General features: G+C 45.8%; 2 protein-coding genes and 1 long non-coding RNA gene across 10 annotated transcripts; 1 reads left to right on the top strand and 2 right to left on the bottom strand.

The window, feature by feature from the left end:
- Positions 1 to 11,855: 11,855 nt before the first annotated feature.
- On the bottom strand, positions 11,856 to 18,843 carry LOC309356443. The gene is made up of 2 exons (XR_014162793.1): positions 18,749 to 18,843; positions 11,856 to 12,296 (listed from the first exon to the last, which is right to left on the bottom strand). It is a non-coding gene; the product is annotated as an uncharacterized lncRNA (long non-coding RNA).
- A 17,265-nt stretch (positions 18,844 to 36,108) lies between these two features.
- Positions 36,109 to 68,335, top strand: EMP2 (epithelial membrane protein 2). Its single transcript, XM_081889422.1, has 5 exons — positions 36,109 to 36,256; positions 59,385 to 59,504; positions 60,449 to 60,539; positions 64,281 to 64,427; positions 64,889 to 68,335. The coding sequence occupies exons 2-5, from the start codon at positions 59,427 to 59,429 to the stop codon at positions 65,074 to 65,076; spliced, it is 504 nt and encodes a 167-aa protein (XP_081745548.1). The 5' UTR covers positions 36,109 to 36,256; positions 59,385 to 59,426; the 3' UTR covers positions 65,077 to 68,335.
- A 525-nt stretch (positions 68,336 to 68,860) lies between these two features.
- ATF7IP2 (activating transcription factor 7 interacting protein 2) lies at positions 68,861 to 103,980 on the bottom strand. 8 transcript variants are annotated; one of them, XM_081889179.1, is made up of 12 exons: positions 103,348 to 103,980; positions 88,077 to 88,951; positions 86,428 to 86,582; positions 83,579 to 83,710; positions 82,137 to 82,208; positions 80,382 to 80,518; positions 80,073 to 80,140; positions 78,675 to 78,739; positions 76,112 to 76,160; positions 74,308 to 74,414; positions 73,625 to 73,680; positions 70,255 to 70,321 (listed from the first exon to the last, which is right to left on the bottom strand). In XM_081889179.1, exons 1-11 carry the CDS (start codon positions 103,383 to 103,385, stop codon positions 73,663 to 73,665), a joined length of 1,716 nt encoding a protein of 571 aa, XP_081745305.1. In that variant the 5' UTR covers positions 103,386 to 103,980; the 3' UTR covers positions 70,255 to 70,321; positions 73,625 to 73,662. The 8 variants fall into 8 exon arrangements, with proteins under 8 accessions (XP_081745300.1, XP_081745298.1, XP_081745303.1 ...); XM_081889178.1 differs by having other exon boundaries at positions 74,308 to 74,450; positions 103,348 to 103,973; XM_081889174.1 differs by lacking the exon at positions 73,625 to 73,680 and having other exon boundaries at positions 68,861 to 70,321; positions 103,348 to 103,964.
- Positions 103,981 to 144,179: the final 40,199 nt, after the last annotated feature.

Raw genomic sequence — 144,179 nt, 5'->3', positions numbered from 1 at the left:
TAAGGTGCTGGTTTAAAGCCCTATGTGGCCTAGGACCCTTGTACCCATGGGACCGCCTCTCCTGGTATGCCCTGCGGAGGACCTTAAAGTTCACAAATGACAACACCTTGGAGGTCCCAAGTCACAAGGTGGTTAGATTGGTCTCAACTAGGGCCAGGGCCTTTTCAGTACTGGCCCCGACTTGGTGGAATGCTCTGTCACAAGAGACTAGGGCCCTGCGGGACTTGACATCTTTCCGCAGGGCCTGCAAGACAGAGCTGTTCCGCCTGGCCTTTGGTTTGGACACAGTCTGACTCTTATGGTTTTGATCTATGGGCTACTATTAAAATGAGGCTGCATTTTAAATTATATTTTAACCTGTGAGTCTGTGAGACTCACAGCATTCATAAGGGGACAATCGGACCAAAAAATATTAAAAGAATGGGGATGTGCTAAAGAGTACCGTATTTTTCACTCTATAAGACACACCCTTCCATAAGACGCACCTAGTTTTAGAGGGAGAGAACAAGAAAAAATATACTTTGCACAGTGCCCCTTCAGCTAAGCGGCGGGAGTTGCGGAGCCCCTTCCATTTCTTTTCCTGCTTCAGTGAAGGGGCGCTGCGCAGAGAGGGAAAGCTGCACAGCGTCTCTCCAGAGAAGCGAAGCCAGGAGAGCAAGAGGGGTCAGTGCGCACCGACCCCTCTTCCTCTCCTGGCTTCAGCGAAAGCAACGTGAAGCCATGGAGCCTCCATTTGCTCCATAAGACGCACACACATTTCCCCTTACTTTTTAGGAGGGAAAAGGTGCGTCTTATAGAGCGAAAAATACAGTGTATGAAAAAACATTGTTCTGGAGTAAGTATATCGGTATGTAACGAATGAAGCTTTGCAGGGTTAAAGAAAGAAAAAAATGGTGCAAAAAGTATAAAGAGAGAGGTAATTTATATTTGACACAACAATTTAGAAAGAGTAAAAATTTCAAGGTCTTAGAACAAAGGATGGAAGTCAATATGTGTATATGTACATAATGATTGGAATGATGATATGGTTTTATTTGTAGATGTGTGTGTGTTTTTGTGTTTTTTCTTTCTTGTTTGCACTGCTTTATTTTGGATGCAATGTTTGTAATTTTTGTTGTAATTCTGCATTGAAAATAAAATAAAATTATATTTTAACCTGTATTTTAAATTGGGGTTTTTGGCTCTCTTTTTTTGTAATTTTACTGATGTTAGCTGCCCTGAACCTGGCTCTGGCCAGGAGGGCGGGGTATAAATAATAATAAAAAATTATTATTATTGATGGAAGGCAGTGCCAGAGGAAAGCACTGGTCGCTTGGCACCAGCTTGTCTGCAGGAGTCGCCTGAAGGAGGAGCACATATAAAGGAGGCAAGGTATAAATTAGTAAATAGAGATTCTGGTTGTCCACTGGGAGAACAGAGTGCTGGACTAGATGAACCACTGGCCTGATTCAGTAAGCTCTGAATACTCCTGAAAGTACACCTCCCTGTCATTATATAGTCAGCAAAGATCCACTACGGCTTGGAGCAGTAGTAGCTCCCTTCTCTCTAGGCCCAATTGATTCCTTTGTCCCAAACACCTGCACATCACGACTGAGAGACATTTAATGGAGGAAGCGCCATCTCTCCACTCCGCAATGGAACCTGCATGTTCAGAGGCAGTCTACCTTATGCGTGCCGGATTCGAGGGGGCAAGAAGCAGGAGGGCTGCTGCCCTACAGCCCTGCTTCGTGGGCACCTGGCTGGCTCCTGTTGGAAGCAGACCAGCCGGAGGAGACAGCCGTTCCAGCGAGGCTCCCCTCGCATCCTTAAGTGGAACAGCAAAGCTGACTCACAGCTGGAGCCGATTATGCATCCTGTTCCGGGCTCCTCGTTTTATCTTTCTGATCGCAAACAAACTCTGCCCACTCAAGGGAAAGCCGGTCCAGTGCAAGGCTGGCTTGAGGCAAGCGGGAGGGAAATCAGGAAACACAGCTGAGGCCAGATTCCTCCTACCCACTGCCCTGCCATGCTTCCCCTCCGGTGCCCTGTGTTTGGAATATTCAAAACCCACCACGGCCGTTCGTTTCATTTTCTTTAGGGAGGGCGTAGACTGCAGGGATCAGCAAACCTTTTCAGCAGGAGGTTGGTCCACAGACCTTGTGGGGGGCTGGACTATATTTTGGAAAAAAGAAGAAAAAAGAATTCCTGTGCTCCACAAATAACCCAGAGGTGCATTTTAAATAAAAGCACACATTCTGCTCATGTAAAAAACACCAGGCAGGCTCCACAAATAACCCAGAGATGCATTTTAAATAAAAGGACACATTCTACTCAGGTAAAAACACGCTGATTCCCGGACCATCAATGGGCTGGATTTAGAAGGCGATTGGGCCGGATCCGGCCCCTGGGCCTTAGTCCATCTCCGAGGGCCTTCTGGCAGTTTCCTCGCTGCCATGTTGCAGGGAACCAGGCAGAGGGCCTTCTTGGTAGTGGCACCCGCCCTGTGGAACGCCCTTCCACCTGATGTCAAAGAGAAAAAACAACTACCAGACTTTTAGAAGACATCTGAAGGCAGCCCTGTTTAGGGAAGCTTTCAATGTTTAATAGGTTATTGTATTTTAATATTCTGTTGGAAGCCGCCCAGAGTGGCTGGGGAAACCCAGCTAGATGGGTGGGGTATAAATAATAATAATAATAGGTATCCAGTGCAGTTGGACCAGGATCGGTGTAAAATTCTCATACCGTCTTGCTCCATTGAGTAACCTGGCCGGTGAATTCTGCACTGGCTGAAGTTTCTGAACCGTCTTCCGAGGCAGCTCTATGTACAATGCATTGCAGTAATCTAACATAACTTATTTATATTTATATTCCACCCTTCCTCCCTGAGGAGTCCAGGGTGGAGAACGCACGATAAAGCCATCAGAACATCTTACACCTCCATCAGCTCTCTGTGATGGCCTGGGAATCCGATTCAGAGGCTGAACCGGAGGAATCCCAGCCTGCACAGGAGTCCCCGCCTCCAGGCCCGGCTGAACTGGGGCAGGGCCTTGATTCTGAAGCGCCTGCACCTGTGGCGGATCCTCAGGAGCAGGCACCAGGTGAATCCACTCTGGCTCTGGAGGTGGTTGAGGACTCCGTGCCTACAGGTGAGTCTCCCCCTGGGCCCAGTAACCCTTCAGCCTCTCCTGAACTGCAGAGGCGAAGGACAGAGAGGCGAAGGGAACTGGTTTCTCCCAGGAGGAGTGCTCGCCTTAAGGCCAGGAGAGGCGGGTCTCCTGGGGGCCGGGACCGCCCCTGGCCTCAGAGAAGATAAAGGCCAGTCAGCCCGGTCCCAGGTTGCGGGAGCAACGTCGTTGAAGAGCTGTTTCGGCCAGCATCCAGTCCTGTTTTCCCCAGAGATCCTGTCCTTGCCCGGCTTCCCGCTGTGGACCCCGCTTCGCCCGAGGAGGACTGTCTGCTGACCCTCGACTCAGGTCCTGGACCTCGCCCCACGGTGACCTCCCCCCGGACCAGCACACTCTCTTTTCCTCTCTCCTTTCACCAGGGGCAACCATTCCTTTGGACCGTCTCAGTGGGAGAGATGGGAAGCAGAGGCAAACGGTTCTCTCCATAACTTTCCCAGAAAAAAACAGGTCCATTTGGCTTCTCCTGCCTCTGAACTGTGTCAGCTGTTCATTGTAACAACTACTGTTTAAAGAATTGGTGACTGAGTTTGATTTCTTTCCTCGCCTTCCCTCCTTGACCTTTTCCTCTGGCGAGTTGTGTTTATTTCAACTGTAAGCCTGCAGACAGGGACTATATTAATGGATTCTATGCAAGTCTTTTTGGCTGAAGAGCAGGATACTAATATCAACTCAGTGGCTGCTACAAGCCTCGGAGGGCAGAGAAAATTCCAGGTTGGAGATCAGTTAGGAAAGAGACTGAAAATAAATCTGCAGCCGCACTTGGAATACTGTGGGCATTCCTGATCGCTTTATCTCAAAAAAGGATATTCTGGAGCTGAAACAGGTGCAAAGAAGGGCAGCCAAAAGGATCAGGGGTCTTGAAGCAACCCCTCTCTTTTCCCCCTCCCCTGATGAAGCACTCTGAGAAGAAAAGGACACAGGGGGCAGGGCATGATAGAGGTTTATAAAATGATTCACAGTGTGGAGAAAGAAGAGCTTTCCTCCATTTCTCATTATACTCAAAACTGGGGTTGACCCAATGAAACTGACCCTGGTTGATTCAGAATGAACAAAAGAAAAGTCCAGCAAGCGATGCAAAGTTAACTCACTGCCATTGGACTGTTGGAGAAATGCAATAACGTTTCCCTCTATTGAGTTTGTAGTTAATGCATGTGTTACTTTAAACCACATGAGTGCACTGTGTGTACAGCTATCTATCTAGCATTTGTTTGTGGCTCTGTAAGTTGACTCCACTCTTAAAAGCTGAGCCATTTTGCTTATTGTTCTTTCCCAACTTGTTGAGACAATATGTCTATTGTTGTTGTTTCTCTCTCATACATCTCTACCTATCATGTAAATAGTTCCTGCATGAATAAAGCCTTTGAACCCCAGAAACTGGGTGGTAATTGTTCCAATCTCATTCACCCAAGCTGCAAGGTCTGCTAACATGGACATGGTGGTAATTCAAAGGGCATTTTAAAAAATATATTTTTGTCATTGCTTAGCAAGCGAAAGGCCAAAATCTACTTCAGGGGCTCCTCCAGATGCCCTCAGCATTCTTCCTGTTACGCTTACACAGTCTTAATTGAGATGTCATCTGCTGGGTCCCTCACAGTCCCATGATTCTTGGCTGTAAGGCTGAGGTTTGGTCAGGACAAAGGGAATACGTCAGTCAGAGAGCAATTGGCAAAGTTTTTGAATGTGATTTATGATTGCTTGATCCATGAACACACGCATGCTGTTTAGCATTATAACTGTGTGTTTTCCAGTTGCACTAATGCACATCTTTATTAATGTTACCAATTGTCAATTGTAATAAAATTTGTTTAAATGGTCTGTTGGCTGCAAATAAAGAGATGATGGCTGTGATGATAGTAACCGAAGCTTCTCCCTGAGGACTGTGGATTGCTATTTTTTAAAAAAAAACAAAATAAATTACCACTGACATCCCTATGCCAACTCACAACAGAAGCTAGAGACCAAATCCAGTGTCTGAAATTGCTCTGGCAGTTGTTAATCTGAGAGCATTAATATTTACCATTTATACAGTATTTATAAAAAGGGTTGCCAGCATGAGCCTTCTCTCCCCCCCCCCCCGCCCAGTTCCTGCTTCCTGGCTAGTTTCCCAGGCCTCGAACAGCTGTGTGGGAAGTAATATATTCAGCAGGCAAATATTTTCCTTGAGCAAGTAAGGGGAGGAGGGACTTCTCCTGTTGAATTTCTGTTTGTCACAGAGCTGTTAAAAAACCCACACATATCGCTTGCAATTGCCAGTCTCCTCAGAGAACCTTTTCGGAATTAATTATTATTATTGTTTGCCCTCCCCCCCTAAGACCCCTAGGAAGGTTACAACCATTAAAATGCAACACTAAGAGTAAGATACCATATCATGCAATATTGAAAACGGCTTTAAACAGCTTGCAGTTACTGAAAAAGAAGATGGGTTCTAAAAACCTGCACCACAAGGCTCAAAAGAGATTCACTAACACAAGACCCTTCACATAGAACTCGAAACGTCATGCGTCATTTTTCTTTCTCATCGGAAATCAGCATTTTTGCATGTATTAAAGATGGTTTAAATGAGGCGGATGACTTCTTCTTTGGCGATCCCTCATAGCTGAATAATAATAATAATAATAATAATAATAATAAACTGCAGTAAGATTGTCTTCCATAAACACGGTTTTAACAGTGAGTCCATAAGTAACTGTGGAAGCCAATTCTGGATCCACACGTCCGTCCACAGTGGGGACATAGGTTTCCGGGCAGAAATTGATCATGGTGAGGGTTTGCCAGACCTGCCTTCCTCTTAGCACATTTCTCCCTTTCGTCCTGATTTTGAGCGTCTTCAAAGCCCATGACACCTTTGGTAAAGGCTGTTCTCCAACTGGAGCGCTCGCAAGCCAGTGTTTCCCAGTTGTCGGTGTTTATACTACATTTTTTTAGATTTGCCTTGGGAGAGTCTTTGAACCTCTTTTGTTGACCACCAGCATTACGCTTTCCATTTTTAAGTTCACAATAGAGTATTTGCTTTGGAAGACGATCATCAGGCATCCGCACAACATGACCAGTCCAACGAAGTTGATGTTGAAGAATCATTGCTTTGACTGTGGTGATCTTTGCTTCTTCAAGTACACTGGCATTAGTTCTCATGTCTTCCCAAGTGATGTGTAAAAATTTTCGGAGACCCCATTGATAGAATCGTTTGAGGAGTTGGAGATAGTGTTTTTAAGTGATCCATGTTTCACAAGCATACAGTAAGGTTGGCAGTACAACCTTATACAGTGGTACCTTGGTTTGCATACGTTTTGGATTACAAACACGTCAACCCGGAAGTGCATGTCCTGGTTTGCAAACCTTTTTTTTGGATTACAACCCATTTTTTTTTTGGATTATGAACAAAAATTTTTGGGAGGCCCCATTGGGCAAAACGCGCCTTGGGTTACAACCTGTTTTGGTTTACAAATGGACCTCCGGAACTGATTATGGTTGTAAACCAAGGTACTACTGTAGTAGTATAGCCTTTATTTGTTGGAGGATTGGTCGTGGAATCTCCACTAGGTGGCGCAGTAGAATACAAATGTGTTCTTCACAGAAGGAGAGAGGCTCTCAATCAGCTCTGTGGTGCTTGAGGGTTGATTCCTGCCCCTGCATGCACCGAGCGAGGTGTTGCATCATCCCTTGTTGAAAGACTTGAAAACACCCATGAACAAAGGAAGGGCAATAGCTTAGTGGTAGAGCATATCTGCTTTACATGCAGAAGCTCCCAAGTTCAATGCAGGTAGGGCTGGCAGACACTCTTAGTCTGAAACCAGGGAGAGCTTCTGCCAGTCAGTGTGGAGGAGGCAAAGGTGGACATGGAAGCCCCGTTCCCCTGGTGTCCTTGTGCACATCGTTCTCCCTCCTTGCTCCCCGAGAAAGTAGGGAAAGTCAACCAGGGTTCTTCTACTCATGTTCATCTCAAACAATCAGGGGACCTTTTTGTCAGGAACCCTGGTTGCATGGACATTTCTACTCACATTCAAGCAAAGTCCACTGTGGGTCTTCCCCACTTGGTATGGGGACTGATTGCAAGGTGTGGTGCTCACAGTGATGTTGGGGGACAAGATTTGCGCACCTGACCCTGATCCACCTCCTTGGTCCGTGGATGCAGGTCAACATCTACCTGAACATGCCTACAAGGTCTTGCAGAATTGCATTGGGCTGGCTGAAACGACTTCATTGGCTGAAAATCTGTCCCCTGGTTTTGTGAATCTAAGGTTGAAGATCTAAGTAAAAGCAGTAGCAGAAACAGAAAGTTTCCTTTTGGCTGGAATCCTCGATACATTTAGAAGAGCATAAGTCTCACTGAACAGATTGGGATTATTTCTTTTGAGTCAGCGTGCCTAGTATTTAATCTCCTGTCTACACCATGGATTTGACTAAGGCTCTGACAACCAGGAATGGTCAAATGTATCCATTCTGGTTTCCCTCCTTTTCTTAATCTTCAGTCTGCCACAGCTCTGCATCAGATTGCAATTTCTTTTTTATGTTCTCATGAAATTTCGTCAGCGTTTTAGTGTGAATTTATCTGCATGGACCCATCTTTTTGCAAACCAATCTCCAAGATGTAACACAGCTTTCATTAAAATAGATGCATTTGATGTACACTTCCCCCTTGTACATATACACAATTTTGGGGGCACATTGATTGCTTGGAGAACAATCACTATTTTGTAAAAGTTGGAAAAGTGGAGAAAGCATGTTGCCTTGCATATTCTTTCAGCAGGTGTGAATTTTGCTCTGAAAATGAAAACTCAAAGCAAATTCCTTCTGCATCCCGATCAACAACCCACCCAAAGGACTGATTCCTACACAGTGTTAGCTGAATTTCCTCTGCGAACTTGGGTACTGTTATAAGAATTTTAAGGTCTTATATATACATATATAATAGATGTTCATAAATGTACCAAGCAAACACATACAAATATGTAAACCGCATGTCTGAAACCCACAGAAAAGTCCTGAAACCATTTTCCCTCTCCCAAAATGACCTCAGATATTTCTCTGCAAGGTCAAAGGACATGGGAAATCTCCCCATTGTCTCTTTCACAAATCCTGTCTTAAGGGCACATTTAAGATATGAATAGGGTGTGACCCTGTGACCTGGATTCAGGAATTGAGTATCAAAAGAGTGGCCAGGATGCCCAGGTAATCCAATCAAGTAACCAAGCAGAGAAGAGATAAAAACAATGCACTCAGATTTCTGTTGTAGTCTGCCCCTCCTGTGATGTATGTATGATGCACTGGGGGAGGTGGTCCTGGAATACACCCCTTCTGTGATGTATGTATGATGTTTCTGGGGGTGCTCTAGAGTTTGAGGGTGGGCAATTTAAAAAGTCTATATAAGGATGGGCACACCTTTGTTCTGGGTACCTCCTCTTTCCTGCTTGTGGTAAGTGAGGTCCCTGTTGCAACAGTTTAATAAAGATCAGGCTTACTAGCTGCTTTGCTTCTCAATATTCTCTGGTTGGTCTATGTTATTTTCTCTTACCGATAGAGAACCTACAAAAGGACTCTATATGGGCTCTTGGGTACCCTGTTTCTGAGGGCTCCCTTGGACAAAAAACAAGGACACCAGCCAGGAATACCAGAGCAAAACAGCAGCCAGTAAACTTGGTCTGGTGGCAGTAATCTGAGCATCCTGGACCCTGCCCCATGGTTCTCCTTGCCCTCCACCAAACACCCATCAAGTGTAACAAAAGAGATATTTACATTTCCCCGTTTCCCAGCCAAGTTAATCACACCCTTTTGTCTTCATCTGGGTTTGTTATTTCTGAAATGGCTACCTATCTAGCACTCAGGTATCAGGATGCCAGGGATTATCACTCGGGCAGAGGAGCTGCTGAGTAGCTGAGCTCACATGTCTATATGAATTTCTGAAGTTTTCCCAGTGAGCCAGTACATAGATAAATTTATCAGTGAATTCTTACATTTGGTATCGTGCAGCAGAGGCCCTTGGCATAGATAGGAAGAAACTGTGATGAAGTGCTTTGTGGGGACAAATCACAAAAGTCACAAAAGTGATTGTGCTGATTTTGGTAGTGGGCTGCATGTGCATGATATCTGCTGGAGGGGCAACCCCCCAACCTATACATAAATTCCTGCAACAACCCCATAAGGGAAAAGGAGCAGTTTTTCCTCATAACAGGTACCATCCATCTCCCAGCTTGACGTCCCTGTGAATTCTCTTGTGCTGACAATATTCATGGACTGCCACAGAAGGCAAACTGATTCAGCCTTGGTGCGTTCCGGGAAAACCGTTTCTGCCAAGCCATTAATTGACAGGATTACTTGCGTGTAAATGGCCTCGTGCAATTTGTGGCTGAGGAAAATTATAGCTTGTGGTGGCCTGGCGACAGGATCGTGCCCTCAAATGGCGCCATGACTTATCTCCAGGAGTCAAGGAGTTGCTCCCGTAACTCGTAAATTAGTTGCTGTGGAGACCTGTGTGTGGTGCCACCATAAAGCAGCTGAAGGATAATGCGGCAGAAATAACTCATCCCCTGAGGGAACACAAGCAAGGGACACTCTTTGGATTAATGGAGGCAGAGGGGCGGCTGGCTGGGATGGCGGAGAACAGGAATATATATGGAGGAAGACTATTATTAGGCAGTTAAGAACATGCCTTACACCACGTCAGACCATTGTTCCACCTCCATTCTCCCATGCCCTCCTCCTTACATTGCGTGGGACAGCTAAGGGTTGTTCTTTGGCAAGCAGGACTCGCTGTCTAGAGCTAATAGCAAGCCACACTGGGATTGGCTGCATGAAGGAGCTACCCATTGGCAATGTGGCACTGCCAGTTTGCAGGGGCAATTCACATTCACACCGTGTCTGTGAATGAACGTTTTCTAGCTCCAGACGGTTGCGAACACAATTTCGTTTTCCTGAGCTTTCCACAAATAGCATTGTGCTGTTTTTGTGGTGTGGTGGTGGTGTGATAGGAATTTTATGGTCTTAGATATATGGCAACGTTTATAACCACACGTACATAGATCAGCACAGGAAAGTCAACCTGGAACCATTTTGATTCCTAAACTGAGTAAATGTTTCTCTGCATGGTCAAAATGGAAAAGCTTCCCCATTGTCTCTTCCTTCATAAATCCTGTCTTAATCTGTGTTTGAATAAGGGTGTGAGCCTTATCATTACAAGACTGCCCAGGCTCCCCAAGAAATCCAATCAAGTAACCTGCCAGACAGGAAATAAACAAAGCGACAAGAGATAAACTGTGACAAGAGAAAAACAACATTTAAATTTCTGTGGTGGGATGTATCTGAGGGGTGGTCTTAGGTTACACCCCTTCTGTGATGTATGCATAATGTTTCTGGGGGTGGTCTTGATCTACAGAATGGGAATTTCAAAAGTCTTTATAAACCCTTGCTCAGCATTGTTCTGGGTTCTCTTCCTCTCCTGCGTGTGAGGGGAGCACCCTGTTGCAACAGATCAGTAAAGATCAAGCTTACTAGCTGCTTTGCTTCTCAATAGTCTCTGGTTGGCCTCTGTTATTTTCTCCTACCAATAGGGAACCTATGTAAGGACTCTATATGGGCTCTTGGATACCCCATAAGGGAAAAGGGCATATTTCTATTTACAACAGTGGGGAACCCCCTAAACCCTAGAAATGAAGGGGGGGAAAGAGTAGGATTTGGATTATTTTGAGTATTGAAGGGAAGATTGCAGCCTAGTGGGAAAATAACAGGCAAATATTTCTTTCCTGGCCAGGGCTTCACCTGGGATAGAGTTGTTAACAGGACAAAAGGTGTTGATGGCTCATCTGAGAGGCCTGGGCAGATGGAAGGTTGCCAGGATAACTGGGTGCAAAGTGACAGGAAAAGAGGGTCTTTAGCAAGGTGTGCTGGGAAGAAGAAGAACAAGAAGAAGAAGAAGGAAGAAGAAAGAGTGGGATCCATCTTGGGCAGGCTGGCTGAAGGCTGGCTGGGAGAGATGCCTTGGACTCCAGGGCTGCCCTGCTGTGGGGAAAAGGCCCCTTCTAAGAGGACCAAGCTATAAGACCAGGACTTCCTCCATGCAGTCTGAAGGTGTAAATATGTGTATAGATTATATTTCTTAAAGCTATGACAGTCTCCGCCACATCTTCAGTTCTCCAAGGGAGCATAAATCTGAGCCTCCCTGGAATTCTGCTACTACTTGGCAGAGAGTCAGTGTGGCGCGCAAGTTCTGTCACAGTACTTGTTTCTTTTTAAAGGCTGCTTTTGAATGGCTTTCAGCTTGGTCTTCTCATGGCTGCTTCTGGGTCTTGGCCACACTTATGAACATCCAAAAACCAGTGGCCCATTTCATGCATCCTTCTCTTTTCACATTGGCCAGCCAGACACCGGGAGGAAGAGCTGAGCAACAATCTTAGCCACTTTGCAAGGCTTTTATCTTTGTACAGTAACGCGGGACAGAAATATTTTACCCAAGAAGGTAGAATCGCTTTAGCCTGTTGAGCTGTCGCGAAAAACTCTATAGAGTGAGGACAACTTTCTTTTAAAAAAAGGTGACAGCCTTAAAGAACAAGCTTAGAATAAATGGAAAACTAATTATATACACCCCCAAATACTGCAAGCTGTGTTAACTTTCTAAAAACAGACTCCAAAACATTCCGCTGAGCTTGGCCAGTGATTACAAAGGAGACAGCTGCCTTGAAAAGATGAACAATCACAAACTAGGGGGGCAGCATTTGGAAAAGGGAATGACCTTGATTTATTTTTATTTAGCAACCTTCTGCATTTTGGTTAGCGGCGGTGTTAGCTCAGGTCATCGCCAGACTTTTGCTGTTTTCGGGTGGAATTTCGTGGCTGGCCGGCAAATCCAGGTAGCACAATTAAAGCTGATCGCATTTCCTTCCCAGAACTGGACGTTTTTCAACCAGGAAAGTGTGATATAACGTTTGCTTGACACAACATCGTATGGACTCTTGTAAGAACAGAAGGCGTTGCTGCTAGATCAGGCTAGTGGCCCATCAAGTCCATCATTCGGTTCTCAAAGTGGCCAACCTAGATTCCCTGTAGCAGCGCATGAGAACAACAGCACTCTCGCCTTCTGCGGTTTCCAGTAACTGGCTTTCAGAGGCAGGTTGCCTCTGACGGCAGAAGCAGAACACAGCCCTGTAAATAAATCAGAATGCACGCTCAATAAACAGAGGATGTTGTCAAAGGCTGCCTCCAGAAAGTCAGCATTTTGTAGGAGGGGTTCAAAGAAGTGCAAAGAAGTTTGCAAAATTTATAGTGGATTAAAATGTGCTCTGTTACTCCGGGGCAACAAGTCCTCTTGACATATCAACGGACGTTTTGCTGTTAGGAAAGTGACAAAGAAATGCATGGGGGGGGGAATGTGTGATATGCAAATTGTGAACACAGGTGCATGAACTCAGTGCAAGGAAAATCAGAATGAATGTTCCTTATTATATAACTTCCATGCAAACAAATCAGAACAAAGGTCCAAAAAAGAGCAGGCAGAGTGTGAGCTCTGCTAAACTTGGGCCAAAGAATTCCTATTGGTATATAAATGCGGGTGGCGCTGTGGTCTAATCCACTGAGCATCTTGGGCTTGCTGATCAGAAGGTTGGCAGTTCAAATCCCTGCGACGGAGTGAGCTCTCGTTGCTCTGTCCCAGCTCCTGCCAACCTAGCAGTTCAAAAGCCCACCAGTGCAAATAGATAAATAGGTACCATTGTGGTGGGAAGGTAAAAGGTGTTTCCGTGTGCTCTGGTTTTCGTTATGGTCCTCCGTGCACGGTTTAGTCCTGCTGGCCACATGACCCAGAAAGCTGTCTGTGGACAAACGCCGGCTCCCTCGATCTGAAAGCAAGATGAGCACCGCAACCCTACAGTCGCCTTTGACGGGACTTAACTGTCCAGGGGTCCTTTACCTTTTTAATAGAGGTTAATAGAACTGTAAACAAAAATATACGAATGGAATGTTTGCAGAGACCCCATCCTGGGGTCTTTTACCTTTACCTTATTGGTACATAAAGCCCTGAATGGCTTCGGACCAGTTTACCTGCTGGATCGCCTTGCCCCATATATGCCCATTTGATCCCTTCAATCTGCAGAACGGGCATTGCCCTAGGTACCACATTCCACATTTGTAATCAATCGATCATTTAGTGTGGTAGCACTAGGCGTCTTCGCTGTGTCTTTTAGGCACCTGCTTAGAACATTTTTGTTTAGGCAGGCATGTAGACGTTGACGTGTTTTTGCCTTCTGTTGCTGTTAATTTTAATGATATTTTGCATGTTTCAAATGGTTTTAAGCTTTTTTTAAAAATTGATAATTGTAATATTCTTTGTAAACTGCTTGGGGTTTTCCTCCAACCAACTAGTACATATATATATATTTTTAAGATTTTTTTTTAAAGTTTCAAAAATTTTATAATAACAAAACAAATCAACACAATAATACAAACAAACAAAAATAAAAACAGGTATAATTTCAATCCCTTATTTTCTTATAACTTACTTCCCCGACTTCCTCATACCTCCCCTTTCTGTATTCCAATTTCTAATTTATTAATTCAGCAAATCCTTTCCCTTATTTTCCATTTAATTTTTAGTCTCTCTTTTTCTTTTTTACTTATCCATTGCAGCTGGAAACCACATACTTTCTAAACCAACGTCATTCTAACATTCATTAATTTTGCAGTATTTCTTAAGATAGTCCTTAAATTTCTTCCAATCTTCTTCCGCTGCCTCTCTTCCCTGGTCTCGGTTTCTGCCAGTCATTTCTGCCAGTCCCATATAGTCCTAGTACATATAAATTTTGTCGCACGAACACAGCTTTGTGCAAGCAAATCAGGATATACAGGTACGCTCAATAAACAGGTAGTCTGCGGGGAGGTCCAATGATGTACAACAGTGACCCAAAGCCATCAGTCACAGTGAGATTGGATGGCGGGTTAGGCAGGAACCACCAAGATGTTTCTTTGGAAATGCTGGTTTTACCAGAGGAAGCCATATCCTTTTTTTTAAAAAAAGCTCCTTGCTGTTTTGGCCTGAAGGATGGGTAGGGTGTTATGTGAAGAACGAAAGAAATCCTCCTCACTTGCTTTTTCTTCTTCTTTAAAGAGATCTATTTAAAAACAAACAAATTAAGTGGAATGATTGTTGGCGAACAGGCTGACATTTGCTTTCATCTTCACCTGGTTCAGCTGGATTTTTTTTTTAAAAAAGCTAAATAAGTTTGAAGTGGAAAAAGCTCCACCCTTTGCACTCTACGCTGAGCATTATATGCTGGATCACCTACTTGGGCTATTCCATCCCTCCTTCATTGAGCTGTGGATAGATAGATAGATAGATAGATAGATAGATAGATAGATAGATATAGTGCTTTTTTCTGGGGGGACGGTGTGCAGGGGTGCGCATACCCCTAAACATTTTGTGAATCTTTGTACTTTTGTCCATTTACTGTACTTACCGTATTTTTCACTCTATAAGACGCACCAGACCATAAGACACACCTAGTTTTTGGAGGAGGAAAACAAGAAAAAAATATTCTGAATCCCAGAAGCCAGAACAGCAAGAGGAATCGCTGCGCAGCGAAAGCAGCAATCCCTCTTGCTGTTCTGGCTTCTGGGATAGCTGCGCAGCCTGCATTCGCTCCATAAGACACACACACATTTCCCCTTACTTTTTAGGAGGGAAAAAGTGAGTCTTATAGAGCAAAAAATACGGTAGTTTCCCCCGATTTGAACTTAAAATGGTGATTTTCTTGAGTCAAAATGAGAGTACCCCTAAACATTTTTTTTAGAAAAAAGCTTTCTCTCTCTCTCTCTCTCTCTGTATATATATATATATATATATATATATATATATATATATATATTCTGCTTTACAATTTAGAATACTCATTTAAACATCCTTAAAGTATCACTGACTTCCCTCCTTCTCTTTCCATTGTTCATTTTGCATATCATAAATCCCTGCATATTTTACATAAACTAAACCATTCAGTATTCCATTATTTCATCCACCAAAACTTATTTACACTGTTGGACTTATCTTAATGCTGCCAGCGTTTTTAAGTGTACACAATTTCCCCCCACATATTCAATAAACATTTTCCAATCTTCTCTAAACGTATGTTCTTCCTGTTCTCTTATTCTATATGTTAAGTCTGTTAGCTGCACATATTCTGTCAACTTAAGTTGCATTCTTCTTTCGTTGGGATCTCGCTCGTTTTCCATTTTGGGGCTAAAAAAACACGGGCTGTAGTAGTGGCATCCATAAATAACTATTTTTTGACACCTGGGAATTTCCATCTGAATTATCCCCAACAAAAAGGACTCTCTTTTTTTGGAAAAGTACTTTTAAACATTTTTTCCCCAATTCATTATGGATCATTTCCCAATACTCTTTTACCCTTTTACAAGTCCACCACATATGAAAGAATGTTCCTAATGGGGTTGAGGAAACATGGAGCTGTATTTATCACTATAGGAAGCTGGCAAGGGAGCCAACCTGATGCCCTTCAGACGCTGTTGCACTACAACTCCCATCACCCCTTGGCTTCTTAAAGAGACATCAACCTGGTCTCTCAGGTCCTAGTCCAGCACCCTAACCACTATACCGCGCTGCCTCCTCACAGGAGATAAAATGCACGAGACGTTTGCGAAAACGTGTTTCCTGCTTGGCAAGATGGCATTAAAAAATTGTGCACGCTGCAAAAAATTCACACTCCGCTGCAGATGAATTTTTGCGAGGGCGTGAAAAATAATAATTAAAAATCCATTGCAAATTCATGCAGAGCAAATTCATGCAGAGTGCCAGAGACTGCAGAATGTGAAAGAGAACGAGATTGGCAGAGATGCCCATCCTAAGCTTGCGATATGCAAGAGTTTGCATTCTCCGGCATTTGCTACCGTCGCAAAATTGTGGCTTTTCCGGTTCCAGAATGCGGTGGGCGGAGGCCCTCCTTCTCAAGACTGCAACCGCTTAGTGATCCTAGTCTTTTGCAAGGCGGTGTGAAAAATAGGACTGGAGCAGCTCTGGCAAGAGAGAAATCGCTATTGAGCAAGGCCTAGGTTTGTGGGTGTAGCATCAGAGGCTCCTCTAGGCTTGGAGCTTGCATATTTTCGGGAGGAATTCTCCTTCATCCCTGCCACGCCCAGCTTTGAAGCAAGGGGGGTGGGGAGGATTTGCAGAGTCGCCACCCTCCTACCTGGCCAGCCGCACCTTCCTTGCACCTGGAGGGGCTCGAGGCGCCCTCAAAAGAACCTGTTCCAGCACTTGCCAAGCCGGTTTGGGCATTGAGAAGAGCTTGGCTGAGGTGAGGCGGTGGGGGGGGGGGGAGAGAGAAGAGAGATAGTTCTATGGCTCCCTTGCCCAAAAGGATGATGAGTCAGGCCAGGTAACTTGCAGAGTGTCAGACCGACCTGTTCTGTGTCTTGTTTGCAAGCGGGCCAGGGAAGGCTCTGCTCTGAGCTGCTCGGGATTAACTTTGCTTAAGCTAACACCAGCCTGCATCCTGGAAGGCGTGGACCTGTGGCTGTGTGGTCAGAGGAGGTGTCTTGGGTTTATAGGCTGGTAATGATCCGAGAGCCAACAAGCTGCGACAACATCTGTTGGTCAAAGCGCTTAGTGTCTTCCGAGTGAAAATTCAAAGTGGTCTCTGCATGCATTTCGCCAATGAAAATAAGGACGTCCCATTCCATAATGATAATTTTACTATTTATACCCCACACCTAGGGACGCGCATGGCGCTGTGGGTTAAACCACAGAGCCTAGGATTTGCCAATCAGAAGGTCAGTGGTTTGAATCCTCGCAATGGGGTGAGCTCCTGTTGCTCGGTCCCAACCTAGCAGTTCGAAAGCACATCAAAGTGCAAGTAGATAAATAGGTACCACTCCAGTGGGAAGGTAAACGGCGTTTCCGTGCGCTGCTTTGGTTCACCAGAAGCGGCTTAGTCATGCTGGCCAAATGACCCACAAGCTGTACGCCGGCTCCCTTGGCCAATAAAGTGAGATGAGCACCGCAACCCCAGAGTCGGCCACAACTGGACCTAATGGTCAGGGGTCCCGTTATCTTTACCTTTACCCCACACATCTTACTGGGTTGCCCCAAGCCACTCTGGGCAGCTTCCCACATATATAAAGACATTAGAAAACATTAAACATTTTTTTAAAAAAACCTTCCCTATACAGCAGGCATGTCCAAAGTCTGTTTTGGGGGCCTAATCTGGCCCACCAGTCGGTTTAATCCAGCCCCTGCAGCAGTTTATATCCTGGGCTAAAATCCTAAAGAAACCACAACAACTTCAATTCTAAAAGAAGCTGAACAACTTCAGTCTTAAAAAAACGGTTAACAACTTCTGTTGGCCCTTTGGTCGGCCCTTGCGGCCCTTCACTTCATCAAATCTGGCCCTCTTTGAAAAAAGTTTGGACACCACTGCTATACAGGTTTGTTTGCAGATGGTTCAGAGGTTGGATAACTCTGCACCCTTCAACATTTCTCCAGTGAAAATAGGGACATCCTAAGGAAAAGCTCTGTCCCACCTCCTGCCAACCTAGCAGTTCAAAAGCATTTCAAAAAGTGCAAGTAGATAAATAGGTACCACTCCAGCGGTACCTACCAACGGCGTTTCTGTGTGCTGCTTTGGTTTCGCCAGAAGCGGCATAGTCATGCTGGCCCCATGACCCGGAAAACTGTCTGTGGACAAACGGCAACTCCCTCGGCCTGTAAAGTGAGATGAGCGCGCAACCCCAGAGTCTTCCACGACTGGGCTTAACTGTCAGGGATCCTTTACCTTTAAGGTTAAGACTCATGGCATGACCAATGCCGTGGCTCAGAAGTTGTTGTTGAACTCCAGCTCCCATCATCTCTTACCATCAACCTTGCTGGCTGGGGCTGATGGCAGCTGGAGTTCACCAACACTTGGAGGGCACGCAACCTCATGAATGAATGAACGCCTTGCCACTCCTATAGTGTCCCCACACCTTCTACACCACCCAAAATGTGTTTCCTCCTGCCATGTAGACAATAGGCGCATCGCACATGCTTTCCGTTCCCACCCCTCCTGTTTCAGCCACACCAAAACCTTCTCTTCCCCTTCTTTTCTTCTCTTCTCGGGCTAATCCTCCTGCCCCAGTCCAAACATGCCTCAGATGATCTCCTGGTTTAAGTGCCCATCGATCACGTTCCTTCTGTACGTGCTTCCCCTACGCAAACGGAACGGGTGCCAGCACAGCGGAAGCCGGTTTGTCAAACTGGCTTCACTGCACGAGCAGAGAGGGCTTGCCTGTTAGGAAAGTAGAGCGAGAAATCTGTTTCGGTTTGATTTCATAGAATCGTGGAATTGGAAGGGAATCCAAGGTTCGTCTAAGCAATGTAGGAATCTCAACTAAAGCATCTCAACTGAAGATATAAGGTGACCCTCTAATTCACCGTTTAGAAAACGTTATGCAAGCCATAACATAGCCACCCATTCTCTGAATATTGGGGGGATCCTGAGGGCCTGATAGCATGGCTTGGAGGGCCACACTTGGCCCCTGGACCCCCGGACTTGTGAGAAATATTCTCAGCACCTTGAGAGACGCCCCTCCCTGAAAACAAAACCATCATCCACCTGGTCTGAACGCTCCATGCCAAACTCCCGGAAACATTGGTATTTGTTTTAGCCACCTGGCTTTGCTGTGCACTATCAAACTTTCACTTAGACATGTTCCGACAGCACTTTCTCTTTCTCTCTCCACCCACCCTGAAGCAGGCAGAACAGATGAGGAGCTCCCTCTTGCCGCTTGCTGGGTTTGGACAAACATCGCTATCACCAACCGCCTCCCATGCAGACGGAGAGCCCTGTTGGGTCAGACCAAGACAGACCAAAACAGCCAAATGGAGTTCTGTGCTTTGTGTCAGCTGCGTGGGGCAAGATGGCAAGCTTCCGAGTCCCACAGAAGGCCTTTCTGCTGAATTCAAAGTTGAGTTGGGGTGGCCCAAAGGCATGGGTGTAGCCATGGAGGGGCAGGGAGGATGGCAGCTCCCCACAAATCAATGCAAATCTGAGGTTCTGCCCCCCTAACGAAAGCCTTTGTCCCCCCCCAACAAAAATCCTGGCTATGCCCATGTCCAAACATGATTGCCATTGGGGTGCCAACTTGAATAATATATTGAGGAGGGCAAGTAAGCCCCACCCTGCATAATCAATCACACAGCGCGGTGCATGCACACCATTTGAATGGCAATGCCCATCAACTTGGGGGGATGACCCCCCTCAAAAATTTTATGGGGGGGAAGCAAAGGGAACTTGTCTTCCTATGTCATATAGGGCACCCTGTTGTCATGGGGTAGTTTGTAGTGCAATTAAACGTAACAGTGTAAGAAGATCCTGGTGGATCGGGCCCATGGGCCACAATGTTCAGCATCTCTTTCCTCACAGTGGATGCCTTTAGGAAGCCCTCAGGGAGGACTGGAAGGCAGCAAGCATAACCCATACATACATCCCATGGAGCTGAATGTTGGAAGATCTAGGGCAGTGGAAAGGAAGGACCTGTTCACATAGTCTTGCTGTCACAGTACGGTCTATGGGTGATCAAAGTCCTGGCTGAGGACATTGGGACTGGGGGCGAGATGGTGGAGTGGGAGCAGGAATGAGAGTCGAGAAGCCAGGGGTCCGAGGGTCAGGAAGCAGGGAGTCACGAAGACAAGGGTTGAGTCAAGAAGCCGAGGTCCGAGGATCAGGAAGCAAGAAGCCAAACGCAGCAAGGCAGGAAACATGTTGCTGTGGCAAAGAGCCAAAGGGAAATGCTGACCTTATATCCCTCACCTGTGCAGCCCTGCCTTGCCTCTCCAGAACAAACTCAGGAAGGCCCCAGTCCTGCGAAGCCCTACTGGTCACAGGGCCTGGCTCCTGCGCACACTCCTGACACTTGCTGCAAGGAACCTATGGTCCTCAAGTTGTCACCAAACTACAAGCTCCATCAGTCCCAGCCAGCATGATCAATGGCCAGGGAAGATGGGAGTCCAGCGAAATCTGGAAGGCCAAGTGGTGTTTCTGTGCGCTCTGGTTTCCATCACGGTGTTCTGTTGTGCCAGAAGTGGTTTAGTCTTGGTGGCCACATGACCTGGAAAGCTGTCTATGGACAAATGCTGGCTCCCTCGGCCTGAAAGTGAGATGAGCGCTGCAACCCCATAGTCGCCTTTGACTGGACTTAACCGTCCAGGAGTCCTTTACCTTTTTAATATAAGTCATTAGAATTGTAAACAAAAATATACGAATGGAAAGATTGCAGAGAAGGTTTCAGTCTGGTTTGTGAAGCAAGGGTGCTGTTGGAAGGCTGTCCATGACTGAAAGAACCTGGGGGAGCGAGGGAAGCTCTCATTGTGCCCTATCAATAGGGAACTAAGAGAATAAAAAAGCAACCCCACCCTGTAGAAACAAAAGGATTTTCCCGCTCCGGAACACACACCTGGAAAGCCAACAGACCTAGGCCTTTGATTTCTAGCCATACAGACATTTGATCGCTTTTCCACAGGGGCAGATCATGTTCCAGCTGCCGTTCTGCCTTGGCTGCAAACCTTTTCCAAACAAAAACCAGTCCAATTTGGGTTGTCTGGGTCTTTCTTGGGGGGTTGGGGTGGGTAATGTGGGTCGTGCCATACATATAAAGCACTCTTAAGCTGTTTGTTGAAAGAAAATTATATGAAAATGATGTACTGTTGGTACCCAACACCGAGTAAAATTGTGAAAATGTACAAAACAAGTTCAAAACTGTGCTGGAAATGTAAATAGATGGAGGGTACTTTTTACCATATGTGGACATGTACATTGGTCAAGGCTTTCTGGGAAATGATAAATAATGAGCTAAAGAAAATATTTTTTGTTAAAAAACCCCAGAAGCCTTTTTACTAGGTATAATAGGTGAAGAGTTACCAAGAGAAGATAAAAGACTTTTTATGTATGCAATGACGGCAGCGAGAATGCTACTAGCCCAGAGATGGAAGGAAGGAGGAGTACCAACAAAAGAAAAATGGCAGATGAAACTCATGGACTATGCAAAGATGGCGAAACTGACGGGAAAGATCCGTAACCAGGAAGATCAAGTATTTTCTAAAGACTGGAGTAAATTTGTAATTTATTTAAAAGACCACTGTAAACAGTTAAAATCTTTGGCAGGGATGCAATGACACTTGTAACGTGGAATTATTTACGATTATGATGGTTATTTAACAGATGGATAATGGTAAAAGATGCAGCAAATCTAATCTTAAACGTGGAAACCATGGAGGGAGAGAAGGAGGCCTGAAGCTTCAAAAGAACCTTGTACTTTAATGTTTGAAATGGTTATGTTAAAATGCTTAAAATATGAAAAAACCCAATCAAAAATTATTTTAAAAATACACGTAAAGCACTCTTATGCGACTCAGAACCATCTTGGCTTCCCCCAAAGAATCTTGGGAACTGTAGTTTGTTCCACTCCACCACCTCGATCGTTTTGGCTGCCCTTTCCTGAGCTTTTCCTGAAGCAGAATACTTCTCCCAAGCCTTATTTCAGAAGGGGGGCGTTTGGAATACTGAGAGCACCAAGGAAGATCTCCGTTAACACATGCCTGCCCCTGGGCAACCCCTGTAAAGTGAGAGTGGGGGCCACTGTTGTGGAATTTACATCCAGAACCTGCCTTGTGGTGCAGACTTTCATCTAGACTACCCTCACCTTGATCCGAGCAGGAAGAAGAAGAAGAAGAATTTGGATTTGATATCCCGCTTTATCACTACCCGAAGGAGTCTCAAAGGGGCTAACATTCTCCTTTCCCTTCCTCCCCCACAACAAACTCTCTGTGAGGTGAGTGAGGCTGAGAGACTTCAGAGAAGTATGACTGGCCCAAGGTCACCCAACAGCTGAATGTGGAGGAGCGGGGAAGCGAACCCGGTTCACCAGATTACGAGTCTATCACTCTTAACCACTACACCACACTGCCACACTGGCTCTCTCTCAGAAATCAGGAAGTCCTCAAATGGAAGGAATATCTGCATGCAAATCTCCCTCGAATTCAGGTTTCTCGAGGACTAACCCACTTCTGCGGCTCACCGTTTTGCACAGCCGAAACGTCACTCAAGAAAACCCAGCAAAGAAGTTGCCAACGTTTGGACACGTTTACAGTTCTGGCAAGCTTCTCTGAGAAACATCAGACTTAAACCCTCGCCGCCCCTCTCCCTCCTCAGAGCCAGGTCTTTTGCAAAACAGATGGCCTGGCTTTGTGAAAGTCGGGAGCAGCAGAACGAAAGGACTTCATTCTCCCTCCTTATTCTCATTTGTCTGCTTTCCTGCCCAAATGGAAACAGAGCAAACTTGGCAAAGCTCAATGCAGACAGAAATCAAGATTGCGCGTCATATTTCCTGCTCTTGAGAGCACTGCCTTTTCAGCGATGTGTGTGCTTTATGGGGAAAAGGGATACGCACACTCACCCCATTGTGTACCCACAACCTTCCCCCTTCCTTTTGGCGAATTGGGCTAAAGGCCTCTCCTTTTTTATGGACCAAACGGAACTCAGCAACATGTTCAAATGCTCTAGGCAGGCACGAGAGGCTGGGTTGTGTGTGATTCGATCCAGTTTGCATTGAAAGGCAAACCTGACCAAATTGTACTTCCCCAAAACAATACACAAACCCAAACACGGCTTTTGCCCTTATCTGGATTCTGCAGTGCAGTTCTCTAGCCGAGTCACGTGTGCACAAATGCAGGAAAATGTGCACAGAAATGCAGAGATCAGTGAAATCAACACAAAACAATGCACTTCTATCGGGGGAAATTGCTTTGCAAAACTGTGTAAACATTGAGCGAAATTGCATAGAAAGCCTGCGTACGTTAAGGGACATTTGCCCTAAAGTGCTGGTGGATTTCCATGAGGACTTCTTCCATGAGGACTCCTTCGTTCTTCTATGCCCCTTCTTCTCTCCTTCTCATAGGTGCCGACTCTCTGGGGCTCTGGGTGCCCGAGCACCCACAAAATTCCCATATGAAGGTGCTGGATGGTTGGTGAAGGACTCTGAGTGAGAGGCAGGGAATGGAAGATCTTGCAGGGTGAGAGGTTGGGAGAAGAAAGGGAAGCTGCCAGGTGAGAGACAAGGACTAAGAGCTCCCATATTTTTCGCTCTATTAGACGCACCGGACGATTAGACGCACCTAGTTTTTAGGGGAGGCTCCCCGCTTCCCTGCGGAGACTTCATCCCCTTGGCTAAGCCAGAAGCTAGAACAGCCAGTGGGATCTCGCTTGCTGTCCTGGCTTCTTCTTTAGCCGCTCGCAGCCTCTCCCAGGCAAGGGGAGCCTTCATCCCCTGCCCGGGGGAGGCTGCACGCGGCTCAGGCTCCCCCAACAGCTGCACACACGCTTCACACGGTTCTTTAAAGGGAGTGCTGACAGAGCCTCCTGCCTGCATTCGCTGCATAAGACTCACACACATTTCCTGTTACTTTTTAGGAGGGGAAAAGTGTGTCTTATAGAGCGAAAAATACGGTACCTTTGATAAAGGACTGTCAGGGAACTGCCATCGGAACAGGGGAGGGAGGCAGGGGGATACAGAGAGCCTCCAATGCTTAGTCTAGCGGTGGGGAAAGCCACACCTCCAGGTGAGCAGAGAGGGAAGGGGGCAGCCAAGCAAGGGGAGGCCTTAAAGATGCAGTCCTGGCCCGGCTGGCCAGGAGGCAACAGGCCGTTTCTGTCGCCCAGCTTGCGCAGAGGGGTGAAACGTAAGGAGGGGAGGCGGAGATTTGGGGTGTCTAAGTTCTTATGTTGGGGGAGAAACCGGAAGGGGCCACTCCCGGAATCTGCAAGTGAGTAAGACGGACATGAACTTTGGGGTTCTGCACTTTAAATAGTTTGCACCAATAAAACATGTAAAAGACAGATCGGAGTCCTGCCTGGTTACTCACGAGCAACCATCATCAGCACCTGGCAAGGACTCTTGTGTTTTCTTTTCTCTTTCTGTTTTTATTTATATTTCACTTATTTCATTTTATTATGAAAAGCTTTAATAAAATCTTATGGGGGGGAAACAGAATATTGCTCCTTCCGTTTCCAGTGTCTGAGCTGTGCATCACATTCCTTAGGGAGACAAAAGAGGCAGGTGAGCAGCTTTGCGGAAATCCCAAAGTTAGCAGAAGTACAAAACAAATCTTTAGGGAAAAACACGTGTGTGTGCGTGCATGCATGTGCGTGCGCACATGTGTGCAAACCCCTAAAACAGCCTAGTGGGGTCTGGGCATGTTTGGTGTCCATGGAACACTGTCTGACAGTTGGGGGAGGGAACAGAAAACCAGGTGGGAGGCGAGACGGAATGGAGAAACCTGAAGCGGGGCTTGGCTGGCTGAGATGACTGGAACAGCAAACAGGAGCACTCAGCATTGCAACATTTTTTGCTGCAAATCCTGCTTGTTTGCTTTTTTTTTACAAAAATATAAACAGAGGGTTAAGTAGAGACAGACAGCAGACATTCCTACCAGCCGGAAGGTTGCTCAAAGAATGACTTCAACAAGTTTCAGTCAACACCAGCTAGAAAGTCACAATTTTCTCTCTTTCCCCACAAACTGCTAGATCTTTTTGACATTATTTATTCAGGGTGAAGTGGGGAGCAACACACACACTACCAATGCCCATAGGTTTTTGGGGGTGGGGAAAGCTTCCTTCTGCCATATTGCACCCTCTTTCCTTACGCCTTTGGGAAACCCTAGAACATAGCTGTCAACATTTTCCTTTTTATAAGGGAAATTCCCTTATTCCGAACAGGATTCCTCACAAGAAAAGGGAAAAGTTGACAGCTATGCCCTAGAATAACACCTGAAAAAGGCTTCTGTATCTCTGTCCATCAAAACTCCTTCTCTGCCTCTTTTCATCAGCTGGTGGGATATGACTTTCTTCAAGTCCACATGGGTATCTCATTCAAAGCACACACAGAGAGACATCCAGCTATCAGGGCACCATTGCCTACCATGCGCTCTCACTGGCGAAACCACACCAGCCAGCCATGCTGGAGCAGGAAGGGGCAAACCGGCTATCAATATGCTGTAGATGTCATCATCCCGGGAGCTCATGCTGGAGGGCAGGTAAGAGATCCAGTATCTAGCAATGATAGCGATGACATCAAAGGAATGCCAGACTAGGAGCTGCAACACCAGCATGTTTATTTCTGTTTTGACAGGGCTGCAGGGTTGCATTTTTGCAGCAGGGCTTGGCGAAGCCAGCAACACATCCCCCTGTTTTTGCCGTTCACCACGTCCGGGCTGTCAAACCACAGCAAAGCCTAGCCCTGCCCAGCTGTGTTTGGTCAAATCCAGTCCTTCATCACTCCCAATCTCCTTCTCCCTAGAGTCACTCCTCACTGGCTAACTTGAGATCGGTGCTGGCCCTACCAGGAGGCATGCTCAACATTTCGACTCAGGCAGCTGATTGGGAGGCGCAGCCAAATGAGCTTCCTCCCCCCCCCATTCCACACTGCTGCCTCTGTGAACCCTGCGGGCAGCTGCCTTGCTGGTTTGTCAGTGATGGCTCCGACCAGGTGGAATGCTCTGTCCCATGAGACCAGGGCCCTGCAGGATTTAACTTCCTTCCGCAGGGCCTGTAAGACAGAGCTATTCCGCCTGGCTTTCAACTTGAACTTAGCCGGATCTTTTATTCCCCTTCCTTCCCTCCCCCTCCCCTTTTTATGAAGATTACCCGCTCTGGGATCCCACAGCTAATTCTCTCCTGGTTTCCTCACTGGCTCAAATAGGACTAACTTAGCCAGCTAGGCCTGGTGATCATCTAATGTTTATTGGATGGATTTTCCCCTAAATTGATTTTTGAATTCTGAATTTATTGTTATTCATGTTTTATACTGTATTTTATGCTATTTTTTGTTGCATGAATTAAGTGTTTTAAATTTTTTGTTAGCCGCCCTGATCCTGGTTTTCTGAATCGGGAAGGGTGGGGTATAAATAAAAAAATATTATTATTATTTGTCGAGGGCCAGGCTTGCAACTGAAGCCTCTCTGCCAGCTGGGCACCCCAGCACCCAGTTGGCACCCTACTAGAACCCCTGTTGCTGCTGTTCACAGAGCATCCATTCTAACTCACAGAGAGGTCTGATTCTGCTGCATCAAGCAAAGATTTTCTGGTGCATCACTTTCCTTCTATCAAAAAGCCCTGTCTTTGGCAGGAAGCTGGTTTGTTGCACAAAACCTCCTGGTCCACATTAATTGCGGGACCTGGATTTGCTAGCTTGAGATTGGATCTTACCAGCAAAGCAGCAACAGTCTTGATGAGGCTTTCTCAACCTCGGCCCTCCAGATGTTTTTGGCCTACAACTCCCACGATCCCTAGCTAGCAGGACCAGTGGTCAGGGATGATGGGAGTTGTAGTCCCAAAACATCTGGAGGGCCGAGGTTGAGGAAGCCTGGTCTTGATGTTCTCCAAGACCTGCTTGGTTTCAGCACAGTGGCAGTTTCGTGTGCCTTCCCACCGTCCCCTGTCGACAGGAGCCAGCAGTAAATTGCACCGAGTGAGTTGTGGTTAACTCTTCATTAGCAAAACAGGATTGGCACGGGAACATCAGGCCTAATGAGCACAGCAACTCAGGTCTTGCTGAGGCTGAAGGTCCCCATCTCCCCAGAGGTGCCCAAGTCCCTTCCTCTCCAGGTTTTCCGCCCCAAGCAATCTGAGACTGTGCCTGCATGCCTGCCTTTGCTCCTCCCGTTTCACGCCTCTCTTGGTCCAGGGAATTACGGCAGGAGGGGAGCTTGTTGCAGAAAAAAGGAAGACATTTGTGCCTCTTCACCAGCCTGACTCACTTCTGCCTCTTGGCCTTCTTCAGCCTGCTCTCCTGCTTCTACTGCATGCCTCTGATTCTGGACTTCTCTCTACCACAGACTGCCCCCACTCTAGTTTCTGACACCCCCTCTTCCCAGTCTTCTCCCTCTGATCTCACCGCCACTCCCCAGACTCTGAGCAAAATCAAAAATCAAATCAAAACTTTATTAGCAAAGCCAACAGGCCACAGCTATACAAGAGTTAAAAGTGAAAATAGGGATAAAAGGAAGAAAAGAACAAGCAAAAGGAGGTCCGTCAGATGAACAAGTCTGTCACTCAGATGGTGGCCCTCAATTTCGCAGCTCTCTCGATGTACCTCGCGACCTTCTCTGTTATCTGACTGTCCGTATCAGATAATAGAAAATACAGTGTAATGTCTGGTGAACGGCCGGGGTTGGAGAGAATGAGTGGAGTAATAATCTCATTCCTTAGGTCTTTGTAAAGGGGGCAAGATAGAAGGACGTGGGACACTGTTTCCGTGTTACCATCTCCACATGGGCAAAGTCGTTTTTCAAATGGAGTCTTTTGGTAACGACCTTCGAGTACAGCAGAGGGAAGAACATCCCATCTAGCCAATGTAAAGGCACGTCTGTATTTTGGGATGGTTAGTTTAAACAAATATGAAGCTGGAGAGTCAAAATGAGAAGGGGGAAAGTAGGTATACCATGGGCACAGTTTCTTTAAGATAATCAGGTTGTTTTGTCGTTCAATGTCTTTCAGGCGCTGGCCTATTAGACTCTTTGCTTTAATGAGGCCCATTGATAGTAGGGACTGTGAATGCAGACCGCATGTAAGGAGTTTTTGATGCACAGTTTTGAACCACTTGCTTTTGTGAGGGTCTTGCATTACTAGAGGCAGTAGACCAGGTGGATTCAGATTAAGACGAAGCCAATAGTTGAATGTTCTCTGCCAGGTCCGAGTTTCCACAGATGGAAGGCAGGCCTCGAGTCGTAATGCTGCGTTTGGAACACAGGAGGGGACGCCGAATATCTGCCTTAGAAATTTAGACTGAACAGTTTCAAGACTGGAGCAGTGGTTCCCCGTCCAGATTTGTGCCCCGTACAGTAACTGCGCCAGAGGTTTTGCTTGAAAAACTTCAAGGGCTGCTGGGATGTATCTGCCCCCCTTCGTGTAAAAGAAGCGGGACAGCATCTTGATACTTTGAGCTGCTTTTTCTTTGGCACATTTTTGATGGACATCCCAGGACCCGGTCGACTGGAAAACGATACCCAGATATTTGAAGGCTTTAACCTGTTCAATTGTCTGGTTATCCATCCTCCAGCTGTACTGTCTGTGTTTCCTTGCAAAAACCATAATTTTGGTTTTCTGATAGTTTATTGCAAGTTGCTCTCTCCTACAGTATGCTGAAAATTCACCTATGAGCCTATTTAAGCCTATTCTTGTTCGAGATAGGAGTATCGCATCATCAGCATACAAAAGCACTGATATTGATTTGTCAGCCAGTTTGGGGGCGTGGAAGTCCGGAGATGACAAACAGTTAACCATATCATTGATGTAGATGTTGAATAGGACTGGGGCCAGGATGCAACCTTGCTTGACCCCCTTACTGACAGGAACTGGTCCTATAAGATGGCCATTTAACGAAGTTCTTACATGCAGCACCGTGTCTTTATATAAACAGCTGATCAGAAATAATAGTCTTTTGTCTATACTTGATGTGCTCAATTTATCCCAGAGTCTTACACGTGGAATTGAATCGAAAGCAGCCTTTAGATCGATAAAGGCTGCATATAACACCCCACGGGATTTTTTGGCATATTTGTCAATTAAATAGGCTAGGGTGAAGCAATGGTCTATGGTGGATCTGCCTTGCCTGAAACCCGCTTGCTCTTCCGCTAGAATAGCTTCAGTTTCCAGCCAGCTAGTTAGCTTGATATAAAGATGTTTGGCATATAGTTTGCTGGGTATAGGCAGAAGGCTGATTGGTCTATAACTCGCCGGGTCTGTCATGGGTCCTTTTTTATAGATTGGGATAATTATCCCAATCTATAAAAAAGCTTTCTCCCCTTGATGATTCCCCAGCTGGTTCCTCCCACCATTCCTCTGTGTCCAACCAGTCGATGACACCCGCACTACAACTCCCATCCGTCACAGCCAGGCTGGCCAATGATCAGGGCCAATGGGAGGTATGGTTCAGTTAGAGGGTCACAAGCTTGCCATTCCTGGGATAAAGGGACACAGGAAGCTGGAGGCAGAAGGACCCCCATCTAGGTGCAGTCAGGTGGGTGGGTTTCACCAGAAAAGGTACAACGGTGATTATTAGCAAACATCTAGCAAATGGCTTGCGATCCAGCTCAGTGACTTGTAGGGACCTCCAAAATCAGAGCTGCATGCCTCAGGAATGAGGTCATGGTTCTGGCAACTCGGCTGCGTCTGGTCCGCTAATAACATTTCCAGAGGTAACTCTCCAGCTTATCTTGGCAGTTCCTGGCGGGAGTCTTCGCTGGGGCTTACAAGTCGCTTGCAACGTTAGCACCGAAAGAGCATTTGAGGAACAGAGGGAGTTGCCTTACGCATAGTCAGACCATGGGGTCTGTTGAGCTTAGTACAGTGGTACCTCGGATTAAGTACTTAATTTGTTCTGGAGGTCTGTTCTTAACCTGAAGCACCACTTTAGCTAATGGGGCCTCCTGCTGCGCCGCTGGAGCACGATTTCTGTTCTCATCCTGAAGCAAAGTTCTTAACTTGAAGCACTATTTCTGGGTTAGCGGAGTCTGTAACCTGAAGCGTATGTAACCTGAAGCGTATGTAACCCGAAGTACCACTGTATCACTTATACCAGGTGTCAACAAGGTTTATCTTGCCTGGGCCGGATCGGTCCCGCGGAGAACCTTCTGTGGACCGGATCGTGTGCCTGCCCACAATTTTCGGCACTTGCGCAGATGCGGTTTCTGGTGCTGCGGAAGCGAGTCCACGCACTGCGCTGCGTTGGTTTAGTGCAGCGCGTTAGTGGGTGGCTCAGTTTGGGGACGGCTTGTGGGCCGGTCAAAGGACCTCTGCGGGCTGCTTCCAGCCCATGGGCCTTAGGTTGGTGACCCCCTGGTCTACACTAATTGGCAGAGGCTGGGAGCCTCTCTCTCTCTCTCTCTCTCTCTCTCTCTCTCTCTCTCTCTCTCTCTCTCTCTCTGTGTGTGTATCTAACTAACTTAGAGATACCACACAAGAATAAACCAAGGACGTTTTGCTTGCAAAGCTCATGCTTGACCGTGGTGCTGGACCACTTCTGGAGAGAAGAACAAGAGCTAACACTGCAGCTGCGACCCAGGGGCTTAAAGGACAGGATGGAGGAGGTTGCACCCCTGTGGTTGCTCCCAACTCACGTCTCCCATGCAACCATCTAGTAAAACAACAAAAACAGGACAGCCTTGTAGTATGATATCACCCCGTTTGGCACTTCCCCATGCCTTGCGAGTGGCATCAGTCAGGGAACAGGGTGGGGGCTCTCCAAGCTGCCATGCGCTCTCAACATGTCAAGGATGATTTCCGGCTTCCACATTCTGCGGCCCTGACTGCGCAGCCTCTCCTGTGGCTTCTGCGAGGGACGCCCTGTGAACGCCCCTGTTCTCATACCAAAGCCTGCACTCTCCACTGTTATTACGCATCACCAAAAGCTTTGGGTTTGACAGTCATAGCTTGCATTCGTTTATCTTTATGGTTGTCTCCCCAGTTTCATTGAATCGTAGAAGTGTAGAGTTGGAAGGGACCCCCAAAGGTCATCTAGTCCAAGCCCCTCAATGCAGGAACCATGGCTAAGGGATCCCTGGAAAATGGCGATCCAAACACTGCTCAAAAACCTCCAAGAAAAGAGAGTCCACCAGCTTCCAAGGGAGATTGTTCCACTGCCAAGCGACATTAGGAAAGGTTTTCCTAATGTTTAGCTGGAATCTCCTTATGAGATGGAGAGAAAAGGAGATTTGAAAGCCTAGGCAGCAAATCTCCTTCTAAAGGTAAAGGTAAAGGTAAAGGGACCCCTGACCATTAGGTCCAGTTGTGGCCGACTCTGGGGTTGTGGCGCTCATCTTGCTTTATTGGCCAAGGGAGCCGGGGTACAGCTTCCGGGTCCTGTGGCCAGCATGACTAAGCCACTTCTGGCGAACCAGAGCAGCGCACGGAAACGCCATTTACCTTCCCACCGGAGCGGTACCTATTTATCTACTTGCATTTGACGTGCTTTCGAACTGCTAGGTTGGCAGGAGCTCACCCCGTCGTGGGGATTCAAACCGCCGACCTTCTGATCGACAAGCCCTAGGCTCTGTGGTTTAGACCACAGCACCACCAGGGTCCCACGACAGTGACAGTTAGCACTCAGTTAGACAGATTGCACTCTTCCGTTTGACACATTTGTTGAGCTTTCATCCCAATTTGCTTCCACAAAACTTATGTTAGATGACAATGATCACAATTCCAATAATTTATTCCCAAATGGCCACCTATTTTTCTGCCGTCTCTATATCAGCTGTGGCCAGGGCCGGATTTAAGTTTGATGAGGCCCTAAGCTACTGAAGGTAATGGGGCCCTTTATATGTCCAGCTGCCCTTTGTCAACAACAAATTGTCTCTGTTTTTTGTGTTGAATATATGCTATGTTGTAATTTATGGACAATTAAGAAGAAGTATCCAGTTTCTTTTCCCCTTTAAATTTTTTGTGTGGCCTTAAACTATACCTTGTTTAGCTTATACATAAAATCTGGCACTGGCTGTGACAAGCAAGCTATACATCCTGGCTACCAGCCCCTTGGATATGCCATCCACTGAGTTCAGCAACATTTCAAAGGTGTAAAAGGGTCCTCATAGCCCAGGGGTCTGCAACCTTTAAGACAAAAAGAGCCACTTGGACCCGTTTCCGAAGAAGAAGAAAAACTGGGAGCCGCAAAACCATTGCGACATTTAAAACAAATATATATCCGGAGCCGCTATCTGACAGCGGGTGGGAAGGTGACGTCGGGACAGTGCGTGACTAACGCACGCACCGCCCCATGCGACGTCACAGCCAGCACAGCGCCCGCCACAGTGGGGAGTGTCGGGGCGCACAATGCGCCTCCTCCCCTCGCTAGTATTCGCCCCGGAGCCGCGGCAAAGGTGTAAAAGAGCCACATGCGGCTCCGGAGCCGTGGGTTGCTGACCCCTGTCATAGCCTGAATCTCCAACCTACTGCCATTATTCTGAAATGTGTGCCTATGCACTTAAATTAGCATGTGCAAATGTTAAGCAACCTTGTCCTCTTGTTTTGGCAATGCTTTCCCTTTGTGTAGGCAATGCACAACCCTGGCCACCCTTGGTAGAACTGACTTGGGTGTCATGTTCCACTTGGTGCCCTCAGGGGACAGAGGCAGCCAATTGCTGGAAGCCTCAGCCTCTTACCAAAACACACATTGAGGAGAGCAGATTTAAAGTGCAAGCAAGCCAGGTTCAAGCCCAGGGAATCGGCTGAGGCGCCAAAACCAGTTTCCAGAGGCAAGTTCAATCCCACAGGCAGACCAGGTAGCAAGTGAACAAGACCAAGTTTGGAAACAATGAGCCAGAAGTCTGTATTGCTTTCAGGAATGAGAAGACTCAGGAGGGAGACCTTCTATATTCAGGCCTCCTAGACCACACCTGAACCACAGGTGAAGGAATTTGCAAGGCTTACTTGCTCACGAGGAATCCTCCTGACGAGGTATTTGAGGATTTTGGGTCCTTAGACACAGGCTACTTTTGGGCCTGGACCTTTTGGTCTCCTTGACAGACTGCCACACCTGACCTGAAGTCTCCAGGTTTACCTGGCCTTCTCCAGGTGGCAGGCAGAGGGCTTGCCTCTTCAGGTGGGCAAGAGTGCCTTTCATAAAGAGATTAAGAAGTCTATAAGCCTGGCAGAAGCTGGCTGCAAATTATAGCAGAGACACTCTGAGAAGATCTGCCTTCCTCCACTTCCCTCTCCCAATTAACCTCCGTCTCCAGGGCTGTCCCCATGACATCACCAGGGGCCTCCCCTCCATGACATCACCAGATGTCTTGCTCCTAGGTGTCAGGTGTGGGCGCTGAAAACCTCGGGGTCTGGGATGCTCCTGACCTGGCAAGCTGATCTGGAAGGAAGGGGCTTTGGGCTAGCATAGCCTGCCTCACAGTTTTGTCGTGAGAGTAAATGAGAAAATGATAAATACCACCTAGTTTCCTTGGAGTGAGAATGGGATAAAAATGCAGCCTACCTATGAAGATTTACATATGATGGGGATGTGCTGGGTTTTTCCGGTTGATATCAGCCTCTTCCCCTTAAATCAGGGGTAGGCAACCTAAGGTCCGTGGGCTGGATGCGGCCCAGTCGCCTTCTAATTCCGGCCCGTGGACAGTCCAGGAATCAGTGTGTTTTTACATGAGTAGAATGTGTCCTTTTACAGTGGTACCTCGGGTTACATACGCTTTAGGTTACATACGCTTCAGGTTACAGACTCCACTAACCCAGAAATAGTACCTCGGGTTACGAACTTTGCTTCAGGATGAGAACAGAAATTGTGCTTTGGTGGTGTGGCAGCAGCGGGAGGCCCCATTAGCTAAAGTGGTACCTCAGGTTAAGAACAGTTTCAGGTTAAGAACGGACCTCTGGAACGAATTAAGTACTTAACCCGAGGTACCACTGTATTTAAAATGCATCTCTGGGTTATTTGTGGGGCCTGCCTGGTGTTTTTACATGAGTCGAATGTGTGCTTTTATTTAAAATGCATCTCTGGTTTATTTGTGGGACATAGGAATTCATTCATATATTTTTTTCAAAATATAGTCCACCACATGGTCTAAGGGACAGTGGACCGGCCCACAGCTGAAAAAGGTTGCTGACCCCTGCCTTAAATGCTTTTACATTTCAGTAGCAGCTGGCTTTGGCGCTGGTTGGCTGATTGATTTTATGTCTCCCCTTCAGCTACAGCGCCAGGTTGGGAGCCAGAGAACATGTCCCTCTCAAAGCACAAACCTCTCACTGTTCTCAGGCAAAGATGCCTTGGGCAGAGCATGGATGTCCCTCAACTATAATTCACTTAGTTTGAGCTCCTTCCAGCCAACAAGTCAGATGTTTGCAGCTAAGCTGACTTGTTAAGTTGGCAAAATCGGCAGTTTGTTCTGAAGAGATGCTGCTACTCCTCCCTATTGCCTGTGTGATGACATTTATTAATATAAATGTAACCCGAGGTACCACTGTAGTTGCTCTTGACTGTTTCTACTGATACAGTGGTACCTTGGGTTACCTATGCTTCAGGTTACAGACTCTGCTAACCCAGAAATAGTACCTCAGGTTAAGAACTTTGCTTCAAGATGAGAACGGAAATCACGCACCAGTGGCGCAGCGGCAGCAGGAGGCCCTATTAGCTAAAGTGGTACCTCAGGTTAAGAACAGTTTCAGGTTCAGAACGGACCTCTGGAACGAATTAACTTCTTAACCATTGCACAGTGGTACCTCGGAACTCAAACGGCTCCATTCTCGAACATTTCGGCTCCCAAATGCCAAAAACCTGGCAGTAAGTGCTCCGGTTTTTGAACATTCCCCGGAAATCAAACATCCCACACGGCTTCCGCTGTGCAGAAACCTAGCTGTCGGCCAATTGGAAGCCGCTCCTCGGAACTCAAACGTTAGGAAGTCGAATGGTCTTCCGGAACGGATTATGTTCGAGTTCTGAGATAATGCCTGTAATGTTATTGCTTTATTCCCTTTGCAAATCACCTTGAGGGTTTTCCCTTGAATAATCAAGCGATGTACACATATTTATGAAAGGAAATAAAGAGAAACAAAATGGAATGTCATCGCAGCACGTGCATTGTGAGGTACAAGTCCCTGCCCTGAGCACATTACAGTCTAGAAAAACAGGTTTGGATGCTAGAGATTCCTGCATTTCAGGGGGTTGGTCTAGATGACCATTGGGGTTCCTTCCAACTTTACACTTCCATGAAACTATGATAGGTGCAGGTTAAACAGGAGACCAAAGATAGGATAATAAAGGCACAGGAATAGTTTCTCAAACCCCTTGACTTCACAGACCCTTTGATGAACAAATAAAGTCATTGACGACCCCAAAACCTTATCAATATAAATGAAATAAAGTATGTGTTTTAAAAATTAATATACAAGAAGGACATCAGAATTATTATTTTTGTACTGTAAAAAAGAATGGGTTAAAAAGTGAAACTCTGGGTTGCCTTGGACCAGTCACTGTCTCTCAGCTGAGTCTACCTCGAAGGGTTGTTTTTGTGGGGATTAAATGAGGAGGGGTAGAACCGCACCTTGAACTTCTTGGAGGAAAAGGTTGGGGATATAAATGCAATAAATAAGTATGAAATAGTACTACCAGCCAGCAGCCATCAAAAACCATTGAGGAAAAAGCTTTAGTCATCAGTGCCCATTAAGAAAATAACTGTTAATTATCCACCAGCCTTTCAACAGACACCACACATGTTTCCAACTTGCATGCAAGAGATTCTTGGCTTTAGTTTTTCTTTTTAAAGAAAGATTTCACTGAGTGAAATCCAATTTCAAGTGATCTCAGTAGCTTGGGAGGTGGAACAGGTTTGTTGCGTGTGTGAAATTCAAAAATTAAAGTAATTTAGGGTGGGGTGGGTTTTTTGCTGCATTTTGTTGTATTTTAAAAATGTAGTTTGAAGCCAACACCTTTATTATTTTTTTTAAAAAAGTGATTAAGTACAATTTGAGGGAGGACGGGAGAGAAGACACTTTTAATTCAGCTCAGCAAAATGCAGAATGCCCCCCGGTTTTTAAGAAAAAGCTCAGCCAAGTTGCAGCTTAGAAAAACCTTACGGAGAATGAAAATTCTAAAACTTCAGAGACGGGGCAAAGAAGCACAATTCTTGGAAGGAACACACCATATTTGCAGCCATAAATTCACAAAGCAGGGGAGAACATCTGGAAGACAGTTTATTCCAGTGATGGGGCAGGAAACAAACAAATGCCCCTCTCCCAGTTTCCCCAGTTATGGGAACGTACCCTAAACATTTGGGGGTGGTGGTCGGTGGTGGGTGAAATTTGCAGATCTGGGGCTTATCCTGTTTAAATCTCTTTCTCCCGCCGCTCTGCAGAGAGTGGAGAGAGAGATTGATTGGCACATTTGGAAAAAAAAATCCTTTTCTTCCCCTCTCCCCCTTTTCCACACCCAGCTCGGATTCTGACATCACCAATTGCTCCAGAAGGAGGCGGCGGCCAAGGGCAGCCCTTCAAAACAAGCTCCGCTTTCCGCCGCCTCGGCCAGCCCTGTGAACAAGAACCCAGCCAGCCCTCAGTGGCTAACAACCCCAGCCGGTGAGTAGCCCCCAAAAAACTTGGAGAGAGTGGGAGGCTGGGACGGGGGGGGAGGGGAGGGGGGAAAGGAAGAGGTTTTTGGGGAAATTACGGATCCTTCTTTAAATGCAAAAAGAAAAAGGTTGGGAGCCGGATGTGAGAAGGAAGGGAAGGGATGCAGAAAAACGAAATAGGATCTCGGTGCGAATTAGAGAGGAACTTTGCTAACAAAGGAGGAGGGAAAGGAAAGCGCGGAGAGCGATTTTCAACAACTTCAGCCAGAGCAAATCTCCCTCTTCCGCGCCGCCCTCTTAAGTGCCTTCTTTCTGCAGCTGGTTTTTTTTTGGGGGGGGGGCGTCTTAAAATCCTGCTTTTCCCCTTGCAATTTTGTTTGCACTGCGCTTATTTCAGATGCAAGGGCAGGCAGGGGAGATCAAGGAGTGTTTGTGTGGATCAGTCTAAAATGCAAAGTATATATATATATATTTCCCTCATCTGAGAAAGAAGCAGCAAGTTTGGATTTTACAGAGCGGGGGGTTTAAATCCGTTTCTTGTCTTTAAGAAAAAACACACACACAGTTAGCACCGTCGGGCTGCTACAGGTTGCATGCAAGTAGATCTTTCTCGTGTGTGTGTGTGTGTGTTTTAAAAGTTGTTTCCTGGCATGTTTTCCTGGGATTGAGCCCCCACACGGGTGGCAGGCATTTCTTGTGGGTTGACGACTGTCTCCCCTCTAGTGGGGCGAAAGGGGATTACTCTTGGATTCAGCCAAGCTTTTTCACCACATATCGGTTTGCGCTTTGTGGTTGCGTCTTGGCTCGCTTTGCAGCTTCAACCTGCGCGCGCGCGCGCGCAGCACCCACCGTGGCCAGCTAAGTGTAAATTCTGGTTCGTGGCTTTATTATTTACCCACACGAGGGTCATCATAGCTGAGCAAGAGGCAGCTCGTGGATGGCTCGCAAAAAGTCCCAGGTTCAGTTCCTGACATCTCCAGTTAAGAAAGCATCAAGGGACAAGAGGGAGCGGCCTCAGAGTCGGGGCATCGGTGCGCCTTGCCCATTATTTTTCCAGTTCTACCTGGCAGCGCCAGGTGTCGATCCTTGGACTTATTTGCATGCAAAGCAGATGCTGTACTACTTTCCACCGGAATCGAATCTCCTATATGCAAAGCAGTAGCCGAACAAAGTAATAGATTTGTGATCGTCCCAGCTGCAGTGAGTCTCCCAGGATTGACACCCCAAGTGGTTGGACTATATGGGTGCAAAGGTCTGTGGCAAGGCGGAAGGGTGGGCTGGTTGCTGCCCTCCCAAAAGAGAAATCGTTTGCGTATTGAGTCCACCAATTCCATCGCGAATGGGGATCTGTGTCAGGAGGGTGCAAAATGTAATGCATTGATCTATCCACATTCACGTTAAAAAACAAACCGACCACAGTTCCCATGCACGCCCAGCACACATTCAAAGCACATGATTCCCGCCTCCCACTGAAGAATCCTGGGAACTTTAGGTTGCCCCCTCACTGAGTTACAGTTCCCAGCACCCTTGCCAAACGGCGGTTCTCATGATCCCTTGGAGGAAGTCAAGTGCTTTAAATGTGCATTGAGTTGCATTGTGTGGATCTGCCCAGTTGCTTCATATCTGGAAATTTGTGAATGCACTTAAAAGAGAGAGAGAAAAAGAACCCCCTTATGAACATATGAAACCAATGTAACATTTTGGCCAGCCTCATAGAACCGTATTTTGTATGCTAACGTTAACAAGAATTTCATATTCCCCATCTGCTTGGAACTGGTCTTAAGGACAGCTTAAAAGGCAATCTTTTTTATTTACTAGACATCTAAAGGTCTCCAAGTGACTTACAAACAATTTTAAAGCCTACTCACAAATACATTTTACCAGTGACACCATTCATTTAAAAAACTGTATTTCCATGTGTGTGGATTAGACATGCTGTCTACTCACCCACCCAAAGGGGCTGGAGTGGGCTGGAGACTGAATCAATAAGAAATCCTTCTTGGCACAGATTTCTTTGAAAAGAAGCTTTTGTGGTGCCCTCGAGATGCTTGCTGAACCATCCCTGTGACTGGTTCTGCGGATGCAAATCCTGCAAAAGTGAGCAAACAAAACTTAAGAGACTATCCGTGTCAAAATGGTTGGCATGAATCAGGCCACAAATGGGCGCTGGTGCATATTTAGAAGTTTTGGTTGTTGTTGTACCTGCGGCTCGAAGAGGAATTTTAGAGGCGCTTGATTTCAAGAGCACTTAGCTCATTTCACAACTCGTTTAGCATTTCTAGTATGTTGAATAAGGAGCATTAAAAGCAGCCTCATACCAAATCAAAGAGTCATGGCTTCCCCCAAAGAATTCTGGGAGATGTAGTTTAAGGGTGCTGAGAGTTCTTGGGAGACTGCCTAGTCCTCTCATAGAGCTACGGTTCCCTGGGAAGAGGGATTGGCTGTTAAACCACTCTGGGAATTGTAGCACTGGGAGAGGAATAGGGAATCGCCTAACAAGTTTAAGCACCCTTAACATACTACAGCTCCCAGGATTCTTTGGTGAAAGCTGTGACTGTTTAAAGTGGAGTCATCGTGCTTTAAATATGTGAATGGGGGGGGGGCAAGAATCTGGAATGCTGAACTACCAATCAGAATGAATCTGGAATGCCAAACAGCCAATTAGAGGGAATGTGTTGAAGTGATGAATTATATTTCTGCACAAATTGAAGGGGAGATGCATTCATTTATTTACAATAAGAATATCTATAACCTGCCAACTTATAAGGGGTGGAGAATCATGGCGGTGTAGACTGAAATCATGAATACACCGTTGGATGATAAAATACTGAGCAGATGACTGACACGGAATCAGATTCTCAAAACAAAAACCTAAAAAACTTGGCAAAACAAAAAGGCTTTTCATAGGGGGCATAATATCAACACTGCAGGTACTTGTCTGATTTTAATAGAAACATTGTTCCAAAATGCTACATATGCTTTATGGTGCTGCTGCTGCTGTGCTTTTAAAATAACACAGTGTTTTGGAATGGAAATGAACAGGTTGAGTGGTTATGTTGAGCAAGTACTGTCCCAGATGCATACAATTTATCAGGGATAACAGCTGGGCCACACTTGAGACTTTACAATCTCAAGTTGTTGAGTTTTTGTTGGACTGTGTCAAGGGATAAAACGTGAAGCTTTGGGACTGCGTCGGAATCCCTGCTCCTTAATTCCAAGTGGAAAACCTGCAGCATGTTTCTCTCTACACACGCTCAGAGGCACTCTTATTTATTATAGCCAACTCCACCTGCTTCTTTAAGGAAAGGGGGTGTGGCCAAGGAGGGGAGGCGGCTGTGCTTAATGGGTGTGGCTAACGGGGGAGGAGAGTCGGGGCGGGGCTATAAGACTGAGAAGAAAACACTTTGTATGATAGTACTACCCCTGGCAGTGGAGGGGAGATCAACTGAATTGGAGAACGCTCTGTATACGGCAGTTTCCTGTGATATATGCTGAGTCAGTCACTTGTTCATCTAACTCAGGGCTGTTTACACTGACTGGCAACAGCTCTCCAGAGTTTTAGAGAGGAAATCTATCTCAGCCCTACCTGGAGAAGTCTGGGGTTGAACTTGAGGCCTTCTGCATGAAAAACAGAAGCTGTAGCACTGAGCTCCCAGCATCCAGCTCTCTCACAGGAGGGAATTTATCCAGGGAGGGAATGCCATTCAAGCAGAAATCTCTTCTGGCGGAACCACAGAGTGTGCATTCGAGGGTGGCAACCGCACAAATATTTGCTATGCGCTGTCTCCGGGGGTTCAGTTCCAAGGGGAAGAAGGTGTAGTACGTGTTGGTGAGGCTGGGGTCAGGGGAAGGGCTGTTGCTCAAAGCGGCTGCTTCGAATGCAGAAGCCCCTGGGTTCAGTCCTGAAGACTAGGAATCTTCTTCTTTGGAGATCCCTCTTAGCCAAGTAAGACTGTCTTCTGTGGAGGCCAATTCTGGATCCACATGTCCTTCCACAGTGGGGATATAGGTTTCCGGGCAAGAGTTGATCATGGTGAGGGTTTGCCAAATGTGCCTTCCTCTTAGCACCTTTCTCCCTTTCGTCCTGAGTTTGAGTGTCTTCAAAGCCCATGACACCTTTAGTAAAGGCTGTTCTCCAATTGTAGCGCTCGCAGGCCAATTCCAAGCCTGAAATCCTGGAGAGCCTCTGCCAGTCCGTGTAGTCAATATGGAGCTAGATGGATGAAGGGTTTGACCTAGCGGAAGGCAGTATCCTATTGGACAGGTCTCTGTCCTGAGGAACTTGCAATTGTTTTGACAGCTATGGCCATTCGGGGGCGGGGATCTAGACACGTATAAAAGAATCGCTATGAAAATGCTGTTTTAAAGAAACGTTTTGAAAAACATATTGATTTGCTCTAAGTTCACCATCGCCATCTAGTGTCACATTTGTATAGTGCAGTTAAAACGTTATATTTGTGAAGGCCTGGCTATAGTAAAGGGTTAGGTCCAGTTGCGGATGACTCTGGGGTTGCGGCGCTCATCTCACTTTTCTGGCCAGCATGACTAAGCTGCTTCTGGTGAACCAGAGCAGTGCACGGAAACGCCGTTTACCTTCCCGCCGGAGCGGTACCTATTTATCTACTTGCACTTTGACGTGCTTTCAAACTGCTAGGTTGGCAGGAGCAGGGACTGAGCAACAGGAGCTCACCCCATTGTGGAGATTCGAACCACCGACCTTCTGATCGACAAGCCCTAGGCTCAGTGGTTTAGACCACATGCATTAATTACTCATGTCCAGATTACTGCAATGCACTCTTTGTGGGGCTTCCTTCCTTCATGCTTAACCCAGAAGTTGCAGTTCGTGCAGAATGATGCAGCACGATTGCTGACACGGGGGAGGCTTTGTCAGCATGGAACACCTGCACTCAGAGCTCTGCAATGGCTGCCAAATTGCTGCAAGGCTGATTTCAAGGTGTTACTCTTAGCATGTAAATCCCGCAACAATTAAAAACCCTTTTTACCTGCACAATCGCTTTACCTCACTGGTCTGCTTCGATCTATAGAGCTGGCATGGGTAGAGGTGTCACATAATACCTGTTCTGATTTTTTTTAAAAAAATGTTCCCATTAAAGATTTTCCCAGGTTACAAAAGTACAGACATCTTTATGTCGGCGCAACCTGTTCTGCATTGATCTTTTAGTGCCTAGAGTAATATACCCTCTACAAAGGAAAGCTACAAGGTTTGGGGGCCCTTAAATTCTGACCCACCCCAAAAGCAAATAAGAGGGGTGGTGGTAGAGGGATGGGACAGAGGTTTGTAAAAGATGGAGAATGCTTTTGCCCTCTCCCTCATAAAACTACAGTGCAGAGTATCTCTGGGAATCTTGATTGACAAGAAAAGATCAGGACAAAGGGAAACCCTTCTTTCCACAGCACAGCATTAAGCTGCAGAACTTGCTGCCTCTGCATGCGATGATAGGTGGCTTTAAATGGGGATTATCTCAAAAGACATGGCACAAAAGGAAAATAGATTGGGAGGGAGGAGGAAATCGGCAAACCTGGGTGCAGGCCTTTAAGCTAGAGCAGCTGTTCTCTTGACCAGCTGGGATGGAAAGAGTTCAAGGAGAGGAGGAGCCAAAAGTTACAGAAACATAGAATTGTAGATCTGGAAGGAATCCCAGGGGTCATCTAGACCAACCCGCTCCAGTTGCTGGTCTCACCACTGGCCAAGTGCCCCAACACTGAGGAAGTGGGTGACTGATGCTCGGCTACATGGACCTGTGGTTTGATCCACCACTGATCTTCTTAGGTTTTGTTCCCATGGGGTTTCCTTGTCATTAGTGAGCAGGGAAGGAAATGCACCCCCCCCCAAACATCGCATTTTCTGGGGCTCAGCATAGTGCGGAGTGAATCAATCAGTGTTTGTCCTCTCAGTTCCTCATTTTTCCAATCTTAGATCCAGTCCTCCACATTTCCAAATGGGTTCTTCTTTTAACGCCAGCCGGAAAATTAACCAGCATTTTCACTGCTAATTTCCCACAACATACATTTTTGTATCCGGTCTTGCCTAATAGATGCACTTTTGCAAATTTTTGGAAACAGCCCTCCTGTAATGCAGTTGTGCACAGTGGTACCTTGGTTCTCAAATGCCTTGGTACTCAAGCAACTTGGAACCCAAACACTGCAAACACCAAACTAAGTGTTCCGGTTTGCGAACTTTTTCGGAAGCTGAACGTGCTCTGTTTTGAGTGTTACGCTTCCTATTTGAGTGTTATGCTGAGGTCTGTCTGTTTTTGCTATTTATTTTGCATTTTTGTTTTTGCGGCTTTGTTTTGTTTTTGTGACTGTGTGGTGGAACCCAGTTCAGCTACTGATTGATCGATTGTGTGACTGCAGTATATTGTTTATTGCTTTCATTTTATGGATCAATCGTCTCGTTAGAGAGTAAAATTCATGTTAAATTGCTGTTTTAGGGGTTGTTTTTAAAAGTCTGGAACGGATCAATCCATTTTGCATTGCTTTCTATGGGAAAGCGTGCCTTGGCTTTGGAACGCTTTGGTTTTGGAACGGACTTCTGGAACGGATTAAGTGTGAAAACGAAGGTAGCACTGAATATCATTTTCAGCAACATATACCCCTGTACCTTAGTATATGCCTTCTTGTACACATCACTCGGCTGCAGAACTGTGCTGCAAATTTTGCAGAAGTATGAATGTCAAAAGCCACCTGCATTTCAATTTGTGAGTTGCTTTGGAAAGTACAAATTAAGTCGGTTTGCCTTTGAATGCAAACTGAATTGAATTTCTCCCCACTCCCACACCCCCGGTCTGTGTGCCCTTTAACCTGCTTTTTAAAAAAGCCCTAAGCATTGCAGGGTCACAAGGGCCAGAGCTAAAACTTTGCGCAAACGCTGATCCCTCTCTGCCCAAACCCCATTTCCTGAAAGTGTCATCTTGGGTGAGTGAAGGGTCTGAGGGCTTGCAAGGCATGGGAAAGTTTTGCTAAGAATCGCACAGCTGTCATCGGCCATGACTTTGCCCTGGCTGGCTGAGGGGTGGAAGTCGGGCACACCCCAAAGTTGAACGGAATATAGTGGCGAGACAGAGAATGCCACTCAAGATCTTGACAGACAGTCGCTTCCCCGCCCGGTTATCCTGCGGATGAACTGTTCCTCTGGCCCCGTCAAGCTCATGAGTCAACCTTCAAAATGGGGTGGGAGTCTCAGGGCCAACAAGTGAGGAAAGAGCTGCGCTTTGGGAATTAGTGTCAGAAACGCGTCAGACAATGGCGTGGTTGTGTACTCAGAATATTGTGGTGGCTGATTTAATGTGTTTAATCAGGGGAAAAACCATTGCTGACATTTATTAAGGACTGGGAACCTTCTTCCGGACTTGTTGCATGGAAGAAGAAAAATGAGCTCATAATATCTGGGTTTGAAGATGGAAAAATATTGGCTTGTAGAAAATAGAATAGTAGGATGTCCAATTTGAGTGGATACTTTGAATAAGTTACTATATTTAGCTGGCAGGCAGAGAACTGGAAGGCTTTCCATATGCTTTATTTTTTATTTTCTTGTTCTCCTCACTCTTTTCTTTTGATTTCTTTTCCCTTCTCTTTGCTCCTGTTTTAGATTAGGTTTTAAAAGCATTTCTTTTATTCTGGTGTGTTATAAAAAAGATACTTGATGTTGGGTATAAACTTTTGTATATCTTTTGATCAGTATCAATAGAAATTAGAATGTTTTGGGGGAAGATAATATTGTGGTAGCTGCTGGTTCTGGAACATCTCTCCCTCACACACTGATTTTTAGTTATCTTAAAAATCCCATCGGCATTAGCTCAATGAATCATAGAATCATAGAATCATAGAGTTGGAAGAGACCGCAAGGGCCATCGAGTCCAACCCCCTGCCAATGGAGGGGGCCTTTGCAACATCTGCAGCTCTTTTATGGTGGAATGGAATTTTGCAGAAACTGGTGCCCACCAGAGATTTCAGACTACAATTCCCATCAGCCCCTGGTTCAATATGCAGGACAGAAGATTGCAGAGTGATGGAGCTGTGGATGACGGACGTTTAAAGCTGGAAGAAAAGGAGAGTGCCACAGGCCTCTGGAAATGTGGCAGCACAGGACGTTGTCTTATAGTGAGTGAGATCATTGATCCATCTAGCTCACTATTGTCTACACTGTGTCCAGTTCTGGGCACCACAATTTAAGAAGGATGTCGACAAGCTGAAACATGTGCAGAGGAGGGGCAACCAAGATGATGATGATTTATTTATACCCTGCCCTTCCTGGTTCAAAAACCGGGCTCAGGGCGACTAACAACAAATTTAAAACACTTAATTGTAAAAGCAGCACAAAATACAGTATAAAAACATGAATAACAATAAAATTCAAAATTCAGAAATCAATTTAGGGGAAATAAGCATTAGGTAATCCCCAAGGCTAGCTGGCTGAATTGGTCCAGGGGAGGCCAGGGGAGAATTAGCTGTGGGATCCCAGAGTGGGTGATCTTCATAAAAGAGGAGGGGGAGGGAAGAGAAGGGAAATAAAAGATCAGGCTGAATTCAAATTAAAGGCCAGGCGGAATAGCTCTGTCTTACAGGCCCGACGGAAGGAGGTTAATTCCTGAAGGGCCTTAGTCTCATGGGACAGAGCATTCCACCAGGTCGGAGCCATCACTGAGAAGGTCCTGGTCCTGGTGGAGAATAGTCTGACTTCCTTGGGACCCGGGACCTCTAAACTATGGTTATTCATGGACCTTTAGGTCCTCTGCGGGGCATACCAGGAGAGGCGGTCCCATAAGTACGAGGTCCCTAAGCCACAAAGGTCAAGACTAGCACCTTAAACCTGACCCTATGCTTCACCGGGAGCCAGTGCAACTGGTAAAGCACTGGGTGAATATGCTCCCATGGCAGAGACCCCATGAGGAGCCTCACTGCAGCATTCTGCACCCACTGGAGTTTGTGGGACAGTTTCAGGGGTCTGGAAACCAAGCCTTGTGAGGAACAGTTGAGGGAGCTGGATATGTTTATCCTGGAAAAGAGGAGGCTGAGAGGAGGTAGCATGGCCATCTTCAAATATCTTAAGGGCTGTCACGTGGAAGATGTGGCAAGCTTGTTTTCTCCTGATCTGGAAGGCAGGACCTGAACTAATAGCTTCAAGTTACAAGAAAGGAGATTCTGGCTACACATCAGGAAGAACCTTCAGGCAGTAAGGGCTGTTGGATGGTGGAACGGTTTCCCTTGGGAGGTTGTGGACTCTCCTTCCTTGCAAATTTTAAAGTAGAGGTTAGATGGCCATCTGTCATGGAGGCTTTAATTGAGATTCCTGCATTGGACTAAATGAATCTTGGGATCCCTTCCGACTCTACAATCCAATGACTGGCACTGACTTTCTGGGATTTTGAATAGGGGTCTCCACCAGCTGCACCTGGAGACTTGGGACTTCCTGCATTGCAAAGCACATGCTCTTCCACTGAGCTCCAGCCCTTTCCTTAAAAGTAAAGGAGGATTCTAGTCTTCATGGTTCTCAGTGAAGGGTTAAATTAAACAAGAGCATAGAGAACCAGCATGCGCTGAGTTAGACCTTTGCTCCATCTTGCTCCAAATTGTCTACATGAGACCACATAATACCAGTCCTGAAAGACCTACATTGGCTCAGTACGTTTCTGAGCACAATTCAAAGTGTTGGTGCTGACCTCCTGCTCCCAAACAAATGGATTCAAGCTGCAGGAAAGGAGATTGTGACTCAAAATCAGGAGGAACTTTCTGATCGTAAGAGTTCTTCAACAGTGGAACGGTCTCACTCGGGAGGTTGTGGACTCTATTTCCTTGGAGGTTTCTAAGCAGAGGTTGGATGGCCATCTGCCATGGATGCTTTAGCTGAGATTCCTGCATTTCAGGGAGTGGACTGGTCTACCACTGGGAGATCTCCTTCCAACTACAGTGGTACCTCGGGTAAAGTACTTAATTCATTCTGGAGCTCTGTTCTTAACCTGAAACTGTTCTTAACCTGAAGCACCACTTTAACTAATGGGGCCTCCCACTGCCACTGTGCATGATTTCTGTTCTCATCCTGAAGCAAAGTTCTTAACCCAAGGTAATATATCTGGGTTAGCAGAGTCTGTAACCTGAAGTGTACGTAACCTGAAGCATATGTAACCTGAGGTACCACTGTATTTGATGATTCTAACATCCCCACGCCCATTTGACAAATGTCATGTGACAGGATCAACGCTATCAGCCGAAGGACAGAAGCAACCCTGTCCGTGAAGGATAGTTTCCTCGTGCTCCAGGATGATAAGCCTCAAGACTCTCACAAGGATGTTATTAGGAAAATTAAGATGATGGCACCGGACACATCTCAATGACTTCTCTACCCTACTTGGGCAAAAGGTTGCCAGAGAGAATGGAAGGAAACGCCAGCCAAAAGGTCACCCTTTGGGCACAGTCAGTGGCCTGATCGCCACGCCTGGAGCTGTACTTTGTTTTCTAAAAAACACACAAAAACACAGTGTTTCCTAAATGTGTCACACAGGTTATCCCAGTAATCCTTACAAGCCAGTAAAGGAGCAGAGATGCACAGTCTCTCGATTTACAGTTTCGCAGCTTTAAATCTCTCTCATTCATATATATATATATATATATATGCTTTCGTAGATTTTCACGGGTACAGGAATGCAGGTTTTGGTGTCCTCGGGTGTCTTCCCGTGTAAAAGTTGGGGTGTCTAGGCGACGTTTCGACGAGGTCTCACTCGTCATCTTCAGGCTGGTGCTTTCGGCTTCTTGTTACTGGAACAGAGCAGGATCTCAGTGTTTGAGTTCCTATAAATACTGTTGAGGGGGTGTGGTGTATAGCCTCCAATGTTCTGGGCAGAGAGGAAGTTCCCAGGCTAGTGTGCCTTTTCTTCTTTTGTTCCTTAATTACTTGAGGGATATCTTGAGTGATTTCTTGAGTGATATCCTGAGTACCACTTAGGTGGGTCATTAGGTGTGGATTAGTTGCTAAAGTCTTTGTGTCTTGACCTCTTGAACTTTGTGAAGAGTTTTTCTGAGAAGATGGCTGTACTGCACTTAGTTGTGCTCTGGCTTGGCTTCGTGTATAGGGGCGAGCTGTGGTTTTGTGGCCTGTGTCAGCCAGATCTGTGTAGGGATTGCCAAGCCAGAGCACAACTAAGTGCAGTACAGCCATCTTCTCAGAAAAACTCTTCACAAAGTTCAAGAGGTCAAGACACAAAGACTTTAGCAACTAATCCACACCTAATGACCCACCTAAGTGGTACTCAGGATATCACTCAAGAAATCACTCAAGATATCCCTCAAGTAATTAAGGAACAAAAGAAGAAAAGGCACACTAGCCTGGGAACTTCCTCTCTGCCCAGAACATTGGAGGCTATACACCACACCCCCTCAACAGTATTTATAGGAACTCAAACACTGAGATCCTGCTCTGTTCCAGTAACAAGAAGCCGAAAGCACCAGCCTGAAGATGACGAGTGAGACCTCGTCGAAACGTCGCCTAGACACCCCAACTTTTACACGGGAAGACACCCGAGGACACCAAAACCTGCATATATATATATATATATATATATATATATATATACACACACACACACACACACACATATACATATACATATCATTTTCAACAATTATAAAACATACTTTTATATATCTTATACATTTTTTTTTTACTTCCGCCAATCACATCTGAAAATTTTCCAATCTTTTCCACTTAAACTCCAGCGGGTGCAGAATGCCGCGGCAAGACTCCTTATGGGGTCTTCGCTGCGAGACCATATTCATCTGGTATACCAGCTACACTGGCTCCTGGTGGGGTACAGGATCAGGTTTAAGGTGCTGGTTTTAACCTTTAAAGCCCTATACGGCCTAGGACCCTCGTACCTACGGGACCGCCTCTCCTGGTATGTCCCACAGAGAAATTTACGGTCTGCAAATAAAAACATCCTGAAGATCCCAGGCCACAGAGAGGTTAGGCTGGCCTCAACCAGAGCCAGGGCTTTCTCGGCCGCGGCTCCAATCTGGTGGAATGCTCTGTCACAAGAGACTAGGGCCCTGCGGGACCTGACATCTTTCCGCAGGGCCTGCAAGATAGAGCTGTCCCACCAGGCCTTTGGTCAGGGCGCAGCCTGACCCCCTCCTCTGGCAATCTGCACAGAATTTTGCTTAATGGTTGCCATCAATTTGATTTTAATTAATTTTATAATGAATGTTTTTAGAATGTTGGATTATTTTAATTGTTGTTAGCCGCCCTGAGCCCAGCTTCGGCTGGGGAGGGCGGGATATAAATAAAATTTATTATTATTATTAATAATTTACATTTTTTACTTTCGCTATTACTCATAACTAATGTCTCTCTTCTTTATCTTCTTTGCAATATTTCATATATTCCTCTTTACAAAACTTGCTAAACCCCGCTGCCAAGCCTCCACCTGATTGGTTGGCTACCTGGGGGCGTGGCGTGTCAGCCAGGCCATCTGGTCAGGGGCCGGAAAGTCCCCCCCCCTGCCAACGCGGGAAACAGCTCCTGCTCACAACTCCTCCCCTCTGTAAGAAGGAGAGGCTTTCTCTTTCAAGGAAACAAAGGCTGGTGGTGGACAATTTGGTCTTCAGCCTGTCGACAAGCCAATTCCATTTGGATTGTTCAAGGGAGATCTTTTTTCCCAGGCTCCCGGCAGCGGCGTTACTAGCCACTCCGGCACCTGGTACGGTGCATGTGTCAGCCGGGGCTCCACTTCGTTCTGGGGTGCTGCCAGGAGCTCCGCCCCTTTTCAGCCCCTCCTGCCTGGCCACCCCCCCCCCCCGTGGCAGCTGCTCTCGCTGCTGCTGAGGTTGCAGGGAAAACCGGGACGAGGAGAAGGAAGAGGGGGCAGGAGGCGGAGATCCGTACACAGCCCCTGCTGCAATTGACTGGACGGGGTGGATACCCTCCAACTTCTCTCCTCCAGCAAACCAGACGTGGGGCACCATGGAGAAAAGCGGGTGGGATGGACGAGGGGAGAGAAGATCAAAGAGACCCGGGGGTGGGGAGCGGTGAAGGAAGTGTGGAGAAAGCCAAGAGTGAAGGATGACTAGGGGGAAGATGGAAGCAACGTGAAGGCGGGCGAGAGGGAGGGATGAAGGGGGATGAAGCCAGAGAAAGAAGAGCCGCCCATGGGGGTGGGGCAAGCCAAGGCAGGGGTGCGGTGTGGAGCCCCTCCTTGGTCTCCCCCTCAGCTGGGGGATGGCTAAGGGAGAGGCGGTGGGCAGGCTCCCAGGGCCAGCCGCTTTACGTTACGTTTCTGGACTGAACTAAAAAGTTTCATGAGCCCATTAGAATCAACAACAACTCATATTTTTGTCATTTTGTCACGCCCCCCAACTGATGATACCCGGGACGGACCGCACCCCCTTCTTCTGCCCCTGGCTCACGGGCATCCTGATCAATTATAAGGTGTTCATAGTTTTAACGTTTTTTAAAAATAACCCCCCCAAAAACATAGGATGGCTTGCCGACCTGGGCTCCTTCGGGGGGCGGGGGATGGCAAAATTTAAATTTGATAAATAAATAAAGCTATGTATGCTACGCTGCAAAAACCCGATCTTACCCGCTGAATAGGATCTTATCAGTGGAAAACCCAGAGAGATATTTTGCTAACACGAGCTTCAGTTCTGCAGGCAAGATTGCATTTTTGCATTAATCAGTATCTTAATCAGTATATATTAGCAAAATACAGCGCAAGCAAAAGTGTGAATGAGCATTCCTTCTCTTACTCTGCACTTAGAGAAACCTGGTGCAGAGTACCGTAGCACAAGGGGCTCTCCCAGATGACTTATTTGTTGAACATTCATCCTGATTTTCTTGTACCTGGTTTATGAAGGAGTTAGATTATAACCTGTCTTTATTATGCAACTGTTCTGATTTGCTTCTGGGACAGTCCATCCTGGGTTTTTCCTTTAATGTCTTCCCATTGGTCCTTCATTCACCCTCCGCTTTTCACTTTCCCTGTCACTTTCCTAACAGCATTTCCCTGTCACTTTCCTAACAGCAAAAATCAGTTTATTTTTGGAAGTGGATTCGTTCCACTAGTGCAACAGAGCACTCTAATCTGCTTCAGCTGCACAAAACTAATTTCCTGGTATCCGCTGGAATCCCAGAAAATAGCAACGGTCTGGAGGCATCCCAGGTCTCACTCAATGCCTGCCATGGAAATTCTGCATGAGCGTGATCTACCGTATTTTTCGCTCTATAGGGCACACCGGACCATAGGGCGCACCTAGTTTTTGGGGGGGAGAAATAAAGATTTTTTTAAAAAAATTCCCCCCAGAGCCCCAAAGAGCAAAGAAGCCATGACAGTGAGCGGGTTGGATCCCGCTAGCTGTCTTGGCTTCGTTTTCAGCCTCGGGGCTGGGGATCCGGGAGTGAGGGTGAGGTTGCGCTCAACCTCGCCATCGCTCCCGGAGCTTGCTGCTATCCGCAAGCCTTCTGAGCCCGGCGGGAACTCCCACCGGACTCCAAAGGCTTGCAGATAGCTGCCCTAAGCCCGGGGTGCACAGCACCATGTTCCCCAGGCTTCGGGATGCAGGCAGCTATCCGCAAGCCTTTGGAGCCCGGCAAGAGTTCCAGCCGGGCTCCGCAGGCTTGCAGATAGCTTCCTGAAGCCTGGAGAATGAGAGGGGTCAGTGTGCACCGACCCCTCTTGCTCTCCAGGCTTCAGTGAAAGCCTGCATTCGCTCCATAGGATGCACACACATTTCCCCATCATTTTTGGAGGGGAAAAACTGTCCTATAGAGCGAAAAATATGGTAATCCCTTTAGCCGGTATAATGGTGTAAAAGTCAAGTCCCTGCCTTGGCCTGAGCCCTCAAGTTCTGCCAGTCTGAGGAAGACAGAGTCTTAACCTAAGAACTGCCTTCTTGGACCAGACCAGAGCATCCTGTTTCCGCCAAAAGTCCAGCCAGATGCCCTTCTCCCCATGGGAAATTGCAGCACACAATCTGTCAAAACAACCCAGAGAAGGAATGAGATAAGGAATGCAAACTGGAAGGATATGTGAAAATATGTCAAAATAGCTTTGACAGGCCTAGTTTGAAACTATTCAAATAGGTTTTATTCCAAATAGTAATCTCTGCTGTGGCCAGAGAAACCTGGATCTGCTTAAGAAGATTGTATAGGATCAGGATTTATAGGGGAGTAGATGCCATTTATAGGGGAGTAGATGCAATTTAAGCAGATGCCACTCTGCTTAAAAAGCAGAGACATCACCTTGCCAACAAAGGTCCGTATAATTAAAGCCATGGTTTTCCCAGTAGTGATGTATGGAAGTGAGAGCTGGACCATAAAGAAGGCTGATCGCCGAAGAATGGATGCTTTTGAATTATGGTGCTGGAGGAGACTCTTGAGAGTCCCATGGACTGCAAGAAGATCAAACCTATCCATTCTGAAGGAAAAAAGCCCTGAGTGCTCACTGGAAGGACAGATTCTGAAGCTGAGGCTCCAATACTTTGGCCACCTCGTGAGAAGAGAAGACTCCCTGGAAAAGACCCTGATGTTGGGAAAGATGGAGGGCACAAGGAGAAGGGGACGACAGAGGACGAGATGGTTGGACAGTGTTCTCGAAGCTCCCAGCATGAGTTTGACCAAACTGTGGGAGGCAGTGGAAGACAGGAGTGCCTGGCGTGCTCTGGTCCACGGGGTCACGAAGAGTCAGACACGACTAAACAACTAAACAACAACAACAACAAGATGCCACTCGGGCCTCAATGCAAGCTTGGGGGAAAATCAATATTCAGTCAGTGATGTGCAGTACAAATTTCAGTATCTGGGATACTTCAGTGGTACGATGAATAGACAAAGCTGCTTCAGCTTCTGGGTACACATCACCAGCTCACAGGGAAACAGTCATGCTGCCATACCGTCCAAATTTTTCAGAACAAAAAAATTGGGATGCACATCATACGCCACAATCTCAGTCGGCAAAAAAAAAGAGAGCGCTATTTGGGGGGCACAAACTTATGCAGCTCCCCCAAAAGTGCTTTTTTCGGGGAGCAAGAGGGTGGTTCAAGAGTGCACAGGATTGCAGTACCCAAAATGGGTTCTGTGAACCTGGATTGCTAATTTGGTTAGAGTGAGGTCTGATAACGCCAATCTTGCAGGTTCGATCCCCGTAAGGAACAGCTGCAAATCCCTGCATTGCAGAGGATCGGACTAGAATCGGGGACCAGCAAACTTTTCCAGCAGGGGGCCGGTCCACTGTCCCTCAGATCTTGTGGGGGGCCGGACTATATGTTGCTATGATTATGACCCACATTTTTGGCAAAAACCCTTATTGGGACCAACCCCAACGTTGCCCAAATGCAATTTTCTTTTGGAGGGGGTGTTCCCTCACACACCCACACTGCTTCCTTTGCGTTTTAGCATTGACAGTTATTTCTCTAGTAAGGTGGGGAGGGGCTGAGGTAAGTGCGCCATTCCTGTCAGCCCTGGAGAGTGTGTGCGCATGTGTGGGTGAAGGGAGAAGGCCGGCGATGCTCAAGCAAAAACGTTCTTTTCCACGCATGAGGGAAGACGAGGCAGTGGCGGCTATTTACCTTTCCTTTTTTAAAACATAATTTTTATTGAATTTTTCCATATTTCATTTTAACTTAATACACATATTCACAACATCTTATTTGCTCAAAGTGAGCTTTGACTTCCTTCTACCTCTCTTTCTAACATCCCTATAGCCTATAACATATCTTTCGCATTCCCACAATCATTTCTTTATCTATAATCACCTTAAGAAATCACATTCTTATTTATAAATCAGCATCATAATTTCACATTACAAAACATTTCACGTTAATGCTACAAACGTTTTTTAATGAGTACAGTTTTCTTTCAAATAATAAATAAATTTGCTCCAGTCCCTTTGATATTTTTCTTCGGGCCGATTCCTGATTCTCCCCGTCAGCTTCGCCAACTCCACAAATTCTACCATTTTTATTTTCCAGTCTTTCAATGTAGGGAGTTCTTGCTGCTTCCACCTTTGAGCCAAGAGGATTCTTGCTGCCATTGTGGCATACATAAATAAATTTACATCTTTTTTATTAATTTCTTCATCAGTTAGCCCTGATAAGAATGCCTCTGGTTTTTTGCTAAAGTTATATTTTAATATTTTTTTTAATTCATTTTTTAATTCATAATGTCCCAGAAAGCCTTGTCCTTAGCACAGGACCACCACATATGTAGGAAGTTCCCTTCCTTCACCTATTTACCTTTCCATGGCTCGCACTGTGTAGCTAACAGGTGGCCTCCCCAGCAGAGCGCAGAACTGTTTTGGAGTGCAGCCGTCCAGGCGCTCCCCGCTTCCTTTGGCCGGGAGCACCGTTGCCACAGACCCTGGCAGGCGTCGCTCCCGAGACGCCTTTGAGCCCTTCCTGAGGTCAGTCGCCGGCAGCTCCATGGTGGAAATCCAAACTGCAGCTCCTTTTCCCTCTTCCCCGCCCCAGAAGAAAAGATTACTGCGTGTGACGAACAGAGAAGGGGCTTTTCTCGAACAGCCGCTTGCCTCACTTTTGACCCCCAAGCCTGGCTGAGTCGCAAAAACCATTGTGCGCACTACGCCGGCTGCCTGGATTCCCGGACCATCTGCAGGCCGGATCTGGAAGGCAGTTGGGCCTGATCCAGCCCGCAGACCTTAGTTTGCCGACCCATGGACTAGAATCAGCCTTTCTCAACCTGTGGGTCCCCAGATGTTGTTGAACTACAACTCCCATCACCCCTAGCTAGCAAGGCCATTGCTCAGGGGTGATAGGAGTTGTAATCCAACAACATCTGGGGACCCACAGGTTGAGAACCGCTGGGTCCCTTCCAATTCTGTGATTTTGTGCTACTCCAGAGCGTAGAAACCAAACCAATGGATTCAAATGACAAGAAAAATGACTCTGACCAAACATTGGGAAGAACTTTCTGACAGTGAGAGCTGTTGGACAGTGGAAATGAACTCCCTGGGGAGGTGGTGGTTTCTCCGTCGTTGGAGGTTTTTAAGCAAAGTTTGGCTATCATGTATGATCTAGTTGAGATTCCTGCATTGCAGGGGGTTGGACAAGATTGTCTTTGGGGTTCCTTTCAACCCTACAATTCTATGGTTCTACAGAACCAACTTTTCACCATTTCTATTTTCCCAGGGATTTGGCCAGCATCTATGGCTGGTTGTGTGGGGTCTATATATCTTTGTCTCATTTTTATTCCTGGGTTTCATTCCTGTTGCTTCAGGATTTTTCTGTTGTCGGAAAGGCTTTGTAAATGCAGTAAACCTTGACCTAACCCTAAGCCCCCAGCTGAGGGCATGTATTCCCTTTTTCTAAGGGAGACATTTGAGCAGGAGGAACAAGGCCTGTGTCTTATTTTGGGATTGGCAAATGGATGAGATGATACTGAGCCCCCCACCTTGAACAGTGTCAGAGCCAGTGTGGTGTAGTGGTTTAGAGCAGTAGACTCGTAATCTGGGGAACTGGGTTCGCTTCCCCGCTCCTCCACATGCAGCTGCTGGGTGACCTTGGGCCAGTCACACTTCTCTGAAGTCTCTCAGCTCCACACACCTCACAGAGTGTTTGTTGTGGGGGAGGAAGGGAAAGGAGAATGTTAGCCTCTTTGAGACTCCTTCTGGTAGTGATAAAGCGGGATATCAAATCCAAACTCTACATGCCTTCTGTTTCTCTCTCAAACTGCACCCCAGCCCACCCTTGAGTGGTCTCTGCTCCATTCAGGGCAAACTTTTTGACCCCTGCCTATTGTGTACCTGAACAGCGAGCTGTTTGTTCAATGGCAATTCAGCTTCCTGCCTTGGCCTGCCGAAAGGAAAACCCAAGTGCTTTGTTCCAAACCAAACTCCAACTTTCCCTTTCCACACCGTGCTGTGGAGGGACTGGCGAAACGGGGGAGAAATATCCTGGCCTTGCAGAAAGTAAAAAAAATCCCTGTTAAGGGGAGTTTGCAAAAGAGTGTTCTAAGAATTTCAAGGTCTCAGATATAGAATAAATATTCATAAATGCACACCTATCTAAATATATGAACCATGTGTCTGAAATAGTACGGGAGAGCAATCCTGAAGCCATTTTGACTCTCCCAATGACCTCAAATATTCCTCTGCAGTAAGGGAGGCAAATGGGGAAAGCCTTCCCATTGTCTTTTTGCTTACAAATCCTGTTTTAAGGGCATATTTGTCCATGAATAGGGTGAGCCTGTGACCTGTATTCAGGAACTAAAGTAAACGGCCACAAAAGAATGGCTTTGCTGCCCAGGTAATGCAATCAGTGACCATTATCAGGTATCCTGGTTGTAGACTGCCTCCTTCTCTGATGTATGTATGATTTTTTTTGGGGGGGGTGGTCTTGGGCTTCAGGGTGGGCTATTTCAAGAGTCTGTATAAGAGCTTGCACACCACTGTTCAGGGTTCTCCCTCCTGCGTGTGGTGGGTGGGGACCCTGTTACAACAGTATATTTTCCTTCAATAAAGATCAGGCTTACTAGCCGCTTTGCTTCTCAATATACTCTGGTTGGCCTCTGTTATTTTCTCCAAACGATAGGGAACCCACTTAAGGACTCTGTACGAGCTCTGGAATACCCCATAAGGGAAAGGGAGCAGTTTTTTCTTATAGCAAGAGGATGGTGTCTGGCCTTCCTAGAGCCTTGGGAAAACTCCCCCTCAAAACCCATAACCACCAAAGTGACAAATATAGGGTGACATTTACGGACAGGCCGTGGTTCAGTGGTAGAGCAGTAGTAGTAGTAATAATAATAATAATAATAATAATATTTTTACCCCGCCCATCTGGCTGGGTTTCCCCAGCCACTCTGGGCGGCTTCCAACAAAAGATTAAAAACACATTAAAACATCAGTCATTAAAAGCTTCCCTAAACAGGGCTGCCTTCAGATGTCTTCTAAAAGTCTGGTTGTTGTTTTTCTCTTTGACATCTGGTGGGAGGGTGTTCCACAGGGCAGGCGCCACCACCGAGAAGGCCCTCTGCCTGGTTCCCTGCAACTGTGCTTCTCGCAGTGAGGCCCTCAGAGCTGGACCTCAGTGTCTGGGCAGAATGATGGGGATGGACATGCTCCTTCGGGTATACTGGGCCAAGACCGTTTCCGTTTATTCCGACGGTAACAGAAGGGGAACAGCTCAAGCTCCCAGGTGCCTGGGTTCAACACCAGATCCGATGGATTCCTTTATGGATCTCTGGGTTGTGCAGAGAGGAAGAGGGCTTGGCTGTCGTCTTCCCAAAATTAAAATGCGAAAAAGAAGGAAGAGGAAATGAGGCAAAATGGAACCAAGAGAGAAAGAACTTCAGGAGAGCTTGGCTGAATCGGACCAGCATTCTGTACTCAGAGCAGCCAACCAGATGGGAATGGGAAGAGGACAAATACGCCCCACCTCTCCCAAAGCTGCACCTCTCGCCGTTCCTACTTTTCAAGTGTTTTTACCTGGTGGGAATCTCCCTTTGAGCTGTGATAATGCCTCTTGCTTGTCTGGATACAGGATGGAGAGACCAGTGTGTGCATGTAGAAACCCATGACTTTGGCGTGGCTGGAATGTAGGCTAATGTAGAGTCACACCTGTCTCTTCACCCACCTTTGCCTCTGGACCAACGCACTGCTGGCATGCGGCCCACAAAGGAACACAGCCAGATGCCCCTGGGAATGCCAGAAGCAGGGCATCAAGGCAGCCGCCCTTCCCCTTGCGTGCCCCTGGAATTTGGTACTGCCAGATAGATTGCCTTGGTGCATCGAAGCGCTCTCTCTCTCTCTCTCTCTCTCTCTCTCTCTCTCTCTCTCTCTCTAGCTCGGCTAATTGAGGTCCAGCTCCAAGGGCTTTCTGGCGGTTCCCTCACTGCAAGAAGCAAAGTTGCAGGGAACCAGGCAGAGGGCCTTCTCGGTGGTGGCGCCTGCCCTGTGGAATGCCCTCCCATCGGATGTCAAGGAAATAAATGACTATCTGACGTTCAGAAGACATCTGAAAGCAGCCCTGTTTAGGGAAGTTTTTAATGACTGGTGTTTTAATGTACTTTTAATCTTTTGTTGGAAGCTTCCCCAGAGTGGCTGGGGAAACCCATCCAGAAGGGCGGAGTATAGATAAATTATTATTATTATTATTATTATTATTATTATTATTATTATTATTATTATTATTATTATTATTATTTATTATTATTATTCACCCTCTCCTCCGGAAGATGGGCCTGCCCTCCTTTGCATTCAGCAATCTGAGTTGATCGAAACCAGATGCTAAAACAAGACTTAGCTCTTTTTAACTGTTTTGAAAACGTTTGTTTTTCTAAGCCACAAAGCAACAACCCTTAGTCTGCTCAAAATGAAAGACGACAGCTTGTCTGGGGCTGCCAGCTTCGTTTTGTATTTTTATTTCCCAAAAAAAGAAAAGGAAAAAAGAATCAAGGTACATAGGCTGGGTTAGTTTGCATGCCCGAATGCCACAGTGTTAGCTTAGCAAGCTGCAACAGATGTTCCTTTGCCTCGCCAAAAGATATGGAACGTTGGATCTAAAGGGGATTGTTGAAGCAAAAAAATAAAAGTATATGAAACCCCAGTAGCGGATTGGTTGACAAAGACCTGTGCGTGAGAACTTTCGAGATTCTCAGTGGTTCACGAATTCCCAGTGATACGTCTGCCTTCGTTTCTTCCAAGAAATCCCTCGCTTGCTTCCATTCTGCCGGAGCATGTGAAAATTGCAGTGTGTCTCATGCATGAATTTATTTTCAGGTTTCTAGGCCTTATGACTGCAAAATCTTCTTTAAATCACAGATGTTACAGAAATCTATTTCTTCCCAGCCATCTCAAAGTACACACTGCCAGAAATGGTATGATAAGACTAGAGTCAGAGTAAAGAGACCCTTTTTCAGTAAGAAATAAGCGCAGCTCATTTTTCTTCCAAGCTTGCTGCTGCAGTGGGCCCTCTGTTCTTTGTCGGATTCGCTCAGCCAGTCTGTGCAATTGCCAAAGGCTTACGCCGCCATGTTTTATATAAATTTAGTGAAATAAATAAATAGGCTACATTGAAGTGGTGCAAAAGTACAGGGTCTTCTCACACACCCATCTCTGTTCCAAGCAAGCAAGTGGAATTTTCACTGTCTAAATGCACATTTGAGGGAGGTACAGGGATGCGGGTGGTGCTGTGGGTTAAACCACAGAGCCTAGGACTTGCTGATCAGAAGGTTGGCGGTTCGAATCCCGTTGCTCGGTCCCTGCTCCTGCCAACCTAGCAGTTCGAAAGCACATCCAAGTGCAAGTAGATAAATAGGTACCTCTCTGGTGGGAAGGTAAATGGCGTTTCCGTGCGCTGCTCTGGTTCGCCAGAAGCGGCTTAGTCATGCTGGCCACATGACCCGGAAGATGTTCACCGGCTCCCTCGGCCGGTAAAGCGAGATCAGCGCCTCAACCTCAGAGTTGTTCGCAACTGGACCTAATGGTCAGGGGTCCCTTTACCTTTACAGAGAAGGGGGGTGGCCTGGGGAGGGTTTTGAGGGCCACATAACAAGGTCTGGAGGGCCACATCTCCCCCCAAGGCCTCAGATTCCCCACCCCTGGACTAGGATCTGGGAGATCTGGGTTCAGGTCCCCATTCTCAGCCTCTATGAAACTCACCAAGTGACTTTCAGCCAAACATTTCCTCTCAGCCAAATCTACCTCACAGGGTTGTTGTGGGGGAGGGGGAGGAGCGGGAAGGGGGAGAACCAGGTGACCACTTCGAACTCCTTGAAGGAAATAATTATATCCTTGTGGGTTGGGGATATAAATATAATAATAATAATATAATATAAATAAGAATAAAAGCTTGTCTGTGTGTCATGTGAAGGCAACTTTGATTTGTCTATCTGAGCAACGGATGAAGGCGGAAGCCAAAAAGTTGTTCTATAGGAGTGTTTTTCTTTATGTATGTATGTGTTATTACAATGGTACCTATAAAACCTTGTTTGTTGTATAGATAGCATAATACGTATGGAATTGTATTGTTTATGTTCTGTGTTTTAAGCCACTTGGTGGTCTTTTGAAGAAAAGGTGGCATATAAATTTAATAAGAAATCATCATCATTTCACAGTAAACACCCATTTCCAAAGCTCTGAACCACTTTCCCTCCTTGTCTTTTGGTACAGCATTCTCTTCCTCTAGACTAGAGCAACCCTTCCCTCGCAAAGATGCTGATTCTCCTCGCCTTCATCATCGTCTTCCACATCAGCTCGGCTGCCCTTCTGTTCATCGCCACGATTGACAGCGTAAGTTGCCCGCGAACAGCAATTTTTAATTTTTTGGGGGTGTGTGTTTGTGTGCCTGGTGTTCAAAGATGCAAAGAAAGTCTTTGAAATGGAAGTGAAAAAGACTCCACAAATTGAAAGTGGAGACACTCTTCTGTATTTTACTGGAGGGGCTGGATGTTTTGAACCTGTTGCCACCATCGCCCTCCCTGACATTGGCCTTTGGCTGCTTTCAGCCTCCTCTAGAGTAAGGATATGGGAGCCAGCCATCTACCCTGGTAAGAGGACCATTCCCCTCTGAGCTGCATATAAGGCAGGCTCCTTGGAGTGCAGGAAGTGACTTTGTTGAAGTGTATCGATCATTTTGATGGATGATTTCTGATATTTAGAACTTAGCCCCCCCAGATGTTTTGGGACTACAACTCCCATCATCCCTAGCTAACAGGACCCAGTGGTCAGGGGGTGATGGGAATTGTAGTTCCAAAACATCTGGAGGGCCGAGTTTGGCCATGCCTGGCTTAACTGAACTGTAATAATCATTTGGATGAATTTGTTATCTGCTTTATTTATGTGCTATTGTACTTGAAAATGCTATTGTGATTCTCGTGAGCTGGATGCCCTGAGCTCAGCATTTGCCATTGGAAAAGTGTAATACAAATGTTAAATCAAATCAAATTGGGAAGACCAGCACCAGAAACTTTATTGTCAGCTAACTCTGGTTTTACTTAAACCTAGACTTTTTTTTGGGGGGGGGGGAGAGTAATATTGAATTTTTTCTGTGTTTGTCAGGTTCTTGTCATTTTTCAATTTGCCAACATGCTCTGTTTGTATTTTGATGTTTTGAAACGTCTGCTGGAAGCAACTTTGGGCACAGCTGATTGTGGAAAACTGGCATCAAAGTGAAATTGACATCAATCCTCCAAGATCTATACTTTCATGTGCTTTTTCAAATCATCCTTCTCCAGGCCTGGTGGGTCGGGGAGGACTTCTCCACAGACGTCTGGCATCGCTGCCTCAATGGCACTAACTGTACAGCCCTGGACGAGACCTTCCCAGGTGAGTCATTTATGCTTCAAATCTGTGCTTCCAGGTATCATAACAAAGCTGCAGAGATAGTGCAGGATACAGTGGTGCCTTGCAAGACGAAATTAATTCGTTCAGCAAGTTTTTTCTTCTTGCGAGTTTTTCGTCTTGCGAAGCACGGTTTCCCATAGGAATGCATTGAAAATCAATCAATGCGTTCCTATGGAGACCGTCCGGGGACAGAGGGGAAGCGCCGCGCGCCTTCCCCTCTGTCCCCGGACCTGTTTTAAAGCAAGGGAAGGGGCAGCGGGGAGAATCGCTTCTCCCCGTTGCCGCCCCTTGGTTCAAAAGGGGTCCAGGGACAGAGGGGAAGGCGCGCGGCGCTTCCCCTCTGTCCCCGGAGATTGTGGGGCTGGCAACGGGGAGAAGCGATCTTCTCCCTGCCGCCCCTTGCTTCAAAAGAGGTCCGGGGACAGCGGGGAAGACGCGCTGCGCTTCCCCGCTATCCCCGGAGCTTGCAGGGCAAGCTTCGTTTTGCGAAGCAAGCCCATAGGGAAATGGGTCTTGCGAAGCGGCTAAGAAAACGAAAAACTCCTTCGTCTAGCGAGTTTTTCGTCTTCCGAGGCGTTCGTCTTGCGGGGTACCACTGTAGTGCGCACCCCGGAAATGATCTCTTTCAGCTTCTGCCTTCTGGAAGAAGGTACAGGGTTATAAAGACTAGGACTAGCTGCCTGAGAAACAGTTTTTATCCAAATGCGATTTTGGTTTTAAACGCAGTATAAGGTAGTCTCCATGGGAGTGGGATTACTTCGTTCCCCCCACCCACCATCAATGTCTTCCCAGGAGTGTGTATTTTTTTTAAAAAAAATGTGACATCATCACAATAACATTTCCCCATGCACTTCTCTTCTTCATTGGCTGGAAAATGTGATGACATCATGGCGTGCAGAAATGGGCGTTGGCGAATCTTTTTTAAGGATGTTCCTGAGTAGGGTTGCCATACATCTGGATTTTCCTGTACATGTCCTCGTTTTGGGGGATAAAATTTTGGTTCCTGGTTTTTTTTGCTTGACTCCTAAAAAGAACTACATTTCCCATGGGGCCTCTGCGGTGAAGCAAGCCCTGTGATTGGATGCAGGCAGTTCCAATCTCGCTGCCCATTGGCTGTCCCGGGTGCCGCGCCTGATGCCGGAAGGGGGAGGAGGTAGAAAGTGATGATGGTAGCCGAGACGGAGAGTGGGGAGGGCATCCAGATGAGGATGGAGGGTGAGAGGTCTGCAGTGTCCTAATCTGGGTCATGGCCTGGAGAGACTTGCTTCAGCTGTTGCAGAGCGGCTGCAGTTTAGGAGCTGTTGGTGGGTGTTATGCAGGAGCTGGGCACTGCGGAAGAGGCTCGCTGTGCGTTGGCAGGGAACCTACTTATGGGGCGATAGGTATAGTTGGCTGCCAGCCGCCTGGGTCCCCTTGTGTGCGGTGCCCTTGCCACGGCTGCCGGCCATGTACCACAGTAGCAATTACCGGCAGCGCTTGGAGACCTTGCCTAAGAAATGCTCTCCTGTGAATAAATCTAACAGTACTGTGGTAGCTCGGGTTACATATGCTTCAGGTTACAGACGCTTCAGGTTACAGACTCTGCTAACCCAGAAATAGTACCTCGGGTTAAGAACTTTGCTTCAGGATGAGAACAGAAATTGCGGGGCGGCGGCAGCAGGAGGCCCCATTAGCTAAAGCGGTGCTTCAGGTTAAGAACAGTTTCAGATTAAGAACGGACCTCCAGAACAAATTAAGTACTTAACCTGAGGTACCACTGTAAAACTTTCTCCTTCTGATCAAGAAACTAGTAGATAATACAGCAATTCTTTCTAGGTTGCTTAAGCACAGAGTAGTACAGTGGACGCTCGGGTTGTGAACATGATCCATGCGGGATGCGCGTTTGCATGCGCTTCTGCGCATGCGCGACCGCCGAAACCCAGAAGTAACCTGTTCTGGTACTTTCGGGTTTTGGCGGTCCGTAACCCAAAAAACTGTAACCTGAAGTGTCTGTAACCTGAGGTATGGCTGTAGCTCATTTTGTAGATACAGGAAAACCAGATTACCGGTATATATGGCTAGATACTAGAACCATTATGTTAAGAATAAAACACGATGCAGGCATCCGTCTCAAAGCTTGCTTTTCAAAACAATAATGGTATAGTTATATGACTTTTTAAATATGCTTAGCAATTTTTATATTAATTGGCAACTAGTTTAAACAGTGAAATATAGGTGTGCAAAGCAGGAAGTGGTGGTTGGGAAGTTAAGAGCTGTTTGACAGTGGAACGATCTCCTGTGAGAGGTGGTGCTCTCCTTGGATGTTTTTAAGCAGAGGTTGGATGGCCATTTGTCATAGATGCTTTAGCTGAGATTCCTACATTGCAGGGGGGGTGGACTAGATGACCCTCAGGGTCCCATTCAACTCTACAATTCTATGATTCTATTGCCTCTACCTGCCCTGGTTGCATCTCGTAGTTAATCCCCTGATTTCGCTGATGTCTGAAGAACAACAGAAGGAAGGGCAGGGCGGGCTGGCACAGCCAGACTCTGAAAAGTTCCTCTTTGTGGAAATCGCATTTATTTGCGGAGCGGGAGGGCAGGAGGAAATGGATTCAGGAGAGTTGGCAAGAGGCTGACACCTTTTCTTATTGCCACTCTGCGCAAGCAGTGGCGGGAGGAAGTCGCTGGCAGGATGCAGGTGGGTTCCAAGAAGGAAAAATTAATGGGATGATTATTTTTTTATATACTATAATTTTTATTTTTTTTAAAAAAACAACCAGCCCGGAAATTAAATGTGACTGTCAAGACCTCAGAAAACAAACACTGAGACGGTGCAGGGACTAGACTGCTAGCGTGGGAAGGCAAGCGTCAAGAGATGCTTTGCAGATGTATTTTGAACCACTGACTACAGCATCCAAGGATGACCATCGAAGATCTGACCCAGCAATATTGGTTTGGGAGGGGTGGCAGCATATAAAAATCCATAGAGACCTTGGGGCAGATCCTTCGTTGAGAGAAGTGAGGTTACAGGGAACCAGGCAGAGGGCCTTCTCGGTAGTGGCACCCACCCTGTGGAACACCCTCCCATCAGATGTCAAGGAAAGAAGCAACTACCTGACATTTAGAAGACATCTGAAGGCAGCCCTGTTTAGGGAAGTTTTGAATGTTTGATGTTTTATTGTCTTTTTAATCTTTTGTTGGAAGCCGCCCAGTGGCTGGGGAAACCCAGTCAGATGGGTGGCATATAAATAATAAATTGCTCTCAATAAATTATTATTATTAGTAGTAGTACCCCGCCCATCTGGCTGGGTCTCCCCAGCCACTCTGGGCAGCTTCCAACAAAGATTAAAAATGCATTAAAATGTCACACATTAAAAACTTCCCTGAACAGGGCTGCCTTCAGATGTCTTCTAAATGTCAGGTTTATCTCTTTGACATCTGATGGGATGGCGTTCCACAAGGCGGGCGCCACTACCGAGAAGGCCCTCGGCCTGGCTCCCTGTAGCTTTGCTTCTCGCAGTGAGAAGCAGTCCCAATCTTCTCCTACCTGCTTTCTTAAATTCAGACAAGGGGTTGACACTGGCTCTCTCCCCCTTAAGTCTCAGGGTTGTCCTTGTAGAACTAGCAGAATCCTAAGAGCTGGGAGGGACCACGAGGGTCATCTAAGTCCAACCCGCTGCAATGCAGGAATCTTCCTAAACACACTGTAACTGCTACTTCCTCCCCACGTGTGTTTTACAGACTACCAGTCTATCCAGGCAATTCAGGCGACGATGATCCTCTCCACCATCCTCTGCTGTGTGGCCTTTTTCGTTTTCATCCTCCAGCTGTTCCGCCTAAAGCAAGGCGAGAGATTCGTCTTAACATCCATCATCCAGCTGCTATCCTGTGAGTACCTCCTCCCGGTTGAAGGATGGGCAGCAGCCGCTCTCACAAAAGAGAATGGAGTTGTGACAAGGAGCTGTCACACAGACCCATTGCGCCATAAGACAGCACGAAGAGCCTGGGGAGGGTGCTCCCCATCTCTTCTCCCAATTAACCTCCGTCTCCAGGGCCTACCCCATGACACCACTGGCGCCATCCCCGTGACACCACCAGGGGCTGCCCTTGGGTTGCATCCCAGACCCTGAAATTTCTGGGGCCAGACCTGAGACCTAAGTCTCCCCTGTCCAGGAACTGATTAGACCCAGACCACCTCGACAGCAAGATGGTTTCATGGATGCTTAGTGCTTCTTCCTGATTGCTTAGAGATCTTTCAGTCTTAACTTGCCGAGAACACCAGGAGGCTGGTTCCGGGCAGGTCTATCCTCAACCCATTCATGGGCTTTCCCCCTTCTCTCCCTTCCCAGGTCTGTGCGTGATGATCGCTGCGTCCATTTACACGGACCGCCACGAGGAGTTTCACATGGGTCCGCAGTACGACTTTTTCCAGGTGTCCAGCGGGCAGTACGGCTACTCCTATGTCCTGGCGTGGGTCGCCTTCTCTTTCACGTTGCTCAGTGGAATCATGTACCTAATACTAAGAAAGCGTAAATAAAACTGCAGCGGCTAGTTGAAGGAGGAAGAGAGAGAAAAGGAAACGGTCTGTCCGTTTCGCAGTACTGGGAGTCCAGTAACTATTTTGTATATAGCAGAAGAGCGGTTTTGTAGTAAGGAAAAGTTATTGTCTGTATTTTTTGTCCTGCCACGGCCCCCTTCCTCCTCCTTCTCCCTGCTTGGTGTTGAAACAAGGACTATGGGAGGGGGAAAATGCAGGTGAACTGGAACAGCTAACCCCCCCCCCCCTGGTGTGGGTGGGGTACCTTAAAGGCAGCCCATGCCTATGGTAGTCTCCCAAAAGTCATTGATTGTACCTATTCTTGTTTCCTTTTCTTATACAGCTTTCAAAACAGGTAATGTTACTAGGCATTAATAAAAAAAGCATCCCTCCCCCCAGCTGGTTATGGCTCTGTAGGACAGATGTGAACAGCTGGCAGGGCACAGTAAACATTATTCTGTCGCTAGCAACATGTGCTCAACTGGACGTCTGGGATTCTTTTGAGAAATAGGGATGGGATGGTGGTGGTTCTAGACTGCCCTTGGCCACAGAATAATTCTGTGGATCTGGGAGATAATCCTGCAGCCGTTAGTTCCTCCAGTGATTGAATGCCAGCCTAGGAGGTTCTTTCTAAAAAGCAATGGTTTGGTGTGACGCTGGCAAGCTCAACGCTATGGTTCTGGGCTGATCTCAAGGGTCCCTTTGGTTTGGCGCAGTGCCCGTGTGGTTTATGGTCATGGCAGGGGGTGGCAGAACAGGGGTGCAGCCTACTCTAAATCCAGCTTGGACACATCTGCCCATGCCATGCTTCAAAATAATTCTAGCTGGGAGTGTCTTAAGTTATCGCTACGGAAGAGTGTTCTGCTGTGATAGGTGTGTAGTTGAAGAGCCCTGAAAGGTTCAGAGAACGTTACTTGCCTAAGGCTGAAACAATTGCTTTGGGACTGATCCTCTTCCTGCTGAACCATGTATCCAGAGCTACCTCAAGAAGCCGCAAAGATGGTCAATGCCTTGATTGACACCCAGAGAGGCACTTTCCCAAGCCCACCACCTCTCAGCTTGTTTCTGCGGCGGCAGTCCCGCCGTGCCTTAATCTTTAGTATTTCTCTGCGTTTTGGAAGAATTTAAATGGGAAGGCTTGTCTGTCTTTGAGAAGGCACTCAATCTCTCCATTCAAAAGGGATCCTAGGTAGCAGGGCTGTGGAAGGGCCTTTTCCTTGCATGGATCATGGAGAGCTGTCAGCACAGTGGCTGTCAGAAAATAAGTAACACCACCAAGTTGTTAGGGGCTGGCAAAAATCATTTGGGAGACCAGATATGGCCCTAAGAATTGCCACCCCTGCTGTAGGCAATATTAGGCTTAGGCAAACCAAAATTTCTGACTCAGAAGAAAGCACTGGGCACCCAGCTTGACGTCATTTTAGCAGGAAAATGTCAGTGCTAAAGCACAGCTTCCCTACTTTCAGGTAAATACAGCAGGCAGGAAGACTCAATTTTTATTTTTACAACCAGGAAAGAGCCACCCAACACTACTGCTTTATTCCAGAAGAGTTTGGGATTCCTGATTGTCCCAAATCACGGCTTCAATCAACCAACGAGCCAGTATTTGGCTAACTATCTGGTATATTTGTTGGCAAATATATCAGGTCTTTCCAATCTGTCTGACAAGTTTACTCACCAAGTCACCTGGTTTTCAAAACCCGAGGCTCTTATTATTAGAAGGGGGGAAAACCTTGAATAACCTCAGGCTGCTCTTAAGGATCCCATATTTCACCCAGGAGCCTTGTTCGTATAGCTACAAATGTCAGACCGCCTTAACAACAACAAAGATGGCTTTATAGGGCATTAAAAGATATTAATGGAAAAGGACGACCCATCGATCACTAAGGCTGCAAAATCCTTCTCTCTGTTCCTAGGGTATCAGTCCCCTTAAACTCAACAGGGACTTTCTTCTGAGTAAGCATGCTTAGGATTTCTCTGTCTGCAGGGCTGTCAGCTGATCTGCATCCTCTTGAACATCAGCTGCCTTTGGAATCATGCTGCCATCCAGTTTAAATTAAATGTGCATGTAGCTCATTTGATCTCTCAATACGAGGGACCTTTTTGAGATTTCGGAGAATGTGCAAGAATGCAGCTATTTAACAGGCAACCATTGTGAGGGGTGTGGAAGAGAATTTTTTAGTGGGAGCGCTTTTTTGTGTGTGTTAAATATGTTTTCTTTTGCATCTTCGTATGGCCACTTCCCCTCTGTAATCCCCCTTTCATCTCTCAAAATGGTGCTCTAGAAAACCTGTCCTTACTATCGGCATTTTTAAAAGGTATGCCCAACTTGAAATGTTAGCATAAGCCTGGGGGGCGGGGAAGGGATGGGAGTGTTTTAGATCCTGCAAACAAAAACATTTGGCCAAATGGATAAACTGGTGACAACTCATTTTAAGTAAATCAGGCCAAGTTAAAAGACCAAGTTGATGATCCCAGCTCTTCCCAGAATCACTTTTATGCTCCTGTATGGAACATAGAACCATGCTTTTTGTGTGCCTGTAGTGACATCTTTGAAGCGATGGTGTATAGAGAGAAACCTCGTGACTTTTGCATGGTTGGGATAGACCCTACTGTGCAAAAAGAACCAGATCTGTTGCTCCACCCACCATTGGCATAAAGCCACTGAAAGGTTGCCCACACTCTGTTGTCGTTTCTCCCTCCTCTGCGCAATCCCAGATTTATTGCACCCTATTCCTGTACCATCCTCTCAAATCCCCAGACATTCCGCATGCAGCCACACATACATTGTATGCAAGAATCTGCGCCACCATTTATTCTCTGTTCTAAAGAATGAACTAGTCTGACCAGGTGTGTTTTTTATATAGATAGAATTTGTATTTATGTAAAAAAACAAAAAAAAATGTACCTGTACATACATAGATAACATTATGCCAATTTTATTTTCTGACCACTTTAATAGAAATTTGAATTGCAAATCATAATATAACCAGATAATACAAAAACCCCCAATTCTGACAATGCTATTATTGCCTTTGCCACTTGCCTGGGAATAATAGGCACTCCTTCGTACGTTAGTACTACCATTTTTCAAGTTCTGGGGCTGGGGGAGAAATTGAGAAATCGAAAAATGCTTAGCGGAGGACAGTGATTGTCAAGACTGCTAGCTTAGCTCTACCGACTGTGCCTCTGTTGTTTTGTATTTTATATACCATCTGTGTACACGGAAATAAAAGTTACAACCAGTATTGTGCCGATACCGTGTTGCAGTTTGGTTTCTTGGCAGCATCTGCCTAAACGCTGAAGGGAGCCCAGCGTTTTTTAAGAGATGCTAGATACTAAGATGAAGAAGAGGTAGGAGTGGGTGGGATTGTACGACCCATGCACACAAACGCCTGCCAGGTTCAACCAAGCGTTCTGAGACTAGCAACTTTCATTTCGTTCTCAAGCAGCCTTCTAGCCCCAAGGACTGGGAAGACAGGCTTGAAAGTGGCGCCTGACTGGATACTTGGAGGTGGAAGGCATGCCGCTTGGTGCGTCTTGAGAATTTCAAGTGTTCAAAAGCTTTAATGGCTTGTCCTTCTTTCCCCATGACTAACAAAAGCAAAAAAATTAATATGTGCACTAAGCAGCTAGAGGTTTAACTGGATGAATCAGTACAGGTGACAAAGACACCGGCTTTCTTTGTGACAGGGTCCCACGAGGAAAGTTGCCACCGGTGACCATGAATTTTAGCTCTGGCGACCAGCAGGGCTTATGTACTACAGGTATAACTTAAAAAAAAAAAAAGCCACCAGGAATGCAGATCAGATATGGCTGGAGTTTTCCACATCTAGAAGTTCTAAGGAGGAACTGGCGACCCTAACTAAGCTGTAGTAGGTCTGCGAGCTGCAAAAATGGGAGGGGGGTATTTTTGCCATCTTTGTAGTGCAGGTGGCTTTGGAGCATCACAAATGGCTTTTGAAACCTGCCCTTCAGGCAAGGCCAAGTTTCTAATTTATAAAGCAAAAGGAACCAACTTCCACGTCTGCTAAAGACACACTAAAGGTGATGTGGGAGAGAGACCAGGAAGAGGCCATAGATGAGGCCATAATGGGTGCAATTATGAATCTCTTTCTGCCAAGATATGCGAAAATACATTGAAGGGAGCAGGGGCATCAACTTGCCCCCCACATTGGGGGGGGGGACGCATCCGCTCCCAAATAGCGTGCCGGGCTGGGACACACTGGTGTCCCGCCCCCGCTGCTGTGATGCCAGCGCCCAAATGGCTGCCTTCTCCCCACACAGCATTGGGCAGGAAGAGGCAGAGTGCAGCCATCAGGCTCCACACTCAGCCTCCTATCTATGCAATATCGGGTGAGGAGGCAGAGCGGACCACAGGGTTTTGGGGGGCTGAAGACTACTTGAAAATTTTTTTTTTGGGGGGGGGAAGCTGAAGACTCCTCAGCCCCCACTACCCAGCACGCCTGCAAGGGAAACCGTTTTGGTTGTCTAAGCTTATAGGAACTGTAACTAACAGGAGAAAGGGGCCGAAACAATTCAGATGCTGTTGAACTACAAGTCCTATCAGCCCCAGCCAGTATGGTGAACAGGTCAGGATGATGGGCGTTGTAGTGTAACAACAGCAGCAAAGCCAAAGGTCCTTTCTCCCTCCTCCAAAATCAAAAATGTTAAGGGCGCCCATCGCAGAAAGGCAAGAGGTCAACGGGAAGTCTCAGAAGTGAGGTGTCAAACCTTACCGTAACTGGAATCCTGAAACTGGCGTCAGCCATAGGCAGCATAGAGAGAAGAGGGACACATAAAGTAGACGTCCTGTAGGAGCCTAGATCCCCCCTCACAGGAGCTACGTCATCGAAATGGCATGAATGTCACTAAAGGGTCCATAACGTCCATAAATGTCCTTTGACTGGATGGTAAAGTAACACTTGGAGCAATCAGCAATCTGAGCTAACGAGCAACCCATGGGGAGAGGCATGGCCTTAATTTCCCGCACCCTAAGCCAGCTGGTCGGCACACCTTTACCGACGAGCTCCAGGCAAACGAACAAGTGGAAGCTGTCTAGAGGAGCACACAACGGTTCCGCCTTTCTGACCTCCCACCGCAGGCCGAAGCCTTTGGGCTTCTCCACCTGAACCACCGTGAGGTGCAGCTTTTGAGGTGGACGGGTATTTCTGAATCTGGACAGGCTCTCCAGCTGCTGCTCAACCTGCGGTAACGGAGGGAGGTGCCGAAATGCTTCAGGGACCTGTGGGGAAAGCGGGAGCTTCGGTTAACAGGGCGGCTAAAAAGGGCCGGAACAATCCATTTCAGCTCAACTATTTACATGTCTGACTAAAGGGACTTCCGTGCAGAGAAAGGAAGTACGGGCTATCCCACTTAAGAGCAGACCCACTGAAATTAATGGTCATGACTAAAGTGGTTCCATTAATTTCAACGGGTCTACTCTGTAGGACTGGAACTGGCAACAACCCTGTGTATGTCTCACACACAAAAAACGAGGCTGCTCCCCTTGCTTGCATTGCTTATATTTTACTCATTTAAAGTATTAATAGCAAGCTCTTCATCGGATGCTTTCAACCCCAGAGCAGGAAACAAAGTAACAGAAATAAATGGAGGAAAATATACAAAAATTACAAAATCCTATAAATAGAACCAGCAAACACTTAAGCAAATCTGTCATGCAGCAAACAAGCAAAATCACAACAATGTAAATTTACATTTCCAGTTGCTCACCCACCTGCCACCATTTTGAGGGGTTTTTCCTACAATCAAGCAGTATAGAAATTTTATGAAATAAGACTAATAATCAAGACCACATGCAAAGCTAAATCACCAGCTTAGGCAAGGAGCATGTCCAACACCACCTCCTGCAAGCTGCCGGACACTTAGCAGATCACCATGTCTCCATGAGAAAAATCATTATTTGTTAAGTGGCTACAGCAACAAGAATCCCACAGGGAATGTTGCATTATGAAACACATGCTGTTTTCCTTCCTAGAATTCTTAACGGTGAAATACTGAAGGCACAAATGCAGACAATTCCAACAGGAAAGGAAAGTGGGCATCTGCAGAAACCAGTGGGGCTGCATAAGGAACTTACAGATGAGCCGAGATTTAAGAAGGGGACGCATACGAAATGGAGGAAAGGGGAAATCACAAAGGAGGAGTAAACACGAGTGGCCGAAAGTTGCGCGGTGAACGTCAGGCTGGCTAAAGCTCAGAATGAGCTCAGGCTTGCAAGAGAGGTTAAAAATTAAAAAAAGGTTTCTTTGGCCACTGAACTGCGGATTCTTGTTGCTATGGTCTGTCACTGCTCTTACTTTGCAGTATCATAATCTTATACGCATTATTCTCCGCCGCCACCAAGGTGCATTAGTAAACAATGAATGGATGCGGGTGGCAGATAAACATCAGGCAAGCTTTGCCATTTCACAAGCTTGGTAAAGGCAAATCACTGCAATTTTTCCCTAGTTCAAAATTTTCTAAAAAGCCCCCCGACTCTGGCATAGCAGGAAAAGACACTCACAACTAGCTTGACGCTCCCTGTCTTCCCACACCTAAACTTCTCTTTAACGCAAAACATTTAAGAGACAACGTTCAAAGCGAAACCCCTCTCTCCATAGAGCACGTTTGATTCGTGCTCCCTGTGTTGCCAAACTGGCATTACTCTGATCTGGGAGCCCCAATTACATCAGGTGTGTGAAACCTGTGTCCGTTCAGCTGTTCTCGAACTACAGCTCCCACCGTCTGTGACCACTGGCTGTGCTGATGGGATCTGGAGTCCAACTACATGTGGTTTCCCAGCCTTGAGCTAAAAGCAGTTCCCCAAACTTAGGTCTCCAGCTGTTTTTACACTACAAATCCCATCACCACTAGCTAGCAGGACCAGTGGTCAGGGAAGATGGAGTGTAGTCCGAAAACAGCTGGAGACCCAAGTTTGGGAAACCCTGAACTGAAGAAAAGCCAAGTGCAGTAGCATTCCTGTCGCTGGGGCTAAGAGATGTGCAGCTTATATTACAAGATGGCCCTCTAGTGGCTAAGAGGATGAAGCTCATCCTTCGGTATGGCTTGGGTGGACTGCTCCTCTGTCATCAGTGCCTGACAAATTCTTGTTGATATTTCAGATCCGACTGTGCTGAAATCAGATACGGTGTTGGGACTCACTGTTGGGGGCAAGGGGGGGGGGGAGACCCTCCTTAACAGCAGAGTTTAATGCCAGCAAAGTGGTGTACCTACCCACCTGATTGGAAACTGTCTTAACTCTGCGCCAGCTTATTTGTCCATCTAAGCTCAGCGACACCTACTCTGACTGGCAGCGGCTCTGCAGGGTCTTGGGCAGAGGAGGTTCCTGAGGTTTGCAGGTGGGTCTCTCCTAGCTATACAGAAATACAGCTGGTTGGGATGAGGAGCAGGGCTGTTTCCTGCTTTGCAGAATGAGACCCCTGTGGAGACTAGGCACACACCGGGGGGGGGGGGGGAGTGCTTCTACCAACAGCTCCCAGTTTACCTTGGTGTTCTTCACCTGTCAATACTGAAGATGGTTTAGCTCTGTCTGCTGCAGTTTATTTTTATAAATTCCTATTACAATTATTATGCTGTTTTTAATGGAGGACAAGACGCTATCCACTGCTACTACCAGCGGATCTCCAACCATGTGGCAGGAGAGGATGGCAAGTGTGGCAGGAAGATTCAAGTATGATCCAAGAATAATTTAATCATTTTTGTATAGTTTAGCATACTATAGTGGGTTATTTTTTAATAGAATGTGGATAGGTATCTTTTCAAAATGAGAACCAAGAGCATCAAATGATATACTGAAGACAATCCTAGTTGTTCTTTCCAATGCATTTCTTTTCAATTGGTGTCGTGCAGCAAGTTTTTATTCTGAAAGTGTAGCCTGGAGGAAAAAAAAGTACCACTGGATCGCAGTGATCCCATCTGCATGTGGGTTTCGCACAAGCACCAGGCTCGCCACTGTGAAAACAGGATGCTGGACTAGATGGGTCATTGGCCTAATTCAGCAGGGTCCTTATGTTCTGAAGTAATTTTAGCAAAGGTTGTATGTACTGTGAACCCTTTGAGATTTTACAAACTGAGAAGAGGTCCATATATTTTATTAAATAGGAAACAATCAATGAACGATCTTTCCCATCGCTCGCTACCCAACTCTTAACTGGAGATGCCAGCGACTGAACCTGGAAACTTTTGCATGTGAAGTGGATGCTCTGCCACAGGGATGCTGCTGCCCCCTGAATCGCACTTCCAGAGACTGGGACCAATCCATCTACAGTGGTACCTCAGGTTAAGAACTTAATTCGTTCTGGAGGTCCGTTCTTAACCTGAGGTACCACTTTAGCTAATGGGGCCTCCCGCTGCCACCGCGCGGTTTCTGTTCTCATCTTGAAGCAAAGTTCTTAACCCGAGGTACTATTTCTGGGTTAGCGGAGTCAGTAACCTGAAGCATCTGTAACCCTGAGGTACCACTGTACGTGCAAAGGGGATGCTCTCCCACGGAGCTCTCATCCTTCCCCATTCTATGCACACCTACCTGGGAGTAAAGTGGGACTGCTTCAGATGCCTTGAGACTCATGGGCACCACCAGGGCTGGGGAAAAGGCATTAGTGCCATTAAGAATTAGTATCGCTGGCACCAGTCTATCTCGAGAGACAATGGAGTGCATTTTCAGGGGTGAAGTCAAACTGCTGGAGAATCACAGCGCCTGCTGTGGTTGCAGAGACCATTCACGCACAACTGTTGCCTCCCATTTTGTTAATGCTGCGTTAAGAGCATCAAAGTGACCCTGCACAGTGCACAAGCCTGAGCAGTGTGTATGGAGGTCCTGGGCTGCTCAGACGACAAGATCCCCTTCTTAGCCTCACTAATGTTGTCCAAAGGAAAGCAGAGCAAGACGTTGGCTGCAGGAGTTGCTGGAAGGAGGCAAACAAAGCACTATCCAACTGTCTTAGGGACTCCACTCCAGATTTATGAAGGGTTTACTCCTTGGCCTTTTCTTCCCCCCGAAGATACCCCACAAGGCAGCGGAGGTTTAGGATCAGAGTTCTCCTTCGCAGCAGACAAACCCCATCTGCCCCTCACTTCCATCTACAGCAGAAACGACCCTGAACAATCCAGAAGGAATACAACATGCCCCCCACTGGAGGTACTACTCCTCCCTTTACAACCCAAATACCCTTAAGAATGAATGAATGAATGAATAAACCATTTAGCTACCTCATTTGATGTTTGCAGCACAGGCTGAGGATGATTTAGGACCGGGCTTTCTACGGGTGAATCGGTTTTCTTAGTAGCACAATATTGGAAAGAAGAAGGTGTCCCATCTAAAGAAGACTGGCAAATTAAACTAATGGAATATGCTGAAATGGCAAAATTGACAATGAAATTAAGAGGAAGAGATAATAATGAATTTAAGGAAGAATGGAAGATGTTTATTGCATATACAGTGGTAGCTCGGGTTACAGATGCTTCCGGTTACAGACTCCGCTAACCCAGAAATAGCACCTCGGGTTAAGAACTTTGCTTCAGGATGAGAACAGAAACCGCGCGGCGGCGGCGCGGCAGCAGCAGGAGGCCCCATTAGCTAAAGTGGTGCTTCGGGTTAAGAACAGACCTCCGGAATGAATTAAGTATGTACTCAGAGGTACCACTGTATACAGTTGGGATGTACACAGGTTAGTACATAGGTTAATACATTAGCAGGGTTTTAAGATTACTTGTAATTTATTATGAAGGTGATTTAAATAGGTTACAAATTTAACAATGGACATGCAGTATATTAATAATAGAACCAAGGAAGGGATTAGAAGGGAAGTCAATTTGTTTTGTTTTTGCATTGTTTTTTATTTTGGTTATTTTTGGAAAATCATTAAAATGTTATATATATAAAAAAGGGTTTTCTTTGCAATACTTTTTTTCTTTACCAACTCCTACAAAATGAAGCATTTTAAATATTGCTGGCACCGAGCATATGCAGCAGCTGTCCTCAACTTGGTGCCCTCCAGGTGTTGTCTGACTACAACTCCCATCTGCCCTCAGCCAGCTGTATAACATACCTGGGCCTTAGCCCTGTGTACCTGAAGGAGCGTCTCCACCCCCATTGTTCAGCTCGGACCCTGAGGTCCAGGCTCCGAGGGTCTTCTGGCAGTTCCCTCACTGAGAGCTTACAGGGAACCAGACAAGAGGGCCTTCTCAGTAGTGGCACCCACTCTGTGGGATGCCCTCCCGTCAGATGTCAAGGAGATGAATAACTATACAATCTTAGAAGATGTCTGAAGGCAGCCCTGTACTGGGAAACTTTTAATGTTTGATGTTTCACTGTGTTTTTATTTATGTTGGAAGCTGCCCAGAGTGGCTGGGGCAACCCAGTCAAATAAAGGTAAAGGGACCCTTGATCGCTAGGTCCAGTCGCAAACGACTCTGAGGTTGCGGCGCTGATCTCGCTTTACTGGCCAAGGGAGCCGGTGAACATCTTCTGGGTCATGTGGCCAGCATGACTAAGCTGCTTCTGGTGAACCAGAGCAGTGCACGGAAACGCTCTTTACCTTCCCGCCAGAGCGGTACCTATTTATCTACTTGCACTTTGACGTGCTTCTGAACTGCAGGAGCTCACCTTATCGCGGGGATTCAAACCGCCGACCTTCTGATCAGCAAGCCCAAGAGGCTCGTGGTTTAGACCACAGCGCCACCCGTGTCAGAAGGGTGCAGTACAAATAATAAAATTACTATTACTACTTAGCAGAATCAGCTGTATGTTCAAGTCCACCACTGCAGCAACAACAAAGGCAGGAAACCAATAATGCCAGTCACATTCCACCACAGCAACAGCTTCAACTCACCAGAAAACTAAAGTATATGTGTATCAATTAAATGCAGGGCTGTACTGCTGCTCGGCAAGATATTGCTTATGTAGTTTTACATTTCCCATTTAGTTCTGGGCACTGCGTGTGGAAAAGTCATTTATACATTTCAAACATCGCCAATACATTAACATGGATATGAAAGCACGCACTTTCCTCACCTTTGTTGCTGTCATCTCCTTCATCAGTCAAATCGATAAATAATGGGTTCTGCAATTAAGAGAATTCAAATCGTTTAAACATAAGAACCTCAGCAGAGACTGCTGGATCAGGCCAAAGGCTCACCTAGTCCAGCATCCTGTTCTCACACAGAGACCAACCAAACATATGTAGAAAATTCTCAAGCAGGGCCTGAGCACAAATGCACGCCCCCTCACTCCTGTGGTTTCTAGCAAGCAGTATTCAGAACATTGCTGCCTCCAGCTGCCCACCTGCAATTCCCAGCAGTTGGTATTCTGACACTGGAACGTTGCACCAATGGCTACTAGCCATGGTGGCTAATAAAGTACAGTGGTACCTTGGTTCTCAAACTTAATCTGTTCCGGAAGTCTGTTCCAAAACCAAGGCACACTTTCCCATAGAAAGTAATGCAGAACAGATTAATCTGTTCCGGACTTTTAAAAAAACTCCTAAAACAGCAATTTAACACAAATTTTACTATTTAACGAGACCATGGATCCATAAAATGAAAGCAATAAACAATGTACTGCAGTCACACAATCCATCAGTAGCTGAACAGGGTTCCACACAGTCACACACACACACAGCCACAAAAACGCAAAATAAATAGCAAAAACAGACAGACCTCAGCGTAACACTCCAAACGGAAGCGTAACATTTAAAATGGAGCATGTTTGGCTTCTGAAGAAAGTTTACGAACTGGAACACTTACTTCCAGGTTTGCAGTGTTTGGGTTCCAAGTTGCTCGAGTACCAAGGCGTTTGAGAACCAAGGTACCACTGTACTACAACTAATTTTAAAAATGTGCTGCCAAAAATTGGGACAAGGGGCTCGTCCCTGCCGAAAACTAGAAGTTTCTCAGGATTGGTCCTGGTCTGTAATAGGACCGGGGAGCCTGATGGCTGAATGCTTCCCTCCACAGTTGTTTGGCTCTCAGACATTTTCCCCAGGCCTCTCCCTCTGTGCTCCCGCTCGAATGTTTTCGCCTGGCTGGTGTAGGTCCTTGAACTCTGATCATGGCTCCCGCTTGCTTGGATGGAGGATGAATGGAGACTGGGGTGAGGGAATAGCAACGGCTTACTTCTGTAAGCCGTTGGAAAGGAACTTGCTGAACGGTTCCAGCACACTTCCTAATATATGTTCCTAAAACAAATCAAACTGTATGATTCTATGATAAAACAAGCTGTTCATATTCTAGATTTAAGGTAGTACATTACCACTGATCAAGATTCCCATGGTAACGTTCGCCTAATGTAAATTCCTTTGGGACTCAAGCTGGCGCAGATGGGCAGGGAAGTGTTTCAAATGAGGCCAGGAGGCCTGTATATGTAATTTACCTTGCAGAGCAAGATTCGGAGGGTTCCATCTCTTAAGGGGGTCCCCCAATTCAATATAACTGGGCACACTTTGATCATGTGGCAAGGCCCAAAATGTCACAGCCACAGAGGATATGGATGACAAATTTATTGTGCCAACCGCCCCCCCCCTCAAACTGACTTTAAAGTCATTCATCATTCAGATCCGTTCACTATAGGATGGGGGAAAGGAATAAAATCCTAGTTGCAACAGAGAAGAGAATCTTAAAGAATACTTGGAAGATGGAGCAAACTTATTTTCTGCTTTTTCGAAGGCAGGTGCCAAACCAATGGTTTTGAATTACTAAACTTTAGGAAGTCATTTCTGATGGCAAGAGCTGTTTGACCGTGGAATGGACTACAGTGGTGCCTCGCAAGACGAAATTAATTCGTTCCGCAAGTTTTTTCTTCTTGCGAGTTTTTCGTCTTGCGAAGCACAGTTTCCCATAGGAATGCATTGAAAATCAATCAATGCGTTCCTATGGAGACCGTCCGGGGACAGAGGGGAAGCGCCGCGCGCCTTCCCCTCTGTCCCCGGACCTGTTTTAAAGCAAGGGGCAGCGGGGAGAAGATTGCTTCTCCCCGTTGCCTGCCCCTCTGTCCCCGGACCTGTTTTAAAACAAGGGAAGGGGCAGCGGGGAGAATCGCTTCTCCCCGTTGCCGCCCCATGGTTCAAAAGGGGTCCGGGGACAAAGGCGCGTGCGCCTTCCCCTCTGTCCCCTCTTTTGAAGCAAGGGGAGGAGGGGAGAAGATCGCTTCTCCCCGTTGCCGCCCCTTGGTTCAAAAGGGGTCCAGGGACAGAGGCGCGTGTGCCTTCCCTTCTGTCCCCGGAGATTGCAGGGCTGGCAACGGGGAGAAGCGATCTTCTCCCTGCCGCCCCTTGCTTCAAAAGAGGTCCGGGGACAGCGGGGAAGACGCGCTGCGCTTCCCCGCTATCCCCAGAGCTTGCGGGGCAAGCTTCGTTTTGCGAAGCAAGCCCATAGGGAAATGGGTCTTGCGAAGCGGCTAAGAAAACGAAAAACTCCTTCGTCTAGCGAGTTTTTCGTCTTCCGAGGCATTCGTCTTGCGGGGTACCACTGTACCTCGGAAGGGGGTGGACCTTTGGGGGGACTAGATGACCCTTGGGGTCTCTTTCCACTCTACAATTCTATGGACAGGGTGCGGTGGGGGAAGAGTTGTTAAAGCTGACCTTAGAGTTGCATGGAGTTTCAGCTGAGGTAGAGGCATTTACAGACGTTTCTTTCTGCTGAACACCTAAGGGAATTTGAGAGAAGTGAAAATTTTAAAACGCTTGAATTCGTCTGACAAAAGATCATGGCTTCCCTCTGCAGGAGCTGTTGCAAGCATATAAGGAATACCTGTTGCCCACTCAAAATGTGTCCAAGAATTGACAGACGCAGCGGTGGAGAAAAAGAAGGCAAAGTTTATTGCTGAGCAATAAAGACCCAGTGGAATACTTTCCAGAGCCTGGGAACCCGAGCCCCTTGGGCTTTGGGTTTATATACCTGCTTACAAACAGCGTTAGGCATTACATATTGCAGCAAAATCAAGCCAATGAGCGGGGCAAAGCCCTTCCTATGCCCATGTAAAGAATAGTTCTGCTTTTCCAATATTGTGCATCATGATGCCCTTTACCCTAATTTTCAGCTATAAAGAGGAAAAGAAACCTATTTGACCATTGAAGCTTGAGTAGCCCCGCCATCTTTTATTGGCTAGAACATTGCATTCTGTGGCCGACTTCTCTTTCCCGTTTCCTCCATCTCACCCTCCATCTTGTGAGCATGAGAAACAGTCTGGGGAAGGTTCCCTATACGAAATGCCAACACATCAGATTTATTGTTTCCTTCAAGCACAATAGCAGGGCAGAGAGAAATAGGGCAAAGGGAAACATTGGATTCCTGAGATTTAGGCACTTCTAGCCCTACTGAAGCCTTAGTGATTTAAGCATCATTATGATACATGGATATATAAAAATCATCATTAGGATATATGGTTATATAGAAATCATAAAGGTAGAATTCTTCCAGGTGGTCTTGCCACAGAGCCTTCACCAATCTGCTGAATTGGATGTGGAATGGGCAATCAGATTTGCAACAATGGAAGAGTGCACCATCCGGGATAAAGTCAAACCATTGGAGAGCTACAGTGCCTACTTTGTCTGTAGAGACCAATATAGGAGAAACGTGCTTTACTGCTGGTGGGGCAGATGAAGGCATCTGGTTTTGCAGATGTACCATGACGTGTCTTCTTTCTGAGCTCAATCATGTATTGCCAAACTCTGGCATCAAATTATGTCCAAATGAATCTGCAATTTTGCCCAGGAGCTGCCCGCCAAGTTTGACAGCCAAGCCTGAGTCAAAGGATTAATGCGGTTGACGAGGCAATCAATGGGACTTACACTCTTACAAGTACCATGCAACTCTACAATTCTATGAAAGAGTATTATTCTGCCTCTCGAACCATGCTAATTGTGCTTTGCAGATGGTGTGCATATATAACACATAACCTAATAATCAGCTGCAAAACAAGACTCATACTGTTGAAAAGTTTTTTAAAATAGGGGAAAGGAGAATTTAGTTTCATGTACCTGTAGGATTCACTGTTGCCACGTCTGAGCTTTTTTTCCCCCAAGAAAGGCATATAATGTCTTCAGAGCTGATTAAAAAAAAGAATGCAAAATAGATTGTGCAGAAATGTAAAAGAACCCAGCCCCTCCACTTAAGGCAACAAAGTCTTACTTGTGAAATGAATAATGGGGGAAGTAGGCGTTATAGTACGTGTGTTGCTAAATGCAGAGAACAGGAATGTAAGCCTGCTTTTCACGGACCAATACTTGCACTTCCCAAGCATGCAGCAAATGAACAAGGCCAGCTGCCATGCTGTTGGGGAGACTTACCTTTCTGTGTTTTTAGGGATAGTTTTGTTAAGATTGGATGGCTTCTCTTTTGACAGTGCTGGCATGCTGTTTGCATTGCCATGCTGAGGGCTGGGGCAATTTATTTCAATTTGCAAAGGTGGTCTTGTAGGGAGGGCCTGGGAAGGAAAGAGGAAAAAAAAATAACTTGTACACTGTGCTATTCCACATATTCCAGTATGACTAATCAGGCTCCTTCATAAAGGAAGCATCTTCTTCTTGCTGGTATTAAAGCCAGTGTAACTGTTGTGTTCTCTCACATGCTGACTAAAGTTTATTTCTGTTCCCCATCAGTAAGCATCTGGGTCCCACTGTCAAGAAGTTTTTCCTGATGCTCACCTGAAACTTTTGACTTAAATCCATTAGATCATGGGTCCCCACAGACCACTGCTTCATTCAGTTTGCCTGTGAAGAACATCGGGAACTGCGGCTGTGAAAGCCGACACAGGAGCTGCTCTCCACTGTTCTTAAAACCCGGCTGTCTTAAGATGGAAAGATAAAGCCTTATCCCACCACAAAAAATAAATAAAGGCTTTGTTGTCGTCATCTGCTGCACTGCTAGTTTCCCTAGAAGGCAACACAACCCCTTCACATTTTAAAATTCCAACCTCCCTGCAGTGGCCTGTCAGGCACTCTGTTAGGAAGTGAAGCCAGAACTTCTTTTTCAAGGCGCAGAATCCATTGCAGATTCCCTTCTGCACGCCTAACCAGTCATACTCAAACACATATGGTATTACAGTGCATGCATATGACTGTGTTGCACTGCAGCAGTTTCTGAGGCACTGCAGCAGTTTCTGAGCTCAAGAGAATTAAGACACTGGGAAAATGGCTTAGCAATAGTTGTTTCTGTTGATGATGGAGTATTGTAGTATAATACAGTGGTACCTCGGGTTACATACACTTCAGGTTACATACACTTCAGGTTACAGACTCCGCTAACCCAGAAATAGTGCTTCAGATTAAGAACTTTGCTTCAGGTTGAGAACAGAAATCGTGCTCTGGCGGCAGCAGGAGGCCCCATTAGCTAGTGGTGCTTCAGGTTAAGAACAGTTTCAGGTTAAGAACGGACCTATGGAACGAATTAAGTACCATATTTTTCATCCTTTTTCGCACCGGCCCGTAGGACGCACCTTGTTTTTTTTTTTTGGGGGGGGGGAAATGAATTTTAAAAAAATTATTTCCCCACCAGCTGCGGCTGCCGCCCCAAGCCTTGCACACGCCTGACCGAAGCACGGGGCACCCTCCGGAGGGCTCCACGTGCTTCAGGCTGCAGGCTGCCGCCCCAAGCCTCGCGTGCCCGGCGGGACCTCCCGCTGGGCGCGCAAGGCTTGCAGACACTCGCCCAAAGAACGGGGAGCCCTCCAGAGGGCTCCCTGTGCTTCAGACAACAAGCTGCCGCCTCAAGCCTCGCGCGCTCGGCGGGACATCCCGCCGGGTGCGCAAGGCTTGCGGACACTCGCCGGGGCTGCAGGCTGCTGCCCGCAAGCCTTGTGAGCCCGCGGGAACTCCCGCCGGGTGCGCAAGGGTTGCGGATAGCTTCCTGAAGCCTGGAGGGCGAGAGGGGTTGGAGCGCACCGATGCCTCTCGCTCTCCAGGCTTCAGCGAAACCCTGCATTCGCCCCATAGGACGCACACACATTTCCCCTTCATTTTTGGAGGGGAAAAAGTGCGTCCTATGGGGCGAAAAATACGGTACTTAACCTGAGGTACCACTGTATAGTGCTGTGGCATGCTTACTTTTCTAGATGATTCTCTCTTCTGGCTTGTTATTACAGCATCAATGCGTCTGTCAAGCCTAGAGATTTTCTTCTGCAAGAGAAAGAGAAAGAAGAGCTTGCATTGGCCTGCAGAAAAACTTTAGAACAAGGGGAGCAACATTCACAGTTGCACTGAAGCAACTCTAAATATCTGGAGCTAAGGGTTTGGCTACTAGGCTCAAGGATGTACTTCTAACATCATTTGTGTTTTTGCAATGACCAATGGCTTCTAACAAATCTGACGGAATGTCCCAAGTTGCTACTTCCCCTTTTCCTAGTGTCTGAAAAGGAATCCCACCACCAAACTGCTTGCGCCAACTGCAAGTCAATCATCCCTTCCTCTCACCCCTTTTATGGCAACCACAAAGAGACTCTGCTACTCTCTTTGCCATACAAAAAGGTTTATTTGCACTTGCTCTCTGTTCCTTCTTAGTGTTGCTTCCCTGACTTACTGCTCCCTTCTCTGCCTTACTTCTTTAACCCTCTGCTCCTGAACTGCCCACTCCTAAAACTCCCTCCCCCTTAAGTCCTCTTTGCATCCCTCAGCCACCCTGGCAGGCCAGCACCCTTTCCTGTACCACTTTAACATGCCAAGTAGAGGGTCTCAGCTGCATGCAAGGTGTCAGACATTTGTACACCATGGGTTAAACTGACAAGTCTAACAGCAGCCAGCAGTGGGATCTCTACAACACGTGACTTATGGGCCATATTTCTATATACAGTGGTGCCCCGCAAGACGAACGCCTCGCAAGACGGAAAACCCGCTAGACGAAAGGGTTTTCCGTTTTGGAGGCGCTTCGCAAAACAAATTTCCCTATGGGCTTGCTTTGCAAGACGAAAATGTCTTGCAAGTTCCTGCGGTTTTTCCCCCCTCCCCCCTTTTCCTAAGCCGCTAAGCCACTTATCAGCTGATCCGCTGATAAGCCGCTTAACAGCTGATCGCTAAAAGCCGCTAAACCGCTAATAGCGCTAATCCGCTAAGCTGTCAATGGGCTTGCTTCGCAAGACGAAAAAACCGCTATACGAAGAGCCTCACAGAACAGATTAATTTCGTCTTGCGAGGCACCACTGTACATATATATAACGTGCTGGCTCCAGGTTTTGCAGGGGCCCTTGGCAAAATGCTCCCTCCTCTTCTGCCTTGCTCCTACCACTGAACACTCAGAAGGCAGAGGGACAGGCAGTGACAGCATGGAGGAAAAGCAGAGCCAGAGGTCATCAAAGAACCTCTTGTCGGGATATGGGCCTTGGCAAATGCCTGATAACACCAGCTTCTGATGCCAGCCTCTTAGAGACACGACAGGCTCCAGTAAAATAAAATAAAAAACCTGCTTGTGCATATGTACAAGTTTGTGCCCTATAATTTTCATGTATTAAACCATGACTGACAGACAAGGCTTTTAAAATGGAACATTGCCTTACTACAATTTTAATAGCTATCGCTTCATGCTTCCGGAGGCACTGCGTGTGGTCGATTCTTTGTGTCAGAAGTTCGAGCCTGTGATCCAAGGTTTTCATTGACTTGTCCAGCTGACTTTGAATAAAGCATTTGACCTACAATGGGGGGACGGGGACAACACATATAAGCATGCACCCTTTAAATCAAGACATTCTTAGAAAGCGGGAAGTTTTAAAAGCTCTGACTCGACGCACAGCACCTTTTGCATGGCAGTAAGCAACAAGTCCAACACAAATAAAACTTTTTCCTGCAACACCTTCAGTTGCTCACCCTGAGCCACAGCTTCACGGGCATCCCAACATGCACTGAGGCCAGGATCCAAAGAGCCATGCAACAAACTCCATGCACCCGGGTTGCCTGAATACATGGAATACTTTTTTTAAAAAATGATGCATACGTAAATCCAGAGGTCAAGCTGCCCAAAGTCATGTGCAAAAGTCCTTGTGGATTTTGATTAACTGAAGCAGTTCATTAGCATCATATCATCCTTAGCATAAAACTAACACAATTTTAGCATAAAACAAACACCATTTAAAAAAAAAAATTAAAATAAAGCTGCAGATAATCATTAAGGTGAGACTGGCTGATCAAACAAACAAACTGTGATAAAGGCCTGCCAGCTTAAATAAGTCTGAAAGTCAAAAGCGAGGATACCTGCAAAATCTCTGCTGAAAGCGTGTTCCACGCCATGTAACTGGAGAGGCTAAAACTCAAATGCCTCAAGCAGCTATTTGGATTTGGGCTAAGGACCTCTGTATGAACAGACACCCTCCTCTGCCACACATGCAGGAGGGTGTAGATGCAGCTGCCCCCCCTCCGAAAAAACTGGGGAATTTCTTGTCCAGGATCAGGTAGTTCTTAATGTACAGTCCAATGTCAACAACAGCGTACACTGTTACCCTTTAAAAGGAAGCTCTGAAAATTACACCTGGTCCTTTCCCAATCAAGGGAAAGTCGTGTTGGAAGTCCCAGTGGAGTGTTTCGGTTTTCAAATGTTTTTTGGAAGCCGAATGTCCGGTGTGGCTGTCAGCTATTGTTTCTGGGGTGCCTACACCAATCAGAAGCTGAGCCTTCCTTTTCGAACATATCGGAAGTCAAATGGACTTCTGGAACGGATTAAGTTAAAGAACCAAGGTACCATTGTATTTGGCAGTTTTGGTTTTGCTATTCATTTTGCGTTTTTGAGGCTTTTTTGGTTCATTTGTTTTTGTGACTGTGTGGAACCCAGTTCAGCTGATTGATTGATTGATTGTGTGAATGCAGAAATGGATAATAATAATAATAATAATAATAATAATAATAATAATAATTGAATTTTATTTATACCCCACCCAGAGCTGGGCTCAGGGCGGCTAACACCAGTAAAATTACAATAAAAACATAACTGGGGGGGGAATCAATTTAAAATACAGGTTAAAATGCAATTTAAAATGCAGCCTCATTTTAAAAGTAGCCCATAGATCAAAACCGTAAGGGGAGGGAAAACATAAGGGTCAGACTGAGTCCAAACCAAAGGCCAGGCGGAACAGCTCTATCTTGCAGGCCCTCCAAACAATGACTATAATTTTACAGTATTTTTATCGACAATACTTTCTTATTTTATAGTACAGTACATCAATTATTGTTTTCATTTTATGGATCAATCTGTTTTGTATTACTTTCTATGGGAAAGTGCGCCTTGGTTTTGGAATGGATTAAGAACCAAGGTACCACCAAGGTACCACTGTACATAATTCAAGGCATCTATATAGCATTCAGAATACATGCTCTCATGCCCTTATCAGCTCTGCAATATTCATGGACTCTTTACCAACTGGACACCCCATATTTGGAGTTGTTTACCTAAAACTCCCCTTATCTTATCAAGTTGTCAATCACCTTCCACTGGCTCTGGTCAGTCTCTAATTGACATGGTGTCAGTCTATAAGCTCTGTTACTGGGGTCAAGGAGAGCTATGTGCCCTCTTTGCTTATTACTGATGGTCCTGCTTTGGTTAACTGAAAAGCAAATGAATAAGAGAAAAGAAATACAGAGAAAATGATACAATGCAGAAAGGCACATTCTGAACTGGGCTACAACACTTCCCTGTGCATTTCAGTGGGAAAGGGCCATAGTTCAGGGATAACAACTTTGCTTTGGGCAAATGAAAACACATCTCTTTACTGGAGATGTGCGTTTTCAGAACCCACCATATTCTTGTGACTGTAATGTGCTTTAACTATTCTTAATTTTGTGGGACTTGATGGTGAAGGGCAGGGAATAAATTAAATTAATAGTAATAGTAATAGTAATGCCTGCTAGAAATACTTGGTACCCCTGGATCAGACAGCAAAATAAAGCTTTGATTAAAGAGTTTTAGTTAAGAAATAAAAATCATTTGTTACTCATTATGAGCTTTCAGAATGGAACAGGCTAGAAGCGGAGGGAATCGGCTGTATCCAGGACTAGAACTGGGCTGGCAGCCCTGATGCAAGGCTTAAGTTTGGTGGGAGATTCCCAACCCCAATTTACACAGCAACATCACTGCCACGTGCAGCATTACCTTTGGACTTGTCCAGCCCCAGGAGGGCTTGAAGTGAGCTATCAAAACAAAAATAGCAGTAGTTACGCAAGGCTGAAATGAACAACTCAAAACTATCAAGACATTTCAGTCCCGGCATTTTTAAAAAAATAAAAAAATCAGTCCAAGAGTACGCTTAGGATGACCAGAAGAGCACAAGCCGCACACCCAGAACAGTTTTCCATTCTCAACCCTGCTTTAATTTCATTATTTCAGCACAACTGCAGTGGCTTCTCATACAAAGCAACTCACCTGTTCCAATGCAATACGTCTTTTCTCTGAGCTTTTGTCGCCAACCTTTCCGGCTTCATCGGATTTCTTGATGCATTTGGGAAAGATGCCTTCATTAGTTTCTGAAATTCTCCTTTTCCTCGGAGCCCCATCTTTGAGGAGACAGAAGGGATTCCCTAAGAAATCTGGAAAACATTGCCACTACCACTATGACATTTATACACCACTTTTCTGTCCAAGGAGTACATGGTTCTCCCCCTCCCCATTTTATCCTCATAACAACACTATGTAGGTTAAGCTGAGGGACACCAACTGACCCAAAGTGACCCAGTGAGCTTTAAAGTCTGGTCTCACAGGTCCTAATCGGACAATCTAACCACTATATCACATCAGCAATGCACTGCAACAGATTTTTGTGAAGCCGAATCAGTACGGCAATAAGTTTTTTGCTCTAGTTTCGCTCTAGTAGGCAACTTTTGCAGTAAGTTATATTTTTGAAAATCCCACACAAGCCAAGAGCAAACACCTACCCACCCCCCTGAAAGCTTTGGAGCAGAGTTATGTAAGAAGGGTTCAAACTTTAAAGAAGGCTGCAGTTTTCTAGTTTCTGCAGAAATGAACGGGGCCTGAAATGGTACTGTGATCTCAGTCACACCAACACTCTGAAGTTAAGCAACTGTGTCATTTCACTTGATTAAAATGAACTGCACAGTGTCTTCTGCAACCGCCTCAAACTAGCATCACACTCACTCTTGGAAAGAGGCAACAGGAGGGAAATTTCGCAAGTGGCCACCATTTAGCAACAAAATCTGGTCTTCTAAAGCTTAAGCAATGATTTCTTGAGCTGCATTCCATGTGAATAGTGAGCATTGTGGACAGGAAGTGGCTATGGTGACACAAGGCAGCCTTCATGGTTTTCCCCACACTGATTTTTCCATAGCGCACACACCGTGATTCAAAATGTATTGTCAGGTCAAAAGCTATGAAGCCAGTATTACAATATGGACTTCAAGCCGGTTTTGGATGATATATCACCCAGCCCTACATCCGTAATGAGATAAGACAGGCATCCATTATCTGCACCTTCTGGAACAACCAAAGACATTTTTGTTCTAACGATTCTCCCAGCTGGATGAATGAGTCTCTGTTATGAGTATCCTATTTTGTATTCCACCCCACCCCCATTTCAAATTTATCTACCGTTCTTTGTGTTTAGCTCTTTTGGTTACATTTACTCTACATTGCCCTGAGAGGATAAAGGTAAAGGTACCCCTGCCCGTACGGGCCAGTCTTGACAGACTCTAGGGTTGTGCGCTCATCTCACTCTAGAGACCAAGAGCAAGCGCTGTCCGCAGACACTTCCGGGTCACGTGGCCAGCGTGACGAAGCTGCTCCGGCGAACCGTCACCAGAGCAGCACATGGAAACGCCGTTTACCTTCCCGCTATACAGTGGTACCTATTTGTCTACTTGCACTTAAGGGTGCTTTTGAACTGCTAGGTGGGCAAGAGCTGGGACCGAACAATGGGAGCTCACCCCACCGCGGGGATTCGAACCACCGACCATGCGATCGGCAAGTCCTAGGCGCTGAGGTTTTACCCACAGCGCCACCCGCTGAGAGGATACACTATCTTAATGATTGTAAAAACAATAATTTAAAAAAATGATTACCTGGCCGTACTGAAGAATTAGTATTTTTCTCAAGCAACTGGAATCTGTCGCCTTCCTGTTCCAATACTGGCATGGTTTGCTTAACAAGTGGTTCATCTTTTATTTCGGTTACCTTTTCTAAGGCAGGGATCTTGCGCATTGGAGAAGTCACTGAAAGCTCATGTTCCGATTGGCCAGAAAGCTGGGCAAACGGCTCAGAGTTCAAGTGTACTTCCACCGGCTTATGCGTTGAGGAACTGGGTTCTTTTTGAAGGTAATAATACAGTAGATCCTGTAAGGCTCCAGCATTCAGAAATTGCTCCAAATCAGAGTCTTCATTGCAAACCTTGTAGGGAAGATCTTGGGATCCTTCATGACTACTGTTATAAATACTGATTTCAGAATTAACAACTAAATTGGTTACGGGCTCCCTTAATGTTGGACGGTGCAACAGAGTTTCTTTCGATTCTGGTTGAAGGTTAGGTTCTTTCAGAGAGTTCTGACTTAAGCCACTTGTTTCAGACCTTTTTAAGTGGACATGATTATCCACAACGGAGGTACCATTTGCCAATTTTTCTGCTGCTTGGACAGCCTTCATTTCAGAATTAACTAAATTGGTTACGGGCTCCCTTAATGTTGGACGGTGCAACAGAGTTTCTTTCGATTTCGGTTGAAGGTTAGGTTCTTTCAGAGAGTTCTGACTTAAGCCACTTGTTTCAGCCCCTTTTAAATGAACATGATTATACACAACGGAGGTACTATTTGCCAATTTTTCTGCTGCTTGGACAGCCTTCATTTCACGCAGCATCTTCACTTGCTTTCGGGCGCTTGGAGTCATCGTCTTTTTGGCACGCAAGGGCTTTTTGACATCCATGTTTGGATTAATTTCTTGCACCCTAAAACACAATAATTACATCTTATGAGTCGAGATCAAACATTATTTTCCTTAAGATGCTAATTAAAGTTTGAATCAGGTAACCTACATTTAATTTAAACCTACACCAGATTTAAATGCAGTCAGTTCAGTATATCAGAGGCCTGTGCGCACACCACACACTATTATTAATCACAGAACTGTAGAGTTGCAAGCGACTCCAAGGGTCATCTAATACAACCCCTTGCAATGCAGGAATCTCGGCTAAAGCATTCATGACAAATGGCCATCCAACCTCTGCTTAAAAACCTCCAAGGAAGCAGAGTCTGCAACTTCCCAAGTCCGTTCCACTGTCAAAAAGCTCTTACTGTCAAGAAGTTCTTCCTGATGTTTAGTTGGAATCTCCTTTCTTGTAACTTGAAGCCATTATTACGGGTCCTGCTCTCCGAAGCAGGAGAAAACAAGCTTGCTCCAATGTTTCATTCAACAGCCTTTTCGATATTTGAAGATGGCTATCATATCTCCTCAGTCTCCTCTTTCCCAGGCTAAACATACCCAAATTCCCCTCAACCGTTCCTTGTAAGGCTTGCTATCCAGACCCTTGATCATCTTGGTTGCCCTTGTAAGAATTGGGTACTTTTGTGGCTTATGTGAAAAAGAAACATCCTCATTTCTCACACCATCCTCCACAAGCGTTTCAGCTCATCAATATGCTTCTTAAAACCAAGGTGCCCATATCTGGAAACTTGCCATTACATCTGAACCCAGGCTCATGCTAGTTTCCTCAAACCATGAGCAGCATGCCAAGAACAAATCATGGTTACCACTTATGCTTTAACTTGCCCTTTTGGACATTTATCTTGGTTGTTGGTTTTTTTTAAGTTTGGAGCTATTTGATGGATGTTTATACAGTGGTACCTCCGTTTCCGAACTTAATTCGTTCCAGAAGTCCGTTCTTACACCGAAAGTGTTCTTAAACTGAGGCATGCTTTCCCCAATGAGGCTTCCCACCACCGGTGCCCTTCCACCGGTCTGCTTCTGTTCATCTTCCGGGGCAAAGTTCGCTAGCTAGAACACCTACATCCGGTCTTGCGGAGTGCGTTGCCAGAATTGTTTGTTAACAGGACTGTTTTTAGACTGAGGTACCACTGTATATACAGAATTAATACTATGTTTTGCAGGTGTTCCTTGTTGGTTACTTGTTGGAGTCACTTGGTAGTTCACCACACCTCAGAGCATGCAGAGGCCCAGCAGGGTCTTCAGAGATATCCTTCTCCTGCAAAACAGCTTCCTCCAGAGTCCCCAGTTAAGGGGAAAGCTCCTCTCCGACGCAGCTCAAAGTAACAATGTTTCTTGTCGCTGACACAAGACAAATCTAAACACTACTGCCTACTATAAACAGTTCTTCTGGTCTCTGAAGTAGGATGGGAGGATGAACGACTCAGCAAGTCATACACTCAACCCTGCTGGTGTTGCTATGGTAACAGTGTACCTGGCACCTTATCTCTGAACATCCAGATATTTTTTTTGGGGGGGGGGGTGCTCCTCAGGACATAAGCCCAAGCACTGTGTAATTTAACCCACTGTTTGCATTACACCAACATTCCTATTATGCCTCTTTAATAGAAATTCCCTGAAGGTAGCCTTTTGGGTTCTTTTTCTTCAGGGGTTCAAAAGCAAACGCAAGACACACAAGTGGTGAGAAAGTCTAAGGTTTATTAAACAGCAGGCAACCTATGCAGAAGTACAACATCATACCCAGAGAACAGATGGCACCCGCTTCAATTCAGCTTCCAGGAGCTCCAGAGACAACAGCCAAGAGAAAGACCCCAGTCTAGCCAATCCAACAGCATTGCTGTTCCTGGTTTGTGTTGAGGCTCAAATTCTGGGTCAAATTCTAGAGGTTTATATGCATTAGGCGCAATTGCAAAATCCGATTGCCAAATTAATCACACCAGACATTAAGATCCCATGGTTTGGGCTGCATGCCTAAAATGCATTTAATCCTGGAGTCCTCCCAATATATTACAGCCGCGTTATCTCTAAACAAGGGAGGCCCATGCCTCTGGCATGCAAGCTCGGCAGCTATGAGAGGCTTCCGTTAAGAATTCAGGTCAGGCAAATATAAGCAACTATCAGGCCTGAGACAGAAAGAGGGGTTGTCTGTTTTTCTAACAGCCTTCATTTAACAGTGATATGAAGGATTAATAGTGCCAGGCCAACTACACTTCGAGTTACAATCCATCTTCCGGTATGCTGATGGAAGTCCCAAAACATGTAGGACACTAGGCTGCGCAACCCCTCCTTGTACACTCTCCTAGAGGCCTTCACCATTAAGTAAACAAACAAACAAACAAACAACAAAGTATAAATGTTCACCACAACCAGGATAATTCTCAAACAATTCTGGCTCTCTGGTGGTGGCTGCCATTCAAATCTTTATTTCTCCACACTGCTATATCATAAAATATAAAGGTAGCGCACAATGTAAAAACATACTACCCCATGTTAAAAAATAAAACTACAGATAACCATTAAAGTGATTGGCAAATAAAAAATCAGAATAGCAGCAAGAGCCTGTTGACATCAAAAGGTCTTTAAGAGATGCCTGAAACTCAACAGCTAGGATGCTTACTAAGTCTCTGGTGGAACAGCATTCCACAGCACGGAACCAGCAAAACTAAATTTATTTATTTACCTGCTTAACTGATAAGAGTAGAATCATAGAATCAGAGTTGGAAGAGACCACAAGGGCCATCAAGTCCAACCCCCTGCCAAGCAGGAAACACCATCAGAGCACTCCTGACATATGGTTGTCAAGCCTCTGCTTAAAGACCTCCAAAGGAGGAGACTCCACCACATTCCTTGGCAGCAAATTCCACTGTCGAACAGCTCTGTCAGGAGGTTCTTCCTAATGTTTAGGTGGAATCTTCTTTCTTGTAGTTTGGATCCATTGCTCCATGTCCGCTTCTCTGGAGCAGCAGAAAACAACCTTTCTCCCTCCTCTATGTGACATCCTTTGATATATTTGAACATGGCTATCATATCACCCCTTAACCTCCTCTTCTCCAGGCTAAACATGCCCAGCTCCCTTAGCTGTTCCTCATAGGGCATCGTTTCCAGGCCTTTAACCATTTTGGTTGCCCTCCTCTGGACACGTTCCAGTTTGTCAGTGTCCTTCTTGAATTGTGGTGCCCAGAACTGAACACAGTACTCCAGGTGAGGTCTGACCAGAGCAGAATACAGTGGCATTATTACCTCCCCATAGCAGTACTCTAGGAAGCCAGTGGGGTGCAGTGGTTCGAGTGTGGAACTAGGAACTGGGAGATGAGGGTTCAAATTCCCACTTGTGATATATAAAAATATCGGTCCCAATGCCCACTTAGTCGAAAGATAAATGCTACCACCACCCAGACTTATAGACCAGTAGGGGTACAATTTCAAAACTTTAGCAACCAGGGCTTCCCAGGAGCTGGAATGTACCTTAGTACTTATGCTGCTTGCAAATCCCTAATAAAAAATAAATAAAAAGAAGTTTCTATACCAGAAGCTTGGCAATCTAGAACACTGAATTTAGGACCACAGTCTTTTCCCATGAATTCACAGATTTTTACAGCAAGAGACAACTATTGGGGAACAGCCACGTAGATCCTGTAATCCAGTGGTTCCCAAACTTCTAGAGGCCTTTGACTCCTTAATTTATAAACTCAACCCCCCCCCCCAGTGACCCTTAACCTACCCTACCCTATAATGACCGCTCCCGCTTAAAACGGGGGGCGCCCTTTGCGTGGACGCGTGCAGCCCTAGATCTGGAGCGGCTCCAACAGCGTAGGCTTGACTTTGCCTTCGCTCAGGTGGGATACCTGGAGGTCTCCGCCTACCTCAGTCAGTTGTCCAATCCCACCTGGGGGAAGCGTTGCCAAGGAGACCAGGCCAGGTAGGGGAGGGATTACCTGCCCACACAATAGAGGGAGGATCTTACCTGGGAATCCTCTCTTGGCTCCAGAGCTTCTCCCACCCTACCCACCCTCAGTTAACGTCTCATTTTGCAGGTTAACTTTTCTTCACAGGTTTTGCAGGTTAACTCTTCTTCACAGGTATGCGGGCGCTGCTACGTTAAGGTCGCTGTTAAAGGGCCGGAAAGGAATTTCCCTGCATTGGGAGGTTTCGCCTTTCCCGTAGCAAAATGTCACAACTTTGGCGGTATCAGGCCTTGGGCAGAATCCTTTTGTCCATCTTCCTCTTTGCGGCGGCGATACCAGGGTTCCCCGTTAAAGGGGTTTTCTGAAGGGAGGCTTTGACCGTACGCCGAAAGGTCGTCATTGCTCTCCCCTGCGGCGGCGGCGTTACGGGGGCGGCTATCTCTGCTTGAACATATGTTCTCCAGAGCCGGCCCATCCCCCACACACATACTGGATAACCCTGATGCTCCCTAGGTCCCCGGCTGGGGGCTGGGGAGGGAGAACGCCCAATGCCTGAGCCAAGGTCTACCCACATTTGAAATTTAATAAAGTTGTGGCCAATTTAATCCCATAGTACGTTGTCTTGAGTCGTTATTCCACATGACGTGGGGACCGCGCGGGATCTGGGGACTCCGCCTGTCCACGCAAAAAGGATTACAGTGGCACCTTGGTTCCCAAATGCCAAAAACCTGGACATAAGTGTTCCGGCTTTTGAACGTTTTTTGGAAGCTGAACATCCGATGTGGTTGTTGGCTATTGTTTCTGGGGCGCCTGCACCAATCAGAAGCTGCGCCTTGATTTTTGAACATTTTGGAAGTCAAACGGACTTCCGGAAGGGATTAGGTTTGGCACTTTTGTTTTTGCTATTTATTTTGCGTTTTTGTTTTTGAGGCTTTTTCAGTCAATTTGTTTATGTAACTGTGTGGAACCCAGTTCAGCTACTGATTGATTGTGACTGTGGAAATGGATAAAAGCCCCCCATCAAAACAATGTCTATCATCAGTGCAAGTAAGATTATTATTTTTTAATCATCTACAATACTGTCCTATTTATTTTATAGTACAGTACATCGAATATTGCTTTCATTTTATGGATCAGTGGTCTCATTAGATAGTAAAATTCATGTTAAATTGTTGTTTTAGGGGTTGTTTTTAAAAGTCTGGAAAGGATTAATCCATTTTACTTGTCTGAAGAAGTGTGCGTGCACATGAAAGCTTATACCCAGAACATACTTAGTTGGTCTCTAAGGTGGTACTGGACAATTTTTTCAGCTTTTCAGAGTCATTTACACCTACCTAGGTCATACCATGGGGGGGTGGAGCATCACCTACTTTGTGAACCACTGCTCTACTCCAATGCACAGTAGAATTTCCACAAAATAGGACAAATTAGAAGTTTTAAACATTGGAATTACAGAACCACCACACAATAAAATAATAATCAAGACTTCACTAGTTAAACTTACCATGCACTTCTTTTACCAAGGCTGGCAGTGGCTGCTCCCCGAGAGACGGGCTTGGCACGTCCCAATTTAGTGACCAGGCAACAGGCCAACAAATTGCAAGGTGAAATATGTTCTATATCATGTTGAAAAGGGGACAGCCCATCTTTATTCCCCCACTAATCCAAAAGCGGTTGGGGGGGGAAGCATGCGCTCATGACTTTTCCAGAACTACTCAGGAGATGATAGCTGGAAGCAAGCCCAGCTGCAAGTTATCACCAATTAAGAATGGGTGTGACCTTGAAAACTTCACAGGGCTATTAAAACACAAGCAGCTGAGAATAATTTTCAGAGACACCAAATTCCTTTGGGCCCTAGATTTTCCCAAAACCAGTATTTGCTTCCTCATGCTCCCCCAAACTACTCCCAAGAAGAAAAGGCCCAATTAGAAACGTAACCCTACCAATTTCAATTACAGTGGTACCTCAGGTTAAGTACTTAATTTGTTCCGGAGGTCCGTTCTTAACCTGAAACTGTTCTTAACCTGAAGCACCACTTTAGCTAATGGGGCCTCCTGCTGCTGCCGCGCCGCCAGAGCACGATTTCTGTTCTCATCCTGAAGCAAAGTTCTTAACCTGAAGCACTATTTCTGGTTAGCGGAGTCTGTAACCTGAAGCGTATGTAACCTGAGGTGTTGGGTTGAAATAATGACAGACAAGATGTGAGCGCAGTGGTGTAGCGTGGGGGTGCAGGGGGGGCCAGTCGCACCGGGCGCAACATCTGGGGGTTAGGGGGCGCAAATCCATGGGCTAGGGGGTGCAAATTACTTGCCTTGCCCGGGTGCTGACAACCCACGCTACGCCACTGGGTGAGCATCATATGGGAGGCATCTCTCGAGCATGTCTCAAGGGGTCTCTTTTATTGAATATTACAGCATTGCCACATATGTGCTTATTGCTGATTGGTTAACACAAGTACAAAGCAAAGGTTGCATATAGGCATTAATCACCAATAGATTAAAGGCTGGGAAAGGGAGCACAGAACTAGACAGGCATGAAAACCTCCTTATTAAACTTTTACTAGTGATTGATATAGCATTCATCCGTAGATGTGGTCAACTATGCATTAAGAACAGAAGCAAAGCTTAGAAGCAAGACTTCCCATCAGGCCACAATCATGTGCAGAAGCAAGGCTTTCCTTCACTGAGGTACTACTATACAGGACTTGACTAAATCCTGATAGTCTGCACCTGTGCTGCAATTGTTTTAAAGGCATTTGTGTTGTTTTTTCACTTGTTGCTCCAGGCTCCTTTGGGAGGACACATATTAGTAAATTAACGACACCAATTCACTATCCTAGCATCTGTAGTTTATAGAATATATTTGAGGAACGTGATAAAACAATACAGGCACCTGTGTGTGTTGCAAATGTCTGAATAAAAGTGAGTATCTCCCTATAAAACCAAAGCAAAGGCCAGGTTGTTAAATGGTACTTGAAACTGGGGTAACCTGACCCCCACAGGTCATCTGGTATTCATATTCCCAATACCTGCTCCAGATCTCTCCCACCTGCAATACACATCCTTTAATAGCTCTCTCCAGGTTTGGTGAGCTACATCAATCTCATTCAATTCCAACTTGGTCTCTATAGTGCTAAAAATAAATGGTATTACGTGTGTGTGTTTTAAAAAATGCCAATGTGAATTCTCTCAAATAACATCTTGACCAATAAGAAATAATCTGAATTTATGCCTTTTTGCTCTAGCAAAATATCCTAATAATAATATTCTTTTCTTCCAAACACAGGCATCTCATTATCACCTCCTGTAAATAAACTGATGTAGTATACCCAGAAGCTACCAGGCCTTACTTTTGTAATTAATGGTTTGATTTGAATGGACCTAAAATGGCTGAAGACCACCACCACAAAATGGATGCTGTTGATGAACTAATAATGAACTGTGTTGATCAAAGAGCTAATGGAATGGAATGTGCATGTTCTGGCCAAGTGAACGGTACATGCAAGGAAGCATAGACTGGCTATACTACACTATTTACAAACAATGAGTGTTGTGATGCGATCACCCATAGGATATAAATGGAATAAACCAGGCACGTCCAACAGGTAGATCACTGGATGCCTGTAGATGATCACTGGCTCCCATCAGTGATCAACAGCTTTTGTTCCTCCCCAAAAAGTTGAACATTTCTGTCCTGGACCCCATAAAAATGGGGCTTTCCTTCCTAAAAAAAAGCTCAACAACTTTGATTCTGAACCCCCCAGATGATCACTGCCAGTTTTATTGCAGACTCCCCTGCAATAAACAAACATTACATGTAATGCATGCAGTATAAACAGGAACATCGCCACCTATTTACCTACGCATTATCTGAACGGATCCACAATCTGTTGAGTTTTAAACCTTTTATATCTAACTGCATATCCATGGAAGCTAAATGAAGGTCTTAAATACAGGGGGTGGCACTGGGTTGTTGCTTTTATTTCAATTATAGATTCTGTGGTTTTATGTTTTGATTTTGTTCTGTGAACTGCCCTGAGGCCTCAGGGTATAGGGTGTTAAATAAATTCAATTAATAAAAATAAAATATATTGTCTATTTCAATTTTGGGGGGTTTATTCCTGTCTTCCTGGAGCAACCATTTCCCACATGGCCCCAATCTGCATATTTAAGAGTCTTATGCCAATTATTGTGAATGACAATAATTAGCAGCAACTACTAATAAAACTTGACTACATTGCATACTTACACACGTAACCAGGATCTTACGGTAAAGGGTTGGGTAATAAATAATGATAATTATTTCTATTACCACCTGAAGCGTATTTACCCTCCCTAGAAATATAGGGATTCAGTAAGGTAGCTGTGTTGGTCTGACACAGTCGAAATAAATTTAAAAACTGTCCAGTAGCACCTTGGAGACCAACTAAGTTTGTTCTTATACAAAGCTTATAACCAAAACAAACTTACATATTATTTCATTTATCGACCACTCCCTCTCAGGCTAGTCTACCTCACAGGGTTGTCGTGTTTATAACACGGGGAATAACGGAGAAGAAACCATGCACGCCACCTTGGGCTCCTTGGACGAAAGAAGTTGGGATATAAACGCGGTAAAATAAATACAAAACAAAACAAAACTACAGACACCGCCCCTCCCCCACTTACTCACCAGTCTGCGCAGGCGCGGCAGGCGCTCAACGGAGGCTCCGCGCTCTCTTTCGCTCTCTCTCGCCTCGCGCCGCGTCTGCCGTTGGAGGCCGTTAGAACGTTCGCGGCGCCATCGTTCTAAGGCACGTGCGGCGTTAGAAGAGGGGTAAGGGGAGCAACCGGAGGAATTAACCGCGCAGGCGCTTAAAGCGAGGAGACCATCAAGCAATTATTCTCTCTGCCCAATCAGAAGCCGAGGCATCCTGCTCCTATCCTCGCCTCGCTAAAAGCGTTGGCTATTTGCTGAGCCTTGTCTTGCCCGGGGAGAACGTCCGCTCGGCCAATCAGGAGCGGTCGTATCCTGCCTTGCCCCGCCCTCCTCCTCCTCCTCCTCCTCCTCGCTCAAGCGCCTTAGCCAATCAGCGGCGAGCGCAGGCTATAATTCAGCTGGAGCGGGAGACAGCCCAGAAAGAGCAGCATCTTCTTCGGATCGGGGGTGGGCGGGACTGAGACGCGGGGTTTCCGCGGCTTGTTCATACGCGTGTAACGTGTGAACGTGGGGAACACGTATGCATTGCAGAAGCCCACAACAGAGAGCCGGCAGTGGCTACTGTTGCCCAGGGGGTAGAGAGGAGCAAAAATTTATTCAAGCGAACCGACTTAAAGTCACGTCAGTCCTTTGGGGCCAATTCAAATTTCCTGACCTGGAACGTGCGAAATGGGCTTGGAGATGAATGTGACCCAACTTGGCAAATAAAGAGCACTCTTGTTCTGGCTTCTCTGCATATGTGGTTTTCTCCCTGCTCATTTCATTCCCATGATAACCCTGTGAGGTAGTCAGAATAAATAAGATAAAAGATGAAAAAATCTTTTAAAATAATTCCAACTAAATATAAGCTTTCAAGGTATGAGCTTTCGTGTGTAATACACACTTCGTCAAATGTCACTTCAACCTTAAAGCTGTTGATGACTGTTACGGCGGTTAGTTCCACAGGGAAGGGCAAAGGATTTTTAAAGGGATAGATGACCAAAATTAGTTTTAGCATGTATAATGGGACATTAATCCAATATCTCTATTCAGACCAGGTCTCTCCATAGTTTTTTTGTCCCCCCCCCCCTTTATTACAGTCCAGAGACCCAACAAAACATTACATAGTTTTTAGTTTGGTAATGAGTTGTAATTCAGCAACTTCTCTTTCAAGTGTATTTCTAAAATTCTTTTGCAATAGGACAGCCGCTCTTAAGATCCTGCACAGAATGTCCTGGGAGATAGAAGTGCTCTCCTATTGGTTTGTTTTATAATTCCTGATGTCAGATTTATGCCCATTTATCTTTTGGTGGGTGGCGCTGTGGTCTAAACCACACAGCCTAGGACTTGCTGTTCCGAAGGTCAGGGGTTCGAATCCCTGCGATGGGGCAAGCTCCCGTTGCTCGGTCCCTGCTCCTGCCAACCTAGCAGTTTGAAAGCACGCCAGTGCAAGTAGATAAATAGGTACCACTCCAGGGGGAAGGTAAAAGGCGTTTCCGTGAGCTGCTCTGGTTTCACTAGAAGCGGCTTAGTCATGCTGGCCACACGACCTGGAAAAACTGTCTGCGGACAAACGTCAGCTCCCTCGGCCAGGAAAGCGAGATGAGCGCTGCAACCCCAGAGTCATTTGCGTCTGAACCTAACTGCCAGGGGTCCTTTACCTTTACCTTTTATCCTTTGGCATAAAGTTTGTCCTGTTTGTCCAATATAGAGAGCTGAAGGGCACTGTTGGCATTTGAGAACATATATAATGTTGGAAGATGAACAATTAAATAGGCCTGAGATGGTATGTTTGATGTTTTTGGGGCCAATAATGATGCTGTCCGGGTGTATATGGAAGCAAAGTTGGCATCTAGATTTATTGCAGGCCCTTGTGCCACGTCTGGTTGTTGTATTATTGTGTGTGAGCAGCTGTTTAAGATTGGGTGGCTTTCTGTAGGCAATGAAAGGTTTTCCTCCCAGAGCTTGGGAAAAGAGCTGTCATTATCTAAGAGATGTTGCAAATCTCTGATGATGCGTTGAACGGTTTTAACTTGAGAGCTGTATGTGATTACTAGTGGTGTTCTGTTGTTTTCTCTTTTGGGTCTACCTTGCAGCAAATGCTCTCTGGGTATCCGTCTGGCTTTGTGGATCCTTTTTTTAACTTCACCAGGCAGATATTTTAGTTCCAAAAAGGTTTACTCTGCCACTTGTCCTTATCCACAATCACTTTAAATTTGGCGATGACTTGTTCCTTGCATCTGACGAAGTGTGTATTACACACGAAAGCTCATACCTTGAAAGCTTATATTTAGTTGATCTTTAAGGTGCCACTGGAGTTATTTAAAAAGATTTTTTGTTATTTATTATGACTACGACAGGTCAACGTGGCTATCCACCTGTGAGGTAGGTTAGGCCAAGAGAACCAGCGACTGGACCAAGGTCACACCCAGTGACAGATCCTCCCAAGTATCCCTATTTTCCAGGGAGAGTACTGGATTTACAAAAGCTTTCCAGGTTTCTTATTTGATCCTAGAATGTCCCCCTTTCCCTTAGGACGTCCCTATTTTCATTGGAGAAATGCTGTAGGGTATGCAGTGAGCATCATAGCTAAGTGGGGGATTCGAACCCTGGTCCCTCCCAGGTCTTAGTCTGTCACTCTTTAAGCACTCCACCACCGCCGGCTCTCTTTCATGAAAACAAAACTTTTTAAATGGAGCTGCACATTTCCATGCCCGTTTTAGACCTTGTCCCGACATCTTAATTACGCCTCTTGACATTTCCAACAAAGCGACCTGCTCTCTCATACGCAGATTAAACACATCCCATTTAGCATAATAATCTGTTGCAACCTTCTGCCCCCTTTTTTTGCAACCCTCGGGTTCTAAATTAACTTCTCAGCCATCGCAACAACTCACTATATATGTACGGTTTTCTGCTTTTCCTTCCTCCACATTTTCTGCTTGCTTTTCTGTTACCTGATCATTCCAATTTACGGTCTCTAAAAAGAAGCAATGAAGTAAATAAGTAGGAGTTGAAATCTACAACACCAATCCTACCGTATGTGTGTTTTACTCAGAAGTGAGTCCCACTTCCTGCTCACTCTTAGATAAGTGTACACAGGACTTTGACCTGAAACTTTCAGCCTTTTCCTCAAGTTTATAACCTGCCACTCTAATAAAAGCAAGCAGTTTATCTAGGCACTTGGTTCACAGATAATAGTAAACAAGATTAGAGATTTGTTAACTTTTGCTTTTTAAGAACAGCAGGGGCATAAAAACAGAGCTTCATGCCCTAGACGAGTGGCAAATGCTTGCTGATTTTTAAAAATTTATTAAAATACTTTTACCTGTGTCCAAGCAAAGGTACAGGTCCTTGAAGAAGCAATTTCAGACTAAATCGGAATTCCTGAAAGGAACCGCAATTTATGATCTATGACTTATGATTTTGCCATTAATATCCCTCTCCAGGTTTTACTGCTGCCTTTCTCTGTTGTGTAAATATAAGAAGCTGACCTTGGATTCTAGCTGTACAAACCACAGCAGGCTACAATGTTACAGTGAATTTTTAAAGCACAGCCTGACCTGACACGGAAATCCGATGTGTATCTACTCAGAGGTCAGCCCTACTGTCAATGTTGCTATTGACACTATTCTATCCACTGGCATTCCTGCGAAAGAGTTTTCTATCTGGGGCGCTTTTCATTCTTTGTTTCTCTCTTAAGCATGTGTTACAGTGTGACTACAAGAAAAATAAAATAATTACATTACTTCGGTTGCCATATTTCAAAAAGTGAAAATCCGGACACAGAAGTGGTTGAGCTTTGCAAAATCTCAAAAGGTTTTCGAGCTATTTTTAAGGAAATTTGCCAACATCTACTTTTCCGACATGGATTGCCATATGTCTGGATTTTCCTGTACATTTCAGCTATTTCCGCCCGGACAGTGTTTCCGATGGCCAAATCCCGGCTATGTCTGGGAAATTCTGGATGTATGGCAGCCCTATGTTACACCCCAAATGATGTCTGCCAGGTTCAAGATGGCATAAGGATGGCTTTCAGCTACAGCTCCTGGATTCACTTATTTATGCAGTGGTACCTCGGGTTAAGTACTTAATTCGTTCCGGAGGTCTGTTCTTAACCTGAAACTGTTCTTAACCAGAAGCACCACTTTAGCTAATGGGGCCTCCTGCCGCCGCCACGCCGCCAGAGCACGATTTCTGTTCTTATCCTGAAGCAAAGTTCTTAACCTGAAGCACTATTTCTGGGTTAGTGGAGTCTGTAGCCTGAAGCGTATGTAACCTGAAGCGTATGTAACCCGAGGTACCACTGTATTTAAATACAGAAATAAATAAATAACTGCAACGGTTGCGCCCAATATCGGGAGACAATATACTGTGGGAAATCCAGCTTCCTATTAACCAGCATGCCTCGCTCTAGTCAATGCATGAAGGGGTTAAGACCATAGAACAAGGCATTTTCCTAGACTTAGCTAGGCCACGCCCCCTCACCTCAGGGTACTAACCGTTACGAAACTTATTTGTTCACTTTATTTCCATTCTTCTTCCTCTTCCACCATCCTATAGAAATCTTTTGCAACAGCAGTTACTGTAGCACCAGCAAACTCTCATTTATTTTTCTTGTTCATACCTCACTTAAGCTTAAGTTACTAGCAAGTATAGATGATATTGAGATGGCCACACAAAATGGAGTTCGGTCTTTCATATGCTTATATCATTCGTGATTGTATTGGGGTGGTTCAATGTGATCAATACTGTTTGTGCTGCAATAGCTTTGGGGTGGACCTATGGCTCTGTTTCTGGTCTGCCCATACCCCATAGCTTCCTGAGGAAATCCTGTAACTTTTCCAACCCCAAATGATCTGGGCAGGGTGGTTGCCCCACTTTGGTGCCCCTGCAGATGACAATATTATGGTATCGTCAAGGAAGAATGCATGGGATAACAAATAAAGCAGAATGATCTCTAGACAATCCAGTAAAATCTACCACTAAAGGTAAAGGTAAAGGTACCCCTGCCCGTACGGGCCAGTCTTGACAGACTCTGGGGTTGTGCGCCCATCTCACTTAAGAGGCCAGGGGCCAGCGCTGTCCGAAGACACTTCCGGGTCACATGGCCAGCGTGACAAAGCTGCATCTGGCGAGCCAGAGCCGCACACGGAAACGCCGTTTACCTTCCCGCTGGTAAGCGGTCCCTATTTATCTACTTGCACCCGGAGGTGCTTTCGAACTGCTAGGTTGGCAGGCGCTGGGACCGAGCAGCGGGAGCGCACCCCGCCGCAGGGATTCGAACCGCCGACCTTTCGAGCGGCAAGTCCTAGGCGCTGAGGCTTTAACCCACAGCGCCACCTGTGTCCCTTAAAATCTACCACTAATGTACTATAAATATAAAAAAGGTAAAGCACCCCCTAGACGGTTAAGTCCCGTCAAAGGCGACTATGGGGTTGCGGCGCTCATCTCACTTTCAGGCCGAGGGAGCCAGCATTTGTCCACAGTAAGCTTTCCGGGTCATGTGCCCAGCATGACCAAACCACACGGAAACGCCTTTTACCTTCCCCCTGGAGTGGTACCTATTTATCTACTTGCACTGGCGTGCTTTCAAACTGCTAGGTTGGCAGGAGCTGAGACAGAGCAATGGGAGCTCACCCTGTTGCGGGGATTCGAACTGCCGACCTTCCGATCCACCAGTCCAAGAGGCTTAGTGGTTTAGACCACAGTGCCACTGGCATCCCTTTGTATACTCTATATATACTGCAGAACAAACTTGCAGAAAATCACCAGTTGCTAGGGTTCACAAATGGGGAGGGTTCTGCTTTACCTTTACCTTTTTCTGCTGTACCGAGGTCCTCTTGTGGGCTTCATATGGTACTCTGGTGGTCCAAGCTGAGAACAGGATTCTGGACTCCATGGGGTCTTTGGTCTGATCCAGCAGGGCTCCTCTTATTTTCTTATTACTTTAACTGTGCATGCAAAGAAAGGACGGTTTAAATGCTTACGGCAATGATGGTGGTGATCTTTTTATGCAGAAGAGAAAGCGCTCCGTCGCTATGCACCAACAGTCTCGGTGAAGTCAGCCAGCTTAACCTCTCTTAAAAGATGCCGTCGCACGAGCTAATTTTGTCTCTTGTCCCCCTGCCCTCCAAATTACTGCTTAATGTTCCGTGGTGCATCCATAACTACTTTTCTCTGCTTAAGCTTAAACGAACAAGGATACAACTGGCCGTAAATGTTGTGTTTCCTTGTCTTTATAAACAGGAGGAAAATAGCTAGTAGGCACAATAGGAGAGGTTGTTTGGCAAAGTAGCACTGCTTTTGCAGTGTGCGGAGGGCTGGGTTTTTATCCACTCACCTCCGATCCAACTAAGTCATTGCAGACAATGACCAAAAAAGAGAAGTGACTCTTTATGTGACACTGTTGCTAAGTGTATGTTCGTTGCCTTAAATAAAAACTCCAGTATCTGACTCCAGTGACACAGGCTTAAGTCATGTGCTGAAAACAAGAACTTGCTGGTGCTACATTTATTGTTGCTGCAAAAGATTTCTATAGGATGTGGTTAGTGGGTGGATGTTCTTAGTGGTTAGCTAAGGAAGTGTGTTAACAGATAGACTATAGGAAAAATTCTCTTGTTTACTTGCATGTATAAAAGGGTCTGCAACAATCCAATTTGGGGTGCATCTCTGAACAAGCTTTCCTGTTTTGCCTGACAGGCTGTTACCATTCTGTTGCTGTAAAACAAAATCTGAATCGGTCTATTTGAACTGTTTGAACTGCTTCCTAGGTGTGCTTCACCATTGCTGGCACGAAGTGCCTGAACCTCGGGTGGGCTTTTGCCCACGTCAATTACAACGACCTGCAGGGGATCTCCAGGGGTTTTTCAATCGGAGTCCCTCCCAGCCCTACCTGGAGATGTCAGGTATTGAATATTGGACCTTCTGAATGCAAAGCAGCTGGTCTACCAGTGAGCCGCAGCGCTTTTCCAGTGGAGACATGACCCTTTCACGTAGGTACAGTGGCTGAAAATTTACAAAAGAGGAACCTGGAAGAAAAGAAGGAAAATGAGGCGAACGAGTGGTGTGGCATTCACAGGGACTCCTGTGAGGTTACTGGGAAATGGGGAAGCGGGTGGCGCTGTGGTCTAAACCACTGAGCCTCTTGGATTTGCCGATCAGAAGGTCTGCAGTTCAAATCCCTGCGATGAGGTTGAAGCAGGGTCAGGAGGAATTTTACCTTTATGCTATTCATATAATCAATTATCCATGTAACCAGTTATCAGTTATCAATATATTCACATATATTCACACATAACCAGAGTTTACAATGACTTTAGAATCCATTTGGATCATAGAAGCTTCTGCCCAGGCTAAAACCTAAACTGCTTGAAAGTGCAAGTTTACAGTGTAGCACGTGAAAGTAAGGTGGTACCCACTTAGAGTGAAATAAGGATCAGACAGACACAGCTTTTTGGAGAAAAAGAAGGTGAGGGTTTATTGCTGAGCAATAATGGACCCAGTTGGAATCTTTTCCAAAAGACTGGGAGCCCGAAGCATACAAATCCTGAGGTCTTTATACCTGAGCAAATCACAGATCATGAGACAGTCACGCATGCCAGCGAAAAATGACCCATTAGCGCTTCTTCTTGCCATGCTCCCGGCTCGTGGCCGAGCGCAGAGTTCTATTCCCAACTTCTGCTTTCCATTGTCTGCAATGATGTGCAGTCTGTCCTTTTCCCTAGTTCTGACAGAACAGGGAGTTTTGTGGAGTTTTTGTGGTTTGGCCCTTCCTGTTCTGAGGACTGTTTTAGCCTGCATTTGAGGGGGATTTTGTACCAGTATCTCTGATTCATGTCTTCCCCTTTGTTCAGGGTACAAGGATGATTCCTAGGTGAAAGGTCGGTTCTGGACTTGCGGTTCCAAGCAGTTTGCAGTTAGCTAAGGCAAAGCTTCCCTTGATTCAAAATGGATTATAAAATCACTGTAAGCCCTGTTATGTGTGAGCATATATGAATATATTGATTACTGATAACTGATTATATGAATAGCATAAGGGTAGCATAAGAGTGGCCCCCCTTTTCTTGCTTTAACAGAATGAACCTTGCCCCAGTCCCTTCTTAGTCTCTACAAAGAGGAAGCTATAAATCAGGAGATGCTGGTACATCTCCCCCCTCTTGTCCACACTCAGTCTGTACACGAAACAGGAAGGTCCCGACCACAATGTCCTTAAAAGAACAGATGTTGCAGGAGAGTACAGTTAAGAAGTTTCTCCTTGCTTAAGTTTCTATTTTGCACTGTTAAATCTGGGGAAAAGGTCGGACTGCATGTACAGACTAAGCAAGCAGAAGTTGAAGGTAGAACTCTTGACACGGTCAGGAGCCTGGCCTCACTTGGAGTACTGTGTCCAGTTCTGGGCACCACAGTTCAAGAAGGACACTGACAAACTGGAACGTGTCCAGAGGAGGGCAACTAAAATGGTCAAAGGCCTGGAAACGATGCCTTATGAGGAACGGCTAAGGGAGCTGGGCATGTTTAGCCTGGAGAAGAGGAGGTTAAGGGGTGATATGAAAGCCATGTTCAAATATATAAAAGGATGTCGCATAGAGGAGGGAGAAAGGTTGTTTTCTGCTGCTCCAGAGAAGCGGACACGGAGCAATGGATCCAAACTACAAGAAAGAAGATTCCACCTAAACATTAGGAAGAACTTCCTGACAGTAAGAGCTGTTCGACAGTGGAATTTGCTGTCAAGGAGGGTGGTGGAGTCTCCTTCTTTGGAGGTCTTTAAGCAGAGGCTTGACAACCATATGTCAGGAGTGCTCTGATGGTGTTTCCTGCTTGGCAGGGGGTTGGACTCGATGGCCCTTGTGGTCTCTTCCAACTCTATGATTCTATGATTCTATGAATGCGCTCATTTGCTTGTTTTTGCTGGCGTTCGCGAATGTATTTGATTGTGTCATGATCTATGATGCTGTACTCAGGTATATAACCCCAGAGCTACAATGCTCTGGGTCCCAGTCTTTTGGAAAGGATTCCAGCTGGGTCCGTTATTGCTCAGCAATAAAACCTCACCTTCTTTTTCTCCAATTGCTGTGTCTGTCAATCCTTTAACTCCATTTAAGTTGGTACCATTGCTAAAATATTTGCTGCACTGTGTGATCCTGTTGCTCTGTCCCAGCTCTTGCCAACCTAGCAAGAAAGCACGCCAGTGCAAGTAGATAAATAGGCACCACTGTGGCGGGAAGGTAAACAGTTTTTCTGTGCGTTCTGGTTTCCATCACAGTGTTCCGTTGCGCCAGAAGCGGCTTAGTCATGCTGGCCACATGACCCAGAAAGCTGTCTGTAGGTCATGGGGGGGCCACTAGGTGGCGCATCGGAAGATGGCTGACAATAACATCTCTCCGACCCACACGAGGTAATTTGGAGGCTATGATGTGGGTAATTAGCCGCCTTAACCCCCCCCAGGATTGTGGGGGGGACGGCCCTTGCCTGCTGTGCCCTATACCACCCCCGAATTTGTGGGGGTGGGGGCACTAGGCACAAAGCCCTCCTGTGGGATTCCGGCACTCCTGGACGCCGTCCCTGATTCGTGCCGCTAGTTGCAAGCATCTTCAAAAGAAACAATTTGGACGAGATAAATTGCACATGCTTCAAGGAAAAAGGGGGAGTAAAGACTGCTGACAGAAGAGATCTCTGATAACAAGACAAGAATAAAATATGAGAAGATACGTCAAGATACGGTACAACAAATGACTGAGGGGGGAGGGGGGAAAAACCTGCCTTCCCTTTTTTATGTGATTTAACAAGAATCCCCTCCCCTAATGAGTCAGAAATTAAGGACTTAAGCTGTGGATTTAAGGCTGTGTGGAGATAAACTTTCGAACCAAAGCAACGTTTCAAGATGAAGCTGGAAAGCTAAGAGTTTTGGAATGACGCAGTTAAAAATGCTGTCGCCATTTTGGGAGGCATTGTTGGAGCTCTTGGGTCTGGGAGGAGAAAGAGAGAACTAGAGTTGTTTACATATCGTGGATTAACTCCTCGGTGGGACTTAAGAGCGACAAATGCCAAATTTATGATGGAAAGAGCGATGTTATCTACGAAGGAGATATATGGAAACCATCTGGACTTAGTGGAGGAACGGGAAATCCACACAGGATTATTATTTTGCTTATCGGCTTAAGGAGACTACAGAAGAGATCGTAAAGGAAAAATAGAAATTATATGAACAAGATATGATGTGGAAACACCAAGATAAGACTGGACAGAATTATGAACTTTGTCTGGACTGATTGGGACTGATTTGGACATTAACGCAGTAGCAAGAAGATGATCTTAATCCCCCTTTGGATCTTGAAGTATGGGTTCCCCCAACAAAATTTAAAAATTTGGCTTTGTAATTTGGAATTTATGCAATGTGATTTAATTTGATGTGATTGGCCAGTTAATAAAAATTATTTTTTTTTTAAAAAAAAGATAAATAGGCACCACTGTGGCGGGAAGGTAAACAGTTTTTCTGTGCGTTCTGGTTTCCATCACGGTGTTCCGTTGCGCCAGAAGCGGCTTAGTCATGCTGGCCACATGACCCAGAAAGCTGTCTGTGGACAAATGCCAGCTCCCTCAGCTTGAAAGTGCCACAGCACCATAGTCACCTTTGACTGGACTTAACCGTCCAGGGGTCCTTTACCTTTACCTTTTACCTTTACTGGTGTCAGGCTTCGGAGAATCTGCTTCCACCCCTCCGTGGCAGTAGATAGGAAGATCAAATGAAAGGAACGGCTTACCAGTTAGAATCTTTAATAATCACAGCGAGAGAACAAAGAGCACATCTCCTAGAAATGGCGGTGCTCCCAATTAAGGGACACTCCTCTCTCCATCCCTATTAAGCTACGTCACTTCTACCTCTTGTAATCTGAGCTTGTAACTGTGCTTTCTGTCCTGACACTTTCTGAGCTCTCCGTGACTTTGGAGAAGGAGGGGTGGATGCTATCCAGAGGCTGTGAATCTGTTAACTCTCTATCTCTGCTAGTGTTTCTTCTGCTAGCTGTTCCCCATCCAGTATTTCCCAGCTTCTGCCTTCTGAACTGTGCCCCTCTGCAAACCACTGTTCCGAATCTGTGCTCTCCTCCTGCTCCTGGGAAGATTCAGGATGAGAGAGCTGAATCTCTCGTACAGGTTTGTTATGTTCTTTTATTTGTTTAATCAGTAGAAATAAAATTAGGTATGCAACGAAGCCTCCGCAGTTTTGTTTCCATTTCTCTGCTGCTTTTGAGGTGTTCACAATAGCAAATGTGAGTCCACTGCACCAGGACCTCTTCCAGGGGAATGCTGTGCTGTTGTTCCTGAGTTCCTGTGATCGGAAGGTCAAAGAAGGTGCTTCCGACACCCAGCCCATGCAGGCGCTGAAGACGTGGGCTGTATATGGGTGTACGGTCAATGCCTCCCACTATTCTTACTCAGTGCAGCCCTCCTCAGCACGGTCCCTGACAACTGAGAAATGCGTGTGGAGGGCACCTCAGGATGAATGCTCAGTGAGCAGGTCACCTGGAAGCAACAGAGAAATGATTGCATCAAAGAAGAGGACCTTGCAAGCTAATTCACTCAAGCACCGAGTCATTGCGAGGCACATTGATGCAAGTTTCCTGCTGCACAGGGGCCAGGAGGTCACGAGGGGTCTCTGGCCAATCAGGACTCACAAGCAGGAGATGATGGTGCCCTCCTGGCAGGGAGTAAGGAAAGAGATTTCCTGCAAAATGTCAATTTAGACTTAATCCAATGACAAGGGGTGGGGTTTGTTATGTACTGAAGTTCTTACCCTGGGCCAGCAGGAGGATACTGTAGATAGTTTTCAATCAGGTCCACAGATGCAAATAAGGAATTGAAAGTGACGTTCAGTGATTGGATAGTTACAGAAAGTTGTTACTGTTGCCTTGTAGTGGAGCTCTGTATAAGCAGGTTGGCTGAACCCTTCAGTTCAGTTCTGTTCTGTTCTGTGAATAAACAAGAGCTGTCTGAAGAACTGCTGTGTCGTCTGATATGTTCACCCACAACTTAACAGGGGTACTTGTGGAAAGATGCCTTATTGTTACTGTTCAGAGCTAATTAATGCTAAACAAAGTCGTCTCCTTGGTTAGAGGTTCTGGGAACTAATTAGCACTTGCACAATCTATTATGTGTATCAGTTGGTTGTGGGGGATTTTCCTGCAGAGCAGTTACTGAAGACTCCTCCAGACTGCCCACTTATTCAGCATTCATCCTCATTTGCTTGTGCAAAGCTTATTCAGTGGTTATATGATGTCTTCATTGAGCATTTATTCTGATTTGTTGTATGACAACAAGCATTTGTCCGCATTCACCCTAATCTACTTGTGGGCTGTTGACAAGTCTGCTTGCTAATCAGCTGTTCTGCTCTGGATTTCTTGCTCTGCGTTTCTCCTGCTTATGTCAAAAATTTGTGTATCTTCATGTAAATATTATTCTATCATCAGATCTTCTGGCAGCAAAATCCATACAGTTGTTTAGCACAGTGAGAAGAAGTCTTCCTTTTTGCCTGTCCTGAATGGCTAAACAATTCCATTAGAGAAATCAATTATAAGATTTGGGATGAGTGAATCCCTCCATTTCTGTTTCTCATTTTCCCAATCTTAAGTTCAGCTCTGCACAGTAGCTTGCAATTAACTCTAGGGTTGCCATACGTCCAGATTTTCCTACGCCAGAAGTAGCATCCAGGGGAAATTTTTGGAAATCGCGAAAATGTCTGGGTTTTTGAAACCTTCCCCCCGAAAGCTAAACAACTTTCCTGTATCTGGATTTTTACTTCTTGAAATATGGCAACCCTAACGTACTTACCAATAGTTTAGTGCAAGTTTCTTGTAATGTACAGTGGTACCTCAGGTTACATACGCTTCAGGTTACATACGCTTCAGGTTACACACTCCACTAAGTCAGAAATAGTGCTTCAGGTTAAGAACTTTGCTTCAGGATGAGAACAGAAATCAGGCTCTGGCGGCATGGCGGCAGCAGGAGGCCCCATTAGCTAAAGTTGTGCTTCAGGTTAAGAACAGTTTCAGGTTAAGTATGGACCTCCGGAATGAATTAAGTACTTAACCCGAGGTATCACTGTACAGATTTTTGCAAAGCAATTTCCCCTTATACAATGTGTTTTTCATATATATATATATATATATATATATATATATATATATATATATGTATTTATGAATGCTTTACCCCACTGCTTTTTTCTAGAAAAAGAGGTGCTGGAACTCATCTTGAATGCCTCCATTGTTCTCTTATAATCGCAATGGTACCCACCTGAGAGAAACACCCCCCTCTGCTTTGTCCAATTATTGTTGGGGGATGGACTGAGGAGGAATGGTGGGAGCCGCCCCCCCTTTCCTGAACCTTAGCATGGGCAAGAGGACAGTATTGATTTAGAACAGTGGTTTGCAGAGGGGCATAGTCCAGAAGGGAAAAGCTGGGAGATACTAGATGAGGAACAGCTAGAAGAGGAAACACCAGGAGAGAGATAACTGGCAGATTCAGTGTCCTTGGAAAGCATTCCTGACCCCCCTTCGCCTAAGACTTGACGGACTTTAAGAGTGATAGAACAGAGAGCCCAGCGGCAACAAGCTCAGATTACCCGACGTAGGACAGACGTAGATTAATGGGGATGGAGGGGGTTATGTTGAGGCTGAAGAAAGCTTTTGAAGCTCCCGAACGATCAACCAGGAGGGAGGGAACCTGCCAGTCGGGTATGTGTCTCTGCCAGGGTCCAACTCGAGTGTAGGCTGAGCTCCTGACAGCACTGTGGTCTAAACCACTGAGCCTAGGGCTTGCTGATCGGAAGGTCGGCGGTTCGAATGCCCTCAACAGGGTGAGCTCCCGTTGCTCGGTCCCAGCTCCTGCCAACCTAGCACTTCGAAAGCACGTCAAAGTTCAAGTAGATAAATAGGTACCCCTCCGGCAGGAAGGTAAACGGTGTTTCCGTGCGCTGCTCTGTTTTGCCAGAAGCGGCATAGTCATGTGGGCCAGGCCACATGACCCGGAAAAACTGTCTGTGGACAAACTTCGGCTCCCTCAGCCCGTAAAGTGCCGCAACCCCAGAGTCGTTCGCAACTGGACTTAACTGTCAGGGGTCCTTTATCTTTACCTACTGTACCCCACAGGATATTGGAGGCCACTAAGCTGCAAAGTCTCAGTTTATTTGCAGTTCTTTTGAACCTTCTCTGGTTTTCTTTGTCCTTGGGAAACAGCCTTATTCTGCTTTGGCCTCCTGTAATACCAATCCTTTCACACCCACATGTCCTTGGGCTTTGTTATGATAAGTACCAAATTACTACTTCTAACAGAAAGAGACAATGTAGATGTTTCCGGGAGTTCTGCTAACTACATTTTTGTGTGTATCAAAGTGATGCAGTCTATGTTCTTGGCAATTCAGCCAGGCTCAACAAAGGTCTTCCTTCACAGACTCACCTGCAGCGAAGAGCTTTCTTTCTTTTGCAAAATGTTTATTTATAAGCCTAAGAATAATACTTAGGATCGTTTATAAATTGCCAGTTGATACCGAATATTCCTAAGTGGACATGTTAATACGTTTATGTTTCCATGACATTACAAATGTATTGATGCGTTGTGTTGAAGGGGCCTGTTGGAATGGTCTTGTGTATGTTTTCAGCTAGGTATTTCGTTAAATTGGAAATATTAATGTTTTTATATAAAATATTTTATTAATAAACATAATAAACCAATGATAAAAAGCATAAAGAATTGCTGTTACAGCACATTGAAAGCAGCATAAAGTTGGGCATTACAGTGGTACCTCAGGTTACAGACGCTTCAGGTTACAGATGCTTCAGGTTACAGACTCCGCTAACCCAGAAAAATAGTACCTCGGGTTAAGAACTTTGCTTCAGGATGAGAACAGAAATCGTGCTCCAGTGGCGCGGCGGCAGCAGGAAGCCCCATTAGCTAAGGTGGTACCTCAGGTTAAGAACAGTTTCAGGTTAAGAACCAACCTCCAGAATGAATTAAGTTCTTAACCTGAGGTACCACTGTCTCATTGAACCTTTGTTCCCAAACATTACAAAATGTGCTTTTTTTTTTTTTTGCTGGTTTAGCCTAGGACAGAATTGCTGGTTTTGACAGGACCTGCTTATATGATTTTGGCATATTACTTTCCTGTTTATTTATTTACTTTATGCCTTTGCTCCTCACCCCGGGATCGATCATGTTTAGTGAAGAGCAAGTCTAGTAATGCTGTGTGTGTGTGGATATTTTAAAATAAAATATAAATCAATAAAAACCCAGGGATATAATGTAAACTGCACAGGGGGGCAATGCCACTGCTTCCTCCTTGTTCTTAAAGGTAAAGGGACCCCTGACCGTTAGGGCCAGTCGTGACCGACTCTGGGGTTGTGGCGCTCATCTTGCTTTATTGGCCGAGGGAGCCGGCGTACAGCTTCTGGGTCATGGGGCCAGCATGACTAAGCCGCTTCTGGCGAACCAGAGCAGTGCACGGAAACACCGTTTACCTTCTCACCGGAGCGGTACCTATTTATCTACTTGCACTTTGACGTGCTTTCAAACTGCTAGGTTGGCAGGAGCAGGGACCGAGCAACAGGAGCTCACCCCGTCCCGGGGATTCGAACCGCCGACCTTCTGATTGGCAAGCCCTAGGCTCAGTGGTTTAGACCACAGCGCCACCCGCGTCCTTGTTCTTAGATTCCTGCAAATTCTGAACCCATCAACATGGCAGCCACAATCGACTTAATTGGCCACCATTTCCCCAGGGCAAAGACTGGTTAGGGTTGGTTTGTGCTTTGTCGTAAGTCAACCAACCTATTTGAGCTCATTTCTGTCTAATTAAAAAGCAGGAAAAAGCGGCCTCTTTTTGACCCGGCCTGGTAAGCTGACATTGCCTAGAGTCATAGGCAATGTCAGCAGGCAGGAGGTTTTGAGGCTGCACTTCCGAAAAATGTGAAGGCTGCTGGGGCAACATTAAATCACTCCCTCCTCCAACTCACTGGTTTTTAAAAGGGCGCACACATCGAACCCTTTCTTTCCTTGTTTCCTTTTTTTTTTTTGACAACTGTCTCAGGATTAAATACGACTTCTGTCAACTCAGGATCCGTCTTACGAGTGATGATTAAAAAAAGCCAGTGGGATCACGACTCTATCTATCTACCTCTATCTCTATCTATAAAGAAAAGAAATTAGGCTGCAATTGGGCACATACTTGTTACGGAAATTACGGAGGGGGGGCACAACTTTAAAGTTGTTAAATGTTACAAATATTATGCCTGAATGCATCCTTTTAACTTGACAGCTCAGGGAAGATACCTAGCTTTAAAAATAACATAAAATCAACTCCTTTGCCAGTTTCCTCCATTCCAAAGCTATTTTCCCCTTGAAAAAGAACTCAAGGAAGTGCCCAGAGGGTTAGCGTCTCCGCTCCTCCACATGCAGCTGCTGGGTGACCTTGGGCTAGTCACACTTCTCTGAAGTCTCTCAGCCCCACTCACCTCACAGAGTGTTTGTTGTGGAGGAGGAAGGGAAAGGAGAATGTTAGCCGCTTTGAGACTCCTTCGGGTAGTGATAAAGTGGGATATCAAATCCAAACTACTCTCCTCTTCTTCTTCTTCTTCTTCTTCTTCTTCTTCTTCTTCTTCTTCTTCTTCTCCATTAAAGGGGTTGTTTGAGGGGAGGCTTTGGTAGTATAGTCATACCTCAGGTTACAGCCACTTCAGGTTGCGTTTTTGGGGGTTATGGACCGCCGAAACCCGGAAGCACCGGAATGGGTTACTTCCGGGTTTCGGCGGTTGCGGATGCACAGAAGTGCTAAATTGTCCTTTGTGCGTGTGCAGAAGCGCCAAATTACAACCTGTGTGTGCACAGATGCAGGTTGCGAACGCTGCGGGTTGTGAACATGCATCCCGCACAGATCATGTTCGCAACCCGAGCGTCCACTGTACACCTAGAGGTCGTCATTGCTCTCCCCTGCGACGGCGGCGTAACAGGGGCAGACTTTCTCTGCTTGAACATATGTTCTTCAGAGCCAGCCCATCCCCCCCCCACTGGATAGCCCTGGTGTTCCCCAGATCCATGGCGGGGAACTGGGAGGGATAAACGCCCAATGCCTGAGCCAAGGTCTACCCACATCTGAAACATAATAAAGTTGTGGCCAATTTTAATCCCATAGCACGTTGTCTTGAGTCATTATTCCACATGGGGGCCGCCCAGGGTTTTGGGGGACTCCGCCTTTTCCACGCAAACATTCCCTCTTCAGTAATTTGCAGTTCACCAAGAGGTAAAGCTGTAAACTCACATGTAAAACTGTGAGTGAACCATTCTTAGGGAGCCTAGCTGAACTGACCTGAGCTGAGCAGCTATAGGAAGTTGGCAAGCTATCAAAGGGGAAGGATGAAAGATTTCTTTGAAGAGAAATCCTTGCATCTTAACATGCTTGCCTGCTAGGTTAGCTAGAGGTGCTTGCATGGTAAGCATAACCCACCAGGAAGCTGGTCAATTGTTGTTGTTGTTTAGTCATTTAGTCGTGTCCACCTCTTCATGACCCCATGGACCAGAGCACGCCAGGCACTCCTGTCTTCCACTGCCTCCTGCAGTTTGGTCAAACTCATGCTGGTAGCTTCGAGAACACTATCCAACCATCTCGTCGTCTGTCATCCCCTTCTCCTTGTGCCCTCCATCTTGCCCAACATCAGGGTCTTTTCCATGGAGTCATCTCTTTTCGTGAGGTGGCCAAAGTATTGGAGCCTCAGCTTCAGGATTTGTCCTTCCAGTGAGCACTCAGGGCTGATTTCCTTAAGAATGGATCAGTTTGATCTTCTTGCAGTCCATGGGACTCTCAAGAGTCTCCTCCAGCACCATCATTCAAAAGCATCAATTCTTCAGCAATCAGACTTCTTTATGGTCCAGCTTTCACTTCCATACATCAATACTGGGAAAACTATAGCTTTAATTATATGGACCTTCGTTGGCAAGGTGATGTCTGCTTTTTAAGATGCTGTCTAGGTTTGTCATTGCTTTTCTCCCAAGAAGCAGGCGTCTTTTAATTTTGTGGCTGCTGTCACCATCTGCAGTGATCATGGAGCCCAAGAAAGTAAAATCTCTCACTGCCTCCATTTCTTCCCCTTCTACTTGCCAGGAGGTGATGGGACCAGTGGCCGTGATATCTTTGGTAAAAGATCTAAGGGAAGGATGGAAAGCTATGTAAGAAACTGGCACTACATGCTTGCCTGCCGTAATGACCTTCTTGAACTGTTGCTCATCTGGTATCATAAGAGAGATGGATTTAGGTGCTCTTGTATCATGTGGGCATACCTTTCGAAATGTATAAAATCCTGGACTGAGCTGCATACTTTGCCTCAGTCCATGTTGACTGGGCACCATAACTGGAGTTATGAAATAAAGGTGATTTCCCTTGAACTCTGTTTGTCTGTTGTTTATCAGAATACCCTTGCTTCATTGCCACGTTGAATACATAGTCCTACCACAGGTAGGATGCGGGTGGCGCTGTGGTCTAAACTACTGAGCCTCTTGGGCTTGCTGATAGGAAAGTTGGCAGTTCGAATCCCCACGACAGAATGAGCTCCCATTGCTCGGTCCCTGCTCCTGCCAACCTAGCAGTTCGAAAGCACGCTAGTGCAAGTAGATAAATAGGTACCGCTGTGGCAGGAAGGTAAACTGCGCTTCTGAGCACTCTGGTTTCTGTCACGGTGTTCCATTGTGCCAGAAGTGGTTTAGTCCTGCTGGCCACATGACCCGGAAAGCTGTCTGTGGGCAAATGCCAGCTCCCTCGGCCTGAAAGCAAGATGAGCACCGCATACCATAGTTACCTTTGACTGGACTTAACCATCCAGGGGTCCTTTACCTTTACCTACCACAGCACTATGATACCACTTCAAACCCTCATGGATTTCTCCTAAAGAATTCTGGGAGCTGTAGGCACTGCGATTTGTTAGAATGTGGCTATGCTCCCCCCCCCCCCACAGAGCTACAATTCTCAGGATTTCCTAGGGAGAGGTGTTGATTATTAAGCAACTCTGGAATTGTGACACTCTGAGGGGGGGGAAAGGGGTTTCCTAATGTAATAAGAATTTTAAGGCCTTAGATATATAATAAACATTCATAAATGTACCAAGCAAACACGTATATAAATATATAAGCCACATGTCTAAAGCAGCACAGGAAGACAGTCCTGAAACCATTTTGACTCCCAAGCTGACCAAATGTTTCTCTGCAAGGAGGGAGGAGGTGAAAAAAACCTTCCTTGTTACAGGAATTTAGTAATCACCATTTCAAAGGAATGGGCAGACTACCAGGAAAGGCAATCAGATAACCTGGCAGACAGGAAAAACAACAACATTCAAATTTCTGTTGTAGACCACCTTTTTTGTGATGTACGTATCATGTTTGTGGGGGTGGTCTTCAGTTACACCCCTTCTGTGATGTATGTATGATGTATGGAGGGGTGGTCTTGAGCTCCAGGGCAGGGAATTTAAAATGTCTATATAAGGACAGGCACACCTTTGTTTGAGGTCCTCCTCCTTTCCTGCGTGTGAGGGGAGCACCCTGTTGCAACAGCTTTAATAAAGATCAGGCTTACTAGCTGCTTTGCTTCTCAATATTTTCTGGTTGGCCTCTGTTATTTTCTCCTACCAATAGGGAACCCACGTAAGGCCTCATGGATACCCCATAAGGGGAAAAGGGCAGACTTTGTTTACAACACTAAAAACTCTCCACACTCTTTTTTTTAAAAAAAATAATATTTATTAAGGTTTTTACAGAAAGAAAGAAAACATCCAATAACAGTATACAATATTACTTTGTTTAACAAAATTTCATATCCTCTTTTAACTTCCTCACGCCTCCCACTCCCATTTGCATCATTAATAAATTTTGTCCAGCAAATTATCATCTTATTTCCAAATTTTAAAACCGCTTATTTAATTACAATAAAATTGTTCTCCTGCAAATTTGTTTTTCTTAATCTCTCTTATCATCAGTTCCTGATCTATTTTAGTGATGGCCAATTATTTATAACTAAGCATCTTTTTTAACATTCCAATAAATCATAATATTTTTGTAAATAAATCTTGAATTTCTTCCAGTCTTCTTCGATCCTTTCTTCTTCCAGGTCTCGGATTCTGCCAGTCATCTCCGCCAGTTGCATATAGTCCATCAGTTGCATCTGCCATTCTTCCAGTGTGGGTAGATCTTGAGTTTTCCAATTCTTAGCAAGTAATATCCTTGCTGCTGTTGTCGCATACATAAAGAATGTTCTATCTTTCTTTAACACCTTCTGGTCGACAATGCCCAGAAGAAAGGCCTCTGGTTTCTTGGTAAAGGTATACTTAAACACCTTTTTCAACTCATTATATATCATTTCCCAGAAGGCCTTCACCTTAGGGCAAGTCCACCAGAGGTGGTAAAATGTTCCTTCATTTTCCTTACATTTCCAGCATTTATTGTCTGACGAATGGTATATTTTAGCAAGTTTAACTGGGGTCATGTACCATCTGTATATCATTTTAATTACATTTTCTTTCAAGGCATTACATGCAGTAAAGTTCAGCCCAGTGGTCCACAACCTTTCCCAATCCTCAAACATAATATTGTGCCCAATATCCTGTGCCCATTTTATCATAGCCGATTTAACCATTTCGTCTTGTGTATTCCATTTCAACAGCAAGTTATACATTCTTGAAAGTACCTTAGTCTTAGGTTCTAACAAAACTCTCCACACTCTTAACAAACTACAGTTCCCATGATTCTTTGGGGGAAAGCCATGACTGTTTAAATAGTCTTTAAAGTGGAATCATAGCGCTTTAAATGTAGACTGTGAGGATGGTCTCACAAAATGTCCTCTGCCTTTTTGATTGCAAATTGGAATGAGTGTGCTTGTCCTCTTTTTTCTCACACACTGAAAGATTCGTGCCTGATATGCAGAAAGCAAGGGCCCAAATGACGTCTAATCAATTTGACACAGCAGGGCTTCCTTTCCTGACTTTCATAAATGCTTCTCTTGAGAGTTCATAACCTACAGCTGCTTTGGAGGGGCTATGTCAGATGTTTGCTTTACTTACTGTTTATTTGAGTTTACTGCTTATCTCGCTCCAACCCTCCTCCCCAAATCATATACCATAATACCATGACACATGAGAGATCTGGGACTGATTGCTTTGTTATCGTGCAGTTTGCAAAATAGAATTACATGGCATGGGTTGGTTGTGGGGAGGAAAGACGAAAAGGATTTCTACGCAAATCTTGGGATGAGCCACTTTTCAACCGACAAAGGGGACTCACAGATAAAAATGCCACATAACCCAAATAAAAATAAAATACATTTTTAGAAATCCGCTGACGAAAATGGCAACACGTCGCCCTGTTGTCATTTTGGCACCAGGAGACAGCCTCTCCCACCCCCAAGGTTTTCCCATCTAAAATCAAATAATTAAGGATTTTTCTTTTATTATTGTTATAGCTGAATAGAAATGGCCTCGAGGGGTAACCCACACAGAAATACCTGCATCAGTTCCTGTCAAAAGAGTCAAGGCACTGTTGAGAACTTGCCACAGATTGCAGCCTTCATCTTTCTGCCAATCTTGGGACTTTATTTCAACAAAATAATGACTTCTCGAGCCAGATCTTGCCACTCATGTCTCTGTCTGACAGCAGTAGTCCTTTTCACACACAACTTTCGAGTAGTCCCAACAGTTCTCTTCGTCTTTTTTATCCATCACAATGACCGTTTCTAGGACACCAAACCTTTGTTATTAACTCACTTCCTCCAGCAAGTGTATCTGACAGCCCTTTTAACTCATGGCAGAGCTCAGGGCTTGTGGCCAGCTACCTTTTTAACTAGGAGTGGCAAGTGGGGGTTTCATTTTTAAAGTCTCTGAACTATAGATTTTAGTTTTAAGCACCTGGAATTTGTACTTGCAAACAGGAGCACATTATTTAATTTGGTTCTAGGAAAACTTTGTTGCCTAAGGACCACAGTCCTTCGTGGCAAACTTTATATATATGTAATTTTCTGTTTTACAATTATTTTACACACTTTAAAACATCAATGACTTCCCTTCTTCTCTTTCCATGCTTTGTTTTGCATATCTCACACCCCTGCATATTTTACAAAACTATTCCAATCAGTTTTCCACTATTACACCCGTCAAAGATTATTTACTCTGTTGAATTTATCTTAAGGCTGCCAGCGTTTTCAGCTGTGCAGTTATTTTCCATATACACAATAAACGTTTCCCAATCTTCTTTAAACATATGTTATTCTTACTCTTTTATTCTATATGTTAAATCTGCAAGTTGTGCGTATTCTGTCAAATTAAGTTGCCAATCTTCTTTAGCTGGGACCTCGCTCACTTTCCATTTTTGGGTTAACAAAACATGGGCCGCAGTTGTTTCAAACATAAATAACCTTTTCTGACCCCTGGGGATTTCAGTCTGAGTTATCCCCAACAGAAAGGACTCTGGTTTTCTTGGGAAAGTAATTTTTAACATTTTTTCAATTCATTATAAATCATTTCCCAAAACTCTTTTACCTTTTTGCATGTCCATCACATGTGAAAGAATGTTCCCGCTTTACAGTGGTACCTCGGGTTAAGTACTTAATTCGTTCCGGAGGTCTGTACTTAACCTGAAACTGTTCTTAACCTGAAGCACCACTTTAGCTAATGGGGCCTCCTGCTGCCGCCGTGCCGTCGGAGCATGATTTCTGTTCTCATCCTGAAGCAAAGTTCTTAACCTGAAGCACTATTTCTGGGTTAGCAGAGTCTGTAACCTGAAGCGTATGTAACCTGAAGCGAATGTAAACCAAGGTACCACTGTATACTTCCAGCAATTTTCTGATTCTGTTTTGTAAAACTTAGCAAGCCTACTCAGAGTTAGTTACCATCTATGAATCATTTTCAAATAGTTCCCTTTCAAAGAATAACATGCTATAAATTTGAAGTCACTCTTCCAAAGTTTCTCCCAGAGGTTAAAATCTACAGTATGTTGTGTTCTATATCTATTGCCCAGTGCATCATTGAGGCTTTGATTAGCTCGCCGTTTGCTTCTCATTCTAATAACAGGTTATACATTTTAGACAAAAGTTTATCTTTATTTTATAGGAGTTCTTTTTCGAACTGTGAGCTTTGGTCTGAAAAAAAAAATTCTTTCTATCTAATTTAAACATATAATAAAAAAATTCCTTCCAGTAGCACCTTAAAGACCAACTAAGTCAGTTCTTGGTATAAGCTTTCGTGTGCATGCACACTTCTTCAGATACACTGAAACAGAAGTTACCAGACCCTTCTATATAGTGAGAAGGTGGGGAGGGGTATTACTCAGAAGGGTGGTGGGAATGGGTGATTGGCAGATAGCTGTGATGAGCCTGTTGACGACTCTTAACGACTGCAATAGGTCTTACAGGAAAAAGCAAGGGGTGAGAAGGTGAAAAATGGCTTTGTCATGTATAATGAGATAAGAATCCAATGTCTTTGTTCAGACCAGGTCTCTCCATGGTTTTAAGTTTTGGTAATAAGTTGCAATTCAGCAGCTTCAATAAGTTGCTTTTTCCTGTAAGACCTATTGCAGTCGTTAAGAGTCGTCAACAGGCTCATCACAGCTATCTGCCAATCACCCTTCTGAGTAATACCCCTCCCCACCTTCTCACTATATAGAAGGGTCTGGTAACTTCTGTTTCAGTGTATCTGAAGAAGTGTGCATGCACACGAAAGCTCATACCAAGAACTAACTTAGTTGGTCTTTAAGGTGCTACTGGAAGGAATTTTTTTATTTTGACTATGGCAGACCAACACGGCTACCTATCTGTAACTTAAACATATAATGTAACTGACGGTCTTGCAACCAGTCCGTAACATGACTCCTTAAGTTTTCCATTGATTTCAGTTTGGGTCCACCCCCCGCCCCGTGAAATGCAGCAATTCCCTGTAGATTGCCCATTGTCTATCCATATTAACTCTCTTAATTGTAGTTGTCTTGTTAGGAGTTAGCCATAGACGTGCTTTTCTTTCTAGCAAATTTTTATATTTCTCCCAAACTCTATACAGATTCTACCTAAGAATAGGTTTCATAAAACTTTTATAAATTTTCACTTTCCCATGCCAAAGACATGCATGCCAGCCAAATTTTAAATCATATCTGCATTATCCAATGTAATCCATTCTTTTAACCGACCCAAACAGGCTGCCTCATAATACATTTGCAGGTCTAGCAGAGCAAAACCTCCTCTTTCTTTTATATCTATCACAATTTTATGTTTAATACTTGGCCCCCCCCCGCCAAATAAATTTAGAAATATCTTTTTTCCATTCTTTGAAGCAGCCTGAATTGTTTACAATTGGGATTGATTGCAATAAAAACAGCATCTTGGGCAATAAATTCATTTTAATGGCTGAAATTCTGCCTAGCAGGGAAAGCTTCATTCTCTCCCATCTTTCCAATTCATTCTTAACCTCTTTCCACAATTTCATATAATTATTTTCAAATAAATTGAGATTTCTTACTGACAGCCCCTCCATGGCCAACTTTCTAGAGGGGCATAATCCACTGATGGTGCAGAACAAAGACAAAAGTATTCTCTGCTGCATCTTACTTTGTCCCACTGTGATGGGATAAATGAGAAGAGGGAAACAAAAAGACTCAGATTTGCCTCAAATGCTAGGCAGCAGCTCGAATCAAGACAGGTATGACTCTGGCTTCCTCTGCAGTGTTTTGAGCTTTCTCACACATTCCCTGCCTAACCTCACAATACCACTACTTTGCAATAGTCAGCAAGCTGCTAACATCCTATCACTACAGATCAGTGTCCCTATTTTCCAGGAACAGTCTCGGATTTACAGAAGCCATCCCAGTTTCTGATTTAATCCCCAAATGTCCTGCTTTTCCTTAAAGGTAAAGGTAAAGGGACCCATGACCATTAGGTCCAGTCATGGCCGACTCTGGGGTTGCGGTGCTCATCTTGCTTTATTGGCCGAGGGAGCCGACATACAGCTTCCAGGTCATGTGGCCAGCATGACTAAGCCACTTCTGGCGAACCAGAGCAGCGCACGGAAACACTGTTTACCTTCCAACCGGAGCAGTACCTATTTATCTACTTGCACTTTGACGTGCTTTCAAACTGCTAGGTTGGCAGGAGCAGGGACCAAGCAACGGGAGCTCACCCCGTCGTGGGGATTCGAACAGCTGACCTTCTGATCGGCAAGTCCTAGGCTCTGTGGTTTAACCCACAGTCCTTTTGTGGTTTAACCCACGTCCTTTTCTTTAGGACAGCCCTATTTTCACTGGAGAAATTTTGGACTCTATGGAGTTATCCAACCCCTAAGCCGTCTGAAGGCAGCAAAATTAAAAACAATATTAATATTAAAAACAATATTAAAACAGTTTAGAACAAGTTACAGTCACAGGCATCGAATGGGTCCTGAAACCAAATATCTCAGATGTCAAAGGCCAACTCACAACCACAGGCTGGAAATTTCTCTGCTTTATTTAAAAATATATCTATTTCTTTCTCAAGATACATATACCACTTGGTAGCAATAAAAGGATTTACCAAAAAAAATAAAGCAAGGTAAAATTACCAATTATAAAAAACCCATTTTAAACATTCACAAAATAATTAAAATCAGCAACATGCTAAAAACTAGATTAAAGCACATACCAACTTTCTACATGTTCAGAGAGGCTTGCCTAAACAGAAATATTTTTAGCAAGTGCCGAAAACTGGACAGTGAAGGAGCTTGCCTGATGTCAAGAGGCCAGAAGTTCCAAAGTTTGGGTGCTCTAGACAATTTCATTTGAGAAATGTTGGGCTGGGTGTACATTTTTTTTTTTTAAAAAACCCCTAGGTATAAAAGAAATTGTTGCGTGTTGTGTTTTGTTGAAGGCAGCCCACTTATCAGCATTTGTGTCAGTATCAGGGTTGCCAGTTCATCTGGGGGGCGGGGGGGGGGGGAAGCTCACGCTTTTGCAATTTTACCAGCAGTTTGACACACAAAAATCAATTCCAGAGCAAAGCTTTTCACAGTGTAACAGTGTCAATAACTCACACTCACCTTACGGCAGAGACCAGCTGAAAGGTTGGCAGCTTTGATCAGTGGTGGGTAGCGGGCATTGTGGTGAGAGCAGCATTTGGTTTTCCAGAAAAAAAGACTTTTCAAGATCCACCATAAATTCCACGATGGGGAAATGAGAGGCAGGACCTCTCTTAATTCGTGTTGACAATAGGTGGAGCTCTATAACAAATATTCAACTTTAAGGATGTTCTGCGCACTCAGATCAGTTCAGAATTCAGAGTCGCCTTAGGGCGAATTTTTCCGAACGATGCTGCAGAGTATTTGTGGAGAAAAAAACCCCATACATTGCAGCTGTATATGTTGCAGTTGGCATGAGGCAGTTCTGTTCAGGTCCCCATCCCTCGAAATCATTGTCCCAGTTCTTCCCCCATCTTTGAGGTCCTCTGTGCAACCTATGTATTGGTCATTCACCCTGATTTGCTTAAAATGAAGACTAGAACCATAGAATTGTGGAGCTGGAAGGGACCCATAGAGCCATCTAGTCCAACCCCCTGCAATGCAGAAAACCATAGCTCAAAATCCCCTGAAATATGGGCATCCCCTGTCAAAACTGAAGGCGAGTCCATCAGCTTCCATTGTCGAACTGATCTTGCCATCAGAACGTTGTTCTTAATGTTTAGTTGGAGTCTTCCATCTTGTAATTTGAATCCCTTGGTTTGGATTTTATCCCCTGAAACAAGCTTGCCCCAGCTTGTCAATACCCTTCTTAAAACGTGGTACCCAGAACCGGACGCAGGACTCCAGGTGTGGTCTGCCAAATCTGAAGGATGTGAAGAGAATTTGAGCATCTGGAATGTTTCAGGACGATCAATTCATTGAAATATGCTCCTTATCAACAGCTTCTGGAACAACTGGTGTCATGATCATGCTAATTCATGGTTTGAGTTCTTCTGGCCACTAGAAGCTTGCAGATATTCATTTTTATTATTGATCCTCATTTCATTTCTTCATAAAATTTTTTGCAAAGGGAAAAACAGATTTTACATTCCAAGTTTCGGAGCCAAACCTCTTCCGGAGGAGAGCTGAGTATAAGGTCTTAGCTGCAAGCTCTCCAGGTGTCCCTATTTTCCAGGGACAGTCTCAGATTTATAAAAGCCATCCTGGTTTCTGATCTGATCCTGGAATGTCCCGCTTTTCCTTAGGACGGCCCTATTTTCATCAGAGATATGTTGGAGGTCATGGAGTTCTGTGACCCCTTCAATCAAGGAGATAAGTACCGTAACTATACAACCTTTAGAAGACCTCTGGAAGCAGCCCTGTATAGGGAAGTTTTTCAATGCTCAATATTTATGTTTTTATATATGTTGGAAGCCACCTAGAGTGGCTGGAGCAACTCAGTCAGATGGGTGGGGTATAATAATAATAATAATAATAATAATAATAATAATAATAATAATAATGGAATAGGACATCCCTCTTTTCATTGAAGGGCATGCAATTGCCCTGTACAGCTAAAGTACTATCATACCACTTTTGTGGTCTCCCCCTAAAGAATTCTGGGAAATGTAGTCCATTAAGGGTGCTGCGAGTTCTTACAAGACCCCTGTTTCCTCCACAGAGCTACAATTTTCAGAGTGGTTTCACAATCCCTCTTCCCAGGGAATGCTGGCTATTGCAGCTCTGTGAGAGGAACAGGGGTCTCCTAGCAATTCTCGGCACCCTTAATGAACTACACTTCCCAGGATACTTTGGGGGAAGCCATGGCTATTTAAAGGGGCATGATACAGCTTTGAATGTATCGTGCAGGTAAGGGCTTAAGAGAAACAAAATAAATAAATAAATAAATAAATAAATAATAATAATAATAATAATAATAATATATTTATACCCTGCCCAGTTTCTTTTTTATCCACAAGTTTAAAGGAAGAGAAAGGGAAAGGGAAAAGGAAAAGCCAAGGTGAGAAAATCATATTGCATTGGTGATTAAAAAACAAAACAAAAACTTGCATCCCATGGGAAGGATTGGATAGTTTCATGGAATCAGAACAGACACTTGTATCATTGGATGAGCTAATAAGGGATTAGGTGTCATTCAGAGAAAAACACAGTCTGAATTACCGGTACTTGAGGAGATCAAAGTGACTTTCAGCAACAAGCAGCATGCTAGCTCGACAGACTGCAGAAAGTAAATCACACCAACTTCTTCTTCTTCTTCTTCTTCTTCTTCTTCTTCTTCTTCTTCTTCTTCTTCTTCTTCTTCTCCTTCTCCTTCTCCTTCTCCTTCTCCTTCTCCTTCTCCTTCTCCTCGTCATATTGTTTTCCAGAACCTGTTTTGCTTAACCACTTACCTTCCTGGGTGCTAAAACCACCAGGAGAGCTTAGAAATTAGAAAGCAAACTGCGCAGTGTTCTGTTAAACTACTGGTGCGAAGTCTTCCAAGACAACAATGCCCATTTACACCACAAAGAACTCATAACCCACCTACTTTCAGCAGCCAGAAACACCATAACCAGACACTGGAGAGACCTGCCAGGAGTAAGCATGGACCAATGGTACCAAATAGTATGGGAAACAGCCCTACTAGAAAAATTACCTAATAAACTGACACGGGGACAAACAGAAGAAGACGCCTTCACCCCGGTATGGCTCCCTTTTATTGAAGGGAGAGGGAAGGGTTAATCTCAATATTATCTGCACCCAAGCTAACGGCTGCAGTTGTGGTTAAGCAGCGAGCAGCCGATGTGGTTAAAACCGCAATTGCTTCAGCTATGGAGGCTAGAAGCTGCTTCCTGCTTTATGCTTCCTGTTTCAGTAATGCAAGAAAAGAGGAGCATACATAGAGGGGAGGGAGGGGAGCTTAGCTAGCCATATAGCCATATGCCAAATAAGGTAATAAATTGTAATCTTGCCAGCTGATTGGGGGGACGAATGTATGCTCCCAGGTATAAGAATGCTTGCTGAACACAGTATAGGTGCGGCCAGACTTTGGAAGTTATTCCACTGACCGTCTCTGCGCAGAAAGCTAATAAATCCTTTTCTCTGTGGAACCACACCCTGGTGCTTCTTGTCTCCTTCGATCCCTTGGCAGCGGCACGGGAAATGAAATAAGGTTACATTATCATGTAGCAGGAACCCCCCCCCACCCCAATCATTCTGTTTGTATAAACTTCACACCCACACACACTCACACACTACATACGCCACATTTCTGTTATAAATTCATAGAAAATCAACCATACATCGGATTTGCACTGTTCCATTTTTATTTTACTCCGTATGACAAGAACTAACAAAGGGGGGTGGCTTAGTCCTGGTCAGCCATAATCCCTTCACCGTCTCAGCACATCCACAGGAGCCCTGCCCATGCCAACCCTGATGATCCCAGACAGAAGACAATCAAGATCACAAAGAACTTGCATATGGGAGTGGATTCAGCATGGACTGAAACGAAGGACACTGATCAGATCTTCCCTCTGGGGGCAGGAAACTGCAAACTTCCCTTTGTCTCCTGGAAGTGACTCATGGGGAGGGGGGAAGGGAGGAACCAGCCAGGTGACAAGACACTCAGGTTACCACCAACTCCTCCCTCAACCCCTCCTTTCTGTAATGTATGCATGATGTTTCTGGGGGTGGGCTTGATCTAGAGGAGGGGAATTTCAAAAGTTTTTATAAGACCTTGCACACTATTCTTCTGGGTCTTTCCTCTCTCCTGCAAGTGAGGGGAATACCCTGTTGCAACAGTACAATAAAGGCCAAGCCTACAGGCTGCTGTTTTGCTCCAAGTTATCCTGGTTGGTGTCTTTGTTTTGTCCAAGGGAGCCCTCGGATTTTTCCTGTAACAATCACATACACAGCCCAACAAGACAATGACAATAATCCACCAACAGCATACAAATCAATATGGCTAACCTGATCCAAAACACCCACCCACCTCACTCACACACAAAAACAAAGATCACCACAGCCAATCACAAGCAAACAATCACACCCTAGGCCAACCCCAACCTCTCTCACCACCAAAGGAACAAAAGTGAACAACACAAACAACGCTGACACCAAACTCTACATACATTAAGCATAATAGAAACATTGCCACCCGACCCCACCCCCACCCATCTTCCCTCCCTCCCTCTTTTTTCTTTCTTTTTTTTTTCTTCTCCCCCTAATGCCTCAACAAATGAAACGGATTTGTAAAAATGTTACATGGGGAAAAAATACGAGGCATTACACTTACTTCTGTAAAACAAGAAAATCCTTAATAAAATATTTTTTTTAAAAAAAACAACAACTAGTGGTGTGAAGTAGGAACACCATCAAAAAAAGGGGAAAAAGGTAAAAGGCGGATCTACACGGATCCTCGTGAATTCATATGATTTTTTCATTCAAATTAAATAAAACCACCATGATACTGTAGACCATGTCCTACTCTGTAGACAGCATCAAAAAAATCATGCATCCACTATTTCGTGGGGCCGCAGGGGCGCAAAAACATGGTTAAAAAACACGGATCCTCATGGATCCTCATGATTTTTGCACAAGACCAGCCCAAAGTCACCATCAGATCAAACATCATGGCCAGGGGCACAGCATCCACCACAAAAATCACAGATCCACGGCTTCCTGGCCATACCGTGGCCCAAAAACGTAGTTCCGAAGCACGGATCCTCATGGATCCTCACGCTTTTTGCATTGGGCCAACCCAGACTCACTGTCAAATCACATATCATAGCCAGGGGCACAGCCTACACCACAAAAAACTCGGATCCACGCCTACCTGGCCATACCGTGGCCGAAAAACGTGGTTTTGAAGCACGGATCGTCATGGATCCTCCTGATTTTTGCACAAGACCAGCCCAAAGTCACCATCAGATCAAACATCATGTCCAGGGGCACAGCCTGCACCAGAAAAATCACGGATCCACGGCTTCCTGGCCACACCGTGGCCCAAAAACGTGGTCTGGAAGCACGGATCCTCATGGATCCTCACACTTTTTGCATTGGGCCAACCCAGACTCACTGTCAAATCACATATCATAGCCAGGGGCACAGCATCCACCACAAAAATCACGGATCCACGGCTTCCTGGCGATACCGTGGCCCAAAAACGTGGTTTTGAAGCACGGATCCTCATGGATCATCACACTTTTTGCATTGGGCCAACCCAAACGCACCATCAGATCAAACATCATGTCCAGGGGCACAGCCTGCACCAAAAAATCACGGATCCACGGCTTCCTGGCGATACCGTGGGCCAAAAAACGTGGTTTTGAAGCACGGATCCTCATGGATCATCACACTTTTTGCATTGGGCCAACCCAAACTCACTGTCAAAACACACATCATTCCCAGGGGCACAGCTTACACCACGAAAATCGTGGATCCACGGCTTCCTGGCCACTCCGTGGCCAACAAACATGTTTTTGAATCACAGATCCTCATGGATCCTTACGCTTTTTGCATTGGGCCAACCCAAACGCACCGTTAAATCACACATCCTGTCCAGGGACACAGCCTGCACGACGAAAATCACGGATCCAAGGCTTCCTGGCCACTCCGTGGCCAACAAACGTGTTTTTGAATCACGGATCCTCATGGATCGTCACGCTTTTTGCATTAGATCAGCCCAAATTCTCCGTCAAATCACACATCATGGCCAGGGGCACAGCATCCACCACACAAAACTCAGATCCACGGCTTCCTGGCCATACCGTGGCCCAAAAACGTGGTTTTGAAGCACGGATCCTCATGGATCCTCACGCTTTTTGCATTGGGCCAACCCAAACTCACCGTCAAATCACACATCATTCCCAGGGGCACAGCTTACACCAAAAAATACTCGGATCCACAGCTTCCTGGCCACTCCATGGCCCAAAAACGTGGTTTTCAAGCACGGAGCCTCATGGATCCTCACGCTTTTTGTATTGAGCCAACCCAAACTCACTGTCAAATCACACATCATAGCCAGGGGCACAGCATCCACCACATAAATCACGGATCCATGGCTTCCTGGCCATACCGTGGGCCAAAAACGTGGTTTTGAAGCACGGATCCTCATCTCACTGTCAAATCACATACCATAGCCAGGGGCACAGCATCCACCACAAAAAACTCGGATCCACGCCTGTCTGGACCATACCGTAGCCCAAAAACGTGGTTTTCAAGCACGGATCCTCATGGATCCTCACGCTTTTTGCATTGGGCCAACCCAAACTCACCATCAGATCAAACATCATAGCCAGGGGCACAGCCTGCACCACAAACAACTCGGATCCACGGCTTCCTGGCCACTCCATGGCCCCAAAACGTGGTTTTCAAGCACGGATCCTCATGGATCCTCACACTTTTTGCATTGGGCCAACCCAAACTCACTGTCAAATCACATATCATAGCCAGGGGAACAGCATCCACCACAAAAAACTCAGATCCACGCCTGCCTGGCCATACCGTGGCCCAAAAACGTGGTTTTGAAGCACGGATCCTCATGGATCATCACACTTTTTGCACTAGAGCAGCCCAAATTCACCGTCAAATCACACATCATGGCCAGGGGCACAGCATCCACCACAAAATAACGGATCCACGGCTTCCTGGCGATACCGTGGCCTAAAAATTTGGTTTCGAAGCACGGATCCTCATGGATCTTCACGCTCTTTGCATTGGGCCACCCCAAAATTACTGTCAAATCACACATCATGGCCAGGGGCACAGTCTGCACCACAAAAAACACGGATCCACGGCTTCCTGGCCACACCGTAGCCTAAAAATGTGGTTTTGAAGCACGGATCCTCATGGATCCTCACGCTATTTGCATTGAGCCAAACCAAACTCACTGTCAAATCACACAGCATGTCCAGGGGCACAGCATCCACCACATAAATCACGGATCCACGGCTTCCTGGCCATACCGTGGCCCAGAAACGTGGTTTTGAAGCACGGATCCTCATGGATCCTCACACTTTTTGCATTGGGCCAACCCAAACGCACCGTTAAATCACACATCCTGTCCAGGGGCACAACCTGCATGACGAAAATCACGGATCCAAGGCTTCCTGGCCACTCCGTGGCCCAAAAATGTGGTTTTCAAGCACGGATCCTCATGGATCCTCACGCTTTTTGCATTGGGCCAACCCAAAGTCACCATCAGATCAAACATCATGTCCAGGGGCACAGCCTGCACCAAAAAATAACGGATCCACGGTTTCCTGGCGATACCGTGGCCCAAAAACGTGGTTTTGAAGCACGGATCCTCATGGATCCTCACACTTTTTGCATTGGGCCAACCCAAACGCACCGTTAAATCACACATCCTGTCCAGGGGCACAGCCTACACGACGAAAATCACGGATCCAACGCTTCCTGGCCACTCCGTGGGCCAAAAACCTGGTTTTGAAGCACGGATCCTCATGGATCCTCACGTTTTTGCATTGGGCCAACCCAAACTCACCGTCAAATCACATATCATAGCCAGGGGCACAGCATCCACCACAAAAAATTCGGATCCACGCCTGCCTGGCCATACCGTGGCCCAAAAACGTGGTTTTGAAGCACGGATCCTCATGGATCATCACACTTTTTTCATTGGGCCAACCCAAAGTCACCATCAAATCAAACATCATGTACAGGGGCACAGCCTGCACCAAAAAATCACGGATCCACGGTTTCCTGGCCATACCGTGGCCCAAAAACGTGGTTTTGAAGCACGGATCCTCATGGATCATCACACTTTTTGCACTAGATCAGCCCAAATTCACCGTCAAATCACACATCATGGCCAGGGGCACAGCATCCACCACAAAATAACGGATCCACGGCTTCCTGGCGATAGCATGGCCCAAAAACGTGGTTTTGAAGCGCGGATCCTCATGGATCCTCACACTTTTTGCATTGGGCCAACCCAAAGTCACCATCAGATCAAACATCATGTCCAGGGGCACAGCCTGCACCAGAAAATAACGGATCCATGGTTTCCTGGCGATACCGTGGCCCAAAAACGTGGCTTCAGAAATAGCAGCACGAAGCCCCTGAAGCGCAGAGGGAGCGCTCCCTCCGCCCTCCAGAGGCTACGCGTTGCTTTCGCTGAAGCCTGGAGAGCGAGAGGGGTTGGTGCGCACCGACCCCTCTCGCTATCCAAGCTTCAGGGATAGCTGCCTGAAGCCTTTGGAGCGCAGCACAAGTTCCCGCTGCGCTCCGAAGGCTTTCAGATAGCCAACTGAAGCCTGGAGAATGAGAGGGGTCGGTGCACACCGATCCATCTTGCTCTCCAGGCTTTGCTTCGCTGGAGAGGCGCTGAGCGGATAGGGGGAGAATTCCCCCCCCCTGTTCTCCCCCTCCTATGGTTTGGTGCGTCCTATATAGCGAAAAATACGGTATATATTGTACCAAGATATGGTTCATCTTCAAGAACAAATCAAATACATGCCAAAGCATTAAAGAGGAGAAAAAATATGAAACTGTTTACATACTGTCAACTAATATACAGATTCAAGAAAGACAGTATGGCAAACATTTAAATCAGTGAAAAGACAGAATTTGAGTCGATCATAACAAGAGTTCTACCTTTCAAGTAAAATTTATAAACTATTACTCAAATATGACACCAAGCCCGAACAAGCAAAACCTGATATGACAAAATGGATGCAAAAATTTTAAGAGCAGTTCACAGTGGAACAATGAGAACAATTATGAATAAAGGAATAAAATTTACTGCAAGTTAAGCCCTAAATCAAAATTGGTAAAGTGGAACCTCGGGTTGCAGACATAACCCGTGAATGAGGCACGTCCGCAACCCACAGCATTCGCATCCTGAAGTGCCACGTCTGTAAGGATTTGTATAATAGACCTTAGTTACAAAAATATTTCCTGTTTAAAAATAGAAGCTTTGTGTGTATATGATAAAGAAAGAAATATATAGTAGAACAAATCTTGTCTGTCTGATCTAGAAATGAAATCATATTTTAAAATAATTCTTGCTTTAGATTTTTATAATCATATATGGTATTTCTCCAATAGCAAACTACCTAGAATTGGAAATAATATTTAGTACACTAACCTTTGATTAACTCTTGATAAATGTCAGCTTGCTGAGTTATTTTGTACGATTGTGATTCAATGTTAGATTTGCGCTCAACAAGGGAAACCCACATGACCTGAAGGTGTTGCTGTGCAATGCTAGGTCAATGATTCATAAGACCACTGCCATCCATGACTTGATCGTGGATGGAGGACTTGACCTCGCATGTGTAAGAGACTTGGTTGGATGAAGCAGATGGTCCTGTCCTAGCTGCTGCTTGTCCACCCGGTTTCTCTTACACACAGCAACCCAGGTCATGTGGGCAGGGGTGGTGGGTTGCAGTGATTTTTAGGAAGTCACTAGCTTGCATCAGGCGTCCTACTGGGAAGACCCAGTTCTCTGAGTGCATGTTCTGGAAGTTGGGCAATAGGGGCAGTACAGGATTCCTTTTGGTGTACCGACCTCCCCACTGCACCAAGGATTCCCTGCCCGAGCTGCTCCAGGTCATGGCGGATGTTCTCCTGGAGATACCTAGTTTGGTTGTCCTAGGGGATTTTAACATCTATGCCAACATAACCTTACAAGGGGTTGCTTGGGACTTTGTGGAAAGCATGGCCCCCATGGGGCTGTCCCTGATTAAGTTTGGCCCAACTCATAGTCACAGACATGCCTTAGACCTAGTGTTCACCTCTAGTGACGTGGGTGATGTGACACTAGGTAAAAGTGAAACAAAGAAGTGCCATGGTCAGATCACTTCCTGGTGCAACTGGACATCTCCGTGACCCTTCTCCTCTGCAGGGAGGTGGTGTGGCATCTGAATATAGACTGCATTTTTAATCAAGACTTATATTGGCTTATATCTTGATCAGGTTCCTAAATTAAATGGGCAAATAGTAAAATGATACCATGGGCCTTTCATTAGAGCAGTGAAAAAGGCAACTGGCTGGAAGAATGAGAGCATTTTTGGGAAATCTTTAAAAGCTGTTTTTTACTGAGTTCCTTCCTTTTTACTTTGAGAAGCTTTATTCTTTTAAGAGGCTACCTATGATAATGTATGAAATATATTAGCTTAAATATATTGGCTTAAATGTAATTATGCAAAGGATTTAAGGAATGCTAGATTCTTATTTCATATGGTTGTAAGAGTTGTATTTATCCTGAAATTAAGTCAGCCACCAGCCTAGCCCCCCTGCCAGACAGAAGACGCCATCCAAGCACTCTTGATATATAGTTGTCAGGCATTTGTTTAGAAACCTTAAATGAAGGAAATCTTTCAATGTTGATGTGAACTCAAGATCCTTGACATCTGTTGAACATAAAAATGTAAGATTAAACATTTGTTTTAGAAGGCAATAGGGCAAGAGGTGAGCTGGTAATTAAGATTCCATGTAAGATATATTATTACTTATATGTCATATATATAGCTCTTTGTCTCCCTTATAAGGGCAAGGAAATGGGTGTATCTTTTGTGGGTGTATCTTTTGTGATTGGTTCTACCAAACAGCCAATAGGAATTCCAACCAGGCTGATTGGACAGAGGCAGCCACAGGAGGAGCAAAGGGGGCTGGATTAAGGGAATATAAGTGCTGGCCAGGATGGCAGGAGGCCAGGCCAGAGCTTGGTAACCATATACCACTGTGCCTCTCATTTATTTGTCTGACAAATAAATTAATATTTTAATTTCTCTATTGCTGCGTTGAATATTTCATTCCAGCTAAGCGTTAACCACAAGCAGAGGTGCTACAGTGGGACCAATGCGGATGGTCCGCCCCCGCCACTTAATGGATCCAAATGGTTTCCAGAGAGTGGTAGGGGATGCTTTATCCCATGTTGATGGCCTTTCAGCTGATTCCCTGGTGGCCCGCTGGAATGCGGAGTTAACCAGGGCTATCGACTGTCTGGCTCCGAAGCGCCCTCTCCGACTGCATGGAGCCCGGACAGCCCCGTGGTTTTCTTTGGAGCTGAGGGTGAGGAAACAATTGCTGAGACGGCTAGAGCGCCGGTGGCAGAAAACTCATTCTGAATTGGACCGGACACAGGTTAGAGCTCAATGTCGGGCCTACGAAGTGGCGATAGCGACGGTGAAGAAGACTTTCTTCACCGCCTCTATTGCATCTGTAGAAAATAGTAGCAGGAGACTCTTTCAGGTGGTTTGCAATTTAACGGAACCACCTTTACCACTGGGGCCTTGTAAAGACCCCAAGATCTCCTGCAACGATTTTTCAAATTTCTATGCAGATAAAGTTGCTAATATTCGGAAGGAGGTAGCAGGGTCGGGGCAGGAGAGTGCTAGAGCCCTGTCTGGTCAAGTTGCATGGAACGAATTTCAATCCGTTACTCCCGAGAATGTGGGCAGGTTGCTTGGATGCATGAAACCAACCACCTGTCTCCTTGATCCTTGCCCATCCTGGCTAATAAAAGCAAGCCGGGAAGGGCTGGGCGATGGGCTCTGCGGGGTGGTGAATGCTTCCCTCTGTGAGGGGGCATTCCCAGACCTGCTGAAAGAGGTGGTCATTAAACCGCTTCTTAAAAAAACATCTTTAGACCCGGCCAGTATGGCCAACTATCGCTCAGCCTCAAATCTTCCATTCTTGGGCAAGGTGATTGAGAGGGGGGTTGCTGAACAACTCCAGGCACGCCTGGAGGATGCAGACCATTTGGATCCCTTCCAATCGGGATTCACGCCTCACCATGGGACTGAAACTGCCTTGGTCACACTGGTTGATGATCTCCGGGGGGCTAGGGACAAAGGTGAGAGCTGTTTCCTAGTTCTGCTGGATCTCTCAGCAGCTTTTGATACAATCGATCAAAACATCCTTCTGGACCGTCTAGAGGAGCTGGGAGCTGAGGGCACTGTTATACAGTGTTTCTGCTCCTTCCTCCTGGGCTGTATCCAGAAAGTGGTGGTGGGGGATGAGTGTTCAGACTTACTTGTGGGGTGCCTCGGGGTTCCGTCCTCCCCTCCATGCTTTTTAACATCTACATGAAGCTGCTGGGAGAGATCATCAGGGGGTTTGGGCTTGGTGTCCATTAATATGCGGATGATACCCAGCTCTACCTCTCTTTCAACTCAGAACCAGTGAAGGCGATGAAGGTCCTGTGTGAGTGCTTGGAGGCGGTTGGAGGATGGATGGCAGCTAATGGATTGAGGTTGAATCCTGACAATATGGAAGTTCTGTTCTTGGGGGACAGGGGGTGGGCTGGTGTGAAGGACTCCCTGGTCCTGAATGGGGTAACTGTGCCCCTGAAGGACCAGGTGTGCAGCCTGGGAGTCATTTTGGACTCACAGCTGTCCATAGACGCACAGGTCAATTCTGTATCCAGGGCAGCTGTCTACCAGCTCCATCTGGTACGCAGGCTGAGACCCTACCTGCCCGGAGACTGACTCACTAGAGTGGTGCATGCTCTTGTTATCTTCCGCTTGGACTACTGCAATGTGCTCTACATGGGGCTACCTTTGAAGGTGACCAGGAAACTACAACAAATCCAGAACGCGGCAGCTAGTCTGGTGACTGAGAGTGGCCACCAAGAACATATAACACATGTCCTGAAAGACTTACATTGGCTCCCAGTACATTTCCAAGCACAATTCAAAGTTTTGGTGCTGACCTTTAAAGCCCTAAATGGCCTCGGCCCAGTAAACCTGAAGGAGCATCTCCACGCCCATCATTCTGCCCAGACACTGATGTCCAGCACCAAGGGCCTTCTGGTGGTTCCCTCACTGCGAGAAGCAAAGCGACAAGGAACCAGGCAGAGGGCCTTCTTGGTAGTGGTGCCCGCCCTGTGGAACGCCCTCCCATTAGATGTCAAAGAGATAAACAACTACCTGACATTTAGAAGACATCTGACGGTAGCCCTGTTTAGGGATGTTTTTAATGGGTGACTTTTTAATGTATTTTTATTTCATTTTTTTGGAAGCCACCCAGAGTGGCTGGGGAAACCCAGCCAGATGGGCAGGGTACAAATATAGTAGTAGTATAGTAGTAGTAGTAGTACTTTGTAGGATTTGATATTCTTTATAGGTCTTTTAATTTTCTAATCTATCTATCTATCTATCTATCTATCTATCTATCTATCTATCTATCCCCTCCCCCTTTTCCCTTTCTGTACTTCCCTATCCTTATAAAAATTGAATATACCGGTATATATATATATATATATATATATATATATATATATATAATTTACGGCTCCACAGTTTTCTGGGTCACCCCATATTCATACAAACACTATCTGAAATGGTTCTGCATTACCAAGAACATTGAATTAAAATGACATTCATATCCATAGCTTCCACTGTGAAGAACTGCACCTGGAAATTTTTGATGCTGCTAAACCTCAAGAATATCCAAGGCAGAGATTGTGATGATCTTACCTGTGAATGTAAATTATCAAACCAACCTGGTGGAGACCACGAAAGTAACCATGAAAAACAATCACATGTCTTGCGTCAATTCAGCTACAAATGGTTTTGGGACTAAAGTTGGTTGCTTTGCGGGGGTGGTAATTATAAATGGAGGTTTAACTGCAAGTTTTCTTGCCAACAGATTTTGTCAGTGCAAACTTTGAAATAGGGGGTTTCCAACGTGGTGCCCATGGGCATCATGGTGCCTGCTGACAGCTTTCCTGGAGTCCACCACGTGTTTTTAGAAAAAGAACAGGATTAGTGGTGAATTGTGCCCAGCATGGCTTCAGATTGTTTATAGTACATTTGATTGACTGCAGGGGCATTTGAAGGGGCAGCGGGGTGATGGTGCCCCAGGGTGCCATGCTGGGGGGAGGGTGACAGTACGGTCGCTGTACTGGCTGCCGCTTGTGTGGCGTCTGTGTGGGCTGCCGCTCTTGCGGCAACTGTACAGGCAGCCCCTCTCGCAGCGACTGTATGGGCAGTACGGGCAGCTGATCTCGCAGCGACTGTACAGGCTGCTGCTCGTGTAGCGTCCATACAGGCAGCCCCTCTCACGGCGGCCGTACAGGCTGTATGGGCAGCCGCTCTCCTGGCAACCATATGGGCTGCCATGCATGCACAGTCCGTACAGGACATTGTGTGCACACTCATCATCCAGGACTTGTTACCATATTATAGCTGCCACAAAATCTATCGGCATTCCACCAGAACCAAGGAAGCCTTGCCAGTTGCAGCTCACACAGTTGAAATGAAATAAAAGACAGAAGAGTAGATCAGGAAGAAAGTTCCCCAGACTGCAGGAAAAGATAACAGTAGCTCCAGCATCTGATTCAGTGCAGGCTGCTGAGGGGTTGGACTCCTTAAGATCACCAACTGACTATGAGACACCTGGAAAGCACTCAACCTCAGATGACCTCCACTCCAAAAAGTGGGAAAGAGGATTTAACAGTGACTGATATTGATTCTTTTGATAGCAGCCCCATATTCTCAACACAAAGTGAAAAGTGTTTGGACAAATCTCTGATTTGTACATCAGTTCCCCCATGGCACAACTGTACCTTCCCCACACTCAGTCTACAAACCATGGGACTTGTGGGTTCAGTTGGCAACATCTGTGTGTATGACTATGACATAACCACACTGAAAGGATCAAACTGGATAAATGATCGCATAATAGATGCCTTTCTTGCCTCCAGGGTGATCATGGCCAAAGAGCTGGGTCACAATGGAACAATTTTCCCACTTACCGTACTTTCCACTTCATGCAGATATGTCAAAGATTGCCAGTGCAAGCTCTGAAGAACTGTTTGAGATTTGGAGTGCTAAAGAAAGATGTTTTGATTGTTTCAGTAGATGACAGAGAAGTCCACTGGATACTGAAAGTAATCATTTTTAAAAGGAAGACCATGCTCTATCTAGATTCCAAACACGGATTGAACCACTCTGTTGAACCACTCTGTGATTGATGCAATAACATCCTTCTTAGCATGTCTGTATGAGATGGATTCAAAATATCCCTATAGTTTTGTGGACTGGTCATTTTTTACACCAACTGATATACCCAGGCAAGGTAATTCCAGTGACTACAGTCCTTTCACATGTACCATTGCCCATCTGATTGCTTCTGCTGCCCAATTACAGTTCATACAAAAGGATATGGCTGCCACTAGACCCTGGCTTGCAAAAGAAATAATACAGTACTGTGGGAAAACCTATTTTGAAGGACAAGACAAATATTTTCAAGTGGAAATTGATGCTGTACCTCCCAAGAAGAGACAAATATTGAAAGAGAGTCACATTACTGTGTCTTGATCATGCCCACTAACCTATTGCTCAGATATGTTACCTTCCTTGTTTGAAGGCTGCTGGTCACTATGTTTCTTGAAGGAAGAGTGCAGGAGGCCCAGTGGTGACCTAACTATGGTTTACTGTGAAGGAAACTGCAAGGACTGGTACCACTGCTTTCTCATAGGCATTGATTCAAAAGATCTTCCAGAGGTTTTCGTGTGTCCAGACTGTCAATCCTGCTTTTCTCTACTTGAAGGAGTCTCAAAGTGGCTAAAAATCTCCTTTCCCTTCCACCCCCACAACAGACACCTTGTGTGGTAGGTGGGGCTGAGAGAGTTCAGAGAGAAGTGTGACTGGCCTAAGGTCACCCAGCAGCCTGCATGTGAAGGAGCGGGAAGCGAACCCAGGTCACCAGATTAGAGTCCACTGCTCTTAACCACTACACCACAGAAACGTATCTCTTTAAACTCTGGAGCAAGCTGTTCAGTTCAGCCTCATAGTGATACTGATTTGCAGAGGGAAGGTTGGTGATGAGCAAGATCCTTTCCCATTTCCCAACACAGAGACCATAGAGCAGTTTCTTTTGGGGGCTGAATCTGCAGAGTGTTTCTGTTCAGAATTTCCGTGGCAGAAATTGGCTAAGTGCCTTTATAAACATTCAGCTTCTCAAATAGAACTCCATCACGAAACTTTCAGGTGTAGCTGTGGGAGTTGGAGGGCAGAGAAGGTGCTAGTCCTTACCTCCCTCCTCCCAGCCCCATGATCCGTTGCCCAATGGGCTGAATTTCAGGGCTTTTGCATGTAAAGGGCAAGCTTGTTCTTTACTTGTTTAGATCTTTAAACTTGGGAACAGATATTTGGCTCCATGACCAAAATGACCAAAAGGGTCAGCTTCTAGAGGACTGGAAAGATCATGATTGTACTTCCCCTACCCTCAGCCCTAACCCCGTTGAGTATTTTTTGTTATGAGACTGAGTGTTTGGGGCTGATGCTATAGCATTCTTGTCTGGGGGCTTGATGGAAAAACAGAAAAGTGACCCTCACCTAACTCTCCAATGCCCTTCAGCAAGAATGCTGTAGGAAATATTGCTAAGCCCAAAGAATTTGCTTCAGCTCACCCTGTTAATGGAAGAGCAAAAGCTATGTGTGTGTCATTCTCAATCAGTCTACTTTCAGGACTGATTTTAGAACCCTCTTATATCAGGCCACATGGTCACTGGAGGTGGCCCCATCATGCAAACATGACTATCCACACAGGGACCATCTATTTTTATTTTTTTCTGATACTGGATTTAAAGTTACAGTTACATCTTTTAAAACAGCTGTCAGTATATCACACTGTATTCCACTTGCCTTCCAAAGGAATACGTGGCTCTCCCCACATAGCGGGTTAGGTTGAGACTGCTGATCCAAAGTGATCAGTAATTTTTATGGTAATTACAATCCTGCTTTCCCTTGTACCAGCTTACCTTGACTTCAGTAAGGCCTTTGAAAAGGTCCCCCATAATATTATTGCAAAAAAGCTAGTAACATGTGGGCTAGACAAAGCTACTGTTAGGTGGATTTGTAATTGGTTGACGGGCTGAACCCAAAGAGTGCTCATCAGTGGCTCCCCTTCATCCTTGAAAAAAAATGACTATTGGGGTTCCACAAGGTTCTGTCCTGGGACTGGTGCTATTCAATATTTTTATAAATGATTTGGATAATGGAATAGAGGGTGTGCTAATCAAATTTGCAAATGACTGCAAACTGGGAGGGGTTGCTAATACACCAGAGGACAGAGTCAGAATTCAAAATGACCTGAATAGCCTAGAGAGCTGGGCCAAAACCAACAATATGGAGTTCAATAGGGAGAAATGTAAGGTACTCCACCTGGATAGAAAAAATGAAATGCACAGGTGGGGGACACTTGGCTTGACAACAGTACCTGTGAAAGGGATCTGGGAGTCTTAGTCGACCACAAGCTGAATATGAGTCAACAGTCTGATGTGGCAGCTAAGAATGCCAATGCGATTCTGGGCTGCATCAATAGGAGTATAGTGTCTAGATCAAGTGAAGGAATGCTACCACACTATTCTGGTTGGTCAGACCACACCTGAAATACTGTGTCCAGTTCTGGGCACCACAGTTAAAGAAGGATATTGTCAAACTGGAGCATGTCCAGAGGAGGGTGACCAAAATGTAAAAGGTCTGGAATCCAAGCCCTATGAGGAGAGACTTAGGGAGCTGGATTTGTTTAATCTAGAGAAGAGAAGATTAAGGAGTGACATGATAGCCATTTTTAAATATTTGAAGGGATGTCATGTTGAAGAGGGAGCAAGCTTGTTTTCTGCTGTTCTAGAGACTAGGATGCAGAATAATGGATTCAAACTATGGGAAAAGAGATTCCACCCAGGCGCCGTAATCCAGTCAGGGAAAAAGGGAGGCATACTATGTTTAGGGCACCGTTTCCAGCCCCTTCCCCTTTTCGGGGTGAGCATAGTAGATCCTAAAAAGGGCTGCTCAGTCATGGATACAGCTGCTCAGCTGCTCAACTGCCTCATTCCTTGAGTCAGAACGACTGACTGCCCATGTGTCGGTTCATGACTAGGGGCTTCACATTCCTGCCCCCGTAGCCATTTAGTGATCGCCATGGGGGGAGGGTTTGGGGGGCTTGGGTTGGGTTTTTGGGAGACGCCTGTGCGTGAATTTGTTTTATGTGTGTGGATCAGTGCACGCTGACCAACGCACAGCCTTCGCAGTAGGGCTCTGTTCTGATGGCATGAGTAGTCACGACAAACTGGTGGATCCTATCTGCTGCAGCCTTCATCCGCCTTCAGAACCGTTGTAACACACTGCTTGTTATCACCCGCCTGTTCTGCCGTTGAGGACTTCTTGGATCATTCTTTGTCTAGCTCCTTCCCTGTTATGTACTAAGCTTGGATCCTAGAACAATAGGCAAGTAGGATCCTAGAACGCAAGAACTGATTGGCTTGCAGGAAAAGATCAATCAGGCTCCTGGAGGGAAGCAGAATCAGCCAGTCAGACGGGATTCATTGTGTAAATAATGTATATAAAAGCCTGAGGTTTGGGGGGAAATTCAATCACTGTTTTACAAGCTGCAATAAAGAGCATGAAATCACTACAGGACTCTGAGCATACTTAGTTTTCTTTGACCTTACCACCTTGGGTGACCCTGCTGGGAGTACGAGATTCCCAACGGCTTCACTCACAAGGGTCATAGGAATGTGCAAGCCCACTCACCATGACAAGTGAGAGAACCGAGATAGATTGCACTGAGCCCTGGTCTCATTAGACAAAGCATTCCACCAAAAAGGCTCTGGCTCTGGTTGAGGACAGCTGGATATGTTTTGGGCCAGGGACCACCAGTAGGTTGCTGTTAGATGAGCGTCACACTCATGGGGGTTGTATTGGAAGATAATTCCCACAGATAAGAAAGGTCACAGACTGTTTAGAGCTTTAAAGATTAGCACAAAAACATTGAACCTGATTCGATACTCCAACTGGAGCCAATCCAGCTGATGAACAACCAACTGAATGTGGGCTCTCCACAAAGTCCAAGTAAGAACTCATGCATCTGCATTTTAGACCATTTGGAGTTTCTGGATATCAAGGGTAGCCTAAATCTCTCTCTCTCTCTCTCTCTCTCTCTCTCTCTCTCTCTCTCTCTCTCTCTCTCTCTCTCTCTCTCTCTCTCTCGCATTTATACCCTGCCCTCCCCAGCTCAGGTGTAATGCAAGTTAAAGTAGTCTAGTCTGCAGGTGACTACTGCATGGATCACCATGACTAGGTTGGAAAGGGACAGGTACAGTACCGATCGCCTAACCTGACATAGATTCAAAAATTCCAGTTTGGCTAAATTTGTGACCAATGCCTCCATAGAGACAGAAGCATCCAGGATCACACCGGGACTCCTGATGGCAGCTACAGGTGACTATTGCACCACATGAAGAGCTGGGAGCTGGCAAACCAAACTGAAATTATTCTGGCCCAGCCATTGGACGCCCATCTTTAATGGATAGAGATTCAGCCGACTCCGTTTCCTCCATCCCAGCACAACCACCTAAAAATTGGCCAATATATCCAGGGTAGCATTTGGCCAGGGTCATTAAGCAGTAGATCCATGATGTTTGTGGTCAGATCTGTAGTTATGTACAAGATATTTGAATAAAGGGTGAATTTGGGGTTCCCCAATGCAAAAAGTGTGATGATCCATGAGGATCCGTGCTTCAAAACCACGTTTTTGGGCCATGGAGTGTCCAGGAAGCCGTGGATCCAGGGGTTTTTTTGGTGCAGGCTGTGCCCATGAACATGATGTCTGATTTGACAGTGAGTTTGGGTTGGCCCAATGCAAAAAGCTTGAGGATCCATGAGGTTCCGTGCTTCAAAACCACGTTTTTTGGCCATGGAGTGGCCAGGAAGCCGTGGATCCTATATTTTTGTGGTGCAGGCTGTGCCCCAGGCCATGATGTGTGATTTGATGGTGAGTGTCAGGGAACTGCCATCGGAGCCAAGGGTGGCGCTGAGGCTCCCAAATGATGACGCTGGAGAGGGAACCAGCAGAGGGAGAGAGGACGCTTCCGCTGGGGAAGGAGATAGAGGTGACACCAGGGAGAAAGGGGAGTCCGAGGGAGCTGTGGAGAGAATGCTCCAGGACTCTGCCAGTGAAACCAGCGGGGAGAGCACAGGACCTCCTCCGTGGACGCCCACTCTGCGCAGACAGCTTTCGCGCAGAGAAGGGAGACGATGATTGGGTGTGAAAGAACTCTTATGTTGGAAGAAATTCAGGAAACGCCCACTGACGGATTCTTCCAGTGATTGAGACAGTCCTGGTGTACTGACTGTCCAGCCTGGGGTGAAAGTTTTGTCCAAACTACACAGCTCGGTGCAGTTTGCGCTTTACGCACAAGCAACCCCATACCCCCTTAGAGTGAGTTTGGTCTGATCTAGTGCAAAAAGCGTGAGGATCCATGAGGATCCGTGCTTCAAAACCACATTTTTGGGCCATGGAGTGGCCAAGAAGCCATGGATCCAAGTTTTTTGTGGTGGATGCTGTGCCCCTGGCCATGATGTGTAATTTGACAGTGGGTTTGGGTTGGCGCAATGCAAAAAGCGTGAGGATCCATGAGGATCCGTGCTTGAAAACCACCTTTTTGGGCCACGGTATGGCCAGCAAGCCGTGGATCCGTGATTTTTATGGTGCAGGCTGTCCCCTGGGAATGATGTGTGATTTGACGGTGAGTTTGGGGTGGCGCAATGCAAAAAGCGTAAGGCTCCATGAGGATCCGTGCTTCAAAACCACGTTTTTGGGCCACGGTATGGCCAGGCAGGCGTGGATCTGAGTTTTTTGTGGTGGAAGCTGTTCCCCTGGCTATGATATGTGATTTGACAGTGAGTTTGGGTTGGCCCAA

The sequence above is a fragment of the Podarcis melisellensis genome (assembly GCF_964234715.1).
Source record: "Podarcis melisellensis genome assembly, chromosome: 14".
NCBI lineage: Eukaryota > Metazoa > Chordata > Lepidosauria > Squamata > Lacertidae > Podarcis > Podarcis melisellensis.
The sequence above is the reverse complement of the archived record's forward strand: the minus strand, read 5'-3'. Positions and strand labels throughout refer to the sequence as shown.

What these genes read in the sequence shown, in the direction of transcription:
- ATF7IP2 (XM_081889172.1), bottom strand. Translation starts at nt 103,385, where the DNA reads ATGAAGCCCACAAGAGGACCTCGGTACAGCAGAAAAAG. An exon ending in GACGTATTGCATTGGAACAG is followed by an intron (nt 83,711 to 86,427) that starts GTGAGTTGCTTT and finishes CCCCCATTGTAG; the next exon opens with GTCAAATGCTTTATTCAAAG. An exon ending in CGATAGCTATTAAAATTGTA is followed by an intron (nt 82,209 to 83,578) that starts GTAAGGCAATGT and finishes TTTCTCTTGCAG; the next exon opens with AAGAAAATCTCTAGGCTTGA.
- EMP2 (XM_081889422.1), top strand. Translation starts at nt 59,427, where the DNA reads ATGCTGATTCTCCTCGCCTTCATCATCGTCTTCCACATCAGCTCGGCT. An exon ending in TCATCGCCACGATTGACAGC is followed by an intron (nt 59,505 to 60,448) that starts GTAAGTTGCCCG and finishes ATCCTTCTCCAG; the next exon opens with GCCTGGTGGGTCGGGGAGGA. An exon ending in CATCATCCAGCTGCTATCCT is followed by an intron (nt 64,428 to 64,888) that starts GTGAGTACCTCC and finishes CTCCCTTCCCAG; the next exon opens with GTCTGTGCGTGATGATCGCT.